Below are 104,522 nucleotides of genomic sequence, written 5' to 3' on the forward strand. Positions count from 1 at the left end.
TAAATTTACTCAGATGCATAAATCTTAACACGATTTGAGTCATTCAAAACAGACTTTTTGAAAATGGGAGGAGGATGAGGGGAGTGACAAAGCTAATATGGTGTAACACTAACACTATTTTGAGTCGTTCAAAATTGATGGAAAATGTTAGTTACTGTCATGTGATTGAAAACAAGTCTTTTGGAAAAGGATCTGGTTTCCCATAGGCAAAATGACATTGAGTCACTTGGGCATGAATTTGGAAACCTCCTATTTGCCAATAGAAGTGTTGGCCTACTTCTACGCCCGATATATTGTATAGGCCCTTAGTGTTTTAATGAAACACGGTATAATATTCATATTGTCCCCTGATAAAAAATGCACTTTAAAAAAAATGAAGAATGTGCGGGACTCACATGTGCCTAGATCCACGTGGGTCCCACACGTCAATGACTTAATGTCACCCAGAATGTCATGTGACAATGTCACCGAATCCGTGTCCCTTATACCAAAACAAAATTATGAAAATATTATTGAAATGGATCAATGGCAACGGCCTAACCGAAGAAAATTCCGTATTTAAAAATTTTATAGCTCCCTCACTAGACAGAAGCAAATCATTTCATTTTACGCATTTAAAATCACTTAATTTTAGGTATTTTAGGCTAATCCAAATGAAAATGCGTTGTTCCCTTGTGATTGGGGTGTAAAGCACATAGTTGACAATAAACATAAATCTGACGACCCAATTCTTCATAGTTGGGGGATATATCAATACGAAATCATAAACATAATTGTTCAAATCTACAACTAAAATGAAAATGCTGCAATCCAAACTAAATTAGCATTCAAATAGTTTGATCGATCGAGCCATCGATCCCCATACCCCAAGACTAGTAGAGATTCAAAGCAAGAAGAAACGTATAGAGGATCATGCACGAGGAGGAGAACAGGTAGGCTATGGCGAAGTCCTCCATGTCCGCCGCGCTCGGCTCCGGCTCCTCCGCGCCACGCCGGCGATACGTCCGCACTTGCGTCCGAGCTCGCGGGGCGGCGGCTTTGATGGTGGCAGCGGGCGCCTTGGTGCCAGCTCGCGGGGCGACGGCGTCGTTGATGGTAGCAGGAGGTGCCTTGGTGCGAGCCCGCCGGGCGGCGGCGTTGATGGTAGCAGGAGGCGCCTGGCCGCGAGGTTCGAGGGCGGCGTCGATGGCAGCAGCAAGGGACTGCTCCGAGCCACGGCGACGATCGGTCGGCGCCTGGGTTTGAGCCTCGAAGGCGGCGTTGATGGCAGCGGCGTTGTTGGTGGCGGCAGCGGGAGTCTGGCTGCGGATGCGAGCTTCGTGGGCGGCGTTGATGGCAGCAGGGGACTGCAGCCATAAGCCCTGGCGCGGGCCGAGCCGCTGGTTCGCCACCGCCGCCTCTCTCTGCAGCATGGCCAGTTCCTGCCTCAGATTCATCGCCGGCGGTGATCTTTCTTCCATCTGAATCACCAGCCGGCGGGGATGGCAGTTACGGCAGTGCTCCAACGGCGCGCACCTGCAGCTTCGGCCGCCGTGCGCGTGCTCCCCGGCGGAGTCGCTTGCGGTGGCTTTGATCACTTCTGCAGTAGTAAGCACATCGTCAGATCTGCGCTCCGTGCCGTCGTCGATCGCGGACTTGTCGACTTCACTGGACAATCTCGCCGGCGACGGAGAAGTAACCTTCGGTGCGCTCTCATCCTCGTCGACGGGGACAACGGACAAGGACAATCTCGGCAGCGGAGAAGTAGAGTTCGGTGCAGCCACCGCTGCTGTAGGCGTCGGAGGCGATCTGTCCGCGTGCTCATCGTCGACTTCACTGGAAGTTGGCGGCGGCGCAGGGGCTGGTACTCCCACTGGTGGCACTTCAACAACGGAGATGCCATCGGCGGCTGAGTTGCCTTCGTCGACATGCATCGTGTGCTCGAACACGTCGGCGACATCAACGCGATCTGTGGTCCCGCTGCCTTCGTCGACATCCGCCGTGCGCTCAACCACGTCGGCGACGTCAACGGCAGAGATGCTATCAGTTGTCGCGCAGACGTCAGACGCCACCACGTCGCGGACCAACTCGATCTCCTCGCCTCCGATGGAGAGCGCCTCGCCGTAGGAGTAGCTTACCGCCTCCATGAACTCCGGAGGCGGCGGCTCCACCGCCGCCGGGCCGCAATAGATGATCAGCCGTGGTGAAGCGCGATCGACGCCGTCGGAAGGCGCGCCACCATGGTCCCCTGAAGCGACGGAGGCGGCGTCGCTGCGGTCGCTTTCCTCGGAGGCGGCGTCGCTGCCGTCGAGCACCCACGCCGCCGTGTCGCTCTCGCCGTCGCTGAGGATGACCCACTCGTCCATGGCGGCTGGCCCCGTTTCCATCTAGGGTTTGGCCGGCCCCTCTGCTGCCAACTAATCCTCTCGTGTTAATCCCTTCGAATCCTCGATTCTTGCGTTGTGTTAAGAGTAAAGTTGAGATCTTATCTACCAAATCCCCTATAAATCGCGAATTTAAATTATCTTTTAGTTTCACGCTAAGATAATCAAAGGTGTGCCAATTGAGTTCTATATTATTTTATTTTGTTGAAATTGCATTTATTTTATTTTTGTATTTCCTTCGTTTGAATGATTTGCTCGACAATTAGATTTTTTTCTCAAGATTATATGATTTTATAAAGAAATATTCTTATCGTTAAGTAGATAAAAAAACAAAGGCTAGCAGAGGAAACGAACAGGGCCGGAATTTGAACCAATTCTTCGCAACTGGATCCCACGGAGGATTTTGTCGTACAAACAAATTAACAAAGTTTGTGAAATTTAGCGAAAAATTGATCTAACACCTATATAAATACCTTAAAAGTCAGAACATGTAACGTGAACTAATATCAATATATAACGAGTATATAACAAAAGAACTTGTACATTTATATATGTTGCTAGTATATATATAGTACTAATTACTAAACAACAAAAACTTAAGAAAATACAGCCTCAGCGCTTGGACAGACGATGGAAGATTCCAAGTCCAATCCTCCAAAGGAGGAGGATCACAAGGAAGAACACTCTAAAGGCCAACAAAGCTAACCCCGTTGCTATCTCGCGTCGGACGGCCACCGCCGCCGCCGTCGCCGCCGCGCTGCTCGCACGAACCCCGGCCTGGTCCGCGAAGCTAGGCGCGGCCGCCATGGCGCGGAGGCTGGCAGCTCCCTGCGACAGGGCCTCCGCGTCTCCGGCCGCTAGCCCCGCCGCGCCGGCGGTCCGCAGGTACGAGTCGATCGCGCCCGCCGCCCTCGCCATTGACTCCGCCGCCCTCGCCATTGACTCCGCCGCCCTCGACGGCATGGACGCCGCCAAGGTTGTCGCCCTATTCTCCTCCTCCGCTTCGCGGTCAGCGCCGGCGGTGCTGTTGCCGTGCACCTCGCCGGCCTCCTCAAGCTCGTCGTCGGAGTTGTCGGTGGTCCAGGCAGGCATCGCGGCGTACATAAGGTCATCGTGCTCGTCTCCGGCGAACTCAGGGAAACCCTCATAGTCCTCAAAGCATGCGTCGGTCATGCAGAAAGCACAGTTGCACTCTTCCTCGTCGTCGGACACGTCGGTTACGCAGAAAGCGCAGGTGCAATCTTCCTCGTCGTCGGACGATGCGATGTAAGAGTCTCCATGGGCGCCGAGGGCCAAGAGCTCACCATAGAAGTGAACGTACTCATGGAAGAGCCTCTCCTCCCCATCAAATCTTTCGTCGTCGGTGTCGTCGTACATGACGCCGGCGAACCCCGACTGCCGCTGCTCGTCAACGCCGTCGTACTCTCCACCGGTGAACTCCGGGCGGTGATTCTCCTCTGAGTCGGTGCTCTCGTCGGAGCTTTCGGCGTCGATGTCGTCGTACGTCACACCACCGAAGTCGCTCCCCTCCCCTCCAAAGCTTTCACTGTCAATGCTCTCATCATCATAATCATCCTCCTCGTCAACGCTCTCCTCCTCACTGGAATCGTCAGAGCTTCCTGTATCCTCGTCGTCCTCAAAGGGTTCAATGTATTTATCATCAAAGAATTCTTCATCCGTGTTCTCATGGCAGATTATGTCCTCCAGATCGAAGCATTCACTGGCATCGTCTTCCAGGGTCTCGTCATCATCCAGGTTATCCTCGTAGACACCCTCCTCCTCATCACCAAAGTTACCGCTGTCAAACTCTGAGCTATCCTCATCATAGCTCTCCTCGTCCTCCTGGCCGGAATCGGTCTCGCCGTCGTGAAAGAATTCACCATCCAGGCTATTCTCGCAGATTATGTCCTCCAAATCAAACAATTCAGTGTCGTCGTCATCCAGGTCCTCCTCCTCGCAGTCACTCTCGTCCGGAGCACCAACGATCATCTCAGGTGTGTCGAGACCCTTGGCATGGCTGCACACCCCGGCGATGTCGGCGGTGTCGTCAGAGCCCGCGACGTCTCCCTCCTCGGCGGCAGCAATGACGGGCTCCTGGACGACGGAACGCCCAGTGACCCGCACGACGGCGAAGCTGCCCTCGCCGCCGCTGTCGGAGCCGACGTCGCTGTCGTCGACGATCTTCACGCTGTCCCTGTCGCTGTCGCTGAGGACGACCCACTCCTCCATGGCCGTGTCGCGTAAACGTGCGTGCGTTCGTACGTACTAACTAGATCGAAACGAAACGATCGTGGTGGTGATTGGTGCAGATTTGATTGCGATGTGAGCTTCAAAACCGTGCGCAAGCGCTGCAGATATAGGGGATTGGATGGGGGAGAAGCAGTCGAACTCGGCGCTACGTCGATCTCCGTCCGTTTCGACTTCAGGAAAACGAAAGTGTGATCGGAGTGAGATACGCAACAACACAACACGCAGGCCGTTTTTTCTGTTAGCTGTAGGGTTTACGATTTTAGTACTGGATGTTGACCTGACCATACATACGTGACCGTGACCAAACTGACTATGGACGTGTATTGGAAAATTATTTTTCATTATTTATAATAATCCATCCCTTTCGTCACTTAAATAATTATTGAATTTGGTAATGTAAATTGATATGACACGTGGCATGACGTAATCTCAAATCAAAGGTGCGGACTGCTTGGCGTCTTCCTCCCTTCAATTCCTCTCCGTATCGTGCGGCAGTTTGTCTTCTTCATAACAAAATCGTTGTCTAGCTACAGCTCGGGACACGAATTGATCCGTAAGATTCGGTTGAATTTGCCTTGCATTTTCGCTCTATTTTTTTTTACCAATCCTTTGCCAACTTAGCAAATGAGATAGACAAGAGAAGATGCATACATGATGCAAAGGACATGCATACAAGAGAATTAAACATATCATAGAAGATGTATAGATGATGCAAATCCATTGTGTTTTTCTCGTGATTATAAGCCAGATTTAAAATTTAAAATTTAAGCTGATTTAAGAATTTTTATCATATTTTATTTTTATATAATAATTTTTGTTTATAAAATATTTTTCGCTTATAATATACATGTACTTTGGGTTTTTTTTTGGCAGAACATGAAAAGATGACCCAATGAGACGGGCTCTGGAACAGGATTTAAGCTCACGAGCTGATGGTTTGATGTGTTTGGTTCGTGGACGAGATGAGTTGGGTTAGTTTTATCCCTAGATTATATGACGGCTTGGTCTCATTTTTCTGTTTGGTTGGATGAATGGGTTGGACCCTATTTTTTTGTTTGGTGGAGGGATGAGATGGGATGGGTTGACCCTATTTTTTGTTTGGTTGAAAGGATGTGATGGGATAAATGTTACCTCTCATATCCAAAGTAAAATATTAAATACTAGTATTAATATATGAATAACCTAAAATAATTGAATGTATATTTATACAAGTAATATATTTTAAATAAATTTAATAAATAAAATAAACACCCCTCTATGCGTCATGGTCATCCTGAGACGGATCTGTCCCACCGTTTTGATGGGATGCATTGGACCTGGATCTGGGAGGATTATTCCTCTTCTGGGTGCAGCCCATCCCACTCATCCACCAACCAAACAGGATCAGGGTTAGGTTGGCTCTGTCCTAACCCATTTCATCCCTGGAAGCAAATACATATAAAATTGTCGATTACCACGTGTCAGCCAGAAGGGGTTGGTCTTTTTGATCTACAAAAGGGAAGGTCCTGTAAAATCTGATTCCCCTAATCATAACGCGGGTGCCACACTTACCTTTGTTCTCTCCCCCACTTTACTTTCCCCGTAATTGTTGGCTAATGGCTTATAAGATCAGTGCAAATGTGCAATGACAAATGTGCATTGACCAATGACCATACGCACTCAGTCAACATCGATTTTGTCCCTTTCAAGTTTGAACTAACTGCAACCATGCAAATTAACGATCATTCACAACACAACAAAATGTTGTTTGCGTATTCGTACACATAGCTAATCATTCCCCTACTTTTTTTGTCAAGCATAGATCAAGGTCAAGTTGAGCTGCTTAACCAGAAAACTACATTGACAAGCTCAACTCGCAGATATCTCGCCAGAAAATAGAGAAATCCTCGCAAAAAAAAAAATAGAAAAAAGAGAGAGAACTTATCTAATCTACACACCCATTTCAACTTGCAAGTTGAATTTCTCAAACGAAATTTCACGATTAAAAACTTAAGATTATCCTCAAGACGAAATAATCGATCTCCTGAGTGCGAGCCGCCGTAGGATTCGCTAAGATGACGTGGCCTCCTCATCAGCCGGCGGCTCCGCGAGCGGCGGCTCAGCCGCGAGAATGGCGGGCGCGACCAGCGCGAGGGTGTTCGTGTGCGCGGCGTACTCTGCGCCGTTCCATGCCGCGTCCACATCGTCTGGCACGGCGACCTCACGCCGCCGCCGCGTCCCTGTGTCGAACGCCACCAGCCGCCTCCCGGCCAGCACCACCACCTCCACCTCCGCGCCCTGGAAACCCAGCAGCTGCACTCCGTCCTCCGGCGCGGCGGCAACGGCGCGCGAGAGATGCTGGGACGACACGAGCTCTGCGGAGGTGATCGTCAACCTCGCTGGCTCCGGCTGAGGCGGTCGCAGTATCTCCGCGACGCCCACCCTCGTGGCCTCCTCCCAGATTCCGTGCTCCTGAAGCCGGAACACCACCACGTCGTCGCCGTCGACGACGGTGCAGTGGAGCCTGCCCGCGGCGGACCCGATCTCCCACTGGCCACTGTCGCCGGGGCACGTCACGAGCTCGACGCGCCTCGTGACAGGGTTGTACCCCACCGCCGTGCCGATGCTCGTCCGCCACCACGCCGTGCCGCCGGCCGCCACGCCCGACGCGGCGACGAGCCCTTCGGCTGGTGTCATCGCGTCGGTGACCCACCACGTGCCGGTCCCGGACGTGAACACCTGGAAGCAGTAGACGCTGGACTCCGGCGCTGGCTCGAAGGGGCAGACGAGCGTGAAGTCGCCGCGGAAGTTGTAAGCGCTCGTGTCGAAGATCACGACGATCGCGGGACGCGGCCATGACCGGTGCGGCGGGGTCGGGACGGCCGTCCACGACGCCGTGGCCGGGTTGCACACGGCGTACGCGTCGTCGACGGGGGAGAAGCAGCAGGCGACCCCGCGTGACGAGGACAGCACGACGAGTTCCGACGAGGCGGGCACGAACGAGAGCGAAGGGGACGGCACGGTGTCGTCTCCGTCGAAGGGGAGGAACCCCGCCTCCGGGACGAACACCCCCGAGATCCTCCGCGGGGCGGCCGCGTGAGCGACGGCGAAGAGCGGGGACGACACGCGGCGCCCCCACGACGGGTGCACGAGGCGGAGGCGCGTGGCCGCGGCCGGCGGGAGGTGCACGAGCGCGTTCTCCCTGACCACGTCGGCCAGCGGCACCCGGTTGACGCGCTCGATCGCCTCAGCCCGCTCCCGCTCCCGCTCCCGCCGCCGGCGCTGCTGCCGCGACTCCCCGCGGTACACGCTCGACTCGTCGCCGCCGGACATGGCCGATCGATGGTGAGGTGGTGGCCGTCTCCCACCTCCAGCCCGGCCGCTCGGCCGCTCGGCCGCTGTGCTCTAAAATGGACGCTTGACGTGGAATGGAAATTGCACGGATGTTTCGTGGTCGTCGTGGTGACCGATACGTGTGAAGCGAACTAGCGATCGGGCCCAGCGAGTGGACCACTGTGCGCGAGCGCGACCCCGTCTCGTCTACGCCCACTGGACTTGCGCGAGGAGTCAATCTGTTGGCGAGACACCATTTCGGGAGGTTTGCGCCGTGATCTGATCGTTTGCTATGGAATTGTTTTAATGCCTTGTACTGCCTCCGTTTATGTTTTCCTACCTCCGTTCCATTTTTTTTTATACACGTTTGATTATTCGTCTTATTTAAAAAAAATTGTCAAATATGTAAAGCTATATATATACATAAAAATATATTTAACAATACACGAAATGATATAAAAACAATTAATAATTAAGTAAATTTTTTGAATAAGACGAACGGTCAAACATATATAAAAAAGTCAATGATATCAAACATTTAGGAATGGAGGGAGTATATTATAAGACTTTTTAATCTTCTTTAAATTCATTAATGGATGAATATATATAATTTATATATATCTCTAAATTTATTGTCATTCATATGAATTTAGACAATGTTAGAAAGTTTTATACTGTGAAACAGATGGACTTTTGCATTCACATAGGTACGAAGAAAACTTAATCCCTCTGATTTTTTATGCTGTTAATTTTTAATTTATTTTTAACTGTTCTTTTTATTTAAAATTATTGTAAAAAGTACCAAATTACAAAACGTTCGTACAGTTCCTTGAGTAATAAATCAAATGATAACAAACTAATTAATAATCATATATATATATATATAATTAAAATAAATGGTTATTAAACCTGAAAGTCCAAAAAGTCGAACAAAAGAAAACGAATGGGCTATTTCAAGATACGGAGTTGGAGACTGATACGGGTGCCATCTGGTTTCTTTTTCGCCGAATTCGCGAAATTATCGGTTTTAGAAAAACAGACGTCGCGGAGGGTCTCGCATATTCGTATTCCGGCCGGAAAAGCAATTGCCGATCTCGTTTACCACTAGATTTTAGGCAGCTACCTTCAAAGACCAACTCTTTTTTTATGGTACAAACACGTACGCAGGTATATCCTTGTCACATATACTTGTCACATATACTTGTGCCTATGAAGCTTAAGACAAAATTCAAATTTTAAAACTTAAATTTTGGAATTAATTTTAAGAACTTCTATCTTATTTATTGTTTGGTTTTTGTTTTTAAAATCGTCAAAAACACGTGTATGAAAGTTTTATCTATAAATAAATTTTTAAATAGTTAATAAGCTATTTCACTAATGCATATTTTTAGTGAAACAATGAGTATATAAAAATGCAGTTTACCTGGCACGTCTAGTCGCAACCTACCCAAAAAAATCATCGGAGTCCTGCGACAAGACCAAATCGTTGTATATATGGCTTCGACGCTCCAAAGCGAAACGCTAACGCGTGAATAAAATTTTTATGAGCTTATTATAGCGATCTAAAAAAATCAAGGCTGAAAAATAAAATTTAGTGAAAAACTTCAAAAATCAACTTTAAGCCTAGAGATTTTTTAATATCCTTAAAAATATCTCAATTTACCACATTTTTTTAATAAAAATTTAATAACTCGGGTACCACGTACATCAAGATAAAAAACTGAAATAAAATTTTTAGTACACCAAAGTATACTTTTTAGGGATGCTAGCAAAACCCTTAAGTTTAAGATTAAATATTCAAATTTAACTTATAAACATAACCAAATGCGAGAAACCAGGACGTATGCTCCAGGAAATCCTCTGATCTTTGCGCCTAGCCGGAAAACGAATTCTGACTATCTTGCCCACGCCCTAGCAAAAGAATGAATTCTTTCAACTTCCTCATGTTTGGAAATTATTATAGTAGTACTCCTCTATTTTTTTAATTGAAGTAGTTGATTTTTAGATTTATGTTTGACACTTCTCTTATTCAAAAAAATTATTCAAATATTTAAAATTATAAATCAAACTTAAATTACTTTAGTAATAAATCAAGCATCAATTTCTCTTGGATGATGTGGTAGGGCTTGTTCGCAAGTGACGTGTGAGAGAAACTTTTCTTTTCTTTTCGTGCGCTTTTCTTTTCATGCGCATGTTTTCTGAACGGCTACACAATGTATTTTTTGTATATATATATATATATTGTTTTAAAAAACTAGATTAATCTATTTTAAGTTTATAAAAGCTAATAATTAATTAATCATATGCTAATAATTTTTCTGTTTTACTTGCTTAGACTCGCTGACACATTTAGGCGTGAATGAGCCCTTAATGAAGATTGATCGTCGCACGCTCAGACGTTAGATCCATCGTCGGATGCATACCCACTGCTGGTATGCCTATAAAATTTAAGGGCTGAGTTTAAAATAGGTTAAAAATAAAATTATATAAAATTTTAAATTAAAATTATTTTAAGAATTAAATAGGAGAACTCACTGGCCTCGTCCCATTCTTACCCCTACGTGCTGGATGCTCTGCCGTCACATCCTTGATGACGGTTTCTGCCGTCGCGGCCGCACCGTCCGCATCTGCTCCAATGCCAAGTGAGCAATTCCAACTTCCAACTATGCGGTAGGAACACTGCATCCATGATCCATGTCATCAGGTGATTAAAGGATCCTGAAATTTCATCTGAAAGTTGATCGAACCAGCAAAACAGGCGAAACTACAGCTCGGAAGTTCAAAACTTTCTACCAAAGTATTCTGAAAACAGGGGTGCAACCATCCATGGGCCTAGGACTCAAATCAATTATCTTATTCTAACTCTTTACAAATTCAATTTGTTTTTTCAAATTTATATGTAATTTGGATTCTAGGCCTACAGCTTAAGCCCTAGCTGTCCTAGGCCTGGATCCATCCCTGCTAAAACTCAAACTGAAAGTTGATCAAACCAGTAAAACAGGGGAAACTACAACTCGAAAATTCAAAACTTTCTAACAAAGCAATTTCCAATCCAAAGATAAACAAATATGGACGGTACAAACTCGCGAGTAACAAAATCTTTCAAACCTGAAACCTCCAAATAAAAACACACATAAATAACTGCAGCTTCCGTGTTCAAGGCCCAGGCCCAAAACCAGGTTGGGCCCATGTGGACCGCCGCATGCGCGGGAGGTGGCCCACGAGTACTCCGGCCCTCTCCAGAAGCATCACGCACCTTATTTTTATATTTACTAACATACTACGCATGAGTTTGCAACGAAATCTTATTAAAAAATATCAGATTTTATTAAAATATAGTTAATAAAATTGGTTTAACAGATAGGTCTTAACTTTTTTGGGAGCTGGTGGTGGGGTAGGCGACAGATGCACCATCACACACCACCCCCAATACTCCCTTTTATAGCTTTTATAGTAGCAGTAGATTTATTTTTCTTCGAAAATCAAAAATAAGAAAAAGTAACAGAGAATTCTTCTTCGTCCTCTCCATCTTCTTCTGTCCCAAGAAGCCGACGAAACCGACCGGGAGCCGCCTCCACTACTCCCTCCCTCCCCGCCTCCGCTTTCTTGCGCCGCAAGAACGCGGCGCACTTTATCTACCAGCATCCACCCACCTGCCCCCCGGCCGCACTCTCCTCCCCCCTTCGGTTCGCCGGAATCCTCCCCGCGGATACACCGAGCGGCTCGGCCGGTCGGGGTCGGCGTCGACATGGTACGCTCTCTCTTTTTCCTCTTATACCTCATCGTTTGGTGTCCTAATCTGCTGCCTGGTACACGGCGTGAATGAATGCGAGCGCAAATTTTTCTAGACCAGTAGAGCGTACCGTGTTCGAGAACCTAGAATCTAGAGGTACGGTACAATGCGATGATGAGAATTTCGGGGATTTTTCTGCCATGATTTTTCCGCCGCTCGTCCTTTTGCGATGTTGAGAGGTATCTACCTCGGGATTTCTCTGCAATGGCGTTATATCCCAGCGGCGTTTGTGTGGTCTGAGGAAGCAACAGCAGCGGCCGGGCTGTACTGCCTTGCCCCTGCTGTACTTTGTTCGGTTCATGGACTGAAATCTTCGTTTTTTGTTCACTTTTGTTGTGATTTCGTTAATTAGATTAGGAACTCTAATCAGGCGTGCCACTTGCTCCTTTTTGGTTAAACCAAACTGTCTGATTGCTTATAAAGAAAAATCGAAAATATGCTAGTGGTAGTTATTTATGTTCAAATGCAAAGATGTTAAGATCGGATTTCAGTATATATTTGTTCGATTAAACCTGTAACAGCAGGTTTTTTGTGTCTGATTGCTTATCATTAAAGTAAGACCTTTTTTTACCATCCTTAAAAGTTAAAAATATATATTTTCTAGTGTAGAAACTTGGTAATGTATGGATCCAGAGATATCAAGTTTCTACACTAGAAATACCTGAATGTACCAAGTTTCTACCCTAGAAAATGTGGTACCTCTGGGTATTTTCTCAATTACTGTGAAATTCTCTTATATAAAGTAAAATATAAGAATATAGTCACAGGAACCGAATAAATTCCACTTTGTGGTTTGATTATATTGAGTCGTTCCTTGGAAAAAAAATATATTTTCATGCTGTGAATTGCTCATTAGATTGTTCTGTAAGGGATACGATCTGACAAATGTTACAAATGTAAACCTTGCTCATTTAGTTTGTTCTATAAGGGGTTAAGTCTGATAATTGCATTGGCTTGGTAATTGAATACTTATCTTCAGTTGGACCTTCAGCTCCATATTGATTCCTCATTAACTACTTTACTTCATGTTTGTCCTAGCATTACGAGCTTCAGTGTCTTTAATTCTGCAACTCGCCATCGGTGGCAAATGTTCTAACTATGACTTGAGTATTCCACCTAATCACTATCTTGGAACGTTCTTGGTTTCCAACAGGCTACTCCCTTGGTAGCTGGACTGTCAGTAGCTGCTGTTGCAATGGGCAGCAGATATGCCATCCAGGCATGGCAAGTCTTCCGGACCCGTGCAGCAATGCCACGAATGCGGCGGTTCTACCCTGGTGGATTCGAGAGAGAAATGACAAGAAGAGAGGCAGCACTGATCCTTGGTGTAAGGTGATTTTACTTCTTCGTTGTTCATACTTGTAAACTGAATCCCGAGATATTTTTGAAATCTTGTCAAGCTTGAATGATTTTCAGCTGTTTTGGTCTTGAGAGGGTTTTTCCACTCTTTTCTTATTTATAGAAATCGTTTTCTCGTTTCAGAGAACGTGCTGCAATTGATAAGATCAAGGAGGCTCACAAGAGGGTAATGGTAGCCAATCACCCTGACGCTGGTGGTAGCCATTACATCGCTTCGAAGATAAATGAGGCAAAGGACATGCTGACGGGGAAAGGGAAGTCTGGCTCCGTTTTTTAGTCTGTGTAAAAGGAGGAATTTTTTCAAGTGATCATGACGAGGTGTAGTGGTTCATGTTCATCGACATTAACATGCTGTGCTGATTGTACAATAGACCTGAACAAAAATTCAAGTTAAAGGATTCAGTAACTCGATATCTTGTCAAAGTATTTGTTCAGAACCTCCGCTCTACTTTTCTTTGGTTAAAGCCATTACGAATGCTGTTTCTTGATAGATGATGCTGTACACGTTTTTACCAAGAGAGGATACACAAATATGAGTAATAATAACAGATTGATAAGTGCCATGTCATCTGGCCTACCGTGGCGGATTGGTGGAGTATAAAAAAACCGGATGAGGATGGTTCACAGAATGTTCTCAGTTTGATATTCAACTAAGAACTATTGACATTGTTGGAGTGTCAATTCTTCCCTGATGGTATAGCACAGTAGACTTCCCTTTGTCAAAAAGCTTGCATTAATGATTAACTCTCTTCATTAGAAATCTTTATTAAGACAAGAAGAAAGAACCGAGAAGGAGCATGTGATCTACATTCAGTTCCACATTTATGGTAACCTCCCAACATGTAGCTCTTGCCAGAATGATAATAGTAACAGATAACATCAGAATAGCACAAAGCAATTGCTGTCATTTGTTCATCAGGGGACCAAGTCGCCAGTAGTTCGTCACAGGTCAAATGCTGTTTCTAATTAGGATTCTAGCCACTATGCTGAGTGGCTAAGTATGGTTGACTTTGAACCAACACACAGGGGCATCTTATACCTGACTTTATGCGAAAAAGAAAATTACAATCAAATTTAATCAATTTGACGCGGTCTTCTCTATCGCATCCATTGCAAGTTGCAACCATGTCCACCCTATACTGTTCCACATCCCCACCGATCATGCCGATGGAGGCTGATGAGTGATGGATTTTTCCTATTATGTCAGTTCTGCTGTGTTGAAAGTTACAGTAATTGGCTTCGGTTCTAGAAGGAAGGAATACTTCAGAAGCTAACACACCATCTTTTTGCTTATGTTTATATTTATAAGCCAAAATTTAAATTTTTAACTTTAAATTTAAAGTTGATTATAGCCTTAGCTTTTAGATCGCTAAGAATACGTATATAAGAGTTTTATTTATAAATTATTTTTCGTTTACAACTATACCGTTGGCATGAAAAAAACCAAGCAATCACCCCCTAAGTGTTTTTGTCAATCACTATATCCCGCTGACCAAGGTGACTTCAGAAAAGGCCAAGTCATAGCTTATATTGACATTGTTGAAGGGTCAAAACATTTTGCCAAGTATAACTGGCATTCGTTGCACAAGAAACTTGCAATAATTCTTCATTAAAATTTCTCTGGAGGAGACTTCAAGGACACCAAGTCACTTGCATTCAACCTACCATTGGTGATTGTTCAGGTGCGCGGAAGCTTCCGACGGAATGAATTGTCTGAATTCATGGTTCAGTTTGTAGTACTATCTGATTCTGTTGGAGAGCAAAAAACGTTTGTGTGTCATTCAATAAGGCGGAAACGAAAGAGTCTCACTAAAGACTGCAAGTGGCTAACTTCTTCTGTCATATGTTCATTCGAAAGCAGCCAGCATCTGGCACAGTTATTGAAAATCCATCTCGTGACAGAAATGCATAAGGTGAATCACTTATTATCTTTGGTCTAACTCAGGACCGGATCATGGTCTCATCAGGTTGAATTGTTGACTAAATGGCATGTCTATCCGTCTATACAAATAGACCTTTCATATTGCTCGGAAATCGGAAAAGATGCAGTAATTTGTTCCAGGTCAAATGGTCAATTTTGACAATTCATGCATAAGGTTAAGTCTAACCCTGCAAGTCCAAGTTGACAACAGGTAATTTTTATTACTGTATTAGGTCATCTACAAAATGTCCAACCTTGCAATTTTTCCAGTCAAAGGTAGAACTGTTGGAAGGTCATCTGCCATAGTTGCTCCTAAATACAAAAGCTACCATCTGTCCCTGGGACCAGATGAAGAACAATGACAGGAGATAGGCCCTCAATCTTGGACTGTATTTATTCTGCAATTGTACTTGGGATGGCTGCGAAGGTTTGCAAGAAGAGCAATTTTATTATTCTTGAGAAAGTATTAGGATGTATCACTGTTTTCTATATAAAATTTGGTATCACTTGTTACCTTAGATACCAGAAGATACCAAATTTTATATAGAAAACAGTGGTACCTTTTCAAGGATGGGTAAAATGCTCTTGCAAGAAACAACGGCAGAACGTGCATAAACAATGTGACTGACAATGATCAGAAATTAGCTTAAACGACTTGAAACAGTCGCAGAATAAAATTGTACCCTCCTGGATTTCTGTTGCATGAACTGCTCATGGAAAGCTACAACTAACCAACCTGACTGAAGTGATTCCATCTCTGAAACTACGAATGCGATGGCTCGAATTAATTGTGGCTGCATGACTTTGTTCATCATTCTAACTATAGAATTTCAGCAACTCAGCTTAAAGTCTCGTTTCTTGGATATTTTTTCCTGTACAGAATTAAGTTGAGATGATACATATGCTGTATGTCACTGTGGCTCATGTCTTGCAGTGTTTGTTTCTTGTGAGCCAATAATGAGATTCTGTCTGGAAGCAAAGCCAGAATAATCAACCATAAATATTTTAAAAACTTCCCAAGTTTAGTCAGATTCATTTGTCTTGCATAAGTCAGGAATTCCATAAATATAGGGCTGCTGAAACAGTAAAGATAATCGTCGTATCTCCTTGTGCATATGTGCAATGTCCAATCAAAAATGATGTTGCTAAGACTTTGTTCTTGAGGAATTCGTAAGCACAAAAGTAGGTTTTTGTCTCTGTCGTGGTATTGAGTTTCTTGTCCTCTTTTATAGCTGGTTTGCTACGTATCGGTTGGACAGAAAGGTTCTAAAGATTTAATATACTGTACTTCTTTAGGACCAAGTTACAGGGAGCTTCTAAATGACGAACTGAAGAACGGTTCAAACTTCTGCCTCTGTAGTCTGTACGGTTCAGAGTTCAGATAGTATGCTCATCTTTCTGACGAAAACTAGATATTCCAGGAGTATTGGAATATCTGGCAAAGTAACTGTCAAGATATTTGCAAGACTTCTATTTTATTACGCAATCGGCGTGTGAATAGTACTAGGTTAGTACACTTTTTTTTTCCTGCAGCTAGAATTGAACTTATATGATTATTTGTTACTTTGTTCAGATAGACGGGGTTATCTTTTCGTTTTTTATAAGAAAAAGTCAAACAATATATTTGCAAACAGAAAAAAAACTTACGAATGATACTTTTACATACATGTTTATCGCGGTCTAAAAACCAAAGCTGTAATATAAACTACAATGGAAAAAACCTTAAAATCAACTCAAAATTTAAGATTGAAAATTTAAATTTTGGCTTATAAACATAAGTAAAAGCCAAAAGACGGGGTGATCTTCTCTGAATATCTCTGAACTATAAATTTCAAAGTTTACCAAACATTGGTTTCCGGCAGAATGGCGGCTAATAATCAACGAGCTATAAAATTTTTGTCCGTGCTTCCATTTTCAGAACACTTTGGATTCTGGTGGTTAAGTCTGCAATCTACTGTCCAAAAGAAGTTGACACCTGCTTGTTAGTCAACAAAACAAAAAAAATGATCCTGTCATGATCTTCCCACATGGAACCAAGTTTTAATACGTTTCTTAGATATAATCGCGCCCATATTCCTAAATAATTGGATACAAAACAGATGTCAAGTATTTGAGGTAACTTGGAATCTTAAGGACATATTCAGCAATTAGCCGCCATGATAGGAAATTCTGAAATGCATGTGTATAAAAAAGTATGCGTTATTGAAGAAACCTCGGATATATCATCATCTGTCAAAAGAAAACATGGTTAATAATACACTACAATTTGTAGTTTACCTTAAGAACTGAAGTGGAACACGCTGCTTCCATTTTACGATAGCAATAATCAACAAAATACGAATTAACCAAACAAATTTTCTTCTTAGGGAGCATGCATGCACATGAGATATTCAGTCAATTTTCTCCATCAATTGCTAAAATTTCATTCGACAAATGTTAGCATCAAGCATGTCAAAGCAAAAAATAGTACTCAATGACTTTATAACCATAAACCTGAGATTTGTGTCCACTCAAAAGATATGTGGATCACTACAACTCTGCCTTTTCTCCTGTGCTATTTTCTTTCTCTAGGGAGGTATGAGAGCATCCATTGTCATTTCTTGACTACAGGAAACATGAGCAAATCAGAGTCACGTATGGGTGCCATTTTTTTCTCGAAAGGTTCAAAAGGATGAGGCTTCCGAAGCCAGAAAGAAGAGACATCAGAGGAAAGAAGAAAGGTCTCTTCTTCAGTTATGTTTGTTGCAAATCAAAATGTCGGGGTTGACTGTTTGGCTAAACGACATATTTGTAAATAAAGAAAAATTTATAATTTTTTTTATATACGTATTCTTCACGATCTAAAAAGTCAGTATTGAAAAATAAACTTTGATATTTTAAAAAAACTTTAAATTTAAAATTTAACTTATAATCATAAGTAAAAACGGAAAGGTTAAAAACAGGGTGGCTACTAATAGCATCATGATACGGACACGAAGCCAATCTTGCATGGCTAGTGTATCCATGGGAATGGAGAGGTCACAAAGTCTCATCTCCTCTTTTTTTTCATGTTGCACCTTCCAAGAAGCAAATGGATATCAAGCAATTGTCGGCTAGTACTAGGCTAGTACGCACATCATGTGTTCGTGCGTGAGAGTGCATGCAAGTCCATCATGGGATTTTTCTTGTGATTTTTACTGACCAGCTGTATGGTTTTACGTGTCAATCCCTCCTTAATTCTTTAACTTATTTTGTGTACGAAACTTTCACAACAGCATTATTTTTATAGGTCCCCTACTTAATCTACCTTGTTGGTAAATAATTTTAAACTATCATGTAATCGTATATTTTTACTCAAGTCCCGTTCGGTAAGGGATTTTTTTTTGTACGACGCTTTCGCAATAGCACCATTTTTATATGCCATGGAGCACTAATATCTGAAGGAAAGGACATCTAAGACTAGAAAATTATTGAAGATTGTTTCAAAGGTTACCGTCCAAGAAAAGTTTTCAAATTTATCGTAAATCTTTGAGAAAAACAGGGAAAGTTGCCAAGGGTAAAAACTTTACCATAAAAGTTCTACGGTATCATGTAACCATGTATCTGAAAAATCTGGTAGCTGTAGGAGTTTCAGCAGTCTTGTGGTCTATTTGGAAAATAAGAAACAATGCTGGTTTTCAGGATAAGTTTTCAAACGATCCTGTAGAGGTAATTTTTCAGATTGCTAATTGTATTTCATTGTGATCTCTTATGCAGATAAGGGGGGCGGAGCAGGAAAACTTGAAAATGGAGCAAGATTACTCAAACAAGTGGCAATGGAAATTTATGATGTGAAACATGGCTGGGATCTGAAGACAAAGCGTCTCACAGGATGAGCTGAGTCTTTTTGTTTCCTTTTGATGCTAGTTTCTTTTGGAGTGTTGTGACCGAGGATCCTTTTAGTCAAATGGTTATGTTTGTCTCCTGATGATGTTAGTTTAAGTGGTTTTGTGAAGTTAGCTCAGGAGAGAGACTGGGTTTGGTCTGTGTTACCTGACTACTGTTTTGGACATATTATTATCTTTTCTGTTAATAGAAAGGGAAGGGGTCGTTGCCCTTCTTTCTCAAAAAAAAAAATGTAACCATGTATCAACGATTCACCATTTCTCACCTCTATTATTCGTGTATGACTCCTTGCAGCAGTGTTCTTTTTTGCACCATGGAACACTAATACGCTAATTGCTTTTGTTGACCAAACATATCCAAAGGAAAAGAAGAATATTGGAGACCAGAGAGTTATTAATCTTTTGTAGGGTTACCATATAAACTTTAGGAAAATTAGAAAAGTACAAATGGTAAAAGAAATTAATTTGGTTAAAATATAAATATGATGTCAAAGAGACCTCAGCTAGTGAAACTACACTAGTAGTACGTGTCACATTCGCATGGTTATAAAATAATGGGTTAGTGTAGACCAACAGATAGAATTGTTCCTACTTTATAAATGCTCAACTTGAGATCCAAAATTTTAATTAGAAAAGACTGTTTTGTCGTTACAAAGTTACTTGTTTATGCATGCCTCGGTACGTTAATTAATGAACTACCCCCTCCAGTTTTGGTAATTTCTAAAGCTTTGGAACGACAAGTCTCCTGAACCTACATTTGATGATGGTTTTTTTTGTTAATGTATATAATAAATAAATAGTTTTTACTTTTATCGAAGTACTTTTAAAGGATTATTTATACATGTTATCATGGTATCTTCAAGCTAAATATTTTCAGAGTAACCAATAGTTAAAGTTTTAAATTTTGAATTTAACCTTTTTCAGAACGATAGGAATCATCTAAATGGACGGGGTAGTATCTATACAAGCAAGATTATAATGCATTTAAGCCAATCGGTTTTCTATGGAATTTAGAACCGTAAACAAGGCATTGATCATTTATACTGTTTTGGAGTACAAAATGTACAGGAACATAATAAATTAATCTACTAAAGTGTGGCCCTTAATTAAGAACACAAGAATACCTGAATTTTTTTTTTCATTCTCCCCTTTTAAAAACTTATTATAAGAATGTATACTTTTTTGGTACTAGTGTTATCGACACCAAAGTGCAACATATCGGCGCCAATGATATTGGCACCGACAAGATAACCTTATGGTGCTCAAGACGGTAAAAGTTGATAAACTAGTCGCTTTTTAATTGTTGAGAACAAATTGCATGTATCTACAACAATAATTTTTTTAATATGCACAACGTTATCTCACAAAAATATTAATCCATTCAAATTAGCAAAAGTTGACATATTAATTGTTATCCTTGGCACTAGCCCCGTTAGTGACGACTCTGGCGTCTCCACATTCTACTGTGCATCATAGTGGCATCTGGGTCATTTCCAGCATCATTGCACTGAAATGTTTAGGACCTCGGCGACAACAAAAACGATGTTCAACAAGATTATACTCCTTAAATAAGTTTTTACAAGGATCTTTCTATAAAAGAAGTTTTTGGAAAGGAGTAAAATACGACAAATTCAGCAGGAGTACCCCTAATATTTGCATCAAATAAAAAAATCAAAGAAAATAGTACTCAGAGAACTTGGCTGAAAATAACGTAGCACGGTTTAGTATGCTTATCTTTTTTTTTTTTGTTGTCGAAAGATCACCCATTTTATTTAATGTGTTTATGGTGTTAAGTAATTTTTTAATTCTAAATTATAAGTTTTTCGGTGCAACATATGCTTTTCAAATCTATTGTACATTGACTACAATTAACTATTCTCGACTCGACGTACAATTTATTTTTAAAAATTATTTTCAAAATTAATTGTAATTTACATAACTAAAATTAAGTTGATCCAATGCACGCACAGGCATTTTTGCTAGGTATGTATATATGTGTATACATCTGATACATTACTGGATCGTTATCTCATATAGTTTTCCAACAACAAAGATACTTGGACCATGTTAATAAAATTCAGCTTTTTTAAAAACTGATTGAACAAATTTTATAAAGCTACAAGCACTTTGACGAAGAAGCTATCACACAGAACTACATATTTATATCAATATTTTTTTAGAAATTTAGTTGTAAAGTTATAAAAACCCACGAACTTTAGAGTTTAGACCCATATCACTGCTGTTTTTCTAAAGCTGCAGAACTTGCAGCCTTGGGATAAATTTGTTGCTAAATTTATAGTTTCTTGATATAAAATCTTTTAAGTCCGTAGTTTTGTAACGTGGATCCTCAAAATATAATTTTGTGATAGTTTGATCAAATATCTAAAGTTTTATGAATTATGAAATTTCGGTTTGATCAATTTTAGGTGTTTTTAATCGAGTTGAGAAGCCCTTAAAACGATGTTTTAATGACTTTGAATAAAAAAAAGAGTAAAGAAAGGAAAGTATAAACCTGTCATTAACTTCCAGGAAAGTATAAAACGATGTTTTAGGCTTTTTATGCAATCAAACACTCTCTGCATAAAATCAAACTTTTTCAACAGTAATTAAATGCTTTATTTATCTTTAGAAATAGTACAATAAAACGTTGTACTGTGAGTAGTTTCATGCATCATTTTATCGAGTTAGCCGTTTTAAAAACTATACAGTAAAACTGAGCATTAAGACTGACCTTCAAACAATGTTTTTATAACTTTGAATAAAAAAAAAAAGTAAGAAAGGGAAGTATAAACCTGCCATTAACTTCCAGGAAAGTAGGCTAGCTAGCTAGCTATGCAGTGGGGATTTGCATGGATGGGGCTTCGCACCCAGATTCTTCCGCACGTGCGTTGAAGGTTGAAACCATGAAGAACTGTGCAGACGTGGCAGTGGGGCCCGCCATCATGAGGAGGTGGACAGTGCGGCGGTTGACCTGGTCCAGTGGGCCATAGAAAAGATGATGCTCATTTTAGTTTTTTATTTTTTTAAAAGAAATTTAGTTTTGGGGAGAATTCATAGTAGTCCCTATCAGAGCATTGAAAAATAGCCCCTTTCAAAAACACTGAACATTCTTCAACTCAGCCTACAGCCTATATGGTTGGCGTTTGTTTTGGTCGCTTTGCTGTCTTTTTTTCTCTCCCGTAGACTTCTCTACTGATTATTTGAAACAAACCATGATTATTTTAATGAATCTATGCAATACAACAAGTAAGACATTTTACCAAGGTTTTAAATTTTGTTTCTACCATTTTGTGTGTGTGTGTATGTCTGTGATTGTTTTGCTATCTCCTAATCAATTCGAATATATTAGAGTGATTTTGTACCTTGGAACTCTGTTCTTACCCTAGTTTTACTCTAGCATCAGCGGCAGCAGCATGATAATGAAGTGAAATAAAAACAAAGAAGAGAGGGTTCAAAGTGAAAAAGAATGCGTTAAGGGGTCCCAAGTTAGAAAATGGTAGGAAAAATATTCCAAGCTACAATTCATTTGCTATAGAATTTTTAAAATAAAAACATGTATTGGCAAATAATCATAAATCTAGGGTGTTGCATAAAAACAACTTTATAGTGTTTTCAACAAATGTCGTATTTTTTTAAAAATATCTTGTGACAAATTTTGTTTTCCAATTTGCCCATTGAAGTACCGCAAAGAGTACCAAACTATAAGTGTATAACCTAAGCTACCGGTGAAGAAAATACTATAATTAAAACACTCAACCTATTTTCTAATCATTCATAGTTGAATTTCTTGTGCTAGTGGTATTGACTTGAAATTTTGCGCTCCAAGTGCTGGAAATGGTGTTTATACTCTTCAACCTGAGAAAAGCTTTAGACATACTCCTAGAAAGGTTGAGTCTTTTTAATTGGCATTTTTTTGCATCTGATCAATTCAACTGTGATCCCTTATTTTAATTTTAGTGTTGAATGGAGAAAGTTTTGGGTGAGCCGGCTGCTGCATTTATTTGTTTTTTATGGGCTGAAAAATAGAATACTTAGACCCGTTTGTTTTCATTTAGAGATTTTGGATTTGCATGAGTATGCTCCTGGAGCTTATAAATTGTATGTTTCATGTAAAAAAAAGTTATATATAAAGGCTACTTATCTGACCGAAATAATATCTTTCTAAGTGGTCAATCCAGACGTTTATATTCTTAAACAACTATAAAAAATTAGATGATTCTTTAATCCAACTATCTAATACTCCACCACATAACATAATCACAATCCAGATGGCCATGTTTGGATCAAAAGGAGACTTGATGGATTACGGCCCTATTTTTCTGCTTTTGCTTATGCTTATAAATTAAAATTTGATTAACTTTAAATTAAAGTAGATTTTGAGTTTTTTTCATAGTCTATTTTTTAGCATTGGTTTTAAGTTCGCTAAGAACTCGTGTATAAAAATCCTATTCGTAACTTATTTTTTGATTTGCAATATATATAGTTTGCCTTTTTTTTCCTAAATATGTCAAACGGTCACCCCCTTAGCTATCATGGTCTTAAACTCCTACGGTCTGTACCGGTTCAATAGTGCAGATGGTACAAATTAAACACATATAACTATATATTGGTCCTATATATGATCCAGTTAGACAAGCTACTTTCTTTTCAAGGGCCTAGTGCAAGAACATCCACAATTCACCACTAGACAGTAGATAATTACAACATGTTCCATGCATGATGTCCCTTTTCATATTCACCTGCTAATAATCATGGGCTTCTGGAAGAATTATATGCGTGCTTACTGATTATTGGCCGCTTGCTCTGTTTTCAACGATGACAATGCATCAGCTTGCTACTCCATAATGCTTTTTTTTTTAATCTGGCAACAAAAGTGACCTGCTACATTATCACACAATGTCGTCACTGAAGATGGTTCTTAATTACTAATTCGATGTTTTCAGATTAAACCGAATAAGTCAATTACAGTACTGCTTGTCCTTAACCTTTTAAATTAATAATCGCTTGCGTCATTGCAAAAATGAGAAGTCTTTAGTCATCCATTACGAATTCCCTCCCCTAACTCAAAGTACAAATTTTGAACGAGAAATATTCAGACTTAGATTAATACCTGACATTGTTTTAAAACTACATCTCAAAAGGAGATCGAGCATGTGTATTTACCAAAAAGATCAGACCAAAAACACAACACTGAATGCCTCAATAGTTTGTAAAAATGAAAAAAAAAAAAAACTTCTTCCCTCTGAACAGTATCTCAGTCAAAACAGTGATCTCATCGGCTCTTCGGTTTCTTACACCAAACGAGACATGGACGTGGCATGAACAGCAGTGCATGGCCACTGTTGAGGCGACGTGTAGCTAGATACAAATACAGTTTTTTTTTTTAAGACGACGCAGAATGCCTGTCGAAATATATTAGAATTAGTAAAAAGATACATAAAAGATCAAAGAAAAGTTAAAAAAAGAGATACCTACAGGTACAGCTCTCATACAGACAAAAAGGCACAAAAGAATATATATATATATATATATATATATATATATATATATATATCGTATAGCCGCAAACTATAGCTTAGCTTTGTACTTAGCCGGGTGATATGATGCTGCTCTGAAGATTCGTCAAGGCAGCAAAAAGATGATTCAAACCACCATCAGTGACTTGGACCAATTAAGCTCTCATGCATTTATAAGCTCTATGGAATTGAACAGCCTTTTTGCTCCATGGACTCCCCCTCACACTCATATATAGCTAGCTTTGCTCCTTTCCATCTCCTTGCAAAAGATTGCATCAAAGAAGATAGACCTGAAGCAAGAACACAGCTTGTGATTAATTAATCTCAACACAGCCAGCAGCAGCAGCAGCAGCAGCTTAATCATAGTCGAGGAGAGATCGATGGTGACCAGCAAGGAGTTTGCAAGGGAGGCCATGGTGGTGGACAAGATAAAGACCGACGGCGAAGTGCTGCTCGCCGGCGGCGGCGACGAGGAGGAGGAAGGAGACGTCGTGCTCCCGGGGTTCAGGTTCCATCCGACCGACGAGGAGCTGGTCACCTTCTACCTCCGCCGCAAGGTGGCGAGGAAGTCTCTCAGCATAGAGATCATCAAGGAGATGGACATCTACAAGCACGATCCTTGGGATCTCCCCAGTAAGTCGATCGATCGATCTCATGCATCTCCAGTTTAAAAAATTGACCTAACACATGAATTCTTTTGTTAGAAAACAAGCTAAAAATTTGTGTTTTGTTTGGATGAATTTTGTTGCAGAGGCGAGCACGGTGGGTGGAGAGGAGTGGTACTTCTTCTGCCTGAGAGGGAGGAAGTACAGGAACAGCATCAGGCCCAACAGGGTGACCGGCTCAGGGTTCTGGAAGGCGACCGGGATCGACCGGCCGATCTACTCCGCCGCCGCGGTCTCCAGCAACTCCGGCGAGTCGATCGGGCTCAAGAAGTCGCTCGTCTACTACCGCGGCAGCGCCGGCAAGGGCACCAAGACCGACTGGATGATGCACGAGTTCCGCCTCCCGCCGGCGGCCGCCGCCGCCAACGCCTCCCCCTGCATGCAAGAAGCGGTAAGCAAGGGCACCCAGGCTCATCTTCTGTAATATTCCTACACGTATGAATGCACGAGCTGTTATGCACGCATGCTCAAAACTTTTAGAAACTAAACAATTTCACGGTTCTTATTAATAAGATATCAGGAGATATCAAAATTTTAATGTAAAATTTGGTACTTTTTCGAGGACGATAAAATTGCTCTATATAAATAGCTATCAAAGAAAATTGATATCATTGCACCGAATTTTTGAAAAAAGTTTGTTTTTATGCAAATTGTCTAATGAAATTTCAACGATAATTTGTGACTTGAGTGTATCACAACCTTGACCTCTAAACCTGTGCAATTCTGGCTGAAAAAAATGCAGGAGGTCTGGACCATCTGCAGGATCTTCAAGAGGAGCGTCACCTACAGGAAGCAGCAGCAGGTCTGGAGGCCGCCGGCGCCGGCGACGGTGACCATCAAGGCTCCGCCGCCGGGAGACTCGAGTTCCAACACGGGCAGCTTCGAGTCGGACGGCGGCGACGAGTACATGAACCGCGGCCTGGCTCCGGCCGTCGCCGCCCAGCAGCAGCAGCACGGCCGTCAGACGGGCACGATGAGCCACGGCGGCTTCTTCTTTAGCGACAGCGTGCATCATCACGGTCACAGCCACCACAAGCTTCACCATGGTCAATGGGGCTCCCTGCAAATGGCGCCGGCGCCGGAGCAGAAGCCTCTGAACACGTCGACGCCGATGACGATGATCGCCTTCCACCACCAGAACGATCATAGCTTCGCCTCCGCCTCGGCCACCGCCGCCGCCGCCGCGGCGACCGATTTCTACAAGGATGGGTACTTGGCAGAGATTGCGAGGATGATGGAGGTGGCTGATCCAAGCCCCACAGGATTCTTTGACTGTAGATACGCTTGATCAGTAGGAACGAGTGAACAACTGAAGACTTTCAGAGGGTAGATGCTAGGGGTTCAGATCCTCTCTGCAGGTGCAGTACTGCAGATGATCCCATTTGAGATACCGTAGATGTGCAAAATTCACAAACAAGACCAATGCCCCGTTGTGTGAGAGGCTGACATGTAGGGCCCGTACCGCAGAGGCCGCAGTAGTCTTCTAGGTTTTGCCTGCAGAGTTTTCTGGTTGTAATTTAGCTTCATGATCTAATATATACACAGCAGATGGGTTGTGAATTGTCATAATAGGTATCTGTTGTGTCACTTATTGTGTCTGTGCTGCCTATGAAAATGTGTGCTAGCCTAGTACATGAATCATTTTCTTTTGGATCAACATGAATCAGGTTGATTTGATAAAAGAAATCATCAATCCTGTTATACAACAGCAATATGTATTCTGACCTCTCTGGTAACTTAGGCTACTCAGCCCATTCAGGTGTACATAAACAACTAATTAAATAGCTGTAACTCTGCTAAAATACTCAAGAATCAATTCAATGATAATAGCATAAGCACTCTGTCACTCTTAGATCGATTTATTCACACAAGTCACCCAAAGCTGCGAACGTGATGCAGACACACTCAACCATCTTCCATTGCGTGCGATGTAGACATTTGATATGGTGTAAAGATTATTCTTCAGTGGACAGAATGTTATTATAAATGTGGTGGAATTGCACAAACAAACCATGGATCATTTTCAGAATTTCTTGTGTTGACCCGTAATTTGACTCTTCCAGCACCCTAGAGGGGATCAACTGAATTACTGTCAAGTTGGTGTCTTTGTGAATTGTGATTCAATTCAATGAATCTGAATCACTTGAAGAGTGACAGGGGTGAAACTGTAATAAAATAAGCATTTGCAACTAATCAACACCCATAAGATATCATTTTCAGGTCACCTCCATGAACAGTTGTAAGAAAGAGATGTATGCAAGCATTCTGCATGTTGAATGTGACTTCCCAGAAAATTATATCACCGTCTTTAAGTGAAAATGGCGGCGAGACCAATACCATATGAACAGAAAAATACAGACAAGCAGAATATTGATGCGTCATAATTAATGTGTTAGGATAACCATGAAAGCAGACAACCAGATTCTGCTGCTTCTCTGACCAAAGAAAGTAGAGTTGTTGCATTTATTTTTTTTGAACGCGCAAAACACTTGCACTTGTTGCATTTAGAATGCAAAGTTCATAAAACGGTTTAAGATAGTGGTGAATTAACGATAGACTAGAAATCGCAGCAAAAGGTGGAGAAATATAAATTAGCCGTAACAGGAAAAGTTCAGAACATCACACCTCACCTATATTTGAAATCAGCAATGCTGATTTATCTTAGAACGGAACGGTCTTTAGTACAGAGAAGTTGGCAGATCATTTCTAGGGTCTACATAATACCTACTTTAGGACAGCAGAGGGAAACTGGCCTGTGCAAAACACATCAACTAGGAGATGGCAGCAGAAAACCAAGCTATACCAGAAGCTTCAATAATTGTTAGAGGATGAGAATATCATGTAAAAGCAGCAACATATAGGTAATTAGAATTAGATGCAGCAGTATCATTTTCTTCGCCTTCCAGCCCAGAAAGCTGAGACGTGTTTCCGGTGGAGCATTTCCTGCCAAAACCATCAAATCAGACAAAATTACACCACCACAATGTCAATAAAACAGTACAGGTGTTCACTAAGAGCTAGAATAAAACAGTACAATTTGATGTAAAATGAAAGGGAATCCAAACCTTTGCGAAAGCAATTTCTCGTCAGATAAAGCCTTCTCAAGCCTCTCTTCAAATGACGTTGCGTGCCAACTCACCTTTTGATCCTGATCATATAACAAATTGTGTATAAGCTAATTTTAAGTATATATTAGAAAGTAAAAGAAGCTGAAGCAGACTTTACTTCTTTGTATTTATTTGTTGAATTGGGAATGCCATTTCCATCCCACCATTTAGGAGTGAAAGTATCTGGTTCTTTGTCTCTCCAGTGAGCAGCGACCGATCCAATGATGGGTCTATCTTCTTCCGAACTCTTAGCGGAATGAGATCTGTCGCTTGTAAGGGGTTCATCCCTCAACACTTTCTTAGGATTTGGAGGCTTCAACCACTGTGACAAGCTTGGAAATTCAACCTCTGAATCGTTGTCTTTGAGTATCTTCTTTCTGCTGGAATGAACTGTTGGTTCATCTTTGAGACATTTCTCCGTAGAATCTGTGCTTGAGTTGTCTCTTCTCTTGTTACAGGACGATACTGAACCCTCAGAACTCTGGAATAGGGAACATTCATTTGATATTGAAAGTTCGACGGGAACCAAACTGCAATTCTTTGCACACTTGAAATCCTCATCGGATATATTGGGCTGACAGGACTCTTTTCTTGAATTTTCACAGCTTTGAAAAGCATCATCGGAATTCAGAGCTTCGTATGTATGTTCTGAGCAAGTCCTAGTATTGCTCTCATTTCTCAGCTCTTCGAGGTCAGGTGCATTAGTAGCTGGTGTCTGTATCTCGGTAGTGGCTTCTGAAGGAGTTGAAATGGGTGAAGATTTGGTTCCAACCAGATTGATATCATCCTTCCATGTGAAAGACAATGAATCTAAGGTGGTCAAGTTGTTCCCACAGTTGATCGCACTGTCACCCTTGCCCACACCCTCAACCTCTATGCTCTTGCTCACAGCATCTGAATCATTCCGGCTTGATGCATCACACCCTTTCCAAGAAAAACTGTCATTGGCAAGCAAAAACATCCAAAATGTTAGGTTAATCTATTCAATTAACACAGGAAAGGGAAAGACAACAGCCTCTTCAGAAATTTGGAATATACGATGAAGGAATTGGCATTAGTCGCAAATAGCATACGGTTTGGCATACCTCATAGCGTCAGGTAAAGTGGAGCTCTGATGAGAACCTGAAGGAGTTCGGCAATCCTCAACCTTCAGCTCTTCCAAAAATTGTAGTTCATCAGACATGGTAGGAAGGCATGCCAAATGTGGTTGACTCTTGTAAGCATTTTCTGGCCCCTTTATAATTTCATTTGGAGCTTCCAAAAATACATCACTGCTTTTGAGTGAACAGGCCTGTTGACACCAGCAAAAGTCAGACACTTCACCAAGATCAAACATACTAGCAAGGAATAACTGATAAAAGAACAGTTATTACACCTCCACCGCTTTTTTTTCACTTCATCTTGGCTGGTGCCTAATGTACAACAAAAAATTCTCATGTAGATAGGTCATACGAACAGTTGCGTCGTAAATTCTAGACTCTAGAGGACCAATGCAGCAGAATGTCATCATGAACACAATTGCCCGCGCAATGCTAACAAGTAAACAATGTGCAACTCACAGGTGATATGCTAGTTCTTTTTAAGGTAAGAGTAACATGTAAGTATCTACCACCTAGAGAACAATGCTCCTTCATCATTGTTGTTTGGTAGTAAAAAAAAGGTGCTTATAAATATGTAATACAAATGAACAGATCAAAAGGACCTTGGTTGACCAACAATCACAGTGGGCAACTTGGTATACTTACCAATCAGATTAATTCTGTCTCAACTCACATGATAAAAGTGACTGAGATTTTCAGATGAGTGAAAAAATTACTCATGGCAATTACTGGGTATAAATTAGCAGTGAACCAGAGCGCGGGATCGGCATACCTCGTTCTTGAGCTCCTGGCCTATCCTGTTCCACTCGGCGATCTCGTTCGTCCCCGAACTCGTAGCCTGCTCAACCTTCGATCCCTCATCTTGAGCCAACAGAAAACCAAGCCATCATTAACACATTAGGAGATCGCTAGTACATCGCAATCCAGAAATGATCGCGGCTGAGAGCCGCAAAATAGGAAAGAGAAAAAATCTATCGAGAAATGTACCTTCTCGCAAGAATACAGCGGATAGCGCGTTCTTGGATGGCGGCCTCTTCATCTCGCCAACCTGCTCACCGCAAAGCAAGCACGGCACGAACAGTCAAAATCCAAAAATCGAAGCACCCAGCAACACCCCCCACGGCGCACCGGCGCAAACCTTGGAATCGGCCACCGGAGGCGAGACGGAGTAAGAAGAAGAGGAAGGAACCAGCTGGTCGCCGCGGCCGCGTCGCCCCTCGCCGCCGCCGTCGCCGGCCACACGGAAGCAGCCGAACAGACACCCCATCATCGTCCTCCTCCTCCTCCTCCTCACCGCGACGGCCTCCACCGAGACCTCGAACCGCGGGGCGAGGCTCTCATCTGCCTCGAGGAGGCGCAGCTGCGACTGAGAGCTGCGCCCAAGTGGCAGGCAGGAGGAGGAGGAGGAGGAGCTGGGTAGTGGTGGTGGTGGGGTTTTGAAATTTAAAATCGAGGCGGAGGAGGCGGCGGCGAGGGAAAACGAGGGGGCGGAGTTTGCGGCCACCGGCGTCGCTTTTTCAGCGGCTTTTTGAGCCGTTTGAAATTGGAAATGATTAACACGATGGGGTTTATCGCTTTATCCCCTTTTTTCTCCTTTGAAGAGAGCAATTTTGGGGAGCAATAATGTGGTGCTTATGAAATGATTTGCTATGATTAGTGCTAATTAATGGTTGGATGTTATTTTGTCAAGGAAAGTGGCTCAAATAGGATTACCGGTAAATAAGTAAAAATAGGTTGTATCATGGGTGGAAGCTTCTAGATGTTCTCAAATGTACCTATGCGAATTGCAAAATCTCAAGATGAAATTTAGTCGGATTGAAAAGTTGTTGTTTGTTCTTTCATGTACTTTATGGAGCATTCACTTTTTAGCACCTGTTGCCTAGGAACTCCATCTTCTTATCATCTTATTGTTTCGCTGAAATTAGACATAAGTAAAATGGTTTATTAGTAATTAAAAAATATTTATAAGTAAAACTTTTGTACGTATGTTCTTAGTAATCTAAAAATAAATATTGAAAAGTAAACTATAATAAAAAAACTCTAAATTTAAGTTTTAAAATTTATATTTTGGCTTATATGCATTAAAAAAGACGGAGAACTTCGGTGTCCTGGCCTCAAAACAATTACATGCCACACTTTTCAATAGATGAATGTGTTATCTGTATTGAACTTGGTCCGTGTTATCTACTTATAAAATTGCGTTGGAATTGACTTGAAATTTTCAATAAGAATGTAAAGGTACTATAGTAGCTACTTGCAGTTTAAATTTGCTCCAAGATTGGGTTGTTGTCTTTTGTAAATTTCACTTCATGTGCACTCTACATAACATGTTTGTGTCACGTGAGCTTGTATGGCCATATAGGAGGTGTTTGGTTGGGTGTACGCCAGCGGATACAAGCCTAACTAATGCAAGTTTGGTTTGTTTGCTGAACCGTAGTCATGTTGTATCCTAGCTAGTTGGATTCACAAGGCAGTACTTGGCTGGCCTCTACAGAAACAAGGATGAGTTCCGTTTCCGGTGAGCCAGGCCCATGTGAGAGGGATTAATGGTATAATTATAAGGTCATTAGTATTGTTTAACAAATTTTAGTGTACAATAGACTATATTAAGGATTAATATGGTAAAAATATATATATTAAGTATTTGTAAAGCTTTGTTTGTATTTTTTCACATTGAAACTACTCATGCAACAAGTCCAATACAATTAACCAAACAACATCCTAGCAAATACAGGCTCATGATATTAAGCAACCAAACACCCCACCGTTGTATACTCATATCCTGGCTCAACCTAGCATGCACGTATTTGGTTAGCCTGGTTACAAACACCATGGCAACCAAACACACCCATACTGTCTGAGTTGGTGCAGACCGACTATAGTACAAACGGGGTTTTTCGCTCATATTTAGTGGCAAGGGTCCAAACAGTGGCTTTTGATCAGGTATAATACTGTACATTTACACTATGATCTTTTAAAACTAAACAAAATATCCCCTAAGCAAAATACAAGGAGCTACTGGTCCACGTATGACAATCTATTCAATACTTTTGGTAAAAATATTTTTTTCTATAACACTGGTATAGAGTCTGCTTAACTAAAAAAACGATAGGACCCATATAGTATGGGCTACACTCTTCACCTCTCATCTCTCTCCTCTCTCCCATGCTGGCTTGATAGTTGAAAGAGGACGATGACCATGGCACCGCCTATTTCCTCCCTTATCCTCCTCTCTTGGTAGTAGCAGTTAGGCGCGAACAAGTATGGGCAAAGAAGACTCCAAAGAGGATGAGTAATGCTCTTTTAGCAAAACATTATGGCCATCATCAACAATAGTTGTCCAAGTAAATGCCTTTTCGCAAAATATTAGTAGTACCATTGTTATCGTTGCCGGTTAATCTAGGGGTCTCCCTGCAAAATGTGTTCCTTTATTTGTTCTTTCTTTGTGCTCACGCTCCGACCTCATTGTCCCTCGAATGTAGGTTCTTTGCGTTACTATACTTTGCATGACTGCTCACTGACATTTAGACATTGCGTCTAGGCATGGGCGTTCGGTCTCGGTCTCGGTCTTCGGTCTCCAGAGAAAATTCGGTCTTCCAGAACTCGGGCCTGATCGGTCTTGAAAAGAACGCAAGACCGAGAAAATTCGGTCTCGGTCTTGTTTGGTCTTGGTCTCGGTCCTGACCGAAGTGCCCGAAATTTCGGTTACCCGGAGGCCGGCGGGAGGAGGTGGTGGAGGGGAGGCGGCAAAATTCGGTTTGTTCGGGTATTTTGGTTACCCGAGACCTGTACCCAAAGACCGGACCGAATTTTTCGGTCTTTCACCTCCTCCACCCGAGACCGGGACCGAATTTCTCAGTCTCGGTCTTTTTGGTCTCGGTCTCAGTCTATTTAGCTCGGTCTCTCGGTCTCGGTCTTTTTGTGCCCAGGCCTAATTGCGTCTACGTGCTCCTAGGTCTACATGCCAATGAGCAATATAAGATCTAATTCCCCTCAAAATCATCCTACCGATGAGCACGGTAATCAGCGAAAGTTCCCTCGCCACCTCAAAGCACTTTGGTGCATCATCCTCCTTCCTTCACACATTGCACGGGAAACCAGGGCTACTGATCCATGCTTCGCACCAATAGGGATGATCATGGGTCAATCCACCGATAATATGGGTTAGCCCTAGCTCAACTAAACTAATTAAGTTCTACCAAAGAAAATTTAATTCGTTTGGTTGAATAAAAAATAACTCTAAATTATCCATAAGCCAACCTACACCCATCCCTACGCATTGGCCTTATCCTCGCCTCTCTAGGCTCTAGGCTCTAGCCCCCAACACCGGTCTCTCTCCTACTACTTCCTGCAGCAAGCTAGCGACCACGTCTCTCTCCTACCACTTCCCGTAGCAAGCTAGCGACCAATCCGGATTATCTAACTTTGTTAAGAAAAGTCACAAAAATACATAGTAAAATGAGTCTCGTGCGATAATACTCTGACTTTGAACACTATAGTTATAGTAAAAAAATAGTAAAAGCACTATAGCATATATTATAGCATATGTACTGTTCATTGATACAGTAGCGATCAATCTCACCCATTGGTTACGAATCAAACGGTTGAAAATGCATCCAAAGTCATAACACTGTTTATCTCTAACTTTTCCGCATAAAGTTAGAGAACCTCATGGCTAGCGACCTCCCGTCCTGGCCACCGTGCCACCTTCCCAGCCCCTCTTCAGCCGCCTCCTCCCCTCATTCTTTTCCCTGGCCTCGTGGTAGACACATCGAGCAAATATTAGCGGCGCCTGTCTGGTACTCACAAAGCATAAGAAAATTGTTCTGCGCCTCTCTGAATCTCTAGTGACAAATGCTCGAAGTTAAAGGTCAGTGAAGGCTTCAAATTCAGTGTTCAGATATGGTTGTTTGTTTCAACTGCTAGTAGCAGGTAATCCTAACCATGGCAGAAGTAGATACGCTTGGACTAGAACACTTTATTTATTTCCATCATTCATAGACAATAACCAATATTTCCTTCAAGGCATACAAGTGAATGAGTGGCATTCTGATTCTATTATCATTTTTAACATAAGGCTCACAAACAGCTACGGACGTATACTACAATCTGAATATAAATTAACTTATGGACAAAAGCTCATGAGTCAGAGCAAAACAGAGGGGAGGTTGCACCATTGTTACCTATCAATCTATCATATCTTCGAGGAGTATATTTGGAATACGATCTCTGTTGTGCTTGACATGCCATGTCCATTGCCATTCGCTAGGTTCATTACTACATCAGATGTGGTTTGGTATTCCCAGGTTTCCATCCTAGTTCACGAGCTCTTTCCTCCCATAAAGCAGTTAATTTCCTTTGTTCAATCAATGCCTCTGCTGATTTTTCCCTGGCTTCTTCACATGTATCCATACCTGAACTGCATTTGTCCGCCTCCTTTTGGTACTGTGAGGCTAGTTTTTTAGCCTCAAGCAATTTCACATCTGCTTGTTGCTGGGCCTGTGTTGCCTCCTCCTCTCTCTGCTTAAGTTCTTCTATGAGTAGCTCTGTGAAGCTCTTCTCTGTTTCTTCACCAGAGGCACGGCTCTTAACCTCCTTGAATTGTTTGGAACAGTCTGAAGGTATCAAAGGTAACAACAACCAGTTAACCCACATATTCAGTCACTAAACAACTGCAGAACATGTGTGAAGAACTGAAGATAGATTTCCACTCGTACTTTATTTACGTCACGTGTGTCCTAGCATAGAACGATAGAAAGAATGAAGATATCATGGAGCTAGTGCAAGGAACATAAAATGCAGTTGCTATGACAGGGCTTAAGACATTGACACAATTCTAAATATTCTTAAGCATCCAGTTCCTGTTGGACTTCTTTATTCCATAGATACAAATGAGCAGCTACATGATTTCCAACATTTGTGAGTATAAGACGGTATCATCAAGTATATTCACTGCGAAACAATTCTTCCTTGTCATTCGCGAACATTAATTATCACAGTTTGAATGAATTGAAGTTAGAAAAAAAGGTAAACAGTGAATTCCAATTTGTCAGCAAGGCACTCCCTCTGACGCTAGTAAAAAACATAAAATTACAACAGCTGAAGCAACAAGGCACATAGGGGGTTTACTTTGGTCATTAGATAACAATCTTTATACGAAGTAACAAAAACGAACAACCTTTTTAGCACGCCCGTGAGCTTAGTTCGATTCAATCTTGTCCAGGACCCAATTGTCTTTCCACCACTGAAATTCAACTGGAGGTCCTAATTAACTCCAAAATCATACCTTTTTTCCAGGGAGTATATCTTAAGAGCATCCCTAACAGCTCATCTAAATTTGGTCATCTATATCTTCATTTGGATGATCATCTAAACTAGTTTCATCCTTCATATCTCTTTGTACTCCACTAGATCATCCATATATGACATCCTCTATATCTCTTTGAAGGATGAAGAGATCATCTAAATATGAAGGTTGTCTCTCCTAATATGGATGACATCTAAAAATAGATGATAGGAACCGTTCTGTTGGAGCTCAATTTGTAGTCTTCATCCTCTATTTTCAGGATAGAGGATAAGATAGATGAGAGCTCTAAGGTTAAGTGGGACAAATTGTGTCAAACAATCACTAATTCAGTGATCACAGGCGTGTTAAACCATTTTTTGGACAGATGGCCTAACTCAACAACATAGAGAAGCTAGAAGCTACAGATCTCCCAATCTACATACTTTTATCATGTTAGAAAAAATCCCCTTTGTGACACGTCCATGGTAGAATGAAACAAACAGCTACGAGAAATGCACCACTATCCCGAGAGACTAAAGCAAAACAGCAAATGCACAGAGAAGGGAGGAACAGGTACATATGAATCGGATCAACTTCCAAGCAGCGGGGCCATGGCCATGGCGGCAAGATCTGGGAAGAGAGAGAGCGAGCAAGAGCGAGAGAGGGAGGGCACCGACGCGGACCTTCGGGGAGGGCGAGGAGCGGGCGCGCGTCGCAGTCGCAGTCGCAGGCGGGGCAGGCCCCCGGCGAGCGGCCGAGCGCCTCGCTGGCGTGCCAGTAGAGCTGCGGGCCGACGATGTAGGCGGCGAGGCCGAGGCCGAGCAGCGCCACCAGCGCGGTCACCACGGCCGGGCTCGGGCCCCACGACGACGAGCCGCCCGCCATCGCCGCGCCGGGAGGAATGGTCTCGTAGCTAGGGAGAGGGAGAGGCGCGAGTCGGCGGCGCGCGTGGGGTTGAAGAAGTGGGGGAGTGGGAGTGGGGAGTGGAGGCGGGCCGGACGCCGCGGTCGGTGGTGGAGACGGGAGCGAACACGGGATGGTGGGTTTGGCAGGCGTGGCGTGGATGTTGTTGGCGCTGGTGCGCGGCTGGCTGGGCACGCTGGACGACTTCAGCGAATGCCCAGTCCGCGGTCCGCCCAGCCGGTATCAGAGCATCCTGACAATCCATCTAAATTTTCTTGATCATCTCTAACAATTATTTCAGCGCCAGCCCTCCCGTTCACAAAGTCGAGTGCACCATAAGTATTTACTTTAATCCAAAAGTGACGGTTTCCATCTCGGTACTTCTGTCAGTATCACCACATTTGACAATGATCATCTATATCTTCATTTAGATGATCATCTAAACTAGTTTCATCCTTTTATATCTCTTTGTACTCCACTAGATCATTTATATATGATATTCTCTATATCTCTTTGGAGGATGGAGAGAGATCATCTAAATATGAAGGTTCTCTCCTAAAATAGATGATAGGATAGCCGTTCTGTTAGAGCTCAATTTGTAGTCTTCATCCTCTATTTTCAGGATAGAGGATGAGATAGATGCTCTTAGGGGCCGGTGTTTAGGCAAAAAATACTTTTACTTAGATTATTCTATATTCCCTCCGTCCCTAATTGATCATCATATAAGGGCATTCCCAACCCATAACACCAGATATAGTTTTCATAAACTCCCCATCATCAAGAAACTAGTACTAGACACTACTCTTCCAATACAAACACTACTATTTCATACCTCAATTTAATGCTACTTATCTCATATGATATCTTGGATGTTGTGTAGAAATCATGTTTTATGTAAGACATAGTTTCATTCTCTTTCATCATTTATTCACTTGCCACATCATCTTTTATCTTAAGATGGTAACTTATTTAATGTTATGCACACCATCCTAGTCATAGGTTGGGAATGCCCTAAGGTTTGGGTATAAAGACCAAGAATCTATTTAATTAGTATTGAAAAAGCTAGAGTCACACATCCCAAGCTGCATGCATACATGCAAAATTGAATTTGTAAATTACACCAAAGGTGATTGGATAGTTGCATGTAAACATTTAATGTTCATGTGAACCAAAGGGATTTTCACACTACAATTAATACATAGCACGTTCTCTTCTCTTGTATGATGATAATTTGGGATTTCTCTTTTTTTTCTTATATGATGATCAATTTGGGATGTAGAGAGTATTTTTTTACGTGTATGTTTATTGTGCTGCTAAATTAAATGATGTAATTTTAAATAAATCTGTATACGAAAGTCTATGATTCTAAGGTATATTTTAACTTTGTAATAGCTAATTTTATTGTTTGTACCATCAAATACTGTAGAAAATCAGGGAATCTTTTGTCTTCATCTGAACACTACCCACGTATTGCGCAAATGGATGGTTTTTTCATCTTGAATATTTGGTCACCAACGCTTTTCGGTCATGCCGCAATGTCAAAAATATGGAAAAAAGGATTAATGAAAGAAGATAAAAAGGGGTGATGAAACCACGTGTTCTTTTTTTTTTTTTCAATATAACCTGTCTCTTGCGTATATTGATATGAAACAATACAATATTATTGCTTATGGGACATCTTTGAAAACATAAAAATAATTATCCCACTAGAAATGTTCTAATTAACTATGTCCATTTCCGGTGAAAGGTTTTATATTATCTTTTAATAATGTCACGTAAGCAACTAAACATTATTAATCGTTAAAATAGTATATACGATTTATAATTTTATTTTATTGTTTCTTAAGTAATACATAGATAACTTAAATTGGAAACAAATGCAAACATTGTCTGATCTAAATAAAACTAAATTTACCTACGTGTTCATGAACCTTTCGTCACGCCATCAAAAATATTGATATTACAATGTACTTAATGAGAACGAAACTTCGTATGGGAATGGTCTCATGACTAGCTATCAAAGTGTTGTCACGACCATAATTATCTCCTGGAAAGAAGTTACGGTGCGTGCAAGTTTTACACATGATATATCCAAAGTTCATGACATCAAACTAGATTGAAATGGAAGGGTGATTGATTTTACGATACAACTTAACAACACAATGACGATGCTAATACCAAGGCTACATTTTATAAGATACAGATAAAAGATCATGTGTTTTTTTATAGTTATTTCATGGTATAAACAATTAAATTAACTATAATGTTAAAATCTATTTTAAATACTTTGAAAATGTAAGATGATTAAATTCTAAAAAAAAATTTTGTAAAAAATAAACCGTTTAGCTGGTCAATAAACATGTGTATAAGAGTAGAACACGAACTAAGAAAGAATAAATCGATAACTAAAGTAGCGAGGGCATTGGTTCACCAGTCCAACCGTTCTGAACAGCTTGAACCGCCGATTCAGATGGTGATTGGATCAGGAATTTTTTTTAAGTTCTCATCAGATCGGATCGGATGTTTGGAGGTTAATTATAAGTATTAAATATAGACCGATAATAAAACCAATTGCATAAATAAATGCTATTTTATTAGACAATTTTTTAAGCCTAATTAATCTATAATTAGCAAATATTTATGGTAGCATTACATTCGCTAATCATAGACTAATTAGATTCAATAGATTCGTCTCGCGAAATAGTCCAGAGTATGACGTGGGTTTTTATTAATAGTCTATATTTAATACTTCTAATTAGTGTCCAAACATTTGATGTGACGGAGACTTAAAAAAAGTTGTAGGGATCTAAACACACCCTCAGTTGTTTTGAATTAGTCAAACTGAATCGCATATAGATGAGTAAATTCATAGTTTGATTATACTATAGTGAAATTACAGATTTAAGGGCGTATATTATGAAACTATAGATTTAACATTAATTTTTATACCAAATTATGGATTTAAGACATTGTATCCAAAACTATAGATTTAAAAAAGAAAATAGTAGGCTCTATAACTTGCGGTTCAGTTTTAACACTAAATATGTAGTTTTTGAATACGAGATCTTAAATATGTAGTTTTCTAATAATTTTACCGTTAAATATGTAGTTTTGCGGTACACAATCTTAAACCTGCTGTTTTGGAATATTTTGATCAAAGTATATGTAGTTTTATAAAATTTACTCTTCATCGATATATAATAAAATTTAGCTTATATTTATAGACAAAATATAGGATGATCACATATATTGTTGAACTTTTTGCATGTTAGCATACCCTGTGAATGCATCACACATGCTGCTATAAAAAATAGTTGAGCTAGTTATATGGTATCTTTAAGAAAAAAAAACATCGTGTTATTTTTTTCTATGCCAGAAAAACGACCACATACCCCATTAAGATCGTGAATACAAACTTTTTAACACATTCTCGAGAGACAGAGAACATCCAATAATAAGATCGTGAAAATATCACTACATTCTTTCTAAAAACATATCCAACGTGTCCTGCTGCTATGCTATGTTGGCTTTCCTATGTATATACTTATGTTTTCGCTTCTGCTTATTTTCATAAATAAAATTTAAATATTTAACATCAAATTTGAGTTAATTTTAGGAGGTTTTTTCTAATAAAGTTTATTTTTTTAATTGCTAAGAATACATATATAAAATTTTTATTTATAATTTTTTTCTTTTTAAATATATTGCTCGGATGATCTGAAATTATTGGACCGGCATACGATCCAATGCATTCCCCGACGTGGCATGCCCATTTCTTTCCTGGCTAGATCAGCAATCGTCAATCTCTATGCAAGTGGGCCCCATTTCCTCAAAACACCCGTAAAAAAAATCCATGGAGGAAAAATAGGAGGATCGCGCCGGCCGATGCCCACGTCGTCCAAACCCCCTTGAAACCCACGACGACGGCCCATTTCCGCCACCACCACCACCGCCCGCCTCCCGTCAACGCCCCGGCTCGCGCGCCGCCATGGACCCATCCCCCGGCCTCCAGCGCCGCCCCGCGGCGGCCGCGGCCGCGGCGAGGGACGAACGCGCGGAGCCTCCCCGTGGCGGGCAGCGCGTCCTCCACGGCGACGTCGACCCGCCGCCGCGGGCGCGGCCCGGGATGCAGAAGCTGGCCATCGCCGCCATCGTGGTGCTCGGGTGCCTCCAGTTCCTGCCGGCCACCCACTTCCGCGACCCCGCCGATCCCCAGCGGACCTGGATCCCCTTCGACCGCTCGCGCTACCCGGTGGTACGACCGCCGCGCGTATTCCTCACTCTCTGGCTCTTTCGCTTCTCGCGCCATCTCGGCGTTTGCTTCGTACAGCTGTATGTAATCGTTGTCATTGATTTTTTTCTCCATGCTTGACTTGCACACATTGCATTGCAACTGGTTAGTACGCGAGGTAAATTGTTAGGCTTGCCCTCCCTTTAATGTGTCTTTCGGATTTTTTTTTAATTGTGGTATTGCAATCCGAAATGTGGAAACACGATAGCTTTGATAGATTGTGGATTAAATCAGGATCGCCGATGTATTTGTTTGTTGCATCTCGATGGATATCTCAATTCCGAGGAGAAGACGGTATTGTTTTGGCCAGAGTTAGGAAAAGCAAATTTCATGATATACTGCTGGGTTCTTTCTGCAGGATTTGCCCGAGGAGGTTGGAGGTGTTAATGTCTTTTCTTGGATAAGCTGTCTGGATCTTCGTGCTCTTGCTGTGTTGACAAACTCCACTCTATCCAGCTCAAGGTTCTGTTTGATCTCAGTATTTGTAACCAATGCATGTCTGATGTGGTGTTGGATAACTTTACTTTATTTTTCATTGCACCGTTAATGATATGTAACTAATGACAAGTTCATTCTCAGGTAGTATATATTTTTACATAATTGTGTTGTTTTCTTGTTTTAACAGTGATCCGCATAACATATCCTTCAATTTCTTAATACCTGAAAGAGGCACAGATAAATCGCCCTACTACAAGCTAAAAGCAGTACTGCCTGATTCGAATGTTACTGTTGCTAGGTGAGGGGAAAAAAACCTCTACTTTTATCTTGGGCATTGTTGCACCCTGATAGGCTGATACCTGTTTCTTTTACAGCCAAAAGAAAATCGAGGACAAGCTAAACGTTGCCACTCCAGAAGGAAACCTTTTTTGGTCATTCCCCAATGAATTGTCACCCATCATTATTGGAACAACTCAATTCTCACAAAAGAGATATGTCTATATTTCATCAGACTCAATTGTGAAGGTACTTATTCATATATGCGACCATTTACTCGAATCTACTACTGAGTTCACAGGAAAAAGTATAACTATTGAACCCATAAATAAGTATCATTGAGCATTAGTGGTAGGGACAGTTCCATGTGGTTGCTGTTCTAATGGCTTGTTCACTTTTTTCAGTCATTTAACCTGTGATAGCGAGTCACAATGCACTGAGTCGTGATTACAAATCTAGTAGTTTTTTCAAAGACATCTTTTGCTTGAGTAGTACTGTTAGTTGATTAAAGAAACTCAGAGTATGGAACTAAATTGGTGATGCCCTGTGACTGGTGCAACAGTTTCGTCAATTAGTCAATTAGGAGACAAAACCTGCGTATGAAGTGATTAATTGAGTATATTGCGATGGTTATGTTCTTTGATGAAGCCCTAGGCCCATAGAAGCTTTTGAGCATTGAAATGCTGTGTATCTAACTCAACATACAAAACTTATATATAATATTATACTATGAAGAGAACATTTACTAGATATGTTATGGTTAACTTATGTTAACCTTAATCTCCTCCCCAGGGCAAAATTGAAGATCTTGGTCGCATCGATTTGGGTACTTACGCCATCGGTGCCGTTGAAGATTGTACCAAGCGCGTTGGTGATTATGTTAGTACGGATGTTCTGAATGCTGTTCAGAAAACAGCTCCGAAAAATTTGGTGTATACTGAACCTTATGACAAGGATGCATGCTTGCTTGATTTTGATGTGCTTGTTGTGGAGCCACGCAGACTACGGAAGGACCTGATTGACTCTATCATGGTCTGGTTCAGGGCTTTCAGCCTATCCAATTCAAGGTCAGTGACTCGCATTCTGTTTTGGCCTTTTGGGCAACATCCACGTGAGCTCATTAGAATAACACTGTTCGTGTGTGTTGAATTTCCATTCTCAGAGACCAAATTAGGTTGGCAACAACATTGGCCTTCTATGAGAATTATCTGAAGCTCCCTTCCAGTTGGAAGCGGGCAGATGCTAACTCAGACATCCTGAACTACGATGGACCAAAGATTGTCTGCTCTGAAGGTGGACGTCAGCTTCAAGAACAAGGCTATGGCGAAAACTGGCAACAGTTCCTTGATCAGAAGTCCCTTCCCGTGCTTAGCTAGCTGAACAACGGCATTTCATCCAACGACCTGCATAGTTCTCTGTTTGTTGCTCGGTTGTTGGAGCTGACGACCACCGTGACGTGAGAGGATTTCCTTCAGCCGTAGGACAAGATATAAGATGCGGGCTACCCATTAACCTTTCACATGCTCTTGAAGGATTGTGTTTTGAAGTTGTACTCAGTAGACTGATTTATTTCAGCTTAACCCTAAAGTGTTCTTTTCGTTTCAGAGAATGTATGCTTCAGCTCAGCCTTGGCCTGCTCTCTCTTGCATTGACGTTGTACAACTTGGTTACACTAAGTCCACTCCAGCCACTGCCATTCTTGATGGCTTTCAAGGCTGAACCACCCGTGCTCAATTGTTTCATTAACACAAAAAGAGCTGAGCAAGGGGGCGTCACCTAGTTTCTACATTATTGCCATTACATAATTTACAACTAGATTGCTACTATGGGGCGTATATCCAAAGCGTACATCACAGGAAATCCCAGACTGGAATGGTGTACTGGCTTTGATCCGTAGTTTGGTGACCCAGTTGGGGATTGCTGCTAAGAAACTGCAATGATTGTATGTCCGGAGGGGGGGCCTGCACGAAAACATGGCACGCTACCTACTGTCAATTTCCATTAAGTCTAGACAAGGCCAAAAAGTCTATAGTATGAAACGCAGGGAATAGATATGAAGGGTAACTCCACGATACATAGTATACAAGAAAAGTATCAAATAAGATCATGGGGCAACGTGGTAACAGACTTGGTTAACAATAACGATGTGAAAAATCTCTTATAGATCTATAGAGATAAGCAATTATAAAAGGGAATATGTGGTGTGGGCTATCAACGATCACTTGGAAAGGGAACATGGATTTAAGTTGTATCAAACAATCACCTGGGGGATTTGTGGACCGCTATGAAAGGGTGGCTGCTGTAGATGAGGTTGCTGGAGAGGAGCAGGTGCTGTTTCCTGCATTTGTTTGGGAGTTCAAATTTGCAGCATATAAGCAACGAACAAAATTACACTCATCAACCAATCAACAATGTGTCAATGCTCAAGTTACCTGCCCAAATGGTGATATGCCAGGAAATCCCTGGAGAGAACCAAGCCCAAATTGCTGTGCAACATATGGTGCCTGTATTTGTGAAGAAATAGTACATCGGTACATCAGTCATAGAGATTACAACTACAAACTACAATAATCACCACTTTCATTCCTTTGTTTATCAAAACTGGGGTTTAGGAAATTACAGAAAGCAGAAATAAACATTACCTGTATTATATGGCTCGGTGCAAGAAATTGACTGGTTGGAGTTCTCAGATGATTTGGAATGTCATTTGATATTGTAGCAGGATCAACCCTAAGCGGAACTTCAGCCTCCTCAGGCTCCAGTAGACCTGCAACATTTTAATAAGATCAATCGTTGATCTATATGAAATGTAGTTTTGGATAAGCTTGGTTGAAGAATAAACCTTGTCTACCCTTTTTCTTCTTATTTGATTGAATAGGACTTTGTTGCTGGCGACGCATCTCTACATTTTTATTTTTCTTGCTACTTACTCTGCGAGGTTCACTGTTGCTGGCTTCAGGAAGCAAATTTTGCTGCTGAACTTTCATGATAGTGCTCAATGAAGACCTATCATGTAACTTTGCTTGTAATAGAAGTTCAACTTGCTCTAAAAACTGATCATATTGGCTCTCCATGTAGGTATAAGCTTCAATATTTTCCGCAGCTTTTGCTGCGATTTTGCATAACATTCGATATAACATGTTGTATCGTTTAGACAATGAGAACTTGGGATCTCCATCTGCAGCTTCAAAACCGTAGTTCTCCTTTGGAGATTCACTCTGAGCATCCTTTCTCCATCTTTTCAAAATGTAGTGTGGTGGAAGTTCTTTAATATTTCTGACCTCGAGAACTTTCAGTACATGGCAACACGGAATACCTGTGAATTCAAATTTCTTACAGCTACAAGCTACCATACATTCTGATGAGTCAAATCTAACAAAATGGCCACGGGGCCTATTTTTTACAGTTACCTCGTATTCAGATATTGGTGCAATCTCACCACAGCTATAAACCATGCAGGTCAAGGTCAGTTCAAATTCTAACCTGAACATCTCAAAAAGTGCTGGAGTATACGCATTAGCAGCTTGCCATAGCATCCGCAGAGGTGCTATTCTCTGTGTCATTTGAACCCCAAGGTAGTCAGCTTGTTGTTCAGCCAGGCGTTTCTCCTCCAAAAGTTTGTCATAATTATTAAAAAAGGATGGAAAATCCATCTCCTTTTTTAGAATATCTGCCAGCATAGTATCAGTGTTATTATCACTTCGGAGTGTGGCTGCAATATCCGCACAGAATGTATCACGCCCATATGGCAAAGCCCATCTTTCTCTATCTGCATATAATTTACCTAACCACTCATTGTCCTTCAGATTGTACTTCTCTGAGAGGATTTCCCAACTTGACATGAAATCCTCCTCCTCCTCATAGCAGTACAACCACCTGCTAAAATCCTCTGCAAAAGTTTCTGAGGCTTGGAAGGTATTATTTAATATCTTAGTGGCATTTTCATATAAATGAATCAGTGAAAAGCGCTGGGTAGTCCCTGGCCAAACAGAACCAACTGCTTCACTGATTGCTGTAGACTGATCAATCATAACTGTTTTTGGTTGCTTGCCACTCATTGCAGATTTGAAAGTTTCAAGCAACCATTTGAAGGATTCAACTGATTCATAATAAACCAATGCTGCACCAAATATGATGGGCTGCTTGTGATGGTTAACGCCAATAAACAACAATAGAGGCCTAACATGATTGCCTGTGCTATATCTTGTGTCAACACACACTACATCACCAAAGTAGTTGTAATCCAAAATTGATTTAACATCTGCCCAGAATATGTTTGTCAACTGGTCATCTTCATCTACTTGGATGGCATAAAAGAAAGAAGGATGTTCACCTTTCTTCCTCTGCAAATATTCACAAATAACCTGGGCATCACCTAATTGCATATCCTTTGACTGCCTCGTCCTTGCATAATTTTTGTAATCATGTGGTATGAAAACAACTCTTGGTGGATCCAGAGGCTGCTGTAACTTTGCTAATAACTTCTGTGATCTCAGAACCTGAATGTCCACCAAAGGAGCTTCAAGATCATGATTATGATCGGCCGCATACTCAGTCACTACATATTTGCTGCTCACTGTGATTTTAATAGTCATGTGTGCCTGGCAACCAGTTCTCGTTTCTGACCGTGGCTTCTTTGGATCAGTAGTGACACTTTTTGAGCGGAATCCCTCTTTAGAACATACATATGCCCGAGATCTTGTAATATTTGTCGCCGTTTTTTCCAACCATCCTTTTCGGACGCTGAACCCCACAGTACCAGCGTAGGTGACATAGCAGTCATAGGCCTTGTCTTCATTCAGGAAAACCATTCCAACTTTTGGCTCTCCTCCAGGTCCAGCAACTACTTCCGTCTCTGGATCTGGTTCTACTTCAATTATTTCATCTTCTTTACTCTCATCCTGGAACAAGGGTAATAATTGTATGTGTTAAAGCAAAGAGGAAATCAAATTGCAGTAGTTCATTTGGTATTGTTTTGGTATTGGTTCATTTGGAATAATAATGTCAAGTTCAAAGTACAAGTCATTGTTCCCTTTTGTAACCCAACTGAAAATAGGGCGGAGGACTAAAAATCAGCTTAAATGCAGCATTTGCAGAGAAAAAAAGTCTCAAAATAACATACATCATTTTACATGTGGATCTTACCTTATCTTCTTTTTTGAGATTTTGCTTTTCAAGACGTTTAGAACGCCTTTCCGAAGGTTGCTCCGGTGGCTGCCAATTCATGAATGTAAGAAAACATAAAAAGATGAGATAAATTTCATGCATAATGAAACATCTATGTGAACCAATACACAATAAATGCATACTTTGTGCAGCAGATACCAAGTCCGTTGCTATCAACACCAGAGAAGTGAACAACAACATTGGTGTGCAATAGAAGATGCCTATTGCTTAGTTCTTACTACCTCCAGTTTGATATCATTTTGGACAACGAGACTGGACTTTTAAATCTATCTTTGACTATGTTTTTCTATTAAAATATGCACCAAAAAATAATGTTTACTTTTATTAGAATACTATTTATGACTCATCTATACATGTTGTCCTAGTGTTTTTAAACTAAATATTTTCAAATTTATTAATAGTCAAAGTTTTAAAAACCTAACCACACCCTTATCCAAAACAACAATAGTTATGGAACTGGAGGGAGTAGTTCAGTAGCAAAGGTAAACAGGACACACAAACTACAAATGAAGTGATAGAGCATTATTTCCCACAAAACGTAGAAATTTGCATGCCAGTATAGCACTGTGTATACTAAGTGCAGTGAGTTGTAAACTGGGTCATGTGATCTCTATCTTGTGAGATAACTGCTAGATACCAAATGTGTACTATTTTGACTCTTTCATTGGCTAATTAATCACCTACTAAACGGGGGAAATACAAACAGCAGTGGAACAGAATAATACAGAGAATCAACAATATTCTTCAGTATCATGGAAGAGAAGTTACCGCCAGTCCTTCGCTTGCCAGAAATCTACCTCCATCACCACGTTTTCGTCTTTCAGCCAAAGCTTGGCGTGAGGCAATCTGCAAACGACAAGAGCACATACTTACCAAGTGAATCTAGTTAAATTACATGCATGGACCAACTGTTCAGTTAGTAGCACATGCTTATGTGTTGACATGTCTAGCACAAATGTATAAGCCGCACATATTTTTTTTGTGTGGAAAATCATCTGTATTTCTTATATACGAAAATGCAACATAAATATCTTGTATTTCCTAGGCATAATGGACAGATTCCAACCACTACAAGGGAAGTGATAGAATCTTTTTATTCAAAGCTATATCGTGTTCCTAATTTCCACTTGTATTTGGATCACTATCCAGTTGAGCTTGCTAATCATCTTGAGATAATATTATGCTTAGAACTCTAGACATCTAATGTCCATTTTCATGTCATCACGACAGTGACTGATTCCTTGGCACTCAATTCAGGCAGTGAAGGCAGCTATTAAAAATTATATCTATGATACAAACTTCTATTAACAGTGTGTGACAAGTATAAAAAATCAACCTGTTCCCCTCGTTATGTTAAAAGACATAACAGCCAGTCAAATTGTTAGGTATCAAGTATCTTGCTTTCCATTTTGTTATCAGTGGTGTCTACATACATTTGATTCAAATATACCCCTCAGTAATTTATACTATTAATCTTCTTCTCACAGCTAATAACAATCCGTAAATAATTTACCTTGGCAGGCCTTCCCGATACAGGTCTGCTCTGTCGCTTTGAGAGGTACTTATTAACTATCTTCTTTCTTTCCTCATTAGTATACTGTGACGCCCTCAGACCAAGTTCCCTTAACACGCGTGCCTGCAGGGCATTGCCATCAGTATCAGCTTTTCTCGGCCTTCCCCTCCCTCTCTTTCCCTTCACTTCAACCTGTACCTCCTCTTCCATTTCCTCCTCCCATTTCTGCTCCTGCTCTTCATCATCATCACCATCTTGTGCCATTGCCATATCCTCCCTCTCAGCCTCCAATTGGACAACAGATCCCCCATCCTTCTGTATAACATCCTTTTTACTCCTACCCCTTGTCGAACCCCTCGTCTTGCGCATCTCCTGACCATTCTTTGAGCCTGCTATCCCAACACCCTTCTCCACAGAACTCCCCACTTCGATCACCTCTGAGCCATTTTTCACAGGCTTGCAATCTTTCTTCTTATTATTGGCACCCCTCTTCCTCTTACCAGCAGCACACTCCTGCACCTCCTCCTCTTTCAACTCATCCAATCCATTTGCCTTATTCCTCCGATTCGCGTAGTTTCCCCTGGAGCAGAGGAACCTCTGCATGATCATGACGCCATTACCAACCGATCGGCGATTGGAGCCCGTCCGCGCCTTAAACCCCAACCTATCGCCGTACCCGTAGTAGAACCCCTTGGCGGCGTGCACGGAGTCGAACTCCATCCCCAGCACCGGCACCGCGGCGGCCACCTCCCCGGGCGCCACCTCCAGCTCGTGGTTGTGCTCCACCACCAGCTTCGAAACCCTCCACTTCCCCCCGACCGCGTCCTTCTTCACCACCTCCATCATCGCCCTGCACCTCTCATCCGCCGCCGCCGCCGCCGCAGCCGCCGAAGCAGCCTCCTCCTCCTCCTCCTCCCCCTCCTCCCCACCATCAGCGGCGCCGGCCTGACGGAGCAACGAATCGCCGCCCACCACCTCGTCCGGCTCCGGAGGGCCCGCGGCGGCGGGCTGGTCAGCCATGCGCCGCGGCGGGGGGGCCGGTGCGAGGCCGAGGCGGCTAGCCGGCTAGGGTTCGGCGCCGGGGATTTGAAATGGCACCGCGGCGGGGTTTGGGCGGCAAGGCGAGCGAGGCAGCCGCGCGGAGGAGGAGGGAGGCAGTTGGGAGGGGGAGGAGATCGGGTGCGGGGCGGAGGCGTCTTGCCTTCGCTGCGGCGGCCGGCGAGACTCGGGATCCCGCGAGACTCCAAACGGACCACGGTGGGAGGGGGGCGGGTGGTGCTGGTTCTGGGATCCAAGGGAGCCCAAGAGAGCATCTACTCCCCGAGCCGCGAGTACACTGCCCGTGTCACTGCCAGGTGGGACCCGCGGAGGTGTGGCCCACCTGTCGGTGGGTGGTGTGGTGCTGGTGACTGTGACGGTGGATCCGCGGCGATGGGGTTCGTGGCGGCGACCGGAGGTGGGCGACAGTGTGGCGCCAGTCGGGGCGCGCCGCGTGTCCCGGGACACAGTGGCGCGGGCTTTTTTCTTTTAATAGGATTAGGATGTGGGGTTGTGTGGGTCCCCGGTGTCAGTGGTTGGTGCTTTTCAAGGAACGGTAGTGGATAATTGCGCATGTTTTCTCATCTTTTAAAATGACTTTCGAGAGCTGATTTAAATCTACTTTTTGATTTACTTTATTCAGTAATTTAGTTTGTAGCATTCCGTAAGTATCATAAGTCATTCAACTATCTAGCAAAGGAATACACCCGGGTCCCTCCAGAATGCTTAGTGAGGTACTTAAAAACATAATTAAGTTAAGTACTATATTGATTTTTTTACCAAGCACATCTCTTTAACACTGCATTGAAGGTGCCCTTATATGGCACGGATATGATACAACCGAACGGAATGGTTGATTTTAGACGTTTGATCACTTGTTTTGTCTAAAATATCAACACGTGTCCTAGAAAGGCTTCGTTTTTAATTAGCTTCTCTGGTTTATCCTATAAACTTCTTTTGAGCCATTATTGTATTGGAGTATGGAAAAATAAGGGACAAACCATTAAGATTTAAAAAGGCAGGAGACAAAATGCATTAGGGTTGAAAAAGTGAATGATACTATAGTCTTTACAGTCTTTACAGATTTGTATAGTTGTATGTAAGATATAATAAGTAATCTTTTTTAGACGAACGACGCATGTAAGTGCCATTTATTTTGTTTTTCTGTTTTGTTATTACATGCAATTTAAGCATGAACTATATTTTTTATATAAATTTTAAATAAGATGATGAATGAGCAAAACTATAAGATTTAGGTACATGTGCAATACTATATGTAGAGATATTTGAAACTGTCATGTTTGAACTTTGACGGTATAAAAATCCTATAAATACCAAAAGCAAACAACTCATCAACCTATTAGTACGCTTTTTAAAAATATTTTCTGTTTGACTTCAGTTTCACCTTGAAGATGCTTTAAAATTAATTATAGCTACCATTCATGTTCATTCGTACATATTTAGATAGCATAGGAGTACATCATAAATATGATTGGACATATTTAGTTCTATGTCCATGATTACCTCAAAATGTGAAAGCGCACACCCTACTTTTATTTATCCAATCCCAGGCTTGCCTCTTACTTTGTCATTATTTGACAAATAAACAGGTTGTAGCACAACCGCAAATGTAAATGTCCTTAGCACTGCATGCTGAACTCCAGCTTATCTATATTAGGCTCTGTTCTAAACAGAGGTTGGAATTAGCTATTTTCTTAATTTTAAACTACTGAACGATGTATTTTTTAATCAAAACACTCTAGTTGCTTTAAAAAATAAAAGAGATTCATTTTGCAAAATTTTAATAGTTAATGCTCGATTAGTCATATACTAATCATGTTTCTCATTTTGTGTGCGGCTAATAAGCCCTTTCCAACCTCTGTTTAGAACACAGACCTTTGCCCTCTCCTATTGTTTTATGAACTTTTGGCAAATAAGGAATTTAAAAATTCTATCATGAACAGAAGTCAAATTAAGAGTATTAGATGACGATGGTTAGAAATGGCAATCGGGTATGGATAGAACATACCAATACCAAGTGGTGGAACCAAGGCTACCAAGCCATAGTTGCCCTAGGGCTTAAGCCTTAGGTTTGTCTACTTAGTTCTTTTAAATTTATTTAAAAACTTACCCAAATTTAAAGATTCAATAAATTATATCATTTGAGCTCTACTCTTAGCCGTTCCGCCCCTATCAATATCCAAGGATTGACAGCGGATACGCAAAGTGGATGATTGTTTTCTTCTCTTCTATGGAAATCTTAAATATATCTCATTATATGTTTTGTTATCGACCCATATTATTTTTTAGTGGTTTTGATTTACATTACTAAATATTGTCGTAGAGTTACCACATCCATGTAACTAGTTTGATCGAAGAAACAAATGGTGGAAAGTTCGATACGGCCTTCCCTCAATGGCCCGAAGATGCCCAACTGGGCCGTCGGCTTTGCGGCCAGAAATTCAATCGAACCGGCGTCTAGGCCGTTCTCCTTCGGCTGAATTAAGTCTCCTCCATTCATAGCCCATCTGAAAAAACCCCATGACGAAGTAGAAAAAGGCACTGACAACTCTAATTTCTGCATGCAATATGCATGGTGCATCTCAGTAGACATTTGGAATTTCTGTTTCATTCGAGGTTTTTTTCTCTGTTGCATGGTGCATCTCGGAGCATCTCTACCATGTCATCTATCTCATTCTCCATCTTAAAAATAGAGAATTAAGGATAAAAATTGAACTACAGCAGAACATTCGTCATATCCTGTATTTTTAGATGTTATTTATATTATGAGAAAAACTTTATATTTAGACGATCTCTCTACATCATCTAAAGAGATAGGAAGTATGTTATATATGGATGATTTGCTGAAGTATAAAGAGATATGAAAGATAAAAATATTTTAGATGATTATCCAAACGAAGATATGGATGATCACGTTTAGATACGCTGCGGAGATGCTCTCATTAGTCGGTAGACATTTGGAATTTCTGTTTCATTCGAGTTTTTTATTTCCTGATGCTGTTTCAATCGTCTTCCCATGACCATTCCGTGTAACCTGCAGTATCTGAACTCTGAATCACAATCTTCCCAGGTTTGCACGGAAAATTTCAACTGGAAAACACTCCGAAATCGCATTGAACATTCTTGGAAAATGGAACAGTTCATATGTTTTTTGTTTAAAAAAAGCACTTTCACAGTTGACAGCCAAAGCATCAGGACGCAAGCAACCGAACAGGACTGCACTACCCGACAGAGACAAAACAAACTACAATACCAAATTATTTTATCACAAAGAGTGATCAACTTGCAACTTGACATTTGCATTATTGTTGTCCTAGGCTGCCGTCTCTGTCATCGTCTGCCGGTCGCCCCGTTACATACGCCGTACGATAATACCGGAAAATTCTGGGAGAATGGACGGAAAACGCCTGAATTTGCATTGTTTTTACCAGGAAACGGGCGTTAGGAAATTAGATACACAATTCAAATGCAAACTTTTACATGAAACCCCTATAGAAAAAAACTACAGATGTCGACCATAATAATCACCACGGAAAGATAATTATAATGCATAAGAATAACAACATGCCATCACATCTTGCTGTGCAACTTATAAAAGATATACGAGAGGAATATCTAATAGTTCTAACAGAAAAATACTATAAAGTTTATTAGGATACTAGAAGTCACAATAAAAAAAAAGCTAGAAGTCATATAAAAAACAGATATCATCTAAATATATTACATATTAAAATTCAGATAATATTTCCAACAACGAGAAAACCCTCTTTCATCGAACCAAATCCCATAGTGGCAGATAGGGCTCAAACGGAAACCAAACTCAAACTGAATCTCCCAATGGAACAACGCACAGTTAATCAACTCTCATTCATCTATAAAGAATTGTAACATGTAATCATCCCGTTCGGTCGCTGACCTTGCTGAAGCTTAATTATATACTACACGGGTCTTAAAATTCTACACTCTTTAATTTAACCCATCTTTAAACTACCCTTACGAGCCGCGACCATATACGAAAGTCAGATGAAAACGACATGAAAATTCGCCGAAAACGAACGGAAAACGTAAAGAAAACGAACCGAAACTACACGGATTCGCAATTTTTTGATCGTCTTGTTAGCGCACGCTAACATGCTGAGTGATGAGGCATCCAGGCTACGTACAAAGCGCACAAATCATCGCACACACGAGATCGATGTGCGAAGCTAGTTAATCGAGTGGGTTTTAATCATTACCAGCAGGTAGCTAGTTGATTAATTAGTCATGGTTTGTGTTAATTGTAAATGTATTTTGTTATTTCATATGTTAATTAGCTCTCCGTTTTTTTTTCTTTTTTATATGCGATACGTGACCAGAGACGGATATGGACGTGGGTCGGTCAACGGACAATCCGTGGTTAGGTATAGTTTAAATAAACAAACTAAGTTTTATTTTTAGGTTAACCGTGCCCATCCCTACGGATATCCATGTTAAGAAACCTTGCGTTGCTCTATCATTCCATCGCTATAGACAATATTATATAAGACATTTTAGCTATATCTAAGCAAATTGTTTATATACTACGTTCATCTAGTAGTATTTATATAAATCTAATTATTTTAAAAAACTTACATAATGGTACTAGATATTAATTTATAACGAAGCTTGCATATAAAGAAGTAGTTGGTGTCATGTGACACCATATAATTAGGCTAGATCCGCTCATCTAAATATACCTACATTGACTAAAGACAACAGTGATGACTGTGAGTCTTTTACACTGTGTTTTAATTATAAATACTACAAATTACTCACTGTATTTTCTCTGAAAAGACAAATTTCACACATATGCCTCTTGACACATTATAGCATGTAATATTATTTTTTTGGCATTAGGATTTAAACTTTGTTTTATCAGAAATGCTAAAAATGGTGTATGTTGCTTGTTCCGTGAAATTTTAGCTACTAAGTTCTTTCACCTGGAGCATGCTTCCAAATAAATTGCCATTTCATTTAGGCCATATTTGGCAATGAAACCCCTCCACCTCCCTAGCTCAATTCTTTTGGATCACAGCCTGCTCCATTCTCATTTGCATATAGCTACAACCGTTTGGTTGGGCTCTAACTGAATAAGTGAAGTGGACCTCGTGCCATACCAAATAAATCCTTAGAATACTATTATTGACGGGAACCACATATTAATTTGTTTAATAATAAAAAGTAATATATATCTCCGGCCTCTACAGTTGGGAACGACCTATTGATAAGATGAGAAGTAAAGTTGTGCACTATCCTTCACAAGGATTTAAAGAGGAAGTGCAGATCAGTATATGATGCGCTAAACAGTAAAACAGATGACCCATGGATCCAAAGTATCATGCACAATCTAAATGTAAACCTTGTTCAGGCATAGATACTTTGAAAGTTTGAAGTATATTTGCTGCTACGAAGCAGCGAGATCACTATAATAGAAGGGATTAAGGACACCATAACATAGTGATGGAGCAATAATGGTAAATACAGTACAAAATATGCTTATAAACCCTCGAGCAAAAAATCCACTCGTTTATTCTATATTATCTAAATAGTCATAGTTTGTTTTTAAATTATATATTATATTAATATGAGACATATCACTTCACAAACGTAGATACAATAAACGATACATATTTCCTCAATAAATTATAATTGTTTCCCTGATTTAATGGGAGATGGTGTGGACGATATAAAGTGAGGCTTTGAACCTAGACTGACTAGCCCATAATCTTGTAAAGCTAGCTGGAAGACCCTGAAAGGGTATTGAGAAATCAAAACGCTCATATGCCACCACAATGGGTGGTCCTGATTACTCATCTAGGAGGCCTACGCCTTCTTCCTCTACTCGTTTCTCTCCTTTCAACTTTCGCCGTTGGTAATTTTGTAAATAAATTCACCCCTACTTTATTAATTAACTCCAAAAAGCTGGCTCCGTTTATTAGCAAGGTTAAGTGGTGCACTATCCTATCTAATCGCCATGCTGCACAAATCGGTGTATATTAACGGTGGTGGAGCAATCTCGCTTAAACCATTTTTTACACATGCCGACGGTACTTATTAATAATTCTGCCACTGCATATATAAATATAAATTACTACCTCCGTCTCTAAATATTTGACGCTGTTAACTTTTTAATACACGTTTGACCATTCGTTTTATTAAAAAAATTACATAGTTACTAATTATTTTTATATCACTTTATTTATTGTTAAGTATACTTTTATGCATATATATAACTTTACATATTTTATAAAGAATAAATAATACGAATGGTCAAACGTGTATTAAAAATTAATGACGTCAAATATTTAGGGACAGAGGGAGTACGTAGCTTTATGATTTATCTTTAACCGCTTCGGTGTATATTTAGAGAGAGATGCCTATATGGCACCATCACTTGCTGCAAGGTAAGTCTACGTGTCCGTATAACGGAACACACTCTCTCTGTTTTTTTCGCACTGTTGACTTTATGCTTGAACATTTATTTTGTTTAAGTAACTCACGCAATTATTATTTATTTATTTATGATTTATTTTAGTATTAGATGTAATTTAAGCATAACTTATATTCTTGCATACTTTCATACATTTTCTATAAAAAGAATAATAAAACATAGACAAAAGCCAATGACTTCACTTCGATGTCTATGAAGCAGTATGTTTTGAAATATGTTCCACTAAACTATATTATAATCCCCAAAATGTATAATATTTAGAAAAGACATTAAGATGGATCCCATGGTGCAAATAGCAGGAGCAACAAGAGGATGACTGGATAAGAGAGGAGAGGAGAGATGAGAGAGAAATTATTGTAATTTTAATCCTTATGGCTAGGGCTTGCCTGTATAAGTAGCTCATCCTATTATTCCATAATATATAAAAGTATATTTACGGTGCTATTATGACAGGTTTGCCCTCCCTCGAACTCATTTTGATATTTTTATAATAGCATTGACTTTTTGGTTTTATATTTAATTTTTTGTCTTATTAAAGAATATTTAACTATTAATTACTTTTGTTATGATTTGACTTATTAGTAAAAAAACTTAGAAAATGATTTATAATTTTGTATATTTAGAAAAGATTTAGGTTTAAGCGAGGGAGGGTAAACTGAGTACGAGGGAATACAGTTGACATTTTTATAATACCACCTACTATCTCTGTTTTATATTAGAAGACTTTCTAGCCTTACCTAAATTCATCAATGGATGAATATATATAATTTATATATATATATGTCTAGATTCGTTAGTATCCGTATAAATGTAATCAAGACTATAAAGTCTTACATTGTGAAATGGAGGGAGTACCTGGTAGTACGGAATACCATTTTTAAAAGTCAATGGTGTAACTTAAAATAAACGTAACAAAGAAAATATTTAGGGAAATTTGTAAACGTATAATTTTGTAAAGTTAAAAGATATGTTATTGATATCTCAACGATATATGGAGCCCGCAAGAATCAATGCCATGTGGGTTAGGATGATATATTTCCAATTACAAAATTATAATGACATAATTACAATTTTCCTAAAATACGAACCAGTTTCATCTCGCAAAGAGAAATAAGACAAATTTATTGAAGCAGCTTGGGTGTACCAGTTTGGAGGTCAACGTATCCGCCGGGTAGCCGTGCACAGCCCGCCACCGCCCACGGCGGAGCCAGCCTCGCCGTCGCAAACCACGCGGTACACTGCCGAGACCTCGTGCAGCGCCACCGGCAGGCGGTCACCTCACCTCCCTCGCCTCGCTTCGCTTTCCTCCTCCTCTTTCTCTCCGTTTATAAAAGCTCCCCTCTCGAAGCGAACGCGACCTCTCTTCTCCCCATCGCCACCAAAAACCTCCCCAAAAACCGTGTGGTGATGTCGCGGAAGCGCCCGCTCGAGGTAGCCCCGCCGGCGGGGCAGCACGTGGCCGTGGCCTCCGCGCCGGAGAGCCCGCGCAAGCGGCTGCGGCGGGCGGCGCGGCTCGTCACCATGTCGTTGTGGCTGTGAGTAGCTAGTCCAGTACTGCCTTGTTGTTTTGGTTTGGTTTGGTTTTGCCGGACTCGCTCACTCACCGTTTGCGTTTGTGTGGTTTTCGCTCGCGTGGATCTGTGCGGTCTCGCCGGCCGGCGCAGGAGGCCGAGGACCAACGTGGTGCTGATGGTTCGGCAGGTCTGGGTCATCGCCTCCGGTCCCCACGGCGTTCGATCGCCTCTTTCCGGAGAACGCGAACGCCGGGATTTGGGTTTCTTCTCACTAGTTGAGTTGTTTGATTTTGGCGCAACAGGTGCAAGTGGAGCTCGCGAGGATGTGCACGCTTCTGATGGCGCTGGTACTGCAACTTGGCACAATCCAGACGCAGCTCATCGAGCAAAGAACAGTTCAGCGGTTTCTCGTGGAGCGCTTGGATGGTTTACAGGGGTATGGATTTGATGAGCTTGACTTGACGAAGTGATTTTTTTTTTTTGCTTTATCTGATCTGCGTGCACTGTAAGTCTGTACTGCTAGCTAAAATTTTTGAGTACTGTATGGGAGTGCATAATTTCATTTGTTACCTTCATCTCGTAGAATCATGGAAGGAATGAGGCGTGATCAACCAGTGCTGATCCAATCGGCTATCCGTACAGAGGTCAGATGTTGGATCTCTGTAAATACAAAAGCTTGCTGTTTTGACGTCGCCGTCTCTATGTTTGTTTTCATTAAACCCCTGCTACATCATGCTACTACTATAGATGCAGAATATATGGGCAGCTTCACCTTCTAATGGTGCTCATCAGCATGGTAATCCTACGATATGCAGGTATATCCCCCCTCACAATTTTGATTTCTGGCCCTTTTTTGTACGATGGAACAAACGATTTTTGGCTGATAAACTAGTCCTCTCAGAATTAAAAGAAACACCATTACACATTGTAGAGCCACTATCGAAAACCGTAGAAGTTTCCTGTCATTCTTATATTCATTTTGCTCTCTGTTTCCTTGATTTGTTGTGGATTTCCGTTATAAATGGTAAATTTAAAATTGCAATGCCATGTATCTATGCTTAGCAAATCTAGCTTGTTGTTTGGAAATCACGTTTGCAAGCAAACTGACATGCAGCAAGAATGCATTTCTAAGCGAAATGTCCGTATGTCCAACAGAGCCGAACACCAGCATTTTTTTTGTTTATTCTATAATCTATTCAGTACAGTATATTTGTACTTCATGGGAAATCTGGTTAAACAAGTGCTGGATATTCTTCATATATTTATGCTGTTTTGTAGTAGTCATGGCCAAATGGGCCAGCTAGGCACGGCCTGTTAGGCATGAACCCTGTAGCTGACCATGCCGTGCCGGCCCACATGCTGAGGCCATGGCCCAAGGAGACTATGGGCTGTGCCGTGCCGACAAGGGCCAAATGTGGCATGTGGGCTGGAGAAGGCACATTAGCACGTTTGGCCCACACAATTTGAAAAATGACATGGGAAAAAATAAAAAAAGTGAAAATTAGGAAAATAATTTAAAAACATAAGGAAAATAGAAAAAACATATGCAAAATTTAGGGAAAATAGGAAAGCAATATATGAGAAGATGGGAAAATATGATTGGGCTGGCTGGGCCGTGCTCGTGCAGGCCCATGGGTTTAGGCATCGACCCAAGCACGGCACGGCCAAATGGGCCATGCCAGCACGACCCAAGTCCAGTCATGCCCGCCTGACCCATTTTGCCATGTTGATTGTGTAGTCTGATGTATGAAAAGTGTTATTAAGGGAAATTTCTTGGTTCCTTGGGAACCTGCATCCTTATAAGCAAATCCAGTGTGCTGCAAGGTTTGAAAAAAATTCCAAAAAAGGAATATAATTACAAATTCATCCATGGTAAGGAGGTCGAAAAAAACAAATGGCATTGCCAGTGACAGACTCACTGCTACTGTGCTGCCCATCTCTTTTTGGTTCTTGGTATCTAGGATGAATTTGAAACTGAAATTCCCCCTAGGGAACTGGGGTCCTATTTAGTGAATCCACACGTTGCAATGTTCCAAACTCTCCGAGAAGGGGGAAAATGATCAAGTTTTAGTACTTTGTATTCCTTTCTTGTCCATTCATTGGTACTTTGTTGAGCGAAAATCCATATACTGATATCATTCACATTGTTTTAAACGGTAGGTCACAACTCACTTTAGTAGCTATACCTGAAGGTTTGGAACAAACTGGGGGCAGCGATAGAATTGTTCAGCTTCGATTTGTCAACAACAACCCAAAGATTACACAGTATACTGATTCAGCTGTAGAATGGAAAAATGGAAAAGATGTTAAGGTGGCAGTATTTGAAAATGATAATCAAATCAAACAGGGCGATCTTTCTAAAGTGGAAGTTGATATCGTATCTGTTCATAGTGATCTTTTCACTAAGCGAAGACAAGAGAATTTTACCAAAGAAGAATTCGACAAGCAGATATGCAGAAGTGGTCACAAAGAGTTAGTGCTGGCAGCATTTAATCTAAACAATGGGGAAGGTTCTCTTGATTCCATCTGCTTTACTGAGAGCTCTCATGGGAAAGAGTGGAGATTGGCAGCAAGAGTCAAGACTCAGGTTCCCAGGGTCAGATTTGAAGAGGCTGTTACTGATCCTTTTGTCGTGAAAGTTGACAGAAGCAAAAGTGAGTATCCACTATTCATGTTAGACCTTTTGAGATTTTGAACTGAAAATCTAATCTTCTTCATGTCTTCTATCAATTAATGGTTATTTATGATTAGGCTTCTATATATAACTGCATAAAATTATATTCAAAATTAGAGTGGTTCAGCCACATGCTGCAGGGCACTCAAATTAATATAAATTTAGAAGGAACCACCTGTAATTCTGAGTTCTGATACGAGCATATACTCCTAAGCATGACTCAAATATTGGTTAATACAACCTTGAATAGATTCCTAATTCATGGCAGTAAAAAAGAGTAGATCATGTTTCTATTCTCCCCTTTATCTTTTACATGGTAAAACATGTCTTTTTGCATGCTACATTGTTATGCAGATTAGTCTCTGTCTCAATAGATAATGGCATCCTGCAAAAATGGTGTAGGCTAATTCGTTAGTGGAGGTCTGCTGTAGTATCATCAAAATATAATTGTACTTTAATTTGCTCTATTACTGTTAACTGCTTAACTTGGAGCTCCCTCAAGGATCTACATAGGTTTGAGCATGGAAACATTCTCTCACTATTATCATGTACCGACACGAGAGCCTCTTTTCTCTGTTCTTTTTTTGCTTGGAAGGCCCATGAATGGCCAATTTCATAAAGGTAGAAAACATGTACAAAGGTAGTTACTCTTTTCTCTGTTCTTGCAGCATACGCAAAGAGTTATCCTCCATTGAAGGAAGATGATGTACATCGGTTGGTAGGGATTTCCCCAAAGGGAAAATTTCGCGATAACCTTGTGGGTAAAGGAATCGCAAATGTGAAGCAGTTACTTCGTCATTACTACATAGATGGATCTGCTCTCCAGGAGGTAACAAACATGCTACGGTACCGTTGTTTCTACAGCCATTAGTTTGTTGCAATGCCTGCTAGAGGTTCTCTACAAAGAATGGGTGCAATTTGTGAACAAAGCTCCTTATATTTATTCAATTAAAGTTACTAGATTACTTCTTGACTGACACAACTTGCTTTATTATCCATCCATAAAAAAGTACTGAAGGTAAACAAGGACGAATCCTGTTGAAAATGCAATACATATCCAGGGTGTACGTAATCCCTTTTGAACTAAAATCCATACCCCATCCACCTTAAAAGCAATGGAGAAAAGGGAAGAAAATGATTCTCTGTGCTGGAATTCCAAATTTAATGTATACTCTAAAGTCTAAACAATTTACTGTGAGCCATGTTTTCATCTGACGGTGAGGTTATTCATGTGAACCCTGGTGGCGAAAGCCTAAAACATTTGTTTTGCTGATTTCCTTGTATCCTGGTGCCTATTTTTGGAAAGGGAGCTAGTCCCTTGATTTGGGAACAAGTATGGAGATGTTCGATATCAGAAATAATACATGTAAATATATTAGTGTGATTATGATATCTGAAAATATTATTATATACTAACTTCTTAATGTTTTGCGTTAGCTTATTGGCATGAAGAACAGGGCTTGGAAAGATATGATCGATCATGCCAAGACTTGTCATCCTGGAAATGAGCTATATTATTACACTGCCATGGAGAAGAATTATGAACTCTGTTTCAACGATTTCTACGAACTTGTTGGCGTAAAACGTGATGGCAAATACACTGCATACTGTAACCTTGACCACTCTCAACAGGTATGCTGTAACATTTTTCTGCTACAGCAGGTATACTGTAGCATTCAATCAATGTCCCTTTTAGTTACAAAAGGTAAAAATCTAGAAAGCGAAATTTAGAGGACAAGACAGCAGCATACTTGTCCTTGCACCTTGTGAACTTCCTCACGGCCCAAGCATAGTAGAATTGAACATGGACTTAATGGCCAGCCTAGTGTATTTAATGCAAAAATCCCGAACTTTCCTAGTCAATTGTCCTTTCAGATTATTTTCTGATGATTCAAAATGTTGCACGAAGACAGGATCATTTTGTGCTTTCATTTATCCAAAGTTACTTCTAGAATGATTTATAAAGTGTGATGGAAATGACATAGATGGAACATTCTGTTACAGCGTAAAGTAAACAACTGGAAAAAGTCTGCATATAAGAAATTTGAGGACCTGGAAAAAAACGAAAGTCTTATTCCTGAATATGCCGATGATGGCCTTCCTGTCACTGTGTCTCCAAATGATGATTCCAGTCCTTCCATACCAGCAAGGCCAATATCCGATCACCAGACTGCACTTCAAGGTCATATTTGTTAATATTATATTCCATCAGCAATCCTAGTCATGTTTCTCAAAATACAAGTTGTTACAGAATTTGGTCAGCGAAATACACTTCTGGAGCAGAACGGCAATCAACTTGCTTCAGAATCTGGTCAACAGGACCCTTCTATGCATCAGGATGAAAATTTGAATTATCTGACCCAAAGAAACATCTTGAATGACCAGGGTTGCCCATCACAACTGAATACTCCATCTCACAGTATTGTGGCAGTAAGTAAAGATGCCTCCAAAACTACAATAGTAGAACATTATTTTTTTGGTCCAAATACTTTAGTTAACATTGAATTCCCTAAGTTGATAAGTTCTTCTTGATAATTAGAAATGTTCCCTGAATATAGGTTCAAGAAGATGATTTGATACAAGGTGCAAATCTAAGTGTCCAGCTCAACGGAAACTTGAACTCCTTGACAACTGACGCTGCTGGTACTTCTCATCTTCTAACAGGTTTGCTGCTACACATAAAATCTTCTAATCTAACAGTAGATATGCAACAATCTAGAGTGCTGCTTCTCAAATCATTTATTATATCATGCATTTACTTGGTGCTGAAATGTTGGTGCTGGAACTGCCTCAGATGGAGATATTCAGCAGAACCCTATGAATGAATATGGGTTGATTGATGATTTCTGGAGGGGGTTATCTCCAATTGGAGTAAGTAACTTTTTTTAACGAGTTGAATGAGAATTACTCTTTAAAACATTAACACATATCTGGGCTCAATCTGAAGTAAATCAGTTTGCAGCAATCACATGACCCAAGCTCTATCGTTGATCAAATTTTTTGATATGGTTCCAGGGATGGGTGGAACCAGACCATGGGCATATGGCATACCAAGGCGTCCTACCAGATAACAATGGTATGCATATGTTTATACCTATGAAAAAACATTGCAATAGAAAATAAATAACCATTGATGTTTGTTAAAGCTTACCTGTTAAATCTTGGAGATTGAGAAATTGTTTTGAAACATTCTTGCTACTAGAAGCCATGTTCTTTGACAAGATTATGAGCATCTACGTTACCATTTCTCAAACTGAATAGAAACCTGTCGGATTGAATGATAGTAATTTTTTGATCTACTAGCACTAGCCGGTTACAATTAGGGGATGGATTTAAGATCTTCGATTCGTTCTTTGCATGATGATGCCTTCATTTTATTTCAGAAACAGCGAGTTCCAGCAACCAATTTGATGGTCATGAATATGGTGGTGGTGGTGGCAACTGGCAATGATGATAATCTTCTTGGACTAAACGTGTTCATAGCGACTAAACGCGTGCAGTCTGTAAAAGTTCATAGGGTTATAAGCATTTGTAACACGGATTCTTTATTTGCTCTCATGTTAAAGTTCATATTTGGACATAGTTGGTTTTGTACTTAGTACTTACTACTAATGAGAGTTTAATTCTAGCATTTCAATTGATCAATCCCTTTCCCCTCTCCGGTGGATTTTTTTTTTGGGGTATAATCTGACTTTTCAATTAGGAGCATGCAAGATTGAAGATCTCTCTCCAAAGTCATCAGCATGCAATTGAAATGCAGGGTTGAAATTGTTCTCAAGAATCTTAGGATGGTAAATACACACAAGAGAGAGGTACAAGTTATACAGGACTTAAGTTTCTTAAGTACAACAGATCTTCCATTTCTCCATGATCCTATGAGTTTCTACACCAAAACCACACAAATCACCATGAGCCCTCTTCCTCCGCTGCCAAAGCAACTGCAAAACAAACAAGACACATTAGTACATTACCCTTCCATTACCACCTGAACTCAGGTTATTGATGAGACAAACAAGAACAGGACTAAAAGAGTATATCAGCATGGCACGTATTTGTTCCATGTTATAAGATTTTCTGATTTTTGACTAGATTCATATGTATGCTAATGAATTTAAACACATATACATTGATACATGAATGAATCCAGTTAAATTTAGAAAATCATATAATATGAAAAATGAATCTAAACAAACTTAGAAAATCTTATAATTTGAAACGGAGGAAGTACTTTTTACCTCACCTGGTGCTGACTACGGAAGCATCCATGTGGTGTCGTCGACGCAGGCTGATCAGTAGCCGATGTCAGCGTCGTCGACGACGAGGTTGCCGGTGATGAGCTCACGGTAGGCGGCGACGGGCCAGATGAACCCCCTTGGGAGGAGCCTGACGGCGAGCTCAACGTCGATGATGATCTCCCTCATGGCGGGCTTCTTCTCGCCGCTGATGGCGATAAGGTAGCTCCTGCCAACCCAGCCGATCCAGCCGGCGATGTAGAGGAAGAGCAGCCCCGGAGTGATGAACTCGCCCCAGTGCCGCTGGTCGCCGCTGACGATGAGGTGCGGCAGGCCGTCGGCGCCGCAGAGCAGGCCGAACTTGCCGTAGTTCTCGAAGCGGCGCTTCGTCTTCTCGATGGTGGCGTTGATGGCGAGCGCCGGCGCGGAGTCGGGCGCGTACTTCTTGAGCGACGACTGGAGCTTCTTGAGGGACTGCTTCTCGCGCTTGGCGAACGCCTTGGACTCCTTGCACGGGGTCAGCCCGGCGATGTCGGCGGCCGCAGGCGGTGGCGAGGTGGCCGCCGAGGACAGCAGCACCGACGACAGCGCCAGCGCCGCCGAGAACGTCTTGGCCGACGCCGCCAGCGACTGCGCCACCTCGCCGCTCTTCCCCGCCGCGGAGCACGACACGGAGAACCGCGACGCCGACGCCAGGCGCGGCTTCGCCGCGAAGGCCGTGGACGCGGCTGCGAGTGCTGCCATTGCTGCTGCGGCTGCGGCGGTGAGAGTACGTAGCTTGCGATCGGTGCGCGCGTGGTGGGATTAGTTTGATTGGCGGGGTTTGTAGCGTGGCGGGGAGGAGAGGATAAGGCGGGTCGGCGCGGGCGCGAGTGGGTGAGGCGGGGATAAGGGGGGTGGTGAGGTGGGCGCCGCGGATTGGCGCGCGGGAATCCAGCGTGGCCGGGGGGCGCGGCCGTGCGGAGATGCAGATTTTGTGGGGGCTCCTCTCCTGTGGCTGCCGTCGTAGGGGGATGATTTTCTTCGGCTTCGGGCGCGTGACTGTGTGTTAGCCATATGCACGATCTCGACTAGGATTTGTTCCTTGTGTAATGTTTAGGACAATTCGATTTCTGCGCACTTCGTCCGGTATTAAATATTTAGCATGTATTCACGTTTAATCAAGCTTTTGGTACATTAGCCAAACCTTATCACGGTTTGTACTATGTTTCATTAAAAAAAATACTCTCTTCTTCCCTAAATGTTAGACGCCATTAACTTTTTTATATACGTTTAACTATTCATCTTATTCAAAAAATTACATATTATTAATTATTTTTATATCATTTCATTTATTGTTAAATATACTTATATATATATATATAGCTTTACATATTTTATACAAAAATTTAAATAAGACGAATAATCAAATATATATGAAAAAGTCAACAGCGTCGAACATTTACGGACGGAATAGTATATTGTAATAGGAAAAACTACAAAAAAAACCACCGCAAATGTCACCCGAGCATGATGTTCTCGCTCAAAGACAATTTGTTAGAAATAACTCCTCATGATTCACTTTGATTTAAGATTATACCATTTTGCCAATGCTCACTAGTTCTCATGGGTGTAGACCCCTCATTGTATGAATATAAATACGATGACATAACTCCTCATAAATTTAAATTTTTAACTTTAAATTTAGAGTTAATTTTGATTTTTAGTCACTACAGTTTATTTTTCAGCCTTAACTTTTAGATTGAAAATACAGATATAAAATTCATAAATTATTTTTTTTTGTAAATATGATGCTGGACTTTTTAGGTAAAAAAGTCAAACAATCACCCGCATGTTTGGTTGGTGGCCAATATTGGCACTTATCACGTGTGTGACAATTAAAACTGTTGGGCATAAATGACTAATTAGCTGGCATCTTCCACACTTAAGGGTACATATAAAGATGCCTACTAGCTGACTCTTTCAATCATCACGTAAGCAAATTTGGTGATGTGAAGGAAAGAAAGGGAAAGAGAGAGAAAAGCAAGAAAACTTTCTTGCATGAGAATGTATAAAAAATAAACTAGCTTAATAAAAAAATATTTTTTTACATTAATGAAGAAACCACACCTGACTCTACCATTGTACATCATTATAAAATATACTTTTATTGCTGACGTGGCTTGAGATAGAGCCCACAACTTTAAACATGCCCTAATTTGCCAAAAGAATTTGGCACAATTATGACAGGAAGAGCCACAATTTACATACACACGAAATTGTTTTCTTAATAGAAACACAGCTAGCAAGTTAATACTCCATTTCCGTTCGCTTCCGTCGACATATATCTCGTGCATCAGAGGACGAAAACGAAGCATGCGTGGGCTGGGGTGTTCGAATGCAGCTCACCAAACCAAACCGAGCAAAAACATGGTTCGGTTGTGTCGTCAAACTGTCAACCGAGCACATACACATGCTATTTTCACTGGGCTGTACCGGTTGCGCCGTAACAACATACCTGGTGAATGGCGCGCTCCAGGAGAAGCACGGCTGATTTGGTGGACACCGGCGAATGGACGCCGTCTGCTATGGCCGCCCCGCACGCTTCCGTACGCCGCCCATTTCTAAACCGTGAGCGTGCACGCGGAACACACATGCTGGTTCTAACACCCGTGTAAGTGTGTGCACTATAGGGTATAGGGTAGATATAAGATAGTGCGGATGTTTGACCCTGTGACGACCAAGGTGGATTTGGAACTATAGAGGGTCAATATATAATAATCCATCCGTAAGAAGTGGTAATCTAGTTGGGTGGGGAAAAAATGGATCCAAATATTCAGGGCCCTTTAAAAGGTAAGACTGTGAAAACGACGGAGTAGAAAGGAAGAAATAAATTATGGATTTATCCTGTTGGCAAGAAAATTAATTTGGTTTTATGCATGACAGTGAACAATATTGGGGTGTGCCCTCTGCTCTAGTTTTATGCAGCTAGCCACGGTAATTATAAGCATGCTTCTTTTGCAAGACTACAAGACTTATAACAATATTTTTTTTGTTGGTTTTGAGTATATACACACATAAGAAATTATAAAAATATATATCTATTGTGTCCCACTCACGTGGCTGGTGCCATGCAACCATCTTATGGCACCAATCTAGCCCTCTCCCACGGAATATAACCAATGAGGGGTTAGTGGCGTGGTGTCCTATGACGGGAACAAGATGCTGCGTGTTAATGGTGCGATACTATATCTTTATCTCTGTGACATAATTCAATTTTTTCCTACAAGACTGAAACTTGCTTTTGTGATTGGGGACCTGTAGCACTGTCATACCAGTTTCATCCAAATTCACCTTGTCTCGATGTATGCTTGGTTCGTATGGCATCATACCAAACAGTCTGCTATGCCTTTATGGTTACATTCATGACCAATGTTGAATGTTAGGCAGTCACACCAAACAAAATCAGGGGAGCATGTACAAGCAGGCAAGTTTTTAGGCTGGCGTAACTACTCTTCTTATTTTTCACTACAGGATCCTCTCAGTTCTCACCCTCTAACCATCAGCCTCGTCAGTTGGCTTTTACGTGAAAAAACAATAGATATATTTTTCAATAAAAAAATTATAAATAAAACTCATATACACATGTTGTTAGTGATCTAAAAGTGTTAGTAACAACTTATTTTTATTTACAAATGAATCCATCCCACTAAACCTCCAGCCCACTTTCACTGACCACACGGGATAATTGATTATCCCGTGCGGTTCCGTTATGTCGACTGCATGGGAATGGATTATCCCGTGTGGTTGGGCTATTCGTATGAGAAAACATTGATTTTCGCAGACCCCTAGGTGTAGACGGGCGAGACCTCCACACGGGAAGATGTATTTTGACAGCACGAAAAAAATTTAATTTCTTGTAGTGTTTGGTGATTGTGTGGTCTGATATCAGCTGCTGTGACGCCTCGGTGCACGGAGATCTCACCAATGGTAACGTGTGCGAGCTGCAGGACTTTTATGCAGAAATCAGAGCGGGTGTGCACAATTCCAGATGACACTCATTCCTAGCCAATTCAAATTTTAGTTGCTGCCCAACCGGTGAGTCCAGTTGGAAATTGAGATGGTCACTAAATCAACCAGAGAAACGAGAAATATATAGAGCTTGCAAAAAACACATATGTGCTTGTGTGTTGGTAGCTGACATATCGACTGTAGTGCGAGAACAAAAAGATATACCCTATGATCACGTGTATAATTAAGATTGTCAGTAATAACATTTAACTAAGTTGTATGGAAAATAATAATCTGATATGATATGTTTTGAATATAAACAATACTAAAAATTTGCCCTTAATTTGGAAGGTATATGGTAATCCGATCTAGGTGTGATGAGTACTTGTCTATATCAACTAACGGTATCCCAAGATCCACTTTAACAAGGGATCACCCACGGTGGAGCAGGTCCTTTAAAGAGGGGACGGTATTGAATTAAGACTTTGTTAGATATAAAATATATGTAGTTACATATAATAGAGACTAATATAACATTTAGAGATAAAGATAAAATTCTAGAGAGATACGATAGAATATTGGACCTGTACTCCAAGTTTCTATTTTCTATGTTATATATATCCTATGATCACGTGTATAATTAAGATTATCAATAATAACATTTAACTAACATTGTATGGAAAATTATAATTTGACATGATACGAATATAAACAATACTAAAAGTTTGCCATCGATTTGTAAGGTATATGATAATTCGATCGAGGTGTGAGTTTCAGGTAAGAAACTCTGAAGATGGAGATATGAGCTATGAGAAACGGACTACGTAGTTATAAATTTGATCAAGGCAGCACAAGTGAAATTCACAACTGAGAATATACAATTTGTTTTGGGACTAGTCGAGATAGAACCCATGTCTCTTGACAGATCGAGCTAGCACGGTAGTAGTAAACCAAGAGGTAAATACTGTAGGACTAACGGCGACACATCACAATGCCAATGTGTTGGCTATCCGTGTCGCTCTCAAGGATACTAATGGGAGCGAAAGAGAGATACATCAATGAATTCTCGGCGTCGCCTTGCCATGCTTCCGGATGCCGCTCATTCCGATGGACGAGGCACCTATGTCGAGTTGAGGAAAGATCAAGTACATGTGCTGCACCATGCCAGCCCGGTTCAGCCGGTGTTCTTTTTGTCAAATTTTTATGCCCAGTAGCCCAACAGATTACTGAGGCCTTGTTCGGTTATTCTTCAAGAGGGAAGGATTGAAGAAGATTGAGGGAAAATAATTCCACGTTACAATAGATATGGAATAAATTTCTTTCTAATCCCCTGTGATAGGGATTAACCGAACAAGGCCTGACTGGGATTCTGATAGATGGCTCTCTCAGTGAGATCGTGTGATACTTCGACACCGTGGACACCGGCGAATGGACGCCTGCTACCCGCGTCCGGGCATATGTAAGCTTTTGGTTTGACACCCCTGCGTGCTAGGTTAGGCTGCTACATAATTCAAAATTTAACTTACACGGGAGCAAAACTGGTTGTTGAACATTAACACCATCGGAAGAGTGCGCGCGAAGGGGAAAAAACAAAGAAGTACCGAAAATGGTCAGAAACAATATTACTATTTTATTATATATTTGAAAATGGTTGAAAATGACGGAAAAATTTCATATTTATGAATTCAACTGAATGTCAACTTTAGTATAACGCTAAAAAAAGAAAAAAAACTAAAATTTAGAAACGGTAACCATCGGTGAATATATTATTATATATTAGTTTTTGAAAATGGTATTAGTATGGTCGAGAAATTTTCGTACCATTTTCATCCCTGCTCCTTCCGGTTACATAATACTTGTCATTTTAATTTTGATGAGTATAAGCTCAAACCTTTTAAGCTTTAACTATAAATAACTGTTAAAATATTTATTTAAGAAGTATAAAGATTATAAGTATAGATTAACCTTGACAAATACTTCAATGAAATTATATGTTCGTTGATAACCTTGAAAAATACTTCAATGAAATTATATGTTTGTTGATATTTTTATATATGTTATAATAGAAAATTGTAACACTCCAACCCGTTTGAAGCTTAGCAGTAGCGTGGGTTGGCCCATATGGCTCAGAAGTGAATATGTAGTGGTGGTTTAGTATCACTTTAGAAGTTTAGCTGGGTGAGAGACTCTCCTATAAGCCTTCGTGCTCTAACCATGGTATTCCTGGGTTAACCCTTGTACACAAAATAAGTACAAAAGTGTAAATAACATATTATGTGAATGTGGTTCCGTTCAATGTATAGAGCGGATTAATACGGGTTTTGGAGTGTGTTACAAACATAACATGTATTATGTATCTTGAATGATTAAGTATAAGTATTTAAGATCCACACGTACTTCTGAGATGGACTCTGAATCCCGTTACAAACATAACATATAGTATTATGTACTTGAATGATTTAAGTATAAGTATTTAAGATCAACATGCTTTTCCGAGCTGGAACCTGAAAACTGCAAAGAACCTTCGAAACTGAAGCTACGAGATTTCGGAGCTCTCATTCTGAATCCCTTAGGCAAACTAGTGGAATTCGGTGGACGAAAAATTTTCGTGACACTCTGTAATGGCTTCCAAATGCCGGCCATGCTTAACCAAGAGCCTCCGAAACCGAAGCTACGGGGTTTCAGAGCTCTCATTCTGAATCGCGTAGGCAAACTAGTGGAATTCGGTAGACGAAGAATTTCCGTGACACTCCGTAATGGCTTCCAGACGCCGCCCATGCTTAACACGCGTGCACACACGCATATCGCATATGTAAGCCTGATTGGAACTTGGGATGATCAGCGTATCAATATGGAAAATGTTAAATATGTAGCATTAGTGGCAATATATAGCATATGTGTGCTTGGTGTGTTCATGGTTGACAGTACACTAACCATACCTGAATGAATGATTTTATGGTCTCAGAGGGGTACCTTTCAAAAACCGTAAAATTCATCCACATAAGTAATGAGATAATACGAGCAAGAGAGTGATCATCTGCGAGACTGAGAGGCAACATTTCACTAGAGTAGCATCATATATATGAAGAGGCAAGAGAGGACTAGAAGTTCATTACTCACACCTCCCCACCCCAGCACAAATTAAATTCATCTGTGGATGACAAAATACACAACCTTCCAGAGTTTATTAGAGGTACCAGATGGAGTGGTGGGTGTACTTTACTCATCGGAATTAAATTGTTGATGCCTATAATTGTGCATATACGGGTACATTTTTTTTATAAGTTTTAGTGTAGCAAAGGAGAACTAGGAAAAACATTTGATCATCAATTTTAATCATGAAAGAAAACACCATGGAAATTATGACACAAGTAAAAAAAAGACAAAAACATATGTCAATAAGGAACATATGTGAAATAGCAAATAACTTACATATACAGGAAAGAGTTAATAAGAACATGGTGAAAGAAATTAATGAAATCGAATTAAACATATAATGTCACTTTTGAAAGGCAGAAGTGACCAAAAGTAAAATCTGATCTTAATTTTCTATTAACAAAACTACCGTTGGGATTTATGACACAGGAAATTTTCGCATCCTTGAAAAATCACCTCAAAATACAAAATTAACTGAAAATACCAAATTTTAAACTAAAAATATATAATACATTTTAGTACTGACGTCCTCCAGTTCGATGCCATAAGAGAAATTTTAATCTTATGCTACAGGACTAAAGCAAGGATTTACCGTTTGGATTTATCCTAAAAACATTTTAAATAAGAGATTTTTAAATATCTTTGAAAAAGTATATCAAGATAACATATTTTTTAGTGTAACAATTTCGAAAATGCTTTGTGTATGACCCAGGCGTACCATACGTGTACGGCGGAGACGGGAGGCCAGCTCTTTCCGTCCACGAGCCACGGCTCCGCGCTAGTGCGCAGGCGTTCCAGTCGTACATGGATCATACGTCCGGGTCGTATGTATAGCGGCATTGTAAAAATTTTATACATCGAGATACATGGTACTAACGGTATCCGAACTTTGTATTAATTTTTTTACCTTAACATATTTTTTAAGGATAAGAAAAATCCTTAAAATAAAGTCAATCGGTACAAGCTGTAACAGCAGCTCTTTCACGTGTAACTTTGTGACTCGATGCCCCGGTGTCACCGTTGCATCCACATATTCATCATCTCTGGATGCCAAGCATACATTCTGTCAGCCAGACAGACATGCATTTCAAAATTCCACAGCTTGGTATGCTTTTATGGTCACATCCTTCGCCATGACCCGTCGTGATTTTACTGAACGGCGTGCCCTGACGATGAACCCGTTTGTCGATGCAGCGGCCGCGGTTTGATTGCGGCGGTGACAGATGCTTAGGGGTGGTGACGCTAATCAGCCGTCCACAGCCATCTGCTTCGCCTTCCTCCTGGTGCCGTTCATTCCGGTAGAGAAACTTGCAGGGTATGTATGCGCTTGGTCTCAAGAGAAAAATGCTAGTGATGACATGTATGATATAGAGAGAGAGCTTCAGAGGTTATGCAAGAAAGAAGATTGATGATGATCAGACTACTAAACGGTATATTCTTCGCAAAATATTTATATATAGAAGTTTATCGTATCATATTTTTAAAATAGATTTTTAACTTCGTAGTAGATAATTTTATTATTTATATTATTAAATATGTATCACAAAAGTTGAAAAATTTTCATCTTCATCCAGCAAAAAGAACATAGAAATCATGAAGGTGCATATGCAGTACACGTCGGCATGTCGTACACAGGATACAATGTAGTACTAGCTTGGCACATGTTATGGGTATCTAAAATTGCCTCTTAAGAAAATGAAGGCTACCATCGTTTTGCTTTCGCTTCTGTTTATATGCTAAAATTTGAACTTTAAATATAATTATAAAGTTAATTTATGGTTTTTCGTGGTAGTTTATTTAATGATATTTGTTTTTTAATAAAGATGGAAGCCAAACTATGTAACATGAGCTTCTTTTTACCATCATTAAAAAATATCTCGAGATACCTTTTTTATGTAAAAGTTTAGTATCTATTTAAGATATAATATATGTTTGTTGATATAAAAAATTTTTATACTTCGTCGACATACTTCTTAAAGATGAAAAAAAAAACCATGTAATGGGGCCGATCCGTCGCCATAAATAAAATCAGTTACTAGCATAGACACATGCGCATCTGTTTTGATAGAAATTTTTTATTTTTTAAACCTTTTTAATAAATAATTTTATTACTAAACCTCCAGCGAAAATATTTATGCTGTATGAACCTTTTGGCCATGGCATCAAAATTGACGTGACAAAACGGCAGCATTGTCTTGTTGCCACGCCACTGAAAATGGTGTGGCAAGGTTGTCACGCCATGTCACGCCAACAAGCCTGCGTGACAGCGTTGTCTTGCCACGCCTGCAGTCAAAAGATTCAGTTTTGAAAAAATTTTGCATGGTGGTTTAGTAATAAAATACTTGCTAAAATATTTATTTAATAAAAAATTTTCGTTTTGATGTCTGCTTAACTGCTCTGTACTAATTATAGTATCCTACAACAATATCGTGCTTACGAGTTAAGAACTCTATGTTACACGGCTCCTGCGTACAAATCTCTCATGTACGCTCAGAAAGTATAGTCATGAGTACAACGTTCTCTATTGACAGTATTATATTGCTAGTATTATCATCATTAGAATAGTCTTGACCGTTAATTTTATATTTTTAATACCAACAAAAAAATTCTACTACTAATAATAGTTGATAGCATAAATTGATCTAATCTATTCTTAAAAAAATAAACGGTTAGTTCGTCTATGTGTAAATAGTATTGCAGAACCACTGTTAGTAGGGATGAAAATGGTACGGGTATTTTTCGCACGCCCGACCGACCTGAGGCTCGTGGGAAGAATATGGGAAACAAAAATAGATACCCGTAGTATCCAAGTTCGAACTTGAATCCGCAAAAAAAATATGGGTTAGGATGGAAAGAGCTATATATGCCCACATATCGATCCCATATTATCAAATATGGAATAAAATATATTATAATTCAACATATAAACATGAAAAATATATTATGAGTCCTCATATAAATATGATAAAAAAATGAGTTATTCACTATTGTACAGTAGTATCTAGTATCGTATATTTTTACTTAAATTATCATTTTTATATTCTAATCATACACACACATGTATGTATGTATGTATGTATGTATGTATGTATGTATGTATTAATTAGAGGTAAAAATAAATATCATTTCTTAATCCAATTCTGAGAAAAATATGGGTTAGGATTTGAGACAAATGATATATTATCTGCACTGTCCGTACTCGATTCCGAATTAAAAAAATGAGTTAGATATGGAAATGTATCTGACCAGATCCGACCTGTTTTCACCCCTATCCGTTAGACCCATAGGTACCGTACATCCATAGTCAACCAAGTTGCCGACTTGTATTCGAGTCGGAGTGCAAGAAAAACGGGAAATGGCTGTGCCGCCGCGCTGCAGAATGCATATGGATGACCTGAAGCACACTAGACGATCAGCAGACATCCATCCCATTCTTGCGATAATGCGACTTGAGATGTTGCGCTGGCTCTGCCATCTCGGTGTAGCTATCACTACAAGTAACGTGTGCAAACTACTGGAACTCCTTGGACGCTATGAGGATTTGCTACTCCCGGTTAGCTTCCGGATGTCACCCATTCGTAGTAGAGTTATGATTTGTAGTGTTGGTAGTTCAAAGTTGTAGCCACTGGCCGGGGAAATTAAGCCTAGCTGGTAATTTGGATCACCACTACAGCAATCATAGAATCGATTGAACTCGTGGGTAGCTGCCTGTGTTGGGATCATATATAAATAGGACAATTTTATCATCACTAAAAATACATCTCGAAATTTATCCTTTAAATTTAGGTATGTTGAGGTACAAAGTACCTAAAAGACACTAAAGAAAATATGATACATAATTACTCCTATAAATATGAAACAGAACTGAGAGCTAATCAATTAATCATGCATGAAGTTGGCTTTTAACTGAAAGCTAATAGCTATGCATTAGGTTGGTGCCTAATATCTGGATTTGATGGACGTATTTCTTCTCAACTGCGAGACGAAGGACACAAAAAGGAGTTACGGTCCATTTACTCCATGATGCAAAAAATGATTCTTTTCGTTGAGCTTTGTGACTCAAAATGATTCTTTGCATAGTTTATTTCCTTACATGTGAACTGATTGGTCTAGCCTTGCATAGAAAATGAAAAGCCAGTGTGTGAAAACAATAACCGCAATAAAACCAAACAACTAGAAGGTTTAGCGCCGATCAATTCTGAACATCTCCTTTTCACTTAGCCGACGATCAACCTGGACAGAGGGTATATACTTCTAGTTCTTATACTACTCCTCTAAATTAAAGTGTACACACCAAAATGCTATTCCATACCTCCGTGTGTGAAAATTACAGTGCACGTCACAATATACTACATTACTACACTTAGCAGTCTTGTACTACTCCACTTCTAAATTACAGTCTATATAACACAACTAATTTACAACATCAATCGTTAACCGATCCCAAATGCAGACCAAGTATTCCATCCATCCGTTTCTGATATTGTCAATGTTGTTGAATGAAGATTTTCGTGATTGCCAGTGATCATGTCCACAAATGCTTGCTCCTGATGCCGTTCATTCCGATACGTAGAAGCAAGACTACAAAGCTGGATCAAACTGGTGAGAGAATAACATTTTTATTGGACGGTTTATATATGTAACTCATGGATTATGGGCTTATAATCCTTTGAATAGACATACTTTGTTTACTTGCAAATTGCAATGTACCCAAAAGAAGAGACTCCGAGTCTCGCACGAGCAGAAGTAATATTGTTCGGGTGATGTCTTGCATGGGTGAACATTACATAGATATACACACAATGGCAAGCATAAAAGTTTTATTCATAAATTATTTTTCATTTGCAAATATGCTATTTGGCTTATTCCATAAAAAAGTCAAACAATCACCTCTTAGTTGAGTCCGATCCGGTAGAACACAAGACATAGTATACTAACATTGTGTTCTTTTCCACAAATTATTCTTGACTTGTTCATCGACTTTTGTACATGTTTTCAGAATTGCTAAATGATATATTTTTTTAGAAAGTACACATATAAAAATTAATCGTCTTACCTTACTAAAGTAGATTTCTAACTTCATTATAGTCAATTTCATAGTTTATACCATTAAATAGCTTATAGCTATCAAAAATATCAGAAAATATTTTCTCTTTTATTTACAAAGAAGTCAACATCCTTCTGCACCTATGTTCTCAAAGACATTTTCCTTTTCAACAACACAGTGTCGCATCGAGCTCATCTTCACATCTTAAATAATTGGATAAAAACTTGATGCCAAACCCAATAAGACATACACAGCAACCCATCTTTCGGTGAACTCAAGCAAGCCTAACCAGCATGAACAAAGACCGCGGCTTATCTCTGACTATGTGTATTACTTTAATTATGACTAGGACATTTATAACAAATAATTTTATAGGGGAAATATCAAACTGAAGATGATATTTGAGGTGGTTTATGTAATTTTCCTTAATTAAACAAGTAAAGTCGTAAAAAAGTAAGTATATATTTAAGAATTTTTCCATACTCTTAAATGTCCTATCATTTTAATATCTAAAGCTCGAATACAGTTGAGTTCATTATTCAAGTTCTCAGCTTGACCACATACCCAATTTCTTAGAGACTAAGCTTTTCAATTGAGCAACTCGTACATTCTTCGTCAACGGTATAACATTGGTTCACTGGCGTTCCTTGTCGATCATGAGAGAGCTGGAACTAAAACACAGTTACATTTATTCCACTGGCAGTAACAAGAGCAGCCATTCTACGGCGAGAGCACTGGCTGCAGCGTTCTGGTGGCAATCCGTCCAACATATTGCTGCCGCCTGCTTGGCATCCTTCCCGGTGCCTCTCATTCTCACGGAGAGCAACTAATGAACATGTCCCAACTGATGTAAGTATCATCATATATTCGTTGATGCTTGCGGCTCGCCTGCTCTTAATATGTAAAGCGAAACGTACATACACAGCTTGCATGATGCAATGGTGACAGAAAGCTATGCCTTTTTAAGTGCTTATACTTTAAGAGCAACTTTACCTTCCTTGAGAAAAGTATCTCTATCTCATGATACATAATACCTAAAGGTATGAAATTTGAGTTTTGTTTATCATCCTTTATAAATAACCTTGATATACCATATTTTGGGCCTGTTTGGTGCAGCTTTAGATTCTGAGAAGCAGTTGCTTGGTAGCCAGCTTCTGAGAATCTGGAAAAGCTCATAAACCCAGCTTCTCCAGATTCTGGATTCTTAGTTCATTTTTCAGAATCTGTAACTACAGATTCTCAGAAGCTGTGGACCGTTTGGGGCAGCTTCTGGCAGAAGCAGCTTCTGCGAAAAGCTGCAGCTAGGAAAAGCTCCCCAAACAGACTCTTTTAGGGCTAGCTGGGGGGGATAGTGCGAGTGCTTTGGATCCCCAAATTTTAAGGTAACATGTATAATATTTTTATATAAATATTATTTTTAAATGTTTATGATAATAATATATATATATATATATATTATTTGATTATTATTATTATATAGTATGATAAGGACATCTATTTTAGTTTCACACCGGGGAATGATCTCAATGTAGATACAATTTATAGTGTTAATATCAATAGGACAAATTATTCAACCAGCCATAGTTGATACAGTAGTATGAATAAATTTATTTATTGATTGGAAGAAATAAAGGCATAGATTGTTTCTACTATCAAATATTTGATTTTTTGGTAGATAGCTATTTTATGATATAAATAATGGAGTTAACTACTACAAAGTTAAAACTCTACTTTAAAAATATGAGATGATCAACCTCTATATAGAAACTTTTTTTTACAAAAAATGCAATAATTAGTAGTTTGGGAAGTATGTGCTAACAACCGAGCTATAATCTTGCACTGTTTGAGTGAAAACGAACATGGAAAACAACTCTTTTCTTTTTGCTCTTGCTGTCTAAAAATATAAGAGCATCTAGAGTTTAAATTTATAAGAACATCTTGAGCCACCTACTTATCTCAATCAAAGATAACCATCGATAATTTAATTTTCTCGCATACTTTCCAATCCCCACCCATCACAACCATCTATTCTCTTAACCTTAATCTCTTCCCCATCTCCTATCACAACCCTACGTTCTCTGAACCTTAATCTCTTCAAAAATAACTGTAAGGCTGAGTTTTATTCAGCAAAAAGCTATGGCAACTTTATGAAATGCAAAACAAGCTAGTAAGCCCTTAGCGTATCATTAATTAATTAAGTATTCATTATTTTGAACTTGAAATTATGGTTTTATTTGATTTTTTTAAAAGCAAAATTGCTATATAAATATTTTTTAAAAACATACTGTTTAGTAGTTCGGAAAACATGCTAATAGAAAATGAACTTGTGGACGGAGTTGATAGATGAACTCAGCCTGAACATATTTGACGCATGGAGTAGTTGATAAACAGCTACGAGGATCGTCAATAGTGGACAAAAGGGTAAAACACGTGTCGTGTTAAAACTGTGCTGGTGTTTTGTGGATGGAGTGTAGACCGGAAAACTGCATTGTGGGAATAATTCTGTTGTGAGAGATATTAACTCATTTCCTCATGGTAATACTGAAGTAGTGGATGCAGAATTGAGAATCAGTGGCCTGGCAGTAACGCAGTCTGGCATTGTGGCAACTGGCAAGAGATGACAAGGGAGAAAAATACAGTTCTCATCGGCGCAAATTCGTTTAACTGTTATTAGCAAATAAACGTAACTCTTGAGCTTGGGCAACGGCTGGTTGTTCATGAGTGTCAGTGGTTGGATGCGTCACCCAAAATATGGAATATAATTGAACTAGCCGTGTTGGTGATGATGATTAATTGAGTATTAGTTATTATTTTATTTTAGCAAATATATAAAAATTTGAGTACGAAACACGCCCGGTTAGCAGTTTGAAAACGTGCTAATGAAAACAGGTATAAGCCAAAAAGAATGGGCAGCACTTAGTTTTTATTATCTGACAGAAGCTGGAAGCTAGTTTACCATGTGTCGTCCCACTGATATCGACGCACACATATGCATGTTCATGGCATTTTGTCATTGGATTGTCCGGCACGTTAATTAGTACGGGCAGCAGCATAGATCAGGATCGTTGTGTCTGCAGGTGCCTCCCTGATAGCCGAGCACTCGGCAATAGCCCATGCACATGCCTGTGTTGCATCCTCGTAGCCGCGCACACACCATCTTCTCCTCGCCTACATCTAAAAAATTCGAATTGTGCAGCCAGTGGTTAGACCATGGATGTTATGTGATTCATTAGCCATATTTAATACGTCAATTTTACTATCCTTCCGGTTGCTTTATAACTTAAGGTATCAAATTTTCGGTACATCAGGTGCTTTTTTTAAATACTCCCTCTATATTTATTTATATGATACCGTTGACTTTTACATATATGTTTGATCATTCGTCTTATTAAAAATTTATATCCAAATATATAAAATTATAAGGCATACTTAAAATTCTTATAATAATAAATCATATTATAACAAAATAATCAATAATAATATTTTTGAATAAAATGAATAGTCAAACGTGAAACTAGAAATCAACGGTATCATATAAAAAAATATAGAAGGAGTAATAGTAAAATTACCCTACTTAATAAGTTAATATTTTAATAATAATAACTAAAAGACACTATGAAAACATATAATATCTGTGTGGATTTGTTGACTGCAGAACGAAATTACATTACCGAACCTTGAGAAGCATGAGAAGATGAGAAAACAGTGGCCATGACCATGAGGGCTGCCAAGAACACGGCAGCCTTGCAATTAGTCTTGCCTAGAAGCGCCATCTTTTTGGAGATTCAGATTCACAGCCAGAGGGAAGCTAAGCGTTTAGCTAACCCTTTCCGTAGTTCCCTATGTTTGATGGGCAATCCTCTCACAGGTGTTTATATAGAGCTATAGAAGAAGTGTTTGGACGATCCATTCCTAATCTTCTTTATCATTCTTTAATTAGCTTTTATCCTATTATATCTCATCAGGACATTAATAATGTCTTCTTATTTCCTCGACGTCTCAAATTAGTAGCATGGCCTATATTTGGAACATTTTGCATGCATAGATGTTATCCTAGCACATCGCATCACAACATTAATATTGTTTAATTCTTGACATCTCAAGACTAAGCATCAGTCCATATATTAATGACACATACTGTATAAGTAATGATGTTTGCTTCGGTCCAATAAAAAATACCTCGAGATACCGGTACCTTGTGGTACCAAATCGTTTTTGATCGTTGGATCTAACAGTGCATATCGTACTTAGCTAAATCTAATGGTGGAAAATGATTTGGTACCTCGAGGTACCGGTACCTCGATGTACTTTTTGTTGGACCGGAGCAAATCTCATAAGCAATACATCACTGGATCCCATTTCTTAGGGATGGAGTAGTTATTATTCTGGATATGGCTTTATCAATTAGGCCCCAATGTTAATAGGCCACCTAAATGCGAGATTCTAAACTCAAGATCTAATAACCTAACAATATTTTTATAGTTATTGAGTAGGTACCGAGAGATACTAAAATTTTAGTGTAAAATTTAGTACCTTAAGAATCGTAAAATTGCTCATAACATAATCATCGATTCTTGATCAATATAGAATTTGATGGTGATATACTGACCGGATGAATGTGATGAAGCTGTTAATATATGAAACTATAGATGAAAACCTCGCCTTTGGTTGTCCCTTTGTAGCGTCAATGATGTGGTAGGCATCCTGCACCATAAGGCACCGTTGTTGGAAGTCAAGATCGACGTCAGCAGTGGTCCATTTGCAGTTGTCTAAATGCATCCATCCATCTTTATCTTCACAAACTCTGCCTGCACAAGAGTTGATTACACAATGAACTCATCCAGTGTGTGCTGATATCAATCGGGCTCTTTTAACTGTAGACAATATCTATCTGCTTAATTGCAAGAACGAACAAATAGCGATCAAACCTAGCTCAAAGACAGCATTTAGTTATGCGATGATATGTATGGCATGTGTACAACTACACATCAGCTTTCAGGCAGGACTGATCAGACATTCTATCAGCTTGGTGGCTTGGTTAGCTTCACGTGTCGACGACAATCAACATCCTTGTCTTTTCACTTCTTTTTATACTTATAAGTCTTTAAATTTTTCAACTTTTACAGTTAATTTTAAATTTCTTTTATCACATCTTATTTTTCAGACTTAGTTTTTATATCACAAAAACACATATAAAATTTTCTTTTATAAATTATTTTTTATTTATAAATACGTCGTTTAACATTTTCTAAACAAAACCAAACGATCGACTCCAAATTGGGCCAAACACATAGTCACACTGACCCTGCCTGGATGGTTGGGGCAGCCCGTGCGAAATCATCGTGGATGTCGACGGCTACGCCTAACCGATAAAACATTTCCCTGTTGTCACTCGTTCCTATAAACTGTACAGCTAATTCTTGTTCTGCTGTAGAATGGTATATATAGACAGGGCATGAGTGTCCTGCTGGAATGGACAAGCTGCAAGTTAAATTTGGGCTTGTTTATTCGTTACTTGAACCAAGGAATTTTCCATGGAGAATCTATATATTATTTTTATTTGATTTATATTTTTGAGTCTGGAAGTCGAGACCAATCAATGAAGTTTGCCTTTTTCGAGTGGTATGTTTTACCCGGTGCATTTTAACCTCGGTAATTGCGTGTTACAATTGTCAACCTTGTTATAAGCACGTTGTGTGATAATTTTTTTTTTCAAATGTGTCCTTATAACCTCGCAAAGTTAAAGATATGTCATTAGTATCCCAATAACATGTGGGACTCGCATGAGTTAGTTATACGTGGGTCATGATGGCATACATCCTATTTTACAAAATTATAATGGCATCCTTGTAATTTTCCAAAAAAAACTCACGAAGCGCCCATGTATTGCAAGCATGTCATGTAAACAGCTTGAATGTAGGGTTCATCTACATCTTGTGAATTGTTTGTTGTATCTCTCTGTAATGTTGTTCTATAGTCCCAAGGGACTTGGTTTTCGTCTGATTCTCGAACCACAAAGGGCATTTTTAAATTTTCCACTATATTTTTTCAAGGACGTTACCCCAATGGTATTTCTGTTAATGATTTCAGAAGAAAAAAATTACTCTCTCTGATTGTTTTGGTTTGACGTCATTGACTTTTTGATCTACGTTTGACCCTTCCTCTTATTCAAAAAATTTATATAATTATTGATTTTTTATTATAATTTGATTTATTACTAAGTAACTTTAAGTATGATCTATATTTTTGTATATTTGGACAAAATTTATAAATAAGACAAAGGGTCAAACGTAAATAAAAAACGGCGTCAACGAAAAACAGAGAGAGTAGATATTAGAAAGCAATATCACTTTCTTTTATTGTTACACTATATAATTTACTGCTGATACATGATTTATTTCCATTACAACGCATGAACACCTAAGTAGTATATCAAATTCTTACATTACTTTTTTTTTATATCAAATTGATTGCAATACTCCCGCCTCAGCGTACTGACTCCTCCTACCAATTTAACATAACTAATGCTACACTAAATTAATTTGTAGCAACGCGGAGAACCAAACATACCTCGATCCCAACTAGCTCATGCAGTGTACAGACAGACTCTGCTTCAGTTCTGGCCTAACATATTTGCTCCAACGCTAACCTACAACCTAGTGCAGTTGGTTTCCGAACGACTTGCATCAATCTTAGCACATGTTGTTCCTTGGATGCTGCTTGAGCGTCATTACCGTCTCGGTTAACTCCAGACTGGAGAACTCGTCTGAGGTGCTTTCCCAATGCCACTCATTCCGATGGAATACGCCAGTCATATTTCTCATGTACTCCTTGGATGCCACTCATTCTGACGACAAGAGCAGATCAGGTTTAAACGAGGTCTCATAATTTGTGCCTTTGTTATTCTTATCTACTGGAGTGTCTAGCAAGCTAATTAAATAGAGCAGCACAAGTGATCAAAGTACCCATGTAGAGTGTGGTGCCCCTTTGCTGGCTGATGGAGCTCCATACAAACACACCTGGCTACTACAAGAGCATTTTTCTCATCCTTAGATACCATTATTTTCTTGCTTAAAAAATAGTGGTACCTATTGTTACCTCTTCAAGGATAATAAAATTGCTCCAACTACAAAGTGTGGGGAGGGAGGGTCCTTATGGACCAAATTCGGGATAGTCACACGCACACCAAAGAGATGATTGATAAAGACAACCGAACATAATAAATGCTATATCTATATTGCAATCATGTAAAGAACAGAGTACAATTAATAAATTAAGGGAAAACATATACTCTATTATGGAACCACCCATTTAAAATTAAGCAATAATGTTTGCAGCATACATTTAGCCGTAAACAAAAAATAATAGTAAACCTATCATTTGTAAATAAACTTTTGAAACACAATTGATATCTTAAAAAAATTGTTAATAGATGTAAAAAACGTACAGCTATGAACACAACTCATGGTAGTGATGCTCAGGAGTGATTCAGTTGCTAGCAAGACTTCATTGAACTGTTAAATATTAGTTAATCCAAATTTAGAACATAAATTTTTGGCACAAAATGATTTAACTTCTTTAAATTACAACTCCTAACCTCGAATTCTCAAGGCGATCAAGCGTTCTTTAAGCTCCAACAATGAGATTTTTTACCATTCTTAAAAAGTAACTCAAGTTATTGTATTTTCAGTGAAGAATTTAGTATCTTAACGTACGATACGTTAATGATACCTTAATGTAACAGAATTTTAAAAAAGTTTTAGTATCTCAAGATATATGCTAAGGATGATAAAAAAAATACCATTAAATAATACCCCTAATGATAGTACAATTTAGCAACATGATGATCGTCTTAGAATTAACCAACAATATTACAGCAGGATATAATGGTATATGAACAATATGGGTCGTGGCTGTACCGGATGCCCCCACCCTGCCTACCGGGTGCGTTGACCCTGGTTGCAGGTCATCGGGAGAAAACTAGTACATGATGGGTAAAAAGAGCTAAATTACATATTTACAAATGTAAAATAATTTATAAATAAAAGTTTTATATGCATGATCTTAAAAATCCGAAGGCATTGGATAAAAATAAAATACAATAAAAATATTGAAATCAACTATAAATTTATAAACTTAATGTTGAGAATTTAAATTTTGATTTGTAAGTATAAATAAAAGCGAACATATAAGGGCGTGATGAGTTGGTGACAACAAGAACGTGAGCGTGTGTTTTCCAGAGTGCGGCACGCCACTCGTTCCTCGTTCGGATCAAATGCCGTCGCATTGGCGGACATGGTTGCATCATTGATCAATAAGTTGTCGAATGTCTTGTCGTTTGAGGTAATTTAGTTTCAATTTCGAGCAAGAGATCAGCACGGTTCGGTTTCTTCGAAAGACCGATGAACCAGACATTAAACCGCCACCACGGGTCCAACCGGACAGCATTGACAAGGGGCCACTTAAAAGGGGTGATGGTAAACTAAACTTCATATTTGTAAAAATATAGTTTTTGCATAAAACTTTTATATATATGTATTTATTAGGGATCTAAAAGACAATGTTGAAAAATAAATTTTGATGAAAAAGCCTCAAAATCAACTCTAAATTTAAGGTTAAAAATTTAAATTTTGGTGTAGAAGTACAAACATAAACAGAAAGATGACGGAACAAATCCTGCTTATTGCTGATGGCCATGTACATCGTTTTTTTAGCAAAATAAATTAAATATCACGGACTGTTAATTTGATTACAAGGACAAATTAAATGTTTTAAAAGTAAACTTAACAAATTGTTTTAAACAAATGGTCCAAGTGGTACGATAAAAGTAATTTCTTCTAGAAAATGCAATTTTCTTAAACGTAAAGCAAATATTTTGTTTCAATAACTTGGCCAATTAGCTTTCGGAGAATTGTATGTGCAGCCATCGAAGACAGAACGCAATATTTATCTTCACACGATAGAAAATAAGATCAGCTTGATGTCAAGCCTTCATAACATGGTAACCAAACTTAGACATGTTGCCTACTGTCCCTAGTTTCTCCCCCACAGGGGATGCATAGTGCTCCAGGTATAATAGAAACACCAACATTTATGTGCTACATGAGTCCAGTGCCCGGTAGAGAAATGTTGCCATGAATATCGTTCATTAGCTTACCATCTATAACATGTGGTTACTAGTATATTGTTCTAGCTTCATAGCCACCATGACTCACCTCAAATAATTCAGAACGATAAAGTTGTTTTCTCGATGCCGCTCATTCCCAACGAATCCGTTGGTCCATTTTCTCGATGAGCATAATTAACCTAAATCCACGTTTGTTGGTTGGACAACTAATGAGGAACAGTTTTCGTTGGATATGAATGCATAATCATAATACTACGATTTATTTTTCGTACCACGTAGAAAAACTAATTTACTAGGGCAACTCAATAGATAAAGTTGCAAATGTCACAACCGAGAGGTACGTGGAGGTTGGCTACATATATATACACGCACATGAATGAGAATCGACTTCACATGTGAGTTATATGCTAGCTGATGCATGACATAAATTAGCTTTATTTATAATTGGAGGATCATGTGCACATGGCCAGATCTCCCGTGAACTACTACAGTGGTTAAACATATTTGAGTAGTTGGCACTTGTGGCAACTTCATTGATGTCAAGTTATGTCGTTTAGTGTTTTAAAGATAATTATAGGAAAAAATGTGTGTATTGATAAGAGTGGGTATGTAATTGTGTAATTTCTGAAATATTTAATTTAAATATAAAATAAATGATATACATAGATTTGCCTCGAAAATTACAGTTATAATATCACAAATTTTTAGAAATTTATTCTAATGTAAAATTAGTTATAAGTATTTTAGAAGTTTGATTAAATCTAGCTTATTATTAAACTAATATTTTATGAGAGTGAGTAATTTCCTTAATCAGTTAATCCATCTCGTCAGCAATCTATATTTTCATTCATACTGAAACCCCAAATTCCAAAACCATCGACTCCATACTGGCACCTGAATTTTACTACCGTTTCGTAATGAAATATGTTTGACCTTTTTAATTGTAACGTTTAATCATTCGTCTTATTCAAAAATTTAGTATAAATATAAAAAATGGCAAGTCGTGCTTAAAGTTCTTATGATAATAAAGTAAGTCACAAGCAAAATAAAAGATATTTTCATAATTTTTTGAATAAGACAAATGGTTAAACGTTGCAACCAAAAAAATCAAACATGTTACGTTATAAAACGGAGGAAGCAGCAGTCTAGCACGAACAAACACCTCGCACAACGCATGACCACAAATTTGTATTCGCGGTCACTCCATACATGACCGTATATTTCTAACAGTCTGTACATGTTTAATTTGACCTATGAACAAGAACTCACGTAGAAGATACAAAACTTAAACTTTGGAGTTTATATTTAAATTTGAAAACTAAAATTTGAAGTTGATTTTACAGTTTTTCAACGTAGTTTATTTTTCAGCCCTTACTTTTAGATCACTCAAACACATATAATTTTTTAATAATAAATAATTTTTAATTATTAACAAGTCATTTTATTTATACTTACTTTGAACGAAACAATGTGGCTAATGCCAATCTAGCGAGCAATTGAACATTTACCTTAAGATGAGTTCACATCTCTGAGTCTTGATGTAATTCAAACTAACCAAACAAAGTTTATCGTGGTAACCTCCATTGCCATGTACTCCCTCCATATTTTTTTATATGACGTCGTTGATTTTTAGGTCCACGTTTGACCATTCGTTTTATTCAAAAAAAAGTTATATAATTATTAATTATTTTTTTATAATATGATTTATCATTATAGAAACTTTATTTATGCATTATAATTTTGCATATTTAGATATAAATTTTAAATAAGATGAATAATCAAACGTAATTCTAAAAGTCAACGGTGTCATACATAAAAATAAAAATATGGATTTAGGTGACCTATCCACATGGTCAATCTAACATAGCACATTTTTTATGTCTCTCGTCTTCAAGGCTAAAATTTGTTTCAAGAGAGTGTGTGTGAGAAGCCAATACTACCAACCTTGTTAATAATTGAATTGTTTTTCAATATAGTGGTCATGTCCAACGAGAAGTACTGTGAAGGATTGAACTAAAGTGATTACGCAGATACATATAATGGCATGCACAGTTACCTAGACCGTGGAGCCGGATTAAAACCTTATCTGAGAGTAATTCGTTTTATCTCCACATATTTAATCAATTTTTATTGGTCAATTAGATGTAATATTTAAGTATTATGCTAGCATATGAAACCATAAAGTGAAATCTTGCATTGAGAGCATGTATTTTATTTATCTACTCAAATATGATTTGATGATATCACACTATTAGAAACCACACAATAAAATGTTACACTAAGAATAGCCTTGCTACAGAACACCACGTCTATGTGAATAACCAAAAACCAACACTGGTAGTAGTTTTCCATCCCCTCTGACCAGGACGACTCAGATCATTGCCGGTCCATAATAAAAACAGATATTATAATTAGTATTATCAGTTTACTTAAAACTGGCCCTGATGTGTATGGCATCAATGTCAGTTTCTAAGATAAACCGGCACTAAGCCGAGCCGAGCGGTTCTTTCAGGCGAGCGCCCAAGTCAATCATTGGTCTCAATCACCTAGCCTCCTCCCTCAGCACTATGTGAAATTTGTTGTTTATTGTTATTTTTTGTTTTTAGATCACTAAAAACATTTATATAAAGTTTTATTTATAAATTATTTTTTGTTTGTAAATATACTGTTTGCCTTTTTACTTGAAAAAACGAAAAAATGACTCAGTAAACCATTGAATCTGCAGTGTGTAGCACCGATGATTTGTGCATTGATCTTAATATGTAGCTCTTGATTTTTTTTTTCTGTTTATTGCTTTTTGTTGTTTTTATCTTTTCTTTTTGGGTCGTGAATCTCATTAGTGCCGGTTGGGAACCGGCCTGACAAGCCTTTCTTACCAGCACTAGTATGTATTCAGGCAGTACTAATGGAGGGTGGAATTCATATGTTAGCTTCAAGTCAGCTTGGTTAAAACGCAAAACAAAAGGGTGTGGCTTAACTATAACAAAAAGAAACTCATCTAAATAGAATTTTCAAGCACAATAGTGTGTGCTTGATGGAGGGAGGCTAGCTAGCCCAGTGACAAGAGAGTACTCATACATGTGAAAAAGAATTTACCCAGCATGAGAAAACTTAGCCCATGTAACCAATTAGTGTTGTTCCATGCGCAGTCTACCCCACAGCCACGTTGCGATGCATCCTCTCTGCAGGATCTGAGCGTAAGAACGTTGCCTCACAAGCGCACACGCTCAATTACGAGTAAATCACGCTTACACCGTGCCTGCTACAACCACCGCCCGTGTATCCCTTCGATTTGGCATTTTATCAAACTTGAACCGAAACAACCTCAGCATGACAGAAACACTTTCCTGCTGCCACTCATTCTCAAACTACATATGCACGCTCTCGTTGTCAAAGTACTCGTTCTCAGGAAGGGGTTGAGGCCAGCGTCAAATTAATTTGGCTAGCTGGACAATTAATAAATACTCGGGTATATTTTTTTCCCTTACCGTGAAGCAAGCTATTTTAGTTAGACAACTCGAGATAAAGTTGCGAATGCCATTCGTTGGAAGTAAGGAAAGGTATATACGAGTGAAATTGGGTTATATGCCGGTGCATTTCATAATTAAATTAGTTTTAGTACAATTAATGAGTGGATCATTTGCACAAGCCTCACTAAAGAACTGTGCACACTTATCTTTTCGTTCTTGCTTATGCTTATATGTTAAATTTTAATTTTTTAATCTTAAATTTTAAGTTGATTGTAGGGTTTTTTCACTGAAGTTTATTTTTCAGTATTGACTTTTAGATCACTAGAAATACGTATATAAAAATTTTATTGACAAATTATTTTTTTAATATACCGTTTGACTTTTTATAAAAACTCAAACAAGCACCCGTGATTCTTAAACTACTACGGTAGTCACATAAACATCAGTTTCAAAATATAAGTAATATAATAGTCAGACTTCTGGGGAGTACATCATGGCTGATGAGTCAAAACACAATTGAACTACTATGTTGAAAGCTTTGCAGCGTGGTGCTGATCCTTTTTTTAATCTTTTTATTATTACTATTATTATTTTTTTGGAAGTGTAACTCTAGTTAATTGTATGACTTTCGAACAAGTATACAAACAAATTGATGAGCCCTGTATTAGTTTTCGGTTGGAACTTTGTTGATCAGCTTATCACAGTATGTATTCTGGTACTGCGCAATGTTTACTATAAACTATGAGCTGAACTCCAGAAGAAGATGCAAAACTTGTAAGTCAAATTCACATAGGTTCGGTTGAATAACTCAGGTTGGTTCTTCTTATGTGTGGTGGATGTTGAAAGTTTATAGCATACCAATGGCCGCTAAATCAGGTATATACCAAGTTGACAGCAAATGCATTGAAGAGAAGGCCTCAACATTCAGCAAGTATGCCAACGGTAGCTGAATAAATCAGATGCTTACCATAATAATATGCTTGTGAACTGTGCATTGCATGCGACCAACCAATCTATCGTATCAATCGAAGGTGTTTTCTTGAATTGCTAGGGACTAGGACCCACCGAGGAGTTCAAGTCATAGTGGTTTCGTTACACTAAGTGGGAAGCAGGAACCAGATCTCTGAAAGGTCTTAATGCCTCCCATTCCATAGGCCAAAACTATTTGTTTCTCTCTGGATGGAAAGGGAGAGTGAGTGAGAAACTAGGAACTTCAAGTGTAGTTTTGCTCTAAGGCATTGAGTTGTTCTTCGTTGTAGTGATGTTGTTCAAAGTGGAGTAGATGCATGAGGGTCTACAGAGAAGTGAGCTGGTATAAAGATATACTGAAATGAATATTGATGGTTAAACGAATGAGTTTATGATACGGTGGTTGACAACATTCAAAAGCACAATATCATCAGTAAATGGTGAATGTCCTCGCGAGATCTTTGGACGGAGGCTCTTGTATGTGGTCAACACCGTGAGTTCATCATCTTAATAGGCAAAGCTAGAATTCCCTCTCGCCCACCGTTCACCTACTAGCTATCGTCACGTGCCTAAGAGATATGTTGTTCTATTGTTTTTACACTTCGTAAGTTAGAGTTCGATTATTTGACATATTTAGTCATGGCTATTAGCTTAGATGATCTCGTATATCATATTCATGAGTGATAAGATAATTAAAGTGGTAACAAATAGAGTGCCAAATCATCAATTTATACACAAAATGTCATTTTATGGTTCGTGCACCCACCGCCACCATACAGTCATACTCCATGCCAACCAATCCGAACGTTGCGTCGCCACATGGTGCACTTTCCTGAAGGATCACGCAAAATCTCCCCTCCATAAACATTGCCACCACACCCTCCATTTTGTGCAAATTTCTCTTCAAATTCAGCACGACGAGGCGACAATGCAAGCAAAAGGAACGAATCGTCCACCATATAACTCCGAGAAGAAGGGCCAGCACTAAGCTCGATTGGGCATGGCTGAGTAGTAAGGAAGAGAACACTCAATCACCAAGAGTGTTCTCTCACGAGCTAGGACCAACTGTTATCAAACTTGAACAGCAACCACACCGAATCGACAGAAACACTTTCCTGGTGCCACTCACTCTCAAACTATATGCACGCTCTCGTCATAGGAGGAGATGGCCGTCGTTCTGTTGCTAGCAAGTTGATTGGAGGAGGCAAGAAGATAGCCTCTGATCAGCATATATTGCATTGCAAATTGAGTACAAGCAATGAATGAATTGGAGGAGGTGAGAGGACAGCATTGCAATGAATTGGCTATATTGTAGGCCTAACAGTGGGTCATCTTTAGGGTTTTTAATAGAAAAATCCAAACGGCATATTTGCAAATGAAAAATAATTTATAAATAAAACTTTTATATATGTGTTCATAGCGATCTAAAAGTCAAAGCCATAAAATAGACTTCGGTGAAAAAACCTCAAAATCAACTCTAAATTTAAGGTTGAAAATTCAAAATTTGGGTTATAAACATAACCCAAAACCAAAAAATGGCGGAACAATTGCTGTCTTGTGGTGTGTTAGCTTAGACAGCCAGGTGTTTTTTAAGTATCTTTTGTTTCCTTATGATTTCTATCCTGTGATTATTATAATATTGTATTTTTATGTTATATCAACAGAAACTTTGTACTTTATGATGGTATTTATTTAAAAGAATATAAGAAATATCATCGACAAATATCCAAATGTAAGAAACACCGTTGGTGAGTGTGAGTTTTATGAAACACCGTTTTGCAAATGATTTTGTCCAAGAAACGTTATCACCGTAAAGGTTTCATCCATCTCGTGTCATTAAATACATTGTTCATCTTACAACACTTAATGGAAGGATGTTGACGAAACTCTAATGGTGATGATATTTTTGAACAAAGTCGTTTGTACAATAATATTTTATAGAACTCAAACTCACAAATTGTATTTCTTGTAATTGAACGTCCATCAATTTTATTTTCAAGATTTTCACTTATATAAAACATGTCTAATTATTGCATACCACATTTTCATAACCTTATCAAACTGCGGTGTATATGCTTAAAATAACACTCCCCGACACAAGAAAGGCTTCAATCTAGACGAACCGCATGAATCTGTTAATCCTAGAAATGAAGCTACAATAATCATTCTTGACTTGCCTGAGATTAACTAGATACAGTAGCTATGTTGCTGTTTCAGAATCGGTGAGTGAGTCTTTCCGACGCCGCTCATTCCGAACGAGTCCACTGGCCATTTCTCATAAACAGCATACTCATTAATTCGTCATAGGTTAGGTTGATTAATGATTAGGTTGGACGAGCTAGGAAGCATGATTCTTCGAGTTTCTCTCCGCACAGCAAACTAATTTTGTTGGACAATTCAATCAAGAGATAAAAATGTTTCAAATGCCATGAGCTGGAGGTACCTGAAGATAGTGACCAGAATGCAAGAAGCTGGGTACATATATATACACGCTTCAATGAGTGGAATTGGGTTATATGCCCTGCATGTCGGTGCTTTCAAATTGCACTTGCAGGTGAACTCTTCACGGAATATTAATTATTTTTAATTTCCAATTTGGATCTCGAATTTTTCTAAATTATATTTACACATGGATTTTTTTTACTTTTCTATATTTTTATTCTATTTTTATTTTTTGATTAATGTGTAATTTTCTAGTACATTAATGTTATGTGCTACATGAGACAGGGTTTGGCTATTTTATAGACTGCCCCCTTCCGTCTAGTATAAAGGTGTTTTATGCCTGAGGTAGAGGGGTACCTGTAAATTCACCCCAGAGGAATAAGAACACTAATTCAAGTGACCTTACTTAAAATTATAATAATTTTTCCAAACAAATTTAGAATCGAGAAAAATTTATATCCACAGATATCTACAGAAAAAATTACATTTGCCTCTCTACCACTTTGTCGAGTTTGGCGAAATCAAAATCGTGAAATTTTGCTGGCAAGATTCCATTTTGAGGCGAGAAGCTTTGGAAATCAGTTTTCCCAAACTTTTCACATAGTTCACCCGTTTGAGCTTGGATTTTATGTGATTTGTTCCTGTGTGGTCATTGATGAGTAGAAAATATCAAAAATAAATAGATAAAAAGTTGTTTTCTATCTGCTCCCTATCTCTCCAACTCTCTCGTGGGATGTTCTACAATTAGCCCCTACTTAATCTTAAATCAGCTAGCTATATCATGGTGGGGCCACCTACAAAATGGCAATACCATCTTGGCAATTTTATACATGGCCCCTGCTAAATAAAACATCCAGTTATTAGGTGGCAAGAGAGTTGCCTGCAAAATTCGCACCCTTGTGTCCAAGGGTCATCCTCCTCCCCACTCTCCTCCATTACCACATAGGATATCATGCCTACCTAGGGGGCAGCATTTTATATGTCATGCTCACTAGCATGTCGTTTTGGAGATTAGGGGTCTGTTTAGAGAGTTTTTTTCAGCTGCAGCTTTTTGAAAGTTTGGGGCAGTTTTCAGCTGCCAGAAGCTGTTCTAAACGGTCCATAGCTTCTGAAAACCTGTCTTTACATATTCTATAAAATAAACTAAGAATACAGAAGCTGGGTTTAAAAGTTTTTTTATATTCTCATAAGCTGGCTACCAAGTAGTTGCTTCTCAGAAACAAAAGCTCCCTAAAACAGGCCCTAGATTTGCTTTCAAAAAGACAAAAAAAAATATTTTAAAATTTTTTTATTAATATATAAATATATATATATATATATATTAATTCCTGATTTTCTAGTGTTGGTACGTGGACACCACCGCAACACTGGCCTTGTCATCTTAACAGGCCGAACGCGCCACCAGAAACCGGCCCAAGCAGACTGTAGCCCATTTAGCGAGGACGCGTGCACCCACCGCCGAACCAAATGATACCCACCACGCCGACGATTCCGACCGTTGCCCCGCCTCGCCTCAGGTGCGCATCCGCTTTTCCCTCCCCGACCGTTGCCCCCGCCCCCCTCGATTCCCTTCAAATCCTGCGCAGCCACGCCAAAACCGCAAGCGACGCAAACCCCTCCCCACCACCGCCGATCGAGAAGAAGCCAAGCGAAGCGAACCCAATCGATGGCGGCCGCCGACGCGCTCGTCGTGGTGGGGCAGCCGCAGGCGCAGGCGCGGCACCCGCTGAGCCAGATCGCGGAGAGCGGGACGCACCGGCTGCTGCTGAAGCAGTGGCTCAAGGAGGAGGACCTGCTCGCCCGCCGCGTCGCGCTGCGGGAGGCGCGCCTCGACGGCGCGCGCAAGGAGATCGCCTTCCTCTACTGCGCCTTCTTCGCCTTCCACGCCGCCTCCGTCCTCCTCCTCTTCCTCTCCGCCTCCGCGCCCGCGTCCGCCGTGGAGGCCGCGTGCCGGCGCTCCTGGATCCCCTGCCTCGTGTCGCTGCTCTCGTCGCTGGCCATGCTGTGGGCGCTGCGGTACAAGGCCGACACGGAGGCGGTGCTGGAGCGGCTGCTCGCGCGGGAGCGGGAGGACGCGCTGCTGCTCGGCAAGTGCGTCGCCGAGCTCAAGCGGAAGGGGCTCGAGTTCGACCTGCTCAAGGAGGTGGACGCGCTGCGCCGCGCCAAGAGCCTGCGGGTCGAGGCCAAGGGCGGCGAGAGGCCCAGGCACTGGGCGGCCAGGGACCTCGCCGTCTTCGTGCTCTTCGGCGCCGCCTGCGGCGTCCTCGTGCTCACCAGATACCTTCTCTGCAACTAGCTCCATCGCAAGAGGAGGGGATCGGATAACAAATCGCACCGCGCCTTCTTGGCGTTGTTTCTTCCTGGATGATGCACGCAGCTCGCTCCTGCAGAACTGTCTGTTCTGCGAATTTTGATTTTGTTTACTTTGCTTCAGTCTGTAATAAGGAAAAGATATTGATGCGTTTTATTTCTTTTGTGATTGTCATTGTGTCAGAGAGCAAATTTACTCTCTAAATGTGATCATTACAGTTTACCAATATCATGTGTTGTTGCCACTAATCTGAGTTTCTCCAATCCGGAATCATTCCATTTTTCAGAGGTAGTGGGTTACAGAATTATTTACCATGGGGCAAAGATTTGGATATTTGAACAAAATTTGTGCAAATAAGTAATTTAAACCATTGAAATTGATATTACTGGTAACATATGGTACTCACTGTTCAGATTGTTTTTTTTTTGGGAAACATCACTGTTCAGATTGTAATGAACCACGACCATCAGTTTCAGGACCTGGACAAAGAACAAGTTGTAATTTGGGGTTGCCTGCAGTGTCTGCATTCTGAAGCTAAGGCCTTGTTTAGTTCCTAAAAACTTTTTTCAGAAACATTATATCAAATTTTTGAACACCTAAATAAAGCATTAAACATAGATGAACCAAAAAACTAATTGCATAGTTACGGAAGAAATGTTCAGACAAATCTTTTGAGCCTAAGTGCTACAGTAACCAACATGTGCTAATAACGGATTAATTAAGCTCAAAAGATTCGACTCGCGGTTTCCAGACTAATCGTGAAATTCATTTTTTCATTCGTGTCCGAAAACCTTTCCGATATTCGGTCAAACATTTAACGTAACACTTCTCCTAAAAATTTTCTCAATCTAAACACCCCCCAAAGTGCTGGATTCCCAAGTGCATGACCAAAAGAATGCATATTTGCTTGTCAGGAAGACACACCATTCAAGAGGAATAGGAACGCACGCATGACAGCTTGAATTTGAAGGCTTATGCATCTTTACAACCTCGGGTAGATTTGCTAGGTGGGTTGCTTCCACGTAGAACTATGGATGTGGGAACTCAACAGATAGCCACAGGTAGCTGACATTGGCAACATGCGCTGCAATGTACACTTCTACGGTACTTTGTGTTCACATAATCAAGAATTTGGTTGTTTTTACTAAACTTAATATAAGTGGCGTCCAGGTTCACTCAGTTTATAAATAGATTTACCAAGTGTGTCACTTTGATTTGGAATATAAGGAGAGAAGGTAACTGCCCACATGCAGTGTGACATTTTTCAGCTAGGCACAGTATTTTGTTTCCACCGAATCCACTGCATGTTTCTTGCGGACAGACAACGTATAGATATATGAGCAAAAGTAAATAATGCTAAACCATTAGAACTGAGCCGAGTGACGCCAAGGTTAACTACCAAGTTTTTACTACAACAGAATAAGGTTATCAAATTCCAAAGAATTCTCTCTGTAGACAACCCATTCTTTCCAATGAAAGATATTGTTGTTCTTTCAGTATACCGTACGATATGATGTAAAAAATAAATCCTAATTTTATACATAGTGCACTCATCAAGTGCTCCAAAAATAAATAACAAACTAGAGTTACACTAGGAAACAGTGGGGGCAATTCCTTTGGCCTCGAATTGGTTCTGACCGTTCTAATCTCTACTTTGAAGTGGCAAAATCCACATTGTTGAGTCAGGAGCACCGATGAGCTCGTGTATCTCGGTTGCATCATCTTCCACTCTGGAAACCTCAAAGCACATGTCCGATGCATAAGAGACATACACAGAGTCCTTCTCAAGCCCGTACTCATCAGCCGAACATGAAGCGCCGAAGTACCACGGGGCAAGAAAGAATGCACGGCCACCAATGTCATCAGCTCGACGCCATTTCTGGCTCAAGAAGTCCATCCTATGAACGGTCATATCATATAGATCTTGAAGTCACCGTCCAACCGGAGGCAGACCATGTATATGTATAGTTCATCCTCGGATTCTACAAGATAACCTTCCGCCATGCCCATCACCCCTAACCCTCCGGCGATAGGGTCGGCGATCTCAATGGAGGTGAACACCGGCGTGGGGGTGAACTCCAGCACTCCCATGGTCTCGAAGCAGCCATTGAAGTAGAACTTGCCTCCGAGAGCGGCGATGTCGCATATGGGCACGTTCTCGCGTTCGAAGGAGGATTTAACTGCTGTGTTCCAATGTCGTACTCGTGTCTGGTCCACTCCTGATCGCCAATGTGGCAGTACCAGATGACGGTGGCGACTGGCTCGACGAGGAGGACGACGCATCCGGGGAGAGAAGACTGGCCGGAGAGCACGCAGGAGCATCTGGTCGACAAGCCCTCGGGGAGATGAGGGAGCTGGACCTTGTCACCGGAATCCTGAGGGTTCTGCAGGAACGTGGCGGTGGCCGAGCGGAGCAGGATCCATCCCTGCGGCGTGAACCAGGCGTTGGCGTTGGTCAGCCCGGGGATCTCACCGTCGATGGCCTTCTTGTCCGTGATGCTGAACAGCGCCGGCCTGTCCGCAGACTTGTCGTGTTGCTCCATGGAGAGGCAAGGCACAGGGACGACGTTGCAAATGCTGTCCATGGTCTCTTTCTTCGTTGGATCCCACGATATCAGTAGTTACGATCTTCCTGTGGTTTTATAGGCGAAAACCGCCCAGGTGCGATTCCGAGTCGGTCACGATATCAGAAGTGTTGCTTACGATCTCAACAGGATCGGAGTCCTGATTCCTTATCTGACAGCGCTGCGGTACAAGACCGACACGGAAGCGGTGCTGGAGCGGCTGCTCGCGCGGGAGCGGGAGGACGCGCCGCTGCTCGGCAAGTGCGTCGCCGAGCTCAAGCGGAAGGGGGCTCGAGTTCGACCTGCTCAAGGAGGTGGACGCCAGCGACCTCGCCGTCTTCGTGCTCTTCGGCGCCGCCTGCGGCGTGCTCGTGCAATCGTGCTCACTAGATACTTGCTCTTTAACTAGCTCCATCGCAAGAGGAGTGGATCAGATCACAAATCGCACCGCGCCTTCTTGGCGTTGTTTCTTCCTGGATGATGCACGCAGCTCGCTCCTGCAGAACTGTCTGTTCTGCGAATTTTGATTTTGTTTACTTGCTTCAGTCTGTAATAAGGGGAAAAAATTGATGCGTTTTATTTCTTTTGTGATTGTGATTGTGATGGTGTCAGAGAGCAAATTTACTCTCTAAATGTGATCATTACAGTTTACCAATAGCATCTGCTGCTGCCACTCATCTGGGTTTCTCCAATCGCAAATCATTCCGTTGTTCAGAGGTAATGGGTTACAGAATTAATTAACATGGGGCAAAGGTTTGGAGATTTGAATAAAATTTGTGCACAAATAAGTAATTTAAACCATTAAAATTGATATTACTGGTAACATATGGTACTCACTGTTCAGATTGTAATGAACCACGACCATCAGTTTCAGAACCTGGACTAAGAACAAGTTGAAATTTTGGGTTGCTTGTCAGGAAGACACACCTAATGTTCTAATGCTCAAATCATTCAGGAGGAATACGAACGTACACATGACAGTTCGAATTTTAAGGCTTATGCATCTTTACAACCTTTAGTAGATTTGCTAATTGGGTTGCTTCCACGTAGAACTATGGAAGTAGGAACTCGACACATAGCCACAGGTAGCTGACATTGGCAACATGCGCTGCAATGTACACTTGTACAGTACTTTGTTTTCACATAACCAAGAATTTGGTTGTTTTACGAAACTTGATACAAGTGGCATCCAGGTTCACTCAGTTTATAAATAGGTCAATTTTACTATCTTTGGAAATATATTGGGAGGTACATATTTTTTTAGCGTAAAATTTTAGTGCCAAAGTGTTAAGTAACCTGGAGATACTAAAATTATACATAAAACAGTACCTCTAGATGTTTTCTCAAGGACCGTATAATCTCTTATAAATCAGGTCATTAGGTTCGTATATTTTCCATCTTACTTGGCAACACTTAAAATGCTGAACCGTTTCTTCTTGAACAAAATTTCTTGTGATGTTCTAAGGGCATCCACAATGTTATGATAAGAGGGGTACTAAGCATTAAATGCTCAACTACTACCCATTAATAACCACTGTGAGAGTGGTAAAAGGTTAATACCAGTCACATGGTTGATACCAGTAAAAAGACACTATTTACACAGTGTTATTGTCATACATTTCTAAAAAAATTGGTGTGACCGTTGGTGGTGAAATTTCAGGCCGTTGCTTCTAACCTCCCGGTCGTTGGATCAATCTTGATCTCGCGAGTGGGACACGGGAGGTTGAGAATGCAGATTTTTTAGTGGTGGGTCCCACCTTATTTACAAGCATTGTGAAGTCTAAACCAATCTATGTGTTGCATGATGTAAGGACCACCTTATCATCCATTTAGTCATTTAACATTATTGATGCCCTAATGAATGTGCCACCAATAATAGTATTTATATTGACAATTCAATGAAAAAAAGAACTGTTGATACAATTCAAATATATACAGTATTTTGTTTCCACCAAATCCACTGTATGTTTATTGTGGACAGACAACTTATAAACATGAACAAAACTAAATAATTCTAAACCATTAGAACTGAGCTGAGTGACGCCATGTTTAACTACCAAGTTTTTACTACACCAGAAAAAGGTAATCAATTTCCAGCGAATTATCTCTGTAGATAGCTCTTTCTTTACAATGAAATATATTGTTATTCTTTCAATATAACATACGATATGATGTAAAAATAAATAAATCTTAATTTCATACATAGTGTCCCCATCAGGTGCTGCAAAAATAAATAACAAACTAGAGTTACACTAGGAAACAGTGGGGACAATTCTGGTCCGGCTAAGTATCGGTCCCATAGAAGTTGTGCCATTTCTTACCATTTATGGTTTTAGCGGTCTATGAAATTTGGCATTTCTAATTTATACCGGTATTGCTAAATAATCAAACCGATAAATACGAAAATTTCTAACCAACCAAACTCAATTTCTGTAGAGTTGATGTCGCCTCCAATTGTTTCTAACCGTTCTAGTCTCTACTTTGAAGTGGCAAAATCCACATTCCTCTTATTGAGTTTGGAACACCGATGAGCTCATGCACCACGTTTGCATCATCTTCCACTCTGGAAACCTCAAAGCACTTGTCCGATGCATAAGAGACATACACACAGTACTTCTAAAGCCCTTACTCATCAGGCCAACATGAAGCGCCGAAGTACAACAAGGCGAGAAAGAATGCACGGCTGCGAATGGCGTCGGCTCGGCGTCATTTCTGGCTTAAGAAATCCATCTTGTGGACAGGTATACTGTAGATCTTGAAATCATGGTCCAACCGTAGACAGACTATATATAGTTCATACTCAGACTCTACAAGATATCCTTCTGCCGCGCTGATCATCCCTAACCCTTCGGCGATAAGGTCACCGATCTCGATGGAGCTGAACGACTGCATTGGGGTGAAGTCTGGCACTCCCATGGTCTCGAAGGAACTGTTCAAGTAGAACTTGCCTCCGAGAGCAGCAATGTCGCATATCGGCACCTTCTCATCATGCCATCCATGAATGGATCTAATAGCTGTGTTCCAGTGTCACCGATGTAACAGTACCAGATGACAGTGGCGAGTGGCTCGAAGAGGAGGACGACGCAACCGCGGAGAGAAGGCTGGCCGAGAGCTGGCAGGACCTTCCGGATGTCACCCATTCGTAGAGTGATGATTTGTAGCTGGTAGTTCAAATTTTAGTCATTGGGGAATAAAACCTACCGACGTGGGAATTCGGATCACCACCACATCAACCATAGAAGCGATAGTGGGCAGCTCTCTGTGTTGGGATCGTATATAAATATGGCAATTTTACCTACCTCTAGAAATAAAAATTGACACTTGAGATACGGAGTATCTAAAGGTACTAAATTTTACGCTTTGAGATATGACGTCCCTAGAGTTTTTGAATTTTACATTAGAAAATATGACACCTGGTATATTTTCAAGAATGATAAAATTGATCATATAAAGGGCATTGTTACGGTATCTTCTAGTAGCAATAGTAGTAGTGTAGTAAAATTTAAATCTAATCATATATTTTTATAAGTATATTAAAAAAATTATTTAAAACTTCAATAAGATATATTTAGCAATTCATCTATTTTAATATGAAATATTATATATAAATTTATTACAATGTTATATATTTTAGTTCATATTATACCCTTATAAAATTTCTACTACACTCCTATTAACGTAGTTGATAGTATAAGAAAATCAGATCTGTTGAATCCCAAGTAACGGACGGCTCACGGTTATGAAATAGTAACTTAAAAAATCATATAAATATGGTACAGAACTGAAAGCTAATCATGCATGAACCTGGCTTTTAACGGGAGTATATAGCATTAATTGTAGATATATGCAAAAACAAGAAAGGACTAGAAGACTAGAAGTTAATAGTTGTGCTTAGGTTGGTGGCTAATATTGGCACAACCAAACTTCCCATTTCTCAGGTCTCCCACCATCCAGAATTGATGGGCGTGTTTCTTCTCGGCAGCGAGACCGAGAAAAATAAAAAGCCAGTGTGTGAAAACAAATAACAACATGCAAACCTAAGGTTCATGAGAGTGCCAATCAATTATGAACATTTCCTATTCACTTAGACGGTCGTCAGCCAGATGGAGGGGTACATACTTCCGGTTCTTGTACTACTCCACTTCTAAATTAAAGTGTACTCATCACAATGCTATTCCATACATCTCGTGCGTGAAAATTGTTGTGTACATCACAATATACTACACTACTACACTTAGCAGTCTTGTACTAATCCACTTCTAAACTATAGTGCACCGCACACACCACAGCTAATTTACAACATCAAGTATTCCACCCATCCGTTGCTGCTATTGGCAAATGTTTGTGAAGGAAGATTTTTGTGATTGGTATTTGGTAGAGTGATGATCATGTCCACAAATGTCTGCTCTTGATGCCGCTCATTCCGATAAGTAGAATAACTATCCCTACCACGTGAACCAGGCGTTGGCGTTGGTCAAGCCCAGGGATTTCGCTGCCGTCGATGGCCTTCTGGTCCGTGATGCTGAACAGCGCCGGCCTATCCGCAGACTCGTTCGTGTTGCTCCATGGAGAGGCAAGGCACGGGTACATGGCAAATGTTGTCCATAGTCATCGTCGGCCTGGTTTTGTTCACGTCTCTTTCTTCGTTGGATCTGCAAACCGTAGCCAGCCCTGTTGTTTCGTAGGTGAAAAATGTTGCCTTCGGTTCCGAGTCGGTCACGACGATCTCGAGCTGAAGACCATGCAGTGCACGAACATCATATATCAGAAGTAATCGGAATCGGATAGCTCTTCCCGGGGCATGGAGGTTAAGAGCAAGTTCAATAGTATAGCCAAATATAAGCTATAAATTAGATATAGCCAATTTAGTAGTCAATTCAATATAATAATCATATACTACGTAATTAATATTTGGCCTTACCTATCATATACACATGTATCTTGGAGTCCGTGTTGCAACTGGCTATAAATTTATAGTCCGCTGCTCTTCTTTTTTCTCTCTTGTTACCTTAAAATATGTTTATAGCTGACTTATAGTCTGTTACTTTATAGTCTGTTACTGTACCTGCTCTAGGATATCATAAACAAATCCCTCCGCGGCTCCGCCGACAAAATGAAACCAGGTTCTTGTCGAAGCAGTTGGCCCAATGGGCACGTACGCCGCACGCGTGCGTGACGGCTAACGTCGCCAAGCTTAGCGGAGATAATCTCATTCCGATAATTAAAATAATAATTAAATATGTGAGTTGCAAATATTAAAATATAAATTGAAAGTTTCAAAATTTGAATAGAAAATTTTGAATTTTAAATCAGCAGATTTGATTGAAGTTTTTTAAATCTTTTAGTTGAAAATTTCCAAATTTGAATTACAAGATTTGTTTTGCCTACATTTATATATATGCTAACGAATCTATACACATATACAAAACATATAAATTGATACATGGATAAATCTAGAAAAAAATACAAAACTTCATAATATAGAACAGATGTAGTAGATACCAAATAGATCAATGACGATTGTCCAAACTAAGACCGGTTGAGCTAGGTCGAATGGTATGAGCCAGACTAGGGAAGAAGTTGCACACGGGTGTATATACACCTGTTATTTGTATGTCATTTAAATAGTCTTTAAAAATTATGAAAAAATTGACAAGATAGTGATATGAGTTATATCACTCCACCAACATGCAAGTTTAAATTTAATTTTTACAAGTTATAGCAAAAATAACAAAAACAATTATGAATATGCATATACTTAGTTTTAGTTTTATTTGTTTTTTTTTTTGCTACAACTTGTAGAAGTTGAATTTAAATATGCATGTTTGTGAAGTGATATAACTCATATTAATCTATCTTGTCAATTTTTTCATATTTTTAATGACTATTTAGATGGCATGCAAACATACGGATGTACGTACACCCAGTACTAAAAACTGTTTCCCGCTAGACTAGAAAGTGCATACCTCCTCCTATAGGCTGTCTCACTCGGACTTTTAACTTTCAAGTACTCAAGTGTCGTGTCCGGAACCAGGAGTGGTCAAAGGGAACAAGAACGGAGAGATGGATTCGGATTATTCAATCAACGAGATGCAAAGTCGATCGACGGATTCTTTAGCTACTCCTTCCAGCTGGTCTCCTAGAAAAAAACATCATGATAATACCACTATACTACCCCTATTACGTGCCTAGTTCAAAGAAGGCAGTGCAAAAGAGTTGTATAATGGAAGAGAGAGAGAGAGATTTGAGAGGGAGATATTCTGGAGATGATTTCATCTCTTGGTGGGATGTCTATTCATGTTGTCTAAGTAGCCATAAAAAATAAAAATATATATATAACAAAATGAATTATTATAAGAAGATATATCATTCCCCTAACTTAACACGTAAGTTTAAACTTGAGTTGTACATAATGTAGAAATAAATTAAACTAAAACTAGTATGCACACGTTCATAGTTAAATTTGTTATTTTTACTATAACTTGTAGTAGTTAAATTTGAAAGTGGTATATCTTATATTAAACTATCTTGTTAGTTTTTATCAAAAATTTTAATAACTATTTAGGTGGCATGAAAAAAGAAGTGGATATCCAACTTAGTAATGAATCACCCATGGACTAGGTAATTAAGGACCAAATAAGGGGTCATTGTTTGGCTTTTTTATGGAAAAAACTAATTGACATATTTATAAATAAAAAGTAATGTGGATAAGACGTGTATATATGTGTTCTTAGTGATCTAAAAGCAGACTACAAAATAAATTATGATGAAAGAAAACCTAAAATCAACTCTAAAATCAACTTTCTCTTTTTAATCTACAATTAAAATTTGTAATTGGTATTTCTCACTATAATAACTCCAAATTTGATGGTTCTTTTTTCTGTTTTTTCTAAAGTCATGATCTTTCATTTAATTGAATTATTTTATATTAATAACTATTTCTTGGATCTTTATCATATAGTTTGTTTTATTCTGCCTAAATAGATAAAAAAATAAACAAGTTGTTGCATAATAATTGCTAATTTCAGTTCATGTTCTTTATCTATTATAAAAGAGAATAACAATTCGGTCGTCTGCCGTTCGATTATATAAATATAATTCGCGTTCCGTTGTTGCACTGAAAATGCTGCGTGGTCGGATGGTTAAGCCGCTGTACCGAGAAACTTTCGATAGGTTTTAGTTCTTTTCTACTCCCGCGGGCCGGCGTTACTTTACCCCTTTTTTTTCTTTCGCGCGCTAGCCAGCGTCCGCTCACAGGGCGGGGGTTAATTTCTCCTTTTTTTTCCTTATTTTGCGTCACGCTCTTTTCTGGGTTAATTTCTTATCTTATTTTGCGTCATGCTCTTTTCTTACGA

General features: G+C 39.9%; 11 protein-coding genes and 1 pseudogene across 12 annotated transcripts; 5 read left to right on the forward strand and 7 right to left on the reverse strand.

The window, feature by feature from the left end:
• Window positions 1-872: 872 nt before the first annotated feature.
• On the reverse strand, window positions 873-2,345 carry LOC102707110. The gene has a single exon (XM_006651804.2). It carries the CDS (start codon window positions 2,343-2,345, stop codon window positions 873-875), a length of 1,473 nt encoding a protein of 490 aa, XP_006651867.2.
• Window positions 2,346-6,277: 3,932 nt separating this feature from the next.
• LOC102707667 lies at window positions 6,278-7,997 on the reverse strand. Its single transcript, XM_040522598.1, has one exon. It carries the CDS (start codon window positions 7,923-7,925, stop codon window positions 6,663-6,665), a length of 1,263 nt encoding a protein of 420 aa, XP_040378532.1. The 5' UTR covers window positions 7,926-7,997; the 3' UTR covers window positions 6,278-6,662.
• A 3,483-nt stretch (window positions 7,998-11,480) lies between these two features.
• LOC102707952 (mitochondrial import inner membrane translocase subunit TIM14-3-like) lies at window positions 11,481-13,516 on the forward strand. Its single transcript, XM_015835016.2, has 3 exons — window positions 11,481-11,676; window positions 12,872-13,050; window positions 13,201-13,516. The coding sequence occupies exons 1-3, from the start codon at window positions 11,674-11,676 to the stop codon at window positions 13,352-13,354; spliced, it is 336 nt and encodes a 111-aa protein (XP_015690502.1). The 5' UTR covers window positions 11,481-11,673; the 3' UTR covers window positions 13,355-13,516.
• An 11,080-nt stretch (window positions 13,517-24,596) lies between these two features.
• On the forward strand, window positions 24,597-26,735 carry LOC102708234 (transcription factor JUNGBRUNNEN 1-like). Its single transcript, XM_006651808.3, has 3 exons — window positions 24,597-25,010; window positions 25,129-25,433; window positions 25,785-26,735. Exons 1-3 carry the CDS (start codon window positions 24,758-24,760, stop codon window positions 26,328-26,330), a joined length of 1,104 nt encoding a protein of 367 aa, XP_006651871.2. The 5' UTR covers window positions 24,597-24,757; the 3' UTR covers window positions 26,331-26,735.
• Window positions 26,736-27,613: 878 nt separating this feature from the next.
• LOC102719472 (protein JASON-like) lies at window positions 27,614-30,595 on the reverse strand. Its single transcript, XM_006650610.3, has 7 exons — window positions 30,388-30,595; window positions 30,237-30,297; window positions 30,022-30,110; window positions 29,235-29,440; window positions 28,268-29,087; window positions 28,108-28,190; window positions 27,614-27,985 (listed from the first exon to the last, which is right to left on the reverse strand). The coding sequence occupies exons 1-7, from the start codon at window positions 30,517-30,519 to the stop codon at window positions 27,880-27,882; spliced, it is 1,497 nt and encodes a 498-aa protein (XP_006650673.2). The 5' UTR covers window positions 30,520-30,595; the 3' UTR covers window positions 27,614-27,879.
• A 3,612-nt stretch (window positions 30,596-34,207) lies between these two features.
• Window positions 34,208-36,570, reverse strand: LOC102719752. The gene is made up of 2 exons (XM_006650611.3): window positions 36,219-36,570; window positions 34,208-34,864 (listed from the first exon to the last, which is right to left on the reverse strand). The coding sequence occupies exons 1-2, from the start codon at window positions 36,418-36,420 to the stop codon at window positions 34,527-34,529; spliced, it is 540 nt and encodes a 179-aa protein (XP_006650674.2). The 5' UTR covers window positions 36,421-36,570; the 3' UTR covers window positions 34,208-34,526.
• A 3,762-nt stretch (window positions 36,571-40,332) lies between these two features.
• On the forward strand, window positions 40,333-42,899 carry LOC102708513. Its single transcript, XM_006651809.3, has 6 exons — window positions 40,333-40,693; window positions 41,088-41,191; window positions 41,355-41,465; window positions 41,542-41,692; window positions 42,236-42,510; window positions 42,606-42,899. Exons 1-6 carry the CDS (start codon window positions 40,427-40,429, stop codon window positions 42,817-42,819), a joined length of 1,122 nt encoding a protein of 373 aa, XP_006651872.2. The 5' UTR covers window positions 40,333-40,426; the 3' UTR covers window positions 42,820-42,899.
• A 376-nt stretch (window positions 42,900-43,275) lies between these two features.
• On the reverse strand, window positions 43,276-49,385 carry LOC102708790 (protein FAR1-RELATED SEQUENCE 5-like). The gene is made up of 8 exons (XM_015835349.2): window positions 48,144-49,385; window positions 47,399-47,476; window positions 46,589-46,657; window positions 44,286-46,344; window positions 44,086-44,210; window positions 43,876-43,947; window positions 43,707-43,781; window positions 43,276-43,404 (listed from the first exon to the last, which is right to left on the reverse strand). Exons 1-8 carry the CDS (start codon window positions 49,161-49,163, stop codon window positions 43,294-43,296), a joined length of 3,609 nt encoding a protein of 1,202 aa, XP_015690835.2. The 5' UTR covers window positions 49,164-49,385; the 3' UTR covers window positions 43,276-43,293.
• Window positions 49,386-56,835: 7,450 nt separating this feature from the next.
• On the forward strand, window positions 56,836-63,490 carry LOC102709071 (calmodulin-binding protein 60 D-like). Its single transcript, XM_040522380.1, has 14 exons — window positions 56,836-57,206; window positions 57,336-57,372; window positions 57,488-57,621; window positions 57,769-57,829; window positions 57,933-58,000; window positions 59,346-59,839; window positions 60,528-60,688; window positions 61,297-61,491; window positions 61,864-62,041; window positions 62,111-62,289; window positions 62,418-62,523; window positions 62,654-62,730; window positions 62,875-62,935; window positions 63,243-63,490. Exons 1-14 carry the CDS (start codon window positions 57,079-57,081, stop codon window positions 63,308-63,310), a joined length of 1,947 nt encoding a protein of 648 aa, XP_040378314.1. The 5' UTR covers window positions 56,836-57,078; the 3' UTR covers window positions 63,311-63,490.
• A 113-nt stretch (window positions 63,491-63,603) lies between these two features.
• LOC102709356 (photosystem I reaction center subunit III, chloroplastic) lies at window positions 63,604-64,918 on the reverse strand. 2 transcript variants are annotated; one of them, XR_005811394.1, is made up of 2 exons: window positions 64,095-64,918; window positions 63,604-63,797 (listed from the first exon to the last, which is right to left on the reverse strand). XR_005811394.1 is itself a non-coding variant. In XM_006651812.3 (2 exons), exon 1 carries the CDS (start codon window positions 64,833-64,835, stop codon window positions 64,149-64,151), a length of 687 nt encoding a protein of 228 aa, XP_006651875.2. In that variant the 5' UTR covers window positions 64,836-64,918; the 3' UTR covers window positions 63,604-63,797; window positions 64,100-64,148. The 2 variants fall into 2 exon arrangements, 1 of the variants encoding a protein (XP_006651875.2); XM_006651812.3 differs by having other exon boundaries at window positions 64,100-64,918.
• Window positions 64,919-93,907: 28,989 nt separating this feature from the next.
• Window positions 93,908-94,877, forward strand: LOC102709637. The gene has a single exon (XM_015835162.1). It carries the CDS (start codon window positions 93,959-93,961, stop codon window positions 94,586-94,588), a length of 630 nt encoding a protein of 209 aa, XP_015690648.1. The 5' UTR covers window positions 93,908-93,958; the 3' UTR covers window positions 94,589-94,877.
• Window positions 94,878-96,077: 1,200 nt separating this feature from the next.
• Window positions 96,078-96,770, reverse strand: LOC121054011 (annotated as a pseudogene).
• Window positions 96,771-104,522: the final 7,752 nt, after the last annotated feature.

The sequence above is a fragment of the Oryza brachyantha genome, chromosome 3 (genome assembly GCF_000231095.2).
Source record: "Oryza brachyantha chromosome 3, ObraRS2, whole genome shotgun sequence".
Lineage (NCBI taxonomy): Eukaryota > Viridiplantae > Streptophyta > Magnoliopsida > Poales > Poaceae > Oryza > Oryza brachyantha.

What these genes read in the sequence shown, in the direction of transcription:
- LOC102708234 (XM_006651808.3), top strand. Translation starts at nt 24,758, where the DNA reads ATGGTGACCAGCAAGGAGTTTGCAAGGGAGGCCATGGTGGTGGACAAG. An exon ending in CGATCCTTGGGATCTCCCCA is followed by an intron (nt 25,011 to 25,128) that starts GTAAGTCGATCG and finishes ATTTTGTTGCAG; the next exon opens with AGGCGAGCACGGTGGGTGGA. An exon ending in CCCCCTGCATGCAAGAAGCG is followed by an intron (nt 25,434 to 25,784) that starts GTAAGCAAGGGC and finishes AAAAAAATGCAG; the next exon opens with GAGGTCTGGACCATCTGCAG.
- LOC102709637 (XM_015835162.1), top strand. Translation starts at nt 93,959, where the DNA reads ATGGCGGCCGCCGACGCGCTCGTCGTGGTGGGGCAGCCGCAGGCGCAG.
- LOC102708513 (XM_006651809.3), top strand. Translation starts at nt 40,427, where the DNA reads ATGGACCCATCCCCCGGCCTCCAGCGCCGCCCCGCGGCGGCCGCGGCC. An exon ending in TCGAATGTTACTGTTGCTAG is followed by an intron (nt 41,466 to 41,541) that starts GTGAGGGGAAAA and finishes TTTCTTTTACAG; the next exon opens with CCAAAAGAAAATCGAGGACA. An exon ending in TTCAGCCTATCCAATTCAAG is followed by an intron (nt 42,511 to 42,605) that starts GTCAGTGACTCG and finishes TTCCATTCTCAG; the next exon opens with AGACCAAATTAGGTTGGCAA.
- LOC102707667 (XM_040522598.1), bottom strand. Translation starts at nt 7,925, where the DNA reads ATGTCCGGCGGCGACGAGTCGAGCGTGTACCGCGGGGAGTCGCGGCAG.
- LOC102709071 (XM_040522380.1), top strand. Translation starts at nt 57,079, where the DNA reads ATGTCGCGGAAGCGCCCGCTCGAGGTAGCCCCGCCGGCGGGGCAGCAC. An exon ending in TGGTGCTGATGGTTCGGCAG is followed by an intron (nt 57,373 to 57,487) that starts GTCTGGGTCATC and finishes TTGGCGCAACAG; the next exon opens with GTGCAAGTGGAGCTCGCGAG. An exon ending in CATCTCACAGTATTGTGGCA is followed by an intron (nt 62,290 to 62,417) that starts GTAAGTAAAGAT and finishes CCCTGAATATAG; the next exon opens with GTTCAAGAAGATGATTTGAT.
- LOC102707110 (XM_006651804.2), bottom strand. Translation starts at nt 2,345, where the DNA reads ATGGACGAGTGGGTCATCCTCAGCGACGGCGAGAGCGACACGGCGGCG.
- LOC102709356 (XM_006651812.3), bottom strand. Translation starts at nt 64,835, where the DNA reads ATGGCAGCACTCGCAGCCGCGTCCACGGCCTTCGCGGCGAAGCCGCGC.
- LOC102719752 (XM_006650611.3), bottom strand. Translation starts at nt 36,420, where the DNA reads ATGGCGGGCGGCTCGTCGTCGTGGGGCCCGAGCCCGGCCGTGGTGACC. An exon ending in GCTCCTCGCCCTCCCCGAAG is followed by an intron (nt 34,865 to 36,218) that starts GTCCGCGTCGGT and finishes TGATACCTTCAG; the next exon opens with ACTGTTCCAAACAATTCAAG.
- LOC102707952 (XM_015835016.2), top strand. An exon ending in GCACTGATCCTTGGTGTAAG is followed by an intron (nt 13,051 to 13,200) that starts GTGATTTTACTT and finishes TTCTCGTTTCAG; the next exon opens with AGAACGTGCTGCAATTGATA.
- LOC102719472 (XM_006650610.3), bottom strand. Translation starts at nt 30,519, where the DNA reads ATGATGGGGTGTCTGTTCGGCTGCTTCCGTGTGGCCGGCGACGGCGGC. An exon ending in GCCAGGAGCTCAAGAACGAG is followed by an intron (nt 29,441 to 30,021) that starts GTATGCCGATCC and finishes TGGTGTCAACAG; the next exon opens with GCCTGTTCACTCAAAAGCAG. An exon ending in CAACAAATAAATACAAAGAA is followed by an intron (nt 28,191 to 28,267) that starts GTAAAGTCTGCT and finishes TTATATGATCAG; the next exon opens with GATCAAAAGGTGAGTTGGCA.
- LOC102708790 (XM_015835349.2), bottom strand. Translation starts at nt 49,163, where the DNA reads ATGGCTGACCAGCCCGCCGCCGCGGGCCCTCCGGAGCCGGACGAGGTG. An exon ending in TGGCAAGCGAAGGACTGGCG is followed by an intron (nt 46,658 to 47,398) that starts GTAACTTCTCTT and finishes ATGAATTGGCAG; the next exon opens with CCACCGGAGCAACCTTCGGA. An exon ending in GCGGTCCACAAATCCCCCAG is followed by an intron (nt 43,405 to 43,706) that starts GTGATTGTTTGA and finishes GTTTTCGTGCAG; the next exon opens with GCCCCCCCTCCGGACATACA.